General features: G+C 38.2%; 10 protein-coding genes and 3 long non-coding RNA genes across 22 annotated transcripts in view; 7 read left to right on the forward strand and 6 right to left on the reverse strand.

Annotated features, from left to right (window-relative positions):
• LOC121799816 (type IV inositol polyphosphate 5-phosphatase 9-like) overlaps positions 1 to 623 on the forward strand; it is a 3279-nt gene extending 2656 nt beyond the window's left edge. Inside the window, exons 7-8 of the mRNA XM_042199303.1 lie at positions 38 to 180; positions 257 to 623. Of these exons, the coding sequence (XP_042055237.1) occupies positions 38 to 180; positions 257 to 524 (411 nt within the window). The 3' untranslated portion in view covers positions 525 to 623. The remainder of the gene's footprint in view (positions 1 to 37; positions 181 to 256) is intronic.
• A 9340-nt stretch (positions 624 to 9963) lies between these two features.
• On the forward strand, positions 9964 to 22070 carry LOC121798381 (ADP-ribosylation factor GTPase-activating protein AGD4-like). Its single transcript, XM_042197351.1, has 20 exons — positions 9964 to 10168; positions 10277 to 10353; positions 11555 to 11655; positions 12082 to 12152; positions 12255 to 12317; positions 13088 to 13132; positions 13785 to 13850; positions 14531 to 14578; positions 14674 to 14769; positions 14854 to 14895; positions 15251 to 15466; positions 16147 to 16278; positions 16750 to 16968; positions 17192 to 17275; positions 17379 to 17636; positions 18335 to 18456; positions 19082 to 19166; positions 19646 to 20100; positions 20932 to 21065; positions 21665 to 22070. Exons 1-19 carry the CDS (start codon positions 10121 to 10123, stop codon positions 21044 to 21046), a joined length of 2343 nt encoding a protein of 780 aa, XP_042053285.1. The 5' UTR covers positions 9964 to 10120; the 3' UTR covers positions 21047 to 21065; positions 21665 to 22070.
• A 5123-nt stretch (positions 22071 to 27193) lies between these two features.
• Positions 27194 to 35556, forward strand: LOC121801589. The gene is made up of 6 exons (XM_042201109.1): positions 27194 to 27840; positions 33550 to 33648; positions 34018 to 34195; positions 34580 to 34677; positions 34941 to 35002; positions 35105 to 35556. The coding sequence occupies exons 1-6, from the start codon at positions 27382 to 27384 to the stop codon at positions 35235 to 35237; spliced, it is 1029 nt and encodes a 342-aa protein (XP_042057043.1). The 5' UTR covers positions 27194 to 27381; the 3' UTR covers positions 35238 to 35556.
• Positions 35557 to 36484: 928 nt separating this feature from the next.
• Positions 36485 to 42562, forward strand: LOC121798382. 6 transcript variants are annotated; one of them, XM_042197353.1, is made up of 10 exons: positions 36487 to 36778; positions 37562 to 37796; positions 37986 to 38072; positions 38217 to 38386; positions 38899 to 39041; positions 39457 to 39631; positions 39719 to 40313; positions 41025 to 41137; positions 41842 to 42085; positions 42166 to 42562. In XM_042197353.1, exons 1-10 carry the CDS (start codon positions 36609 to 36611, stop codon positions 42388 to 42390), a joined length of 2157 nt encoding a protein of 718 aa, XP_042053287.1. In that variant the 5' UTR covers positions 36487 to 36608; the 3' UTR covers positions 42391 to 42562. The 6 variants fall into 6 exon arrangements, with proteins under 6 accessions (XP_042053290.1, XP_042053292.1, XP_042053287.1 ...); XM_042197352.1 differs by having other exon boundaries at positions 37986 to 38386; XM_042197357.1 differs by lacking the exon at positions 36487 to 36778 and having other exon boundaries at positions 37775 to 37907.
• A 7463-nt stretch (positions 42563 to 50025) lies between these two features.
• On the reverse strand, positions 50026 to 69647 carry LOC121798383. 3 transcript variants are annotated; one of them, XR_006050042.1, is made up of 8 exons: positions 67870 to 69647; positions 66817 to 66912; positions 62262 to 64945; positions 61209 to 61304; positions 56654 to 59336; positions 55601 to 55696; positions 51046 to 53729; positions 50026 to 50225 (listed from the first exon to the last, which is right to left on the reverse strand). It is a non-coding gene; the product is annotated as an uncharacterized LOC121798383 (long non-coding RNA). The 3 variants fall into 3 exon arrangements; XR_006050041.1 differs by having other exon boundaries at positions 50745 to 53729; XR_006050043.1 differs by lacking the exon at positions 61209 to 61304 and having other exon boundaries at positions 50745 to 53729.
• A 706-nt stretch (positions 69648 to 70353) lies between these two features.
• On the reverse strand, positions 70354 to 79434 carry LOC121798384. The gene is made up of 5 exons (XR_006050044.1): positions 78801 to 79434; positions 77748 to 77843; positions 73477 to 76160; positions 72425 to 72520; positions 70354 to 70553 (listed from the first exon to the last, which is right to left on the reverse strand). It is a non-coding gene; the product is annotated as an uncharacterized LOC121798384 (long non-coding RNA).
• Positions 79435 to 87331: 7897 nt separating this feature from the next.
• LOC121800155 lies at positions 87332 to 88543 on the forward strand. The gene is made up of 3 exons (XR_006050442.1): positions 87332 to 87392; positions 87488 to 87658; positions 88199 to 88543. It is a non-coding gene; the product is annotated as an uncharacterized LOC121800155 (long non-coding RNA).
• A 1341-nt stretch (positions 88544 to 89884) lies between these two features.
• Positions 89885 to 93521, forward strand: LOC121798386. Its single transcript, XM_042197363.1, has 2 exons — positions 89885 to 90020; positions 90463 to 93521. Exon 2 carries the CDS (start codon positions 90705 to 90707, stop codon positions 93504 to 93506), a length of 2802 nt encoding a protein of 933 aa, XP_042053297.1. The 5' UTR covers positions 89885 to 90020; positions 90463 to 90704; the 3' UTR covers positions 93507 to 93521.
• On the forward strand, positions 90018 to 103143 carry LOC121798385 (myosin-1-like). Of its 3 annotated transcripts, XM_042197360.1 has the most exons (24): positions 90018 to 90538; positions 94740 to 95025; positions 95953 to 96054; positions 96135 to 96278; positions 96367 to 96517; positions 96598 to 96625; positions 96850 to 97015; positions 97156 to 97219; positions 97347 to 97360; positions 97451 to 97535; positions 97810 to 97913; positions 98010 to 98148; positions 98598 to 98722; positions 98836 to 98988; positions 99070 to 99159; positions 99596 to 99673; positions 99977 to 100135; positions 100436 to 100642; positions 100892 to 101097; positions 101184 to 101319; positions 101445 to 101574; positions 101653 to 101799; positions 102115 to 102182; positions 102343 to 103143. In XM_042197360.1, exons 2-24 carry the CDS (start codon positions 94771 to 94773, stop codon positions 102997 to 102999), a joined length of 3408 nt encoding a protein of 1135 aa, XP_042053294.1. In that variant the 5' UTR covers positions 90018 to 90538; positions 94740 to 94770; the 3' UTR covers positions 103000 to 103143. The 3 variants fall into 3 exon arrangements, with proteins under 3 accessions (XP_042053294.1, XP_042053293.1, XP_042053295.1); XM_042197359.1 differs by lacking the exon at positions 90018 to 90538 and having other exon boundaries at positions 94674 to 95025; XM_042197361.1 differs by lacking the exon at positions 90018 to 90538 and having other exon boundaries at positions 94910 to 95025; positions 95953 to 96019.
• Positions 103144 to 103992: 849 nt separating this feature from the next.
• LOC121797736 (putative GEM-like protein 8) lies at positions 103993 to 105381 on the reverse strand. The gene is made up of 4 exons (XM_042196425.1): positions 104974 to 105381; positions 104800 to 104880; positions 104422 to 104696; positions 103993 to 104349 (listed from the first exon to the last, which is right to left on the reverse strand). The coding sequence occupies exons 1-4, from the start codon at positions 105215 to 105217 to the stop codon at positions 104155 to 104157; spliced, it is 795 nt and encodes a 264-aa protein (XP_042052359.1). The 5' UTR covers positions 105218 to 105381; the 3' UTR covers positions 103993 to 104154.
• Positions 105382 to 108601: 3220 nt separating this feature from the next.
• LOC121798597 (transcription factor SRM1-like) lies at positions 108602 to 111155 on the reverse strand. The gene is made up of 2 exons (XM_042197673.1): positions 110041 to 111155; positions 108602 to 109241 (listed from the first exon to the last, which is right to left on the reverse strand). Exons 1-2 carry the CDS (start codon positions 110409 to 110411, stop codon positions 108797 to 108799), a joined length of 816 nt encoding a protein of 271 aa, XP_042053607.1. The 5' UTR covers positions 110412 to 111155; the 3' UTR covers positions 108602 to 108796.
• Positions 111156 to 121486: 10331 nt separating this feature from the next.
• Positions 121487 to 127101, reverse strand: LOC121801182 (biotin carboxylase 2, chloroplastic-like). Its single transcript, XM_042200629.1, has 17 exons — positions 126880 to 127101; positions 126726 to 126804; positions 126101 to 126426; positions 125852 to 125993; positions 125443 to 125541; positions 125268 to 125324; positions 124760 to 124831; positions 124128 to 124217; positions 123566 to 123625; positions 123111 to 123296; positions 122917 to 123009; positions 122755 to 122836; positions 122554 to 122660; positions 122260 to 122335; positions 122007 to 122053; positions 121830 to 121892; positions 121487 to 121721 (listed from the first exon to the last, which is right to left on the reverse strand). Exons 2-17 carry the CDS (start codon positions 126774 to 126776, stop codon positions 121668 to 121670), a joined length of 1605 nt encoding a protein of 534 aa, XP_042056563.1. The 5' UTR covers positions 126777 to 126804; positions 126880 to 127101; the 3' UTR covers positions 121487 to 121667.
• A 10725-nt stretch (positions 127102 to 137826) lies between these two features.
• On the reverse strand, positions 137827 to 140901 carry LOC121801466 (zinc finger CCCH domain-containing protein 17-like). Its single transcript, XM_042200964.1, has 3 exons — positions 140517 to 140901; positions 139741 to 139851; positions 137827 to 139530 (listed from the first exon to the last, which is right to left on the reverse strand). Exons 1-3 carry the CDS (start codon positions 140649 to 140651, stop codon positions 138193 to 138195), a joined length of 1584 nt encoding a protein of 527 aa, XP_042056898.1. The 5' UTR covers positions 140652 to 140901; the 3' UTR covers positions 137827 to 138192.
• Between the last annotated feature and the right edge of the window lie 3278 nt (positions 140902 to 144179).

A 144179-nucleotide genomic window follows, 5' to 3' on the forward strand; every position in this document is an offset into this window, starting at 1 on the left:
ATATTGAAAAATTAAATTAAATTGATGAAAAAATCAGTTAAGGATGGAGCTGATGGAAGGGCAAGTATTGGAAGGTTGGCATGAGGGAAACATAAATTTTGGGCCAACATATAAATACTATCCTGGTTCGGATGAATATTACGGCACATTTGAGGGCGAAAAGAAACGTGCTCCTGCATGGTAACTTTTTTTTTCATTGATGAACAGAAATTTAAAGATCGGCACGTGTTTAATTATTGTTATATATTTGGAATAGGTGTGATAGAATAATATGGCAAGGTGAAGGAGTGAAGCAGCATTTGTATGAAAGAGTGGAATCAAAATTGTCAGATCACAGACCAGTTAGAGCAATTTTCAGCACACAAGTAAGAGTGAAGTTGAAGCTTAGAGCCCTCGGAAACTTCTTTTTGTCCGAGAGATTTGAACGCTTCACAAATTCCGACACCAATCTGCATAATTTTCAAGATGATTTTCCCAACTCATGTAGTAATCCCAGATTCAGCCTTCACCTTACTGATTTTTAATATTGAGCCACTACTTTGTTAATATTGAGTTTAAAGAAAATATTACATAAATTAGTTCATGTTTTTTCTTTTATAATTTTAACCAAGGGATTGCATATATATAGATATGTCACAACAAAACTTGCTACGTAATATCATGCATAGTAAGATATCTCAAACTAGGCATAATATAAATATTAAAGATAATCGAAAAATAATGACATGCTAATATGTTCGAGCAAGTGGAGCTTAAATCAATTAAATACTTAGCTATAGCATGTTTAATAACTAATAACGTTTTAGTCGTCGGCATTAGGAATAGAATATGAAATAAAAGATGCACTAAATCAAAAAGAAGCATGTAAATGGTCGAGTTGCAATACAAAATTAAGCTACTCTTACCGCATGAGACCATGCTGATGAGTAGCACAGTGTTTCTGTAATAATCAGGTTATTTCCAGCCACAAATTAATTTTCTCTCATTTATATATAAGTTGGAAAATTCTATTGTTCAATTAATTCCATCAAACTAGCATCCGATTCTTTTTTTTCATGCTATAATTGTATATTAGTACAAGTTGGGAAATCATTCTTAATATATACTAGTACTCCATTACTAAATCATCCAATCTACTCCATGGATTTTAGTTAAGTGGATGCGGCAAGATTGATCTTTTTCTCCTTCAAGCCAAAGTAATACACAAATATCAGTATCTATTCATTCATAAAATTTATGTATTTATGCATTATTCTTATTTCTCGTGGATATATGCAATTCTCATTGCGTTTTTCTCATTATGATATCTATATGCTCCCTGCATCCTATTAGGAGTCTCGATTTGTCGTTTTAATTTGCCCGTGACTATTCGGTCCAACTATAAATTTTAATTGGGGTTACATATTCAACTAACTCATTATATTGTACTCACATTTTTAGAAAAAATCTAAAAATTACTTAAGATCTACAGAAGGGAAATAGAATGAAAACTTAGAGAAAATAAAAAACATTATCTAAAACCAAAAAAGAAAAGCGGCCACAACAAAGAGAGTGAACTAATCTATTAGCGCTATATTACTTTTAGTAAAAACACAATTTAACTTTACGGATTTTACATTTTTTGGGCACTGTTGCGTATACCAATATCAATATATTTGTCATATTATAATAAGGTATAACATGCATGTACGCATATCAATATTAGATTTATACATATATACACATAAAAATTATATAAATCAATGTAAATTTATTTTTTCCAAGAGATGTGTTTTCCAAAAACAAATCTATTCAATATACCTTCGTCCACAAAAAATAGATAAAGTTATAAATTGCACGAGTTTTAATGCTAGATTGGTAAGTAAGAGAGAAAGAGGAAAAAAGTGATGAAAGTAGTGCTATGAATTATGGGGTCCACGTTTAGAATTATAATGTGTAGAGTTAGTATTTGTTTAAAACTTTTCATATTTAGAATTTTTTAAATTTTGGTGGACACCTCAAAATGTTAAAATTGGTCTATTTTTTATGGAATGAGGTAGTATGGTAAAAAGATTTTGAAGTATCCATGAAGAGTAACTGTAAGAGAGTAAAATATGCTATTAGAAATATTTAAATAATTTCAGGGAATGCCATAATTGATCTTATTATATATAATTGACAATCAATCATAAAATTTTCCAAAATCAATAAAAATAAAACTCTACATTATAATACTCTACATTATAATATTTAAAGTCATTAGATCGACAAATCTAATAACTATTAATTGGTCTCTGTAATTATTTGAAATATAGTTATTATCTGAATATATATGAATTCGTTATTTGACCAATCTTTGGGTTTTTAAACTAGGTGAAATTTTTTAGCATACAAACTTAGTACTGTAAATTACGCACTGCGTATTCTGTCTTATTTGATAATTTGTTTTCCTAGACTATATTACTCCACGAGTTAAGCTCCGTGTAATTAATTAATGTCAATTTGTAGATAATTAAACTACAAGGAGAATCTTTTAGCTAGTATATGATAGGGTTTAAGTTCCCTATTGAGAGGTTTGTAGAGCACGCGAAGATTGAACGGAGCGAAAGAGATAATTCCCTAGTTGAAGTTCTAGGGTTTTTGGAACAAGAATGAGAATAGAAGTTTATTTCATATTTCTCAATGAATAAAAGAATACATAGACCTCTAATTTATAGAATACTAATTAGACTCAATAAAGATAAAGATTGCATAAAAATATATAACTAAAATAGAAGATATGCTAAATAAAATAAAATCAAGAAAAATATGATGGAGATCTTGGGCGATGCTTGACGAGATTCACAAGATCAGGGGCCCCATCAACTCTCCCCCGGTTGAAATCCACCTTGTCCTCAAGGTGGGAAATCCGAATTGCAATAGTATGTCCACGGAAGTCACCAAGCCGTTGCCGAAGTCTCCATAAGCTCCAATCAGCATCTGCACTAAATGAGAACATTATATTATCGTGATGAAGTCTTCTCGGGTTCATCACAACATCAATATCATCCGACTCAAATATTTCTGGATCAAATACGTGAACTCCTATGTCTCCACCAAATTGAAGAATAGCACAACTCCATTCGCCATTAAGAAATTTAGGCCGCTCCAAACAATCTCCACTGCAGCAATATTTAAGCCCTTCATTATCTCACACCACCAGATCTTTTATTCCATTTTCAACCTTAAGTCCCTCAGCACCATCAAAGCACACATCAAGTTCATTAAACTCCAACACTTTCTTCTCAACAAATGGTGTATTTGCGACCAAATTTTCATAGTTCCCACAAAATATGTTACTCTCACAAGTAGAAACGTCAGTGGAAATAGATTCATCGAAATCCACTCGATCCGTCGAGACTTCTCTTGGCATAATGTGCTCAGTAAGAGCCTGAACTTGCGCAACTTGCTCTGCGTCATACCCGACACCCTAGATATCGTCGCCAGCGATGATTTCACTAGCCATATGCAATGCCTCACTACAAGTTTGGTCATGAGATCGCCATCTGCGTTGTGCTCCTTAACGACCATAATTGTCTGCTTGACTTCCCCAATTCGATGAAGTGGCTGGCTATCTAGATACTGGTTCTCAATAGGGTTCGCCGTTGTGCGTATGGGTTGTCGCTGGTCTTGGTTGGTCTCTCCAGTCCTCCTAAACGGCCCAAATGAGACAGTCACCGCATAGGGCTTATAGAATTCGGGGTCAAACCGATGTTTTACGGCCAATAAGAAATCATCCCAACTCTTAGCTTTGTTAGTTTCCACCCAATATTCCCTCCAATCTGATGCCGGATGATCGAATAAATATTGTGTAAGATAAAGACGATCATCTAGCGGTGTGTAGTGGTGGTTATAGTACCTTTGGATCTTACCGATCCAATCCAGGGCATGCTCTCCGTCAAAACGTGGTGGTTCGAGGCGGAGGCGTGGTAGGGCTTCGGGCTTGACACCCCCAGCGGTGCGGTTGTGACCGATGGCGGAAGAGACCAGCCCCGCTGAGGTCCCGTGACTGGCTTCTGGTCCGGCGGCCGAGTATTCCACGGCTGATGTGGAGGTGAGCGCTCAGCAAGGATTTCCAGAGCCTCCTCGGTATGCTGTCTGAACTTGGCTAGAAATTTTCCATGTGCAGCGACTAGACGGCGTAAGTCCATGAGAATCTCGAGAGCGTGTTGTTGTGATTCCATAGTTCGTCGAGAATCTGGCGAAAGTGGACTGGGGAAACAATTCGGAGAGAGATTGAGATAATAGTGTGATTTGAGATTGGTATGAGCGTGATTTTGTGATGTGTAGAAAAATGGAAGATTGAAGAGAACGTGACTTGAGTTTTTGAGAGAATTTGAGAGAGATTTGACGTGAGTTTGAGGGATTTTGAGAGATCAATTTGGAGGAAGAGTAATCAATGAAAGCGCCGGTTGATAGGGTTTAAGTTCCAGGTAGGGTTTAAGTTCCAGGTTTGTAGAGCACGCGAAGATTGAACGGAGCGAAAGAGATAATTCCCTAGTTGAAGTTCTAGGGTTTTTGAAACAAGAATGAGAATAAAAGTTTATTTCATATTTCTCAATGAATAAAAGAGTACATAGACCTCTAATTTATAGAATACTAACTAGACTCAATAAAGATAAAAATTGCATAAAAATATCTAACTAAAATAGAAGATATGTTAAATAAAATAAATAAAATATCAGGTCCCGTATACGTGTTACAGTTATGCCTATATAATATACTCCGTATAACTCAATAATTCATTGAATTTTGCATCTCTTGGAATAAACTAACTTGAGTTCACACTTCACACTTCACAGATGTTTTAACAATCTTGGAACTTCACGAGACTTATTTAATTATTAATGAGCACTGAGCAGTGTTAGAGTTTGATTCTATACTCATGCAGTATAATACATTTATTGAATTAATACTTATACAGTGAAAGATAAAACAAATTTTTAGTTCTACCTTGCCCCCAATATTGTTTATACAATAAAAAGTTTAGTGGGTCCGGAAAATATTACTGTAGAATGTATTTTGCGACATCCTTGTAAATTATTTTAGGAACATGTCCACGCGGAATTCCCATCGGCGTGTGGGAATTCCGTGGCGGACGTCCGCCATTGCGCGTCCCAGGCACGGATACGGAATTCTGCGAAGGAATTCGCAGTTTGGCGGAGTTCCGCGGAATTCCGTGCGGACGTCTGCCATTGCATTGACGCTAGCGGAATTCCGCGCGGAATTCCCGTTTAATGCATTAAATTTTTTTTTGGTTCCTATATATACATCTCGTTGAAATTCATTTCATTCGCACGACTTGTATTAACAAGTTTCTCTCTCTCTAAAAATACATTTCTTGTGAATCAACAATGGAGCACCACGACAGCGATTCACCCGCCTCGAGCGAGTCACCGGCGCCCCATTTTCCCATCGGCGGGAGTACGCCGATGTCCGCTGCGATGCCTCAAATGCCGGGGATGATGCCCCAGTCTCAAATGCCACCGAGAATGATGCCCGGGTACTACAGCATGTACCCGTCGTGGTACGGGATGATGCCCTAGATGCTCGGGATGATGCCTCAGATGCCGGGGATGATGCCCCAGATTCAGGGGTCGCCTGTCGTTGCGGGGGGAAGTAGGCAGGGGGTCCCCCAATCGCCGGTCGACAACGTCTATCGGCCCTTTATGAATTTACTGGCGACGGACAACCCGCCGAGTTCTCCTCTCGAGACTCAGTTCGTTGGCGTCGACACGTTCTCGTTCGAGGAGTTGGGGCTTTCTCCGGTCCGGGATACTCCCGCCAGCGCACCACCGGCGACGGGGAGGGCAGGGAGGACCGGGCGAGGACCGGGCAAGGGACGGGGCGTCCCGGTGTACGGAGGTGAGCTGGGGGGGATCCAGCGGGAGCAAGAGGACCGTCTGGAGCATGGACGAGTGCGTCGCGCTGGCGAAGGCGTGAATCAGTGTAGTAGAGGATCTATACGTCGGGGCGAACCAGCACATCGACCGGATGTGGTGGCGCATTAGCCACAGCTACCTCCAGTTAAAACCGCACGGGGGGAAGGCGCACAACTCGGAGCAATGCCGGAAACAGTGGGAGCGGTTGAAGAGGCAGCTTAGCCGATTTACCGGCATTTACACAAACAACCTCCGCTCGGCAACCAACAACATGTCTGCCGAAGATGTGAAGCTGTTGGTTCATCAGCAGTTCCCCGACGCTGAGAAGGGCTTCGGGGAATTCAAGTATTGGCTAGTGTTTCTTGTGGTGCAGTCTTCGCCCAAGTTCACTGCGGGTGTTGAATCCGGCTGGCCGAAGCGGACAAAGATCAGCGCCTTCGGAGAGTACAGTAGCAGTGCTGGTTCCGCGGAACTTTCCCCTCACGAGTCAGAGTTCTCCACACCCACATCGGAGGCGCGCCTCCGTCGCCCGGTTGGGCAAAAATCCACAGCGCGGATGTCGAGGGTAAGCACCAGCGGATCCGGCGAGGCCCAATCGGCAGCACCCCCCCAAAACGATCCCGAGAACCCCTCATTCGCCCGCATCGGCGCACATGAAACCTTGTTACGTGCGATGGTTGAATGGCGCCAAGCGACCGGCCCCCATTACAAGCGGAAGCTTAAGCCCCTCCTCGATAGTATGCACCGCGATTTGGGGCTCGACGGGATGTCGGATGATGACGGCAAGGGGGGTGGCGGCGACGACGGCGGCGACGGCGAGGGGGGGCGGCGCGGGGAAGGCGAGAGGACTGGCGACGAGGAATCCAAGGAGTGAGAAGCCGGTTTTTATTTTTATGTACTTTTTTTTAGTAATTATGTACTTTTTTTAATGAAGTATGTTTTTTTTAAATAAAGTGGTTACATTTTCTCCGTATTCGCGTCAAAGTTTTAATTTCGTAAATTGTTTACTTCCGAAAATTGTCTAATTTGTGAATTTGTGATTTTTTTTAAATTGTGGGAATTCCTTCGGGAATTCCGCCACTGTGCAGTGAGAATTCCTTATGACGTGGCATGATGTGTTTTTGGGAATTCCGCGGGGAATTCCGCAACACCGTGGATGTTCGTGGATGCTCTTAATAATTATCTCAACTAATTAATAAATGCATAATTTGCAGAGGGAAAACGAAACGTCATAGATATGGGCTCATATTTGTACATTTCCTTGGGTTTGTGGTCCATTTCTGTAATGGGCAAATTTTGTCTTCAATTTGTGGAGTTGGTGGATGTCAAATTGGGCCCGGAAACGGATAAAGTTTTTCAATAATCTCATATTTTAAATTATTCATAATTAATTTTTCATGATGATTTTTTGATAATTTGACTTGTAAATAAAGTTCTGCATGTTAATGTTTTTGTTATAGGTTGACTAATGTCGAGTGTAATATGGTAGGAACATAATACAACGATCTTTAATTAATAAATGGTGGGGGATGACTTTGCATTATTTGGGTGTCATGAAGCCCAACTATAATAATCCCATAAATTGGGAAATTATATTATATTTATTAATAAATACTTCGTATGTACTTCCTTCGTACCATAAATATATGGGCATTGGGTGTGGCATGAGAATTAAGACAAAATTGGTAAAGTAAGAGAAATGTATGAGAATGGTATGGTAAAGTAAGAGAGATGAGGAGAATAACATAGTTAATGGATAGTGAGACCTATATTATTTAAATGATACTCCATCCGTCCATGAAAAATAGGACACATTGTGAATGACATGGGTTTTAATGTGAAATTGGTAAAGTATAGTGTTAGTGAAATGCGAGGTCCATATTATTAGTAAGAGAGAAGAGAAAAAAAGTAAGAGAGAAGTTGTTGAAAACTCTCTTTTTTAAATATGCTATATTTTTCGTGGACAACCAAAAATGACAAATGTGCTATATTTTTCGTGGACGGATTGAATATAACTTTTCAAAAATAGAATGCACATCTTTTTATAGGACGGACGAAAATGAAGAGTGCATATATTTTTTTAGGAAGGTAGTATGATTCTTGTTTCTATATTATTGTAGAAGTTATTGCCTCTCAAAAAGTCGAAATCAAGTATATAAAATTATTACGTCGGAAATGATAACTATGTATAAATAAATGAAATTCATGAATAAGATAGTAACAAATAGATTTGTGAATTTCACTCATGATTCGAACGTATATATTGTATTAATCCAGCAAATAAATGCATGAACTCATAGTACTAATATTTATCTAACAAATAAAGCTTTCACCGCAATCCTTCATGATCAAAATATTGAAAATGATTTTCATTTGTGGTCAATATGTATCATTCTAAATGGGTTGCTAAAATTTAAGCAAAATAATTAAAGATAATATTGTAAAATATTTATTGACATCTACTATATGCAATAGGAGTTACATCTCTGAGTGGTTACATACTTGCATATAAACGATAAAATCACCGTGTATAACCATTTCTTTTAATTCTCCGTGGAAGAATATAAAACAGTTTTGGATAAAATTGATATGTAATATACATATTAAATGAAAAATATCTATCAGAGCATCCACAATGGCGCCTAGCGCACCGCCTAGCCGAGCGCCGACGCTAGGCGGTCGCTAGGCGAACCATTGGAGGAGCCGAAAACCGCCGAGCGGTTTTCCAAAAATCAATTTCGCCTAGCGCTAGGCGGTCAAAATCCGCTGGGCTATGCGCTGGGCGATCCGCTCCGCTCCATTGCAGCGCCCGGATCGTCCAGCGCATAGCCCAGCGGATTTTTTATTTTTTATTTTTAATTTTCGAAACACTATATATACGCGATTTGCACGAAGGCGAGGGAGCCGGCGAGTGATTTTTTTTAAGTAATGTACTTTTTGCGATTTTGAATGTCATTTTTTTTATTAATGTACTTTTTTAAAAATTTTGTACTTTTTTTAATTTATTGTACTTTAAAAAAAAATTAAAATAGTATTATTAATGTTTCCCGTATATGTCTCGTAAATTAAATTCCGTATATTGTGTTATTAGTGATGTGACTATTGATATGGCTGGGCTATTTATGATATGGCTAGACTATTTCTGATGTGGCAGGATGATTTTTAGTATTGATGATGTGGCAGGAGGAGTTTGTGGCTATGCTATGGCTGGGCTATTGCTGGGCTATAACCACTGTGGATGCTCTCATGAATTCATGACTATTAGACTATAACTACAATTTAATTATTTATAATTAAAAATTGGTGAATTATAATTAAAGTGAATGTACTATGAATATCCGAGAAGGATTGTTATAAATTAACAATGCATCATTTTGAAAATTAGGTAGTGTTAACTTAGTATCTATTTCCATTTTATACCTAATAAAAGAATAAGTTATCCCTTCTTCAATAAAAAAAATTAATACTTCTAGATGGTGTTCGATTTCCTAAATAAAATAGTACAGAGATACCTAGGATTTAGTTGTGAGATTATTTTAGTTTGAGGGTGTTCGCTATGACTAATTATCCCATAATTATCCATCTAGAGTTGAGCTGTGAGATTCAATCTTATAAACCAAACACATTACATATTTAATCCCGATATATAATATTGCAAACCGAACACTCCCATAATGAATCTAAACTTGCATCTCATGAATATAGCTTTTGAAAATATAACTTTTAAAATTATTTAAAAATAATAATAAAATTAGATTTATTTGAAATTATGATGACAAAAAAATTAATCGCCATAGTTGAACTATATTATTTGTTACTAATATTCAACATCTTTTAACTTACAAATTGCCAAATCAAAGTACCTATCATTTCACTAATATTAACTAATCAAATTTTATAGTTTTTCCAGCCATTTATTCTTTAATAAAACTAACAAACGGTTCGAGAAATATGGGAGCTAAATCTTCTTAAAATTTCAATTTCGAAAATCTATTGTGGATTTTCTAATATAATTCAACATTTATCTGACTAAATTTTGAATTTGGCACCAAATTGGTGAGAGTGCATTTGCCGACAGGCTGTCGTCACCAAGGAAGGAAACCTTTTTGTTACAACGACGTCGTTCGTCCCAGGTCGACATCTTTCTTTCTCTCGCTTCATAGTTCTCTTTCCCCGCCAGATCTCAATTTCCTTTTCTCCGAACTCGTCGACGAAGAAACATGGCCGCATATATCAGGCTCGACGATTCCCCCATGTTCCAGAAACAGGCAAAATACTTGCATACCTATTTTTTAACCTGCTTATTATGCTCCTATATTTCGTGTGTTAGAACTTCCAGATTTTTCAATTCGTTTAATTCGGAGACGGATGTTTAGGTGCGATCTCTGGAGCAGACGTCGGATGAGTTAAGGGATCGATGCCAGAAGTTGTACAAAAGCTGTAAGAAGTACACGTGAGAGAATTTCCCCTATCTTAAATTTAAGTTGTGCTACTAACAAATGGTGCTTAATCTATAATTTCGTTATTATTAATTGTGCTCTACATTCATGAATACATATACCGTGTGTGTTAATTTATGGAACTCGTGATAGACTTGGTTGTGGGGCGGTAAGCTCATAGGTATGTAGATTGGTAGTTAGACTTTAAAAATAACTCGATCCATTTAGAAATAGGTTTATAGAATTCTAGAGTAACGATTTGATATACTCCCTCCGTCCCACAAAGATTGTCCCGTTTTTCCATTTCCGTCCGTCCCACAAAATTTGTCTCATTTCACTATTTACCATTTTTGGTAGTGGACTCCATATTCCATTAACTCATTCTTACTCATATTTTATTATAAAATTATATATAAAAGTAGGACCTACAATCCACATTTCACTAACTTTTTCAACTCACTTTCTATTATATTTTTTAAAACTCGTACCCGGTCAAAATGAGACAATCTTTGTGGGGCGGAGGGAGTATTTAATAAAGATTTGGAACACTGTAGTTCCTCCTTGATTTGCTGTTACAGTTTCCAGACTATTAGGTTTTGGTATGATGGAATGGAATGAAGGGGAATGAAATGAAGGTGGGAATGGAATGAAGATAGGAATGAAATGACAATTTCTTTGAATATCATTTGCATTTTTATTCCACCGTACTAAGCAAATGAACAGAATGGAAGTAGGAGCCACATTCCATTCCATTTCAGTCCACCATACCAAGAAGGGCCTTAGTTCCCAATACTGGCCCCGTATTGTATTGTGCGCTTTAAAATTGATTGATATTGCTAGGCCTATTGTTTAGTAGTGTTTTGCATTTTGTATAGCTCCATGGATTTGAGAAAGTTGTTCCCCTCACTTTTTTCTCACTCGGTCCTGCTCTTCTTGGAACATAGTGCTATATATGATTCCAAGTTGCCAATGATGGATTCAGAAAGCCAATGGTAATGGTAAAAGTTGGCCATTCTTACTTTCGAATAGTAGCCATCCACCCAAATTTTTCCTTATCTATCTATCTATCTTCATGGGATGCAACCTAGTTCATGTGTCAGCATATTTGGCTGTTCATGTGGCCGAAAGTTAACATACATATTAGATGCTGGAGAAAGGCTGTGACCAGATATTAGATGCTTCATTAATTTTTTCTGAATTGGGGATATGATGTAGGGATATGCTAGGGGAAGCATTCAACGGGGACATGAGCTTTGCTGCATCGTTAGAAGCCTTTGGTGGTGGGCTTGATGATCTTCTTGGAGTATCCATTGGAGGTATGCAAAGTGGATTTGAAGACGAAATATTATGCGACCCCCACAAACGCTAAATTCATGCAGTCAATTTTAACCTAATGGAGTATATTATTTTATGTCTAGTGGAGAAGTTTATTCTATGTATACGCAGCATCTAGTTTTTGTTGCCATGCATTTTTTTATTAGACTCTGTACGCTTTCTGTAGAAGACAGAAGATCCATCTTTTATGATTAAATAAATAGAAAAGGATCTTTTATCTGGTAGCATGTCTTCTTTTTCAAACGTCCCTAACATTCTTTTGTTATATTGTTAGAGTTATATTGATAGATTTAGTACAGTGGTAATGCCATTCCACAGATTTTCTCTTGTATCGTGAGACTTGAGAGAGTGACAGTCTCCAGAGTTTTGCATAATTTTCTTGTTGCCTTTTCTTGCCTTTCTGACAGGTCCAGTTTTATCAAAATTTATCAATACTCTACGTGAGCTTGCTACATACAAGGAATTTCTCCGTTCTCAAGTGAGTGTGTTTTGTTTTCTTAAATGTGAATTATTTGTATGAAACCAAAAGTGTAAATCCCATTCTTTTATTTTGAAAGATGATGAATATCTTGTACTGTAGGTTGAGCATGTTCTTGTGGACCGCCTGTCTCAATTCTTGTCATTAGATTTGCAAGATGCAAAGGTAGGCCCCCATCCACCGATGATTATTATTGTATCTCTCCCCAAATTTTATCTATAAGTTACGTTTCTATCAAAGACTTAGGAATACTCTCTGTAGTTGTTTGCTTCACGTAGAATATTATCCTTTGGTTATAATAAGTGCCTTAATTTGACAAAAGTTCATAGTATTACATTTGTCAAAAAATACACTGATTATACTTTCATTTGTCAAAAATTTAACTGTTTATCACTTTCACTAGCCTCTATGATGGAACTGAAATCTGTGTTAGGTAAAAAAGACCTGTATCAAATTAATCCTCATTGCCTTATTGATATGACATTTCTAGAGGAAATAGCCTGTCATCTGATATTGATAAGTAATTAAGTGGAGCCTCCGTGAGTCAAGTGACCTTTTGCCTCTGCTTTCTTTCAGCATTCAGCTCCTATTTACTAGTAGAATGATATGGTTTTATCTTCTAGATCAAATTTGGAGAAAGATACAATGCTATATCTAGTCTGTTACTCCCTCCGTCCCACAAAGTTTGTCCCATTTTACCATTTTCGCCAGTCCCACAAAGTTTGTCCCACTTGGAATCTACCAAAAATAGACATTAAATACACCCCTCAATCTCCTCAACGTGGGACCCTTATTCCACTACACACCTCCATTTAATACAAAGTCAAACAATTTCTTAAAACCCGCGTCGGGTCAAACTGGGACAAACTTTGTGGGACGGAGGGAGTAATTGTTATTTACCTAGTTCGATGATATTTACAAATTTCCTCCTGCAGGAGTCTCGTCGCCGGTTTGACAAGGCCATATATACGTATGACCAGGTATTTAAAAGTCATTGCTAGAATTCCAATGACACAAAGACTTGATGCTTAACTTTGTTCTTTTCTTTTAAAAACTTTAATAGTCAAATTGCCAATACGCCTTCCCTCCCCCCACAGGACCACTTCTGAAGCTTCTGTTGTAATTTGACTCTCTAAAGCTCTGAAAGTTTATTCAGTTCAGGCTTCTTATGCTTGTATGTTACATAGATAAAACGACTCCTAGTTGTTCTAGTATAAAAAAATGACCAACTTTTACTGGAACAGTTAAATATATCTGCATTGCTAGTTTTTGCTTCAGTTATTACACCTCTCCATCACTATGTACCTGGTGAAGACACTACCCAACTAGCCGTAAGTCCATATTGATCGGTAGGACCACACAATAAGTTACAAGAAATCCTTGCCTCTCTCAATTGTTCATGACCTGCAAAATTTGGAATCCTATTTCAAGCCTTAGAGACATATATTTCGAGTTTGCACATCACATTCTCTATATCAGGTCAAAGTCCCATACCTTGCTGATTTAGATTTGCTTCTATAATACCAATGTGATATCCAAGTTATGTACTTTGGATTTGGTATTTTGATACTTTCTTTTAGACATTAATTTATGTTACTATTCTTTAAGTTTTCTTTCTTTGGTTTTTGTCAGGCACGGGAAAAGTTTTCTTCTTTGAAGAAAACAGCAAGGGATGAAGTTGTTGCTGAATTAGAAGAAGTACGTTTTTAAATTTCTTCATACTCATATTACGCTTATCATCTTTTAGTAAATGTTTATTGCTTGAACTTACATGGACATTATCATTTTTTCATCTGTCACTATTCCTGCTGACACACCTTTGTGAATAAGAGTGAAACACTCTCCTATTTCTTATAAAAATGCTTCCTACATAAACGTGCCTTTTTACAGTTAATTTTAAATGACTGTTGGGGTAGTGAGCTATTTGAATATCTTTTCACCTTGATGTGGTCAGTGGTATGTGTGGCTCACCTCTTTTTTATGTGTCTCATGGTACTTCTTCTTGCAATACTGGACTGGGAAATTGATAGAAAAAAATAGGAGTACTTAGCTAGTGATGGATGAAGTATGTAACTGGTTATGCATGTTAATATGTACTCCCCATCAGGGTTCTAAGAGCAAGACCTGTCTTGGTCTAACCGATTAAATGGACTGTGATTTAAACTTTGAGATCTCTGGTTTCTTTCACATTACCATGCAATTTTGGTGGCATTTCATGGTTTCTTTTACTTTCTCATGTTAATTGAGTGAGGTAGCAATATGTGCAATCATATTATCATACATAGACTTGCTTGAATTAGCAAATTATACCTTAATCTTATTACACGTGTAACTTTGCACTTTAAATGATGGAATCTTGTCTGCTAATTATGTGACAGGACCTACAAAACTCAAAGTCAGCATTTGAAAGGAGTCGCTTTAATTTGGTATACTGATCAAATGATCCTCTCACTCTTTGATACGAATTTTCCTTCATAATCTAGCACTTGAGCTATCTTGCCTATGATTTTAAGAATTTCAGGTACATGCTCTCACGAATGTTGAAGCTAAAAAGAAATTTGAGTTCTTAGAATCTTTTAGTGCAATTATGGATGCACACTTACGGTTCTACAAATTGGTATGTTGTCAGTTTACTAATATATATTATTCCTCATGCACGGTGTTGGTATATTCTGACCAAAATGTCAATATATGTTTATAGGGGTTCAACCTACTGAACCAAATGGAGCCATTTATTCACCAGGTACGGTAATCATCCTGACTCGTGCAAGTCTTATTTTGAAGGCAAATGTTGGTTTTAAAGCTGTAAGATGATAATGGCAATTTTTTTCCTCCCAGCTCTCTCTAGGAATAATTTACTAAAGGCTGTAAGATGATAATATGCAATCTTTCCTGAATTACTCATTCGGATACAACAGTAATTATTTTAGTATCTAATTTCTTTAGTGAAGTTTTAGGTGTTATCATTTAGATTATTCCTTCTTTCTGCAGGAACACTCTCTCATCTTATTTTATGCACAAACACACACAAAAACATTATGCATGTTTGTATCGGTTTATCTCATCGTGATTAAGAGCTATTCACTCTACAAGTTCAGGTGTTGACATATGCACAACAATCAAAGGAGCAGGCGAAAATTGAACAAGATAAACTTTCTAAAAGGATCCAGGAGTTTATGACACAATCAGAGCTGAACCAGTTGCAGGCATCAAATAATTTGGCTACCTCTTCAAATGCTGTTATGGTGAATGGATACTGCATGGATGCTTATAAGAGCAAGGATGCAATTATACTGGCCACTTCTAAAGGTGAGGTGAGTTGTGTTGCTAACAGTTTGTTATCGGAAATTGAGTGCTTTCCTAGTTAAGAATAAATGCATGAGTGATCAACGTCCAGCCCTGCCATTCACAGTAATAATTAAGGTAGTATGCCTTCAGACGATGTCGTGGAGAGGCTATGCCTGGTTAGCTGTTACAACACAGGCCACAGATTTGCTAGTTTCAGCATCTTCATCAGTAGTTACCCCGCACTAGGGGAAGAAAACTTGCGAGATTTAAAAAAATATATATGAAAGAAAGACAAAAGACACCCTTTGAATTGATGAATTTAAATGACAAGGAAAAGAAAAGAACGTGGATATTCACATTTATTCAGAACAAGAACTTACTCCTCATTAGTGTTGGGTCTTAAATTTGACTATGCTTGTCAAGTTTATGGATGATATTAATGCCGTAGAGCTTCACCTATGAAAGAGGTGCAGTTGTGACTCATATCTCAGTTGAGCCAGAGAAGATGGTGGCAGCATTTCCTGATTCTTATGAAATTGTAGGGAATGATCGAAATTATGTCATAATCCAAGTACAAGCTGTCGCACGATTTCAATTTTACACCCAATGGATCTGAACACATTATGTTAATTTCCCAGCATTGTTACTTGTGCAAAATTGATGCTTCATGCTTTATGAAACATCATGCACCATTTCCTTTGTTCAGGTCCAGACGATCAAGCAGGGGTATCTTTTAAAAAGATCGTCAAGCCTTAGAGCAGATTGGAAGAGGAGATTCTTTGTACTTGACAGTCAGGGGACTTTATATTATTACAGAAACAAAGGTGTCAGACCAGGGGTATGCTATAGAACTGTGATATTCAAATCAATGAGTTGCATTTCTTATTTTCAAATTTGTGCGTCCCTTATTTCTACTTTTTTGTCTGTCAACTGCTATTTGTTCCTATGATATGCTCTCTATGTGCACTTTGATGTGAATGTTTGAGGACTGCTATTTATGTATATCTGCATTCAGCATGCCAGCATGAAGTGTGTAGTTATCCTACTGAGTTTTCAGATTTCAATCACTACTACTTAGTTTGTGAACATGAAATCCCTTTTAGAATTAGGTCTGTGCTTGTTACTTTCTTGTGTGTCTGTCAGTTAATTTTTAATATTTCTGTCCATTGAATACCTCTCTACAAAATTTGACAAGAAATTGTATATCTTATTTTCTCCAAAGTGAAGACAAAATAGTCTCGATCTGGCGAGTAGTATGCTTCAGCACCTCCTCGTTGAAGTAGTCTTGCTAATTTCATATACTTCCCAGGTTTCCCCTTCGCTGCATCCGTCCCACCCACCTGAGAATAATCATCGTGTATTTGCTAGATTCCGATCAAGGCACCATCGAGAATCATCTATTGGTGAAGAAAGCTTAGGCTGTAGCACAGTGGATTTGCGTACTTCAACAATTAAGATTGATGCTGAGGATACTGATTTACGACTATGCTTTCGAATAATTTCACCAATCAAAACTTATACATTACAGGTAATAGGTTGAGGATGCTCAAGTACATTGATGTTCGAAATTTAAATTTTTGTACCACTGCCATCATTAATTTCTGTTTTCTGTTATGTTGCGTCTTTCCGGAATTTATGTTAAATAGGACAAATTTAGCTTGTGAATTGTCACACATATGTACTGGAGAATTAGAGGTATTATTGGTAGTGCATCACTCATTAGTTGTTTCATCTTTTGTTTGCCGAGATAGGCTGAAACTGAAGCTGATAGGCTTGACTGGATGAACAAAATCAGAGGAGTCATTGCATCCCTCTTGAATTCTCACCTGCACCAGGTGAAGTCTATACTTATGAGACTTGTAAATCAATTGTCTGAAATGTCTAATGGAAAGTTCAGTTCTTTTAGCGAAAGCATTTATTTATTTATTTCGTTTACAGTTGGATATGGGGAATATTGGTGATGATACCTCTGGTGCGTCTTTTAATCAACAATTTGATAATGCTGGAAGCACTTCAGATGACACAAGAGTCAACCGAGCTGATTCTGTCTCCAGGATCCTGAGAGTAGTTCCTGGGAATGACCAATGTGCTGAATGCAGTGCTTCAGGACCAGATTGGGCATCTCTGAATCTTGGCGTATTAATATGCATCGAGTGCTCAGGGATCCATCGTAATCTTGGAGTTCATATATCTAAGGTATATACTTAATCCCCTTTAGATATAATTTTCAGCTTAATGTTATCTAATATCTATTGATGTACTTCTTTGTGTAATTTGTTTTAGTTATTACTTATTTGATCTTCTCTTTGTTCTAAATTAGTTTAACATCTGTGGCAAATACATAATCTGTGCTATTCCATGTAAAATGAAACATATGTTATTTAAAGATTTCAAACAATCTTGGTAAAAGTTATTTATACTGACTTCTGGGGGGATTGGGCTTACCGTGTATGTTAACATACTTTCTTGTTTTTCTCTAAGTTTGGAGGCTTTGTCAGAAAAATGGCAAAGTGATGGGAGATATATTTGGCTTGAAAGGAGTACAATTTAATTTTGAGGATCAGATGAATTTTTAGAATAGGTGCATGATAGGGTTAAGTTTTGGAGTTGCTTGGTGGCTGTTAATCGTAAGGAGTTTTAAGCTTTTACTGCATCATAGGTAGCTGGCGACTGGAGTTGTATGTTGTACCTTAGAATGTTCTCAACATTTAAGGCCTTTTTGGACAATTGTTTCACTTTCATAAAAACCCTTATCCAAACACAGGAAAAAAAGAAGATAGTATGACATTTGTATTTTGGTTGAAAATCAGATGTTCTTGAACTTTGTTGTCTCAATTGCAAGTTTCCATATCCTCATTAGCCAAAGTTAAATAATTTTTGCCTGCCATTTACAGATTAGGTCAGTCACCTTGGATGTCAAAGTTTGGGAACCAACTGTCTTGGAATTATTCCAGATACTGGGTAATACATACTGCAATTCTGTCTGGGAGGAGTTGCTTCCTCTGCACAGAAACTTGTAAGTTTCTTTAAACTTTACTGCAACCAAAGTGCATACGTAAAGGGGGTTACAAGGGCCCCTACCTGAAACTTGACTACTATCTTCCGATTTATTACTGAATATGGAGTTTCCTAAATTATTAATTGAAATTATAGGTAGAAACATAATTTAGAATGCAAATAGGTTACCCAGTGTACAAGAAAATGGCATACCTGAAATATCTACCTATAACCTAGGAAATGAAAACTTAATTCTGCAACACTCCCAGAAGAACTAAACTATATACACAAGTACGCATACAGGATAAAACATTAGTTCATGAAGCTAAATTTTTTGAGGATACAAGATGCGCAACTAGCATTAGATAATAGCAGTAACAGTAACAATGATGATATGAACTGTGAAGAAGAGAGGAGTCTGGGATCATGTTATTTAGATTCAAGGAGAACCTGCTAAAATAGGTAATCTACAAGGTTATACTGGTTCAACCTGGTAAAATATACAAGGAGACTTGGGACTGACAGTATGTCCCACACACAAATTATACTTCTAGTTTTATTTTTATGAAGAAACTACTAATCACTTTCCAAATTGTTTTGATTAGAAAAAAATCCAAATTGATTTATGAAATCACTAAATGCAGAAATATGGAGAGTGAATGCCCAGCTGTTACCAAACCAGGACCAGAGGATACATCTCATCAAAAGGAGTTATACATTCAAGCAAAGGTATATTTCTTCAGAAATCCTGCTTATGTTATCTTTTACAGTATACTACTCGGTACTCAGCAGTGTATATTTTGATAACTAACTATTAGACATATCTCCAGTATTCTAATGGAAACAAATTACATGTACTTGCCTAACTTTATGGTGATTGAGGAAGGAATAGTCTTTTGTTTTGTGTACGCACCTAGGAAAGTAATGCATATCAGGCAGATTCAATAGTTCATAATTGGCATGATTAGGGGGCTGAGTCCTTTCTTTGATACAGATTTTCTTGTCCTTGCGTTTTTTTTTAATTGTTGGAGGAGGGCAGTACAACGAGGATTTAGCCGATATCTCTCCGCTTGATTGTCCCAGTAGGGACTTGATATGGAAAGACTGTAATTTGGTTTTACATCCCTGTGATATTCTCGTTCTTCCTCTCTTTCACGTTGCTTTCTACTTGTTTTTAGAAGACTGAGTCTGTAGTTACTATAATGCAGTATGTCGGCAAAGTGCTTGTAAATAAAGAAGCTGGCACACCCAGAAATCTATCAGCTTCCACCATCTGGGAGGCAGTTAGAAGCAACAATCTGCGTGAAGTATATCGACTCACTATATCATCAGATCTTAATATAGTCAACTCAACCTATGAAGACATGGTTGCCTGCGGTTTGCACAATGATGACATGGGTTCAAATGAATGCTCCCATGATACTAAAATAAAACAGTCCGATCCAGCGACATGTGAGAGGATAAATTCTTCCGGTGATCCCGGTAGCTGTCTGCAGGGTTGTTCTTTATTGCATTTGGCATGCCATGGTGGAAGTTTGGTTATGCTGGAGCTGTTGTTGCAGTTAGGTGCTGATGTGAATAAGCATGACTATCATGGCAGAACTCCTCTGCAACATTGCATCATGAAAGGAAACAATGTGATGGCAAAGTATTTACTAAGAAGGTAATCCTCTAACAAAAAAGTAGTACTCCATAATAGTAATTTTCAATCCTTATTAAAAGATGTTTGTTCATCTATACTCTATTGCCTGGTTTAACTAGCAAGAAGAGTATCATACATACCATCTTTCCTTAAAGATGAGTTCCTGGGTATTGGTTTTATTCGAAGCTCTCTACTGTTCATTTTTTCATGTTGTTAACCGTCAAATGCACTGTAAAGCAAGGTTCAAAACAGTAACATGCCATTCCCGTATTTCATACTCCCTCCGTCCCATAATAGGAGTCACTCTTGTTGTTGGCACGAGTTTTAAGAAAAGTAAGAATAGTGGGTTGGAAAAGTTAGTGGAGTATGGGACCCACTTTTTTATACTATCATAAAATGTGAGTGAAGTGACATAGTGGAATGTGGGACCTACTTACTCCCTCCGTCCCAAGTAAGTTGATACAAAACTTTTGGGCACGGAGATTAAGAAATTGTGTTGGAAAGTAGGAGAGGAGGAATAAAATAGGAGAGATAAAGAGAGAGTAAAGTAGGTAATATAATAAAGTAAGATTGATTGGATGTTTTGTTTTTTTTGTCATAAAAGGAAATGACTCAACTTAGTTGGGACATTCCAAAAAGGAATACGACTTTACTTAGTTGGGACGGAGAGAGTACTATTTATGGTAAAAAGTGAAATGTGACTCATTGTGGGACGGAGGGAGTAATATATAATAATATCATCTTTTAAAAATGTCAAACATCACATGTCATATATCGTGTATATGTATCTGTCAATGTATTGATTCGTTATCAGATGGTAGTCTCACTTTGTTTACTCCACATATTATCCAGAGGTGCACGGGCATCTATAGAGGATGCTGGAGGCTGCACTGCTTTAGAAAGGGCCATGGAGATGGGAGCAATAACTGATGAGGAGCTCTTCATCTTGCTTGCGGAGAGTGAGTGACTCGGAGGGTGTGGACAAGGTGAGTTTATATCCACTTCATCACTGTTAACATGATCATATCATCATTCTTTCCATGATGCTTGTGTCTTTCATATCAAGTTCAGTCGTGACTCTTTTGCTAGTGAACCTATTTCCTATCTCAATTCCTGCAAAACGAATAGAAAAAGGCTTCTAAGAGACTCACTATTCTAATGGTCCAGATTTTGATGGTCAGTTTTAAATAGTTTGAAAATAGTTTTAGACATCTTCGCACTTAGGGGCATTTACAATTCAGGATATGCCTCGATAGACAACAATAGTACTACTATAGGCTAATTTGTTGTTTAGTAGTAAGATGGATTGAAAAATTCTGCCATATCCTGAAGCCATTGATTACTTTTACTATACGAGATACCTTACTTTTACTGAATTGTGGAAATCCTTGTTAAGATAAAAAATACTCAAAATCGTGTATATTGTAAATCTCAAATAGTACTAAATGGTCCCTTAATCATTTACCAACTCCTGAAGTTAGTCTTTACTTATATATTGGTGCTTTGCATTTGCCTTGCGTAACACGTTACACGATAATTTCCATAAGCTATTAGTGGTAGGCTTATACCCTCATTTTCCTCGCAGTTCTCTACGCGCATTTGGATGAATGTGACAAACCTGCCCAGAAATTTGAGATTGGCAATGATAATCGGAATGCATAGTTTGAGGTGAGACTTTTGAGGACAATGATTCCTCTTGCAAGAACACAAGTATATAGTGGAAATCGGAACCAAGATATACATATCTCAGACTTTAAAGTAGCCATTTTGAGCTGTGTTTTTTTTGTCTTTAGTTACAATGGCATGTATGAGCAGTTTCTTTATGGCCGTTTCACTTTTATGTGAGTGTTGTTGTCTGTTGATTTTTATTATCACTTTTGAATTTGAACAGATGATTTATTGGTGTATATTATTTGGGGACACTATGCAAGTGGGCTTGACTGCTAAGTTGTAAGGGTTTGATTGCAAATGAGTTCATTACTTTTTACTCATTTTCACGAGTTGATTTTATATATTTCATTTATATGTTTATCATAATTTCTTTAGGACATGTTCAGTTTCTTTGGTGGGAGATGAGTATAAATAAAACATGGGATAATTTAGTGGTGTTGGGCCCACATAATTCAAACTCCGAGCAAGTGTTCAGTAACAAAGAAATAAGCTGTTTTTTTCAGTGTTGGACAATTTTATTTTAAGGAATTGTTTTTCTGTTAATTAGACCAAAATGCCCCAACAAATTTGGCATAATTGGAGTAGGGGTAGGGCTGGGGAAAAATATCAAAAAAATGATATATCGGTTGTATCGTATTGAAAAATATCGAAAAATTATCGAATTTTTGGTATATCATAATTTTCGATACGATACAATATCGTATCGTAATTTTCGATCAATAACGATATGAATTTCCTTATATCGTTTTATATTGAATATACGATATATATTGATATTTTTGATATATCGAATTATATCGAAAATCAATACATATTGAATTATCGATATATACCGTATATATCGAAACATATTGAAATTCAATACATATTGAAGTTTAAAATCATATATATAGAGATGTATTCATTTCCTTTTTGTATCTTTTGTTCTTGTTCTTTTTAATCTCAGCCCCACGATTTTGTCATTCGATGGTTAGATTGGTGCCACGTGTCATTTAATAATGCAGAATTTCAGTTGAATAATGCACACCGACTAATAATGCACCATTATTGTGTAATAATGCAGATTTTCAGTTGAATAATGCACACCGACTAATAATGCAACATTATAGTGTAATAATGCAGATCATCTGGACCGTTGATGAATGAGATCTAACGGCCCATATTAAGAAGAATAAAGGATCTAAGGGATGAATAGGAGAATAATAACTCTCCTCCGTTATTATTTGAAATGCGATTCGGAGGGTTTGAGTGTGAGAGAAATTGAATGCAGCGTTTAATTCACGTTTTCTTCTTACCCACCCAATTTTATAACGAAATGACAATTTTGCCCTTAATATATCCGAAATATGATAGTTTTATTTGATAAAATGATAGTTTTGTTAGAATAAATCTAGATCACATATTTTAAAAATGTGTGGTGGAGATTTAGTTATAGGGTTATCACACAAATTGGTGTTATCATTATAATGCACCCCTATATATATATAGGGGTGTGTTAAGGTCCTTCGCAACTTTTCATGTTCTTTTTAATCACAGCCCTTGGATCATTGAATTGGATGGTTGTGATGATCTGCATTATTTGACGACAAATTTGCATTATTAGTCGGTGTGCATTATTCAACCGAAACTCTGCATTATTACACAATAACGGTGCATTATTAGTCGGTGTGCATTATTCAACTGAAAATCTGCATTATTAAATGACACGTGGCATCAATCTAACCGTCGGATGACAAAATCGTGGGGCTAAGATTAAAAAGAACAATAGAACAAAAGATACAAAAAGGAAATGCATACATCCCTATATATATATATATGTATATATATAGCACATACTTGTTTTGATCATCTCCTTATATATATATATATTCATTTAATTCAATAATATATTTAGAAAATATATATATTCATTTTATTGTGTTGAAGTTTTATTAATTTTTGTGTTATTTTTCAGTTTTGAAATTATATTTTTCGATATACAGGTATTTTAAACGGTATGATATTTCGATATATCGTATCGATCTTTGATATATCGTTCTGAACGATATATTGAATTTCAGTACGATATATCGAAATATCGATACGGTAATGGTATTGATATTATCCATATTGAAAGTTCGATATATCTAAACTTTCAATACGATAACGATATAGAATTTTTTCATATCGATATTTTCGATACGATACACGATACAACGTTTTCGATACGATATATTGTATCGACCCAGCCCTAGGTGGGGGTGGTTTGGGATTATGATAGTACCAGGGGAGAGGGGGAGAATAGTTGTTCAGAGAGAGAGAGATGAGGAGGAGGAGTAGTAGTAGGAGAGAGAGCTATTAAAGTCAAGTGCATAAATTTGAAAAGATAGATATACACTTTTTTTCAATAATTATTTATAAGAATGAGATAGCTATTTTATGCTTGCTTTGAGTATTTAACTCTTATATTTTATCTAGCTACCAAATGCCCATTTAAGGTTGACAACTCAACTATCTTACCTTATCTAGCCTTACCAAACACTCCCATAAGATAAATAATGGCTAAATGTAAGATGTGATGAGACGAGGTTAATGTTCAATATCCCTGCATGTTCAAAACTAGTTGACAACCGAGAGTAACAACTAATGGTGTTGCCTCTTAGAGGAGGAACTTGATGATGGCTTGCAACCCGCATCTCTACATCTTCCTCCTCAGGGAATTTCAGCTTCAATCTCAGGATCAACAACCTTTTGGGTAGCATTAGCCACTTCCTTAACAATATTGTTGTTGTTGTCTTCTTGGCAAGCATCATCTTGATACGATCATATCTCTTATGATCTTCCAATTATTTAGTTTTCCTTTATTCACCATATCTTTCCCATATTTGTTTAGATATTTGTTTTTTGTTCATTAAGTTAGGGTATTAGTATTCTAGTATTATAAATAGGAGAGATTATATCATTGTATCAAGCAATCAATGAATCAATGAAATATTTTCCCTAAAATTGACTTGTGCAATGAGCATATTATCGTTCCCTATTGCTGCTCATCGGAGAACGTCCGAGAACCGGCAAATCGTGAGCTTTCCTTCGAGCACGTCGAAGGTTTGGTCACAGCAACTCGCGCGAAGATCGCCATCCGGTCACGACGTCCGTAACAACTGGTGCTTTCATCCCGTGCTCATCCTCCGTCTTCGTTCATCCATATCCCCCAAACAAATCACCAATATAAAAAAAAAAGTCAACCGCATCACCACCATCTCTACCACACCCACGCTTCAGTCCGTCGACATGTCATACGACTACGCCGGCTGCCGCCGTCGTCAATACAACTTCCCTCAGGACACACAGCCATTCTGTCCCTACTAGCCGGTCCAACCTCGCCGTGTAACCTGTTGGGACCCTCCGGGCAGCCGGGTGAAAGTACTCCGTCCGCCGTCGTGGCCTGATCCAGAATCACCCTACGTCTCACTCCACTTGGATCCCCCCGATCCGTCGCGTCGCTTGTCGGCGATGGCCCGCCGCGGGGATAGTCAACCGGGGCTGTCCCTGCGCGATAATCCGGAAGGCAGCAATCCGTCGCGCGCCTTCCCGGGATCGAGCGAGATTTTCTCCGCCGGGCTAGAGAAGATCATGGCCCGATTTGACAAATTAGAGTGCAGGCTGGAATCACGATATGAAGAAATCGATCGCCGTGTGAAAAATTTGCATGCGTCAAAAGCAGCGTATGGACGACAACCCTATGCAGATTTCGATTCGGGAGCGCCTGGGCGTCGTCCAACTGGCTGGGATCCGTCCTTCCAAACATCCAGTCACCGTGTTAGAGAAACTCGTGCTCCTCCGCTGCCGGAACCACCGCTATACCGGAAGTCGCCCTACACCGACTTGGAGTCTTCATACGAGCAGCCGAGGCAAAACACAACCTCGACTTTAAGGCACCCACCCTATTCGTCGGACGTGCTCCCACGAAATCCCCATGCCGAGTATCACCAATGGCGGCACGAATACAAACCCTCGCGGTCTATACCACCGCCGCTGCCACCAGGTAACCGCCGCTCGGCAGCCCCACTGCCTGTTGCGGATGCAACGCCGCCGCCGAGGCAATCAGATCACCCGCCACAACAGTCAAGTCCGGCATTATCCTTAGAGCTGCCGCCCTACGTCTCACCAGGGGCTTACCGACCCTTGCAACCACTGCCCGTGACATCTCCCTTATTGGCCGTTAATCCACATCCACAAGTTGTTGTCCCGAGCTCGTTGAAAAAGGAGGAGAAAGAATTGTTAGACAATTTGCCCTCTCCACCAGCCGTGATCTCTCTGTCGTGCAACCCCATTTTTAGTAGAAAGAAAGAGTCTTTGTTGGAAGATGGTATTGCAAGAGAAAGGGCAACCGTAGAGGAAGAGAAGCGAAGGTTGTTTGAGGATGAACTTCCATTAAAAACGGAAGAATTGGTTACGAAAGGAGGGGCTCACACCAGTTTGCAAGACCTTGCTTGTGTTTATGTGGATGTGAATGTCAGTGATATTACAAGCATGAATCCTCGATTACTATCGCTCGACGCCGATGCAAGGTTGATTCCTCTGCGAAATAACACGCCGTGTTTGAGCATTCGTGACTATGTGGCAGAACTTTCCATTTTAGCGTTGAATTTGGACGACCACATTAGTCTACCTTTGTTGATTTTTTATGGAGGTGAAAAAGGGAGACGTTCAGCTGTTCGGTGTGTGTTTGATCCAGGAGGCGACGCCTCGCCAAAGCTTTTGCTTTCAACTCTCGTCGTTGCTTTGTGGTTTCCACCTTGAGGACAAGGTGGATTTCAACCGTGGGGGAGTTGATACGATCATATCTCTTATGATCTTCCAATTATTTAGTTTTCATTTATTCACGATATCTTTCCCATATTTGTTTAGATATTTGTTTCTTGTTCATTAAGTTAGGGTATTAGTATTCTAGTATTATAAATAGGAGAGATTATATCATTGTATCAAGCAATCAATGAATCAATGAAATATTTTCCCTAAAATTGACTTGTGCAACGAGCATATTATCGTTCCCTATTGCTGCTCATCGGAGAACGTCCGAGAACCGGCAAATCGTGAGCTTTCCTTCGGGCACGTCGAAGGTTTGGTCACAGCAACTCGCGCGAAGATCGCCATCCGGTCATGTTACGGAGGACGTCCGTAACACATCTTTACTCTTAATTTTGATTGGTTTAAATATTCTAAACATTAAATGCATTTTTCGCATCACGCATAAATTCAAAATAACTTTACCTTTTTATTAAATTATCAAAAATAATTATATTGACTGGAGAGATTAATATTACTCATAAAAGAAAGAAAATTAAGTAAAAATAAAAATATTTCTATTTTTCATGATTGTGAAGGGAATAGCATACAGTCTATGTCTATCAAACGTTAACATGAAAATCAGAAAATGAAATTAACATCGAAATGAAGTCGAAATTACATTAATGAATAGCTATAGCTGTACTGATTCTAGAAGGTATAACCCTCGCCTCACCCCATACACTAGACGGCAGCCTGCGCCGATTCAAGTCCGCCCGCCTCGTCGGCATTCTACTCTTCAATCCGCCGCTTCTCACCGTTGAAATCCGACATCATCCAATATCATCTCTATCTCCACTCAACATGACCACTTGCAATGGCAGCTTTTGCTGCACCTCTTCCCGCACTTCAATCGACTCCTCCATTTCCCCATTCCCCAAACCCTTATCCTTGATTTCCAATCGCACACCCTTCGCCCTCCAATTCGGTCCTACACTTCCGTTATTGACGCTATCCTCTGCTCCTTCTCGCCCGGTATTAGTAAGAGCGGTGGCCAGTAGCGGCAAGAGCAACAACATCGATACGAAGAAGGAAGCTGAGGAGGAAGTGGAGGAGGACCTTCCGTGGATACAGGAGAAGGCTCTGGATTTGGTCGAGTTCACTGGCTCTGTCACTCAGACCATTCCAGGGCCGCGCGTTGGGCAGAGCTCGCTCCCGTGGATGCTGGCCATCCCGATGGCTTATCTCGGCGTCACTTTCATCATTGCCGTCGTGAAGACCGTCAGGAAGTTCAATTCCCCTCGACAGAAACGCCGCAAATTGGTTGGTTTGCATTCCCCTCTCTTGCGCGGTTTCAATTTTATGTTGTTTTTCTTTATTTCAATGCGTACCTTGTGTTTATCAGAGTGCAATTGTTGCGTGATAACTGTACTGGCGTTTGCTAGAACGGTAACCAATGATGGTTATGTGTAGATTGTTTAACTGTAGCATGTTCTCTCTCTGTTTTTAATGGTAGAATACCCAAAATTTAAAATCCTTGTGTTGGTGCAATGACAAATGATGAGTACAGTATGCAATGCGTGAGTTTTTGGTAGATTAGTAGTATTATATTCCGAATCGTTCAATATCTCCGCCCCATATTGGTAACTGGAATAAGCCTCTCTCACTTAATCACATTCGGAGATTGGTTCAACTGGATTGGACCTCCATGTATTTGACAACCCAACTGCCATAGGCTTATAGCCTAGTACAACTTATTTTGGCTCGAGATATGCTCAGTAGTTGTTGTTACCACACACAGCCGAATAGTAAATGCTGATCCTGTCCTCTGACCAGAAGGGAATTTTTGAACCGGTTCTACCTTTCTCTTTAAGAGGAATGAAAAGAAGAAGTGGAAGGGCTACAATATCTAGTATGAAGCAGAAACAGTCAGAAAATATACAAGGCTTATGGATGTGGTGCTTCAGTTCTGTACAATAGAGAACTGATGGTCCAGCCAAGATGCAAATCACCTTCTGCCTGTGATATGCTGACTTTTCTCCTTTATTTTTGTTGGGATTTACGCACACAAGGATTTCACACACTCAAGAAGATCACACACACACTCACTGTTGTATGAGATCACACAATGCAGAAACACACACACTCACACTTTGAGTATTGAAGATGATAATCTTGGAGAGAAACTGGAAAACTCTTTATTGATTGAACTCTACTCTAAACTACATACACGGTGAGCTATTTAAAGCTCTACAATCAAGTAGCAACTGCTACTAACTAACTACAAGAAGAATCAAGAAAGCAAGAAGAATAACCGCTACATCTCAGCTAACTAACTGCTGCTCCAACGGCTAGTTCGGCTAGGTTGCTTCTTCCTTCTCGGTTCAAGACCGAACTCCTTCCTCGGCTCAAGACCGAACTCCTTCCTCGGCTCAAGACCGAACTCCTTCTCGGCTTACAACCGAACTCTTCCTTCTCGGCTCACAACCGAACTCTTCCTTCTCGGCTAGTTCCAGCTCAAAGCCGAGCTTCCTTCTTCTGCCTTCTTCTTCTCGGCTAGTTCCAGGCTAGTTCCAGCTCAGTAAGCCGAGCTTACCGAACTCCTTTCTAGCCGAGCTTCTTCCAACTGAAATGAACACTCCATTATTACAATTCTCCACCTGAGGGCTCATCTCAGTTCTTGCACAAACATTGATCAATTTCTTGCAATGATCAAACTTGTCTCTACCTAGAGACTTTGTTAGCATGTCAGCCGGATTGTGCAAGGTGTTAATCTTAATTACCTTCACTCTCCCCTTTTCAATCTCATCTCTAATGAAATGCAACTTTATGTCTATGTGCTTGCTCCTTTCATGAAAACCCGGATGTTTAGCCAAGCACATAGCTGAGCTGCTGTCACAATGAATCACCATTGTCTTTTGGTCAAAACCAAAGTCAGAAATCACTCCCTGAATCCAAAAACTCTCCTGTACAGCTGCAGTGAGAGCTATATACTCTGATTCTGTTGTTGAGAGAGCAACAACACTTTGCAGACCTGATTTCCAGCTGATTACAGTTCCAAACATGGTGAAAAGATAACCTGTTTGGGACTTTCTGTTGTTCAGGTTTGCAGCATAGTCTGCATCACAATAGCCCTGCACAACCTCCTCAGATTCACCTTCCCAGCCATTGAAGACAATCCCCCAGTCCTTAGTTGACTTCATGTACCTCAATATCCACTTAAGAGCATTCCAATGCTCCTTCCCCGGGTCAGCCATGTATCTGCTAGTCACTGAGATAGCATGTGCCAAATCTGGTCTTTGCTTAAGTCCATAAAGACTTTTCTGTAACAGGCACACCTTGCCTTCTTCTCCAATCTTCACATAGCCCTCTGGCTGTTCCATGAAGATAGTTTCCTCTAGATCTCCATTTAGGAAGGCTGTCTTCACATCAAGCTGTTGTAGCTTCCAGTCAAGCTGATTCACCACAGCCAATAGGATCCTAATTGAAGTGTGCTTCACAACAGGTGCAAACACTTCATTGAAATCGATTCCCTCCTGCTGTGTAAAGCCTCTAGCCACCAGCCTTGCCTTGAACCTGACTCTATCCTTATCAGTGGTCTCAATCTTTCTTTTAAACAACCACTTACAGCTTACCAGCCTCCTTTCCTTACCATCTGTACTCAGCTTGGATTTGTCCACCAAAATCCATGTTTTGTTCTTGAGTAAAGACTCTATTTCCTCATTCATGGCTTCAATCCATCTTTCTCTATCTTTACTCTGCATAGCTTCTTTATATGTGAGTGGATCTGCGCCATCAATACTTTCAGCTGCACACAGAGCATAATACACAACATCAGAGAACCTTGTTGGTGGCCTTGTTTCTCTTCTAACTCTGTCCCTTGCAAGCTGATAGTCTCTGATAGAGTCTGATATAGACTCACCAGCCTGGTTGCCCTGAGTTGGAGCCTCTTCTTTATCTGAATCAGACTCACTCCCTGAGTCAATAACTCCACCTGCTCCTAGGCCAACCCCCACAGGCTCCACCTTGAAGAAATCACCCTCATCTTCATTGGAGTCCAGCTTATCTTTCAGGAATGGCATCTGATCCTCCAAGAACACCACATCCCTACTCACCAAGACCTTCTGCTTACCGGGCTCAATGCACCAGAGCCTATACCCCTTAACACCCCTCTGATACCCCAACATAATACATTTCAGAGCCCTAGCTTCAAGCTTGCTTTGCCTATCATGAGCATAGGCCACACACCCAAACACCTTGTACTTTGAGTAGTCACTATGAGCTCCATACCACATGTAATCAGGGGTTTCAGATTTTAGGGCAGTAGATGGGCATTTATTGATGAGATAGGCTGCTGTATACACAGCCTCACCCCAGAACCTGCTGCTCAAACCAGAACCAAGAAGCAGGCACCTCACCCTCTCTAGGATTGTCCTATTCATCCTCTCCACAACATCATTTTGCTGAGGATTACCAGGAACAGTCCGGTGCCTCTTCATACCCTTCTCTTTACAAAACAGATCAAACTCAGCAGACAAGAACTCTATGCCATTGTCTGTTCTTAAGCATTTAACACTTCTACCCTTCTCTAGCTCAACCTCCTTACACCATATCTTGAATTTTGTGAGTGTTTCAGATTTTTCTTTAAGAATATATACCCACAACTTCCTTGTATAGTCATCAATGATAGCTAGATAATACTTTCCTCCACCAATTGAACACACCGGTGAAGGCCCCCAAAGATCACTATGTATGTAGTCTAAAGGGGCTGTAGAAGAGTGAATACCTGTAGGATAGGGTGCCTTCTTAGCCTTTCCAAGTATACACTGCTCACAGGGGTTCATCTTGTTGAAATCTCCAGAGATCAGACCCTTCTTGATGAGTTCTTTCAAGCTTCCTTCAGCTGGGTGGCCCAATCTCTTGTGCCATAGCATTATGGAATCATCTGACACTGCATTGCTTTCTCCATCAACAGCCTTAGCCTTCAGATAATAGAGAATATGCTCTCTGTCAGCCTCCATCATCACTGCATCTCCAGATTTAACAAACAATTTTCCTTGACTCATCAATATGGTGAACCCTTTCTGCTCCAGCATTCCCAATGAGATGAGATTCCTCTTCACTTCTGGAATATACCTCACCCCAGTTAGGATCTTTATAGAGCCATCTTGTAGGCTTAGCTTTACCTTCCCTATTCCTCTGATCTGACAAATATGATTGTTTCCAAGAACAACCGTACCCGATGCTTCTTGAAGATCATGAAACCAGCTTCTATTGGGGCACATATGGAAGCTGCACCCCGAGTCCATTATCCATCTGTGACTGACCCCACTGTCACTAATATTCATAAGTTGAGCCGGGGGATCAGCACTCTCCACACAATCAGATTGGTTGTGTCCCTCAGAGGCCATCTTTCTCTTCCATGCATGACAATCTTTCTTCAAATGTCCAGGTTTCTTGCACCAATAGCAAGCTCTGGTTTCCTTCTGAGCATCAGAACTTGAGGGTTTAGAGCCCTCAAACTTCTTCTTGAAGTTCTGCTTCTTGAACTTCTTCACATTCAAGGCCTCTGCAGCTTGAACATTGGAGCTTGCAGAGCCTCTGTTGGCTGTCTTCTGGAGTTCTTTGGCCATCAAGGCTGAATAGACTTCTGCATAGGTGATAGGTTTATCTCTTCCATAGATAATTGCATCACTTAGCTGGTCATACGAGCTAGGCAAGGCATTCAATGTGAGAATGGCCTTATCCTCATCTGAAATCTTGACATCAACAGATCCCAGGTCATCAATGATCTTGTTGAACTCCTCTAGCTGCTCAATGATGGACCTATCTCCAGAAAAACTATAGGCATACAGCCTCTTCTTGAGATACAGCCGGTTAGCCAAGGATTTGGCCAAGTAAACTTCATCTAACTTGTCCAAGATCTCCACCGCAGTCTTGGCTTCTTGAACTTCCCTCAAGACCTTATCTCCAAGGCACAGAATCACTGCAGAATGTGCCTTGAGCTGCATCTCCTCCATCTTTGCCTGAGCTTTATCATCAAGCACTGGAGCCTTTCCTTTCTCCTCTGGTTTTGCAAGAACTGCGGCCAAGCCTTGTTGAATCAAAACCGCCTTCATCTTCATCTTCCACAGGCTATAATCATTCTTGCCTGTGAATTTTTCTGCATCAAGCCTTGCTGCCATCTCTGAAACCGTTTGATCCTCTGCAAATCAGCTTCAATATCCCTTTCCCACAGACGGCGCCACTTGTTGGGATTTACGCACACAAGGATTTCACACACTCAAGAAGATCACACACACACTCACTGTTGTATGAGATCACACAATGCAGAAACACACACACTCACACTTTGAGTATTGAAGATGATAATCTTGGAGAGAAACTGGAAAACTCTTTATTGATTGAACTCTACTCTAAACTACATACACGGTGAGCTATTTAAAGCTCTACAATCAAGTAGCAACTGCTACTAACTAACTACAAGAAGAATCAAGAAAGCAAGAAGAATAACCGCTACATCTCAGCTAACTAACTGCTGCTCCAACGGCTAGTTCGGCTAGGTTGCTTCTTCCTTCTCGGTTCAAGACCGAACTCCTTCCTCAGCTCAAGACCGAACTCCTTCCTCGGCTCAAGACCGAACTCCTTCTCGGCTTACAACCGAACTCTTCCTTCTCGGCTCACAACCGAACTCTTCCTTCTCGGCTAGTTCCAGCTCAAAGCCGAGCTTCCTTCTTCTGCCTTCTTCTTCTCGGCTAGTTCCAGGCTAGTTCCAGCTCGGTAAGCCGAGCTTACCGAACTCCTTTCTAGCCGAGCTTCTTCCAACTGAAATGAGCACTCCATTATTACAATTTTGTATCTGCATGTAGCTGTGTAACTAATTTAACATATAGTCATAAGCAAAGTGATTTATTACATTCACTTAGCCATTCTTGTCAGTAATATGCTTTGTTTAGAAGTAGTGATGCTCTATGAAAATATATATTGTGTACTGTACATGTTTGTTTGCTTGACAAGATTAGAAATTTTCAGGTCAACAAAAATGCTATGCTATGCATATCTCTGGATGAGCTGTTTGCTAAGGGAATGGGTGAAGTAAACGAGTCAGCTTTGAAGGAACTGATGCAAAAGGTGAGTCACACATAGCAAGCATAATCCATGAATAAGTTATTTCCATAAAACTGTTTAAATCTTTTTTAGAAGAGTGGGAAGTCGAAACTTAATTCAGTTTACACCTCCACCCATGCTCATTGAAGTTTCTGTAATCTGAGAAACACCCTATTGGAATCCATGAGACATTTTCCCTGTCCCCTTAAAAGTAAAAAAATATTCCACCAGCAGTTGGTATCAATTAATACTAGTACAATTTTCCCTGGGAGTGCCAGCTAAAATATAGTAGTACTTACATACCCCAGTCATTTGTTTCCCATCAAGTGTGTTGATAGAGAACCATGTGTGCCATGCAAACTGCTTCATCTATTTTTTGTGTTGTATTTGCAGACAGGTTTTGACATGAAAGAGATTTTGCGTAAATACATCCGTTATGTGTTGAACGAGAAACCATTTAATCCAGACCTGATAGCAAATCTGATCCACCTCAGGAAAGAAACACAGTTGGAGGATTCTGAAGTGGCTGGCATTCTAAATGAGATTTCAGGAAGGATCGTGAACGATAAAGGTAACCATATGTGAACTTTTTGCTAATTATCATCTGAACCTCTCTTGTTTCTAGACCAATGCAATAGTATATACAGCTTTAATTTTGCATATTACCTAAAAAATATCTGAACTTGTTCATAGCTGTCGATGAGACTTACACAAATATCGTCTAGCACTGTGTGTGTGAGTGATAGCTGAATTGCTGGTCAAGTTTGACATGCTGGAGGTTGTAGAGCAGAATGATCATTTTAGGGTAGAACTGTTCTTCTCTTCTTTTCCTAGTAACTAGTACCCTAGTTCCTTAAGCCCTTGAAGAAGCCAATCTACCAAGATTTAGATTTATAACAGCTGATTGATCCTCACCAAGTTCGTTAACTGATCTAGAATTTGCATGCATCTTCAGGTCCGGTGGTCATGGATATATCAGGATATTCTGAAAAAGGATTCAAAAGGAAACTAGCAGTGCAAGCTCTGTTTGGAAAGATCTATTATCTGTCCGAGGTAAACTTCTACTTCGATCGCAGCAGCATTTCATTTGCCTATGAGAATATGTTAGAAATGATTGTTGCCTTTCATTCATTTGATCTTCGATATATAAACCCATAGTCATCCTTCATCTTCGTCTTGATATCACTTTAACATTTTGCCAACACTACACATATGTGGTGGGTACAAGTACAATAGTCAGATCAGATGTAGTAATAAGTTGATTGAAGTTAATGTCATTGCATTGGCTGATGATCTCTTCCTGTGTCCTTGATTAGCTTCCCGAGTTCTGTTCCAGAGACAGCTCCTTAAACGTAAAAACAGCATTTGGTGTGACAGAGTAAGTAGCATTTCCAAAAATTTAAACAAGCACGAATTGTGATTTACCATCAGGGACAGTGCCATTAAAGAGCTGTACCTCTTTCTCTAAACCTTTTTTCAGTGGGGATGCCGAAAAGCTTAGGCTGCACACTGTCTCAGAAGTTGGGGGTTTGGATTCACTAGAGAAGATGGTCGGTGAATCTGAAGAGGATGAGGAAACAAAATCAAGTGATGATTCAGCCAAGGCATCTTGATGCTGCATCTATTGCACCATTTTTTGCTCTGCGCAGACCGAGTTAGCATAACAAGAGAATATATACACTTCTTTGAAGACATTTTTCCTCAAATCCGGCTGATTGTTGTAGACTTGTAGCGAGTTTTTTCGGGATGCAGCAGTGTCTTTGTAAATTTAAAGCTATATGCTTCTGATTCTCCAATCATTAAATAAGAGATGCGTAAGATATTTTTAGTTTATAATTAAACTGGACAAATCGTTAACGCGCAAATTGTAAGAAACTAAATGCACGACGTTCTATGGATTTTCTATGTGATACGTGTGCATTGAGATCCTTATTCATAAAATACTTCATCCACTCCCACTTTTAAATGCCACATTTATCTTTTTTGAAATGTTTCACTCTATTTGAAATATTTTTTTAAATCAAATATGTACTAGGACTTGAATTTTTTAATTATAACATTACATAAACTGGAACATGAAATGTTTGTAAAATAATTATTTATAAAGTCTCATGTCACATGAAATATTTTTGCGGCAGTAGGAGTACATACGTACCACTTCTTTCACTTTTCTTATTATAGTAGTATCTGATTGATAGTTGTATCAGGGGTTGGTCGGTTAACAAGGTTATACCTCGTGATCAAATTGGTGGAGTAGTATATTTCTATTGAGGAAATCAAATATCACCTTAGTGTATTAAAAAAGTATGAGAAGATATTACTTAAGGTGATCTATATTGTGAATGTGTTTAATTTATTAGAACATCTCTAAAAAAATGAATAAATTAAGAAATACCTTTTCATAAAAGTACTAGTATATATTTTTCTTAAATAGTAGCAATGAATTCCAAATGATGAAGGTGAACTGATAAATATATAAAAAAATTACTACTAATTAGTACTCCTTAGTATCATATTTTTCTTTTGTACAGCCTTTTCAAAATTTTAAAAAATACAACTCCCTCCATCCCACGAGAATATACACTCTTTCCTTTTTAGTCAATCCCACAAGAATATGCACTTTTCAATTTTAAAAACTCTTTTTACTCGAATGAGGTGGACCAATTCTCTACTAACAATATTTTTATTATTTTTTCTTTCTACCTCTCTCTTACTTTCTCAATTTTGGATTAAAATTCATGCGGAACCTAAAGTGCAGGTTATTTGGGGACGAAGGGAGTATATAATATCTCCCCAAGAAGTGTTTTGTTTTAGAAATAAAGATTTTATTTTTTAGAATTCTATATAAAAATGATGGTAAACTAGGAATGTGAATGACGAAGAAAAGAATCTGTGTGATTGAGTCGGCAAAATAAACTGAAAATCAGCAACCAAATCCTCAAAAACTTGGGGGTTTTCTATTTCCGCGGACGATTTCGAGATCAATGGACAAGGAGAATGCAGAACCGGCGGCAAAGAACGACAGTCTCTGGAATTTGAAATCAATTTTCTCAAAGAAGACCAGCGCCGCCGCTGCCGAGAACCCGCCCAACGACAATCCGCCGCTTCCTTTTCTCGCAGCTCACACCAACTCCGTTGTTTCTCGTTGCTCCAAGTAATTGATTTCGACTTTGTTTCTCACCCTTCTGTGGCATTCTATGTTGAATACACCTGGAATGGTAGATTTTGTTGTTCCCTGATATGCTTGTGCGTTGTACGGTGGTGTCATTTCTCTCGGGCAAAGCATTGCTTGCAATTACTTTAACATGATCATACAATCGTCGCGGTAATTTGGGCTAGTCTCGCTAATTTGATTCTCAATGCAATGCAATTTCTTGCCCTTATAGTATAAAACAGTGATACCCTAAGATGAAGCTATGTAACACAAATTCAAGTGACTCCAACTTCGAGTTGTTTTGAAAATATACAACTATTTTTGTATGATTGTTCTCTGCTCTTATTTCTTTCTCACAAGAAATGGAATAGTGATGAACATGATCTTTTGTAGTGTGTTAGATATATTCTATAGTTGATAGGGTTTAAAAAACACGTGAATACTTGTATTGGCACACATGTTGTGTGTTGGCACTATGTTTCTTTGTATCAACACATTAATGTATGACAAGGGATAGCATTATATTATGTTATCTTTAAAGGGGTTGTACATTATTTGTTTTATGTTTGCCTGTAAGTTTTACTTCACTTGCGAATTCCCTTCATCAATTCGAAGATGATTCCATGGTGCTGGTTGAATCATTGCCATTAAGTACAGCTAATATAGTAATACTGCATAATTTTGTTTCTACTGTTCCTTAGATAACACTTCATTGATTCCATGTGCTGTGCACGAGTGCTGTATATATGAAGAATGATTTCTAACTCTATGAATTCCTTGCAGGATTCTTGGCATATCAGCCAAAGAGTTACAGGCCCTATTCGATGTTGAGCTACCTGATAATCTTAGGCAACCTCCATCCTATGCTAGGAACTTCCTTGAATTCTGCTCGTATAAAGCACTACATTTGGCCACCACAAAACCCAATTATTTAACTGACAAGGAATTTTGCCACCTGACATTTGATATGATGGTCGCATGGGATGATCCTGGTGTTGATAGTAACCTCATAGATAAAGTACGATTGGAACTAATATTTTCTTTGCCAAAAGTATAATGTCTATCAGATGATTGTTTGAATTGTTTTGTACTAATGGAGTACTCCACTATTTACACTTTTCACAAGAGGGTGGGTGTGTGAAGTGAATTCCTGTTTTATTGTCAGTTCGCTATCACTTTTGGTCTCATGAGTAATATGTAATTGCAGGAAACAGCATCTTGCAGCAATCAGGACGTGGAGGGTGAAGATGGTTGGTCATTATTTTATTTCAATTCAACCAAAATGGCTTTTCAGGTGGTTATCACTCAAATGAGTTCAGTGTTAGTATTGACTATTAAGAAACTCATGCTACATATGTTCTGGAAATTTTTTATTTATGAATTTGTTATATCATATTACCAGCACCATTTATGTCAATTATGTTATTGCAAACATAAGGTTGATGACAAGAAAACTGTTGGGCCAGAGGCTTTTGCTCGGATAGCTCCTGCCTGTCCAATTATTGCAGATGTAACCACGGTTCACAATCTTTTTGATGTTCTGACCAGTTCTTCAGGTTCCCGACTTCATTTTCTGAAATACGACAAATACCTTCGGAGTCTTGATAAGTATGCATCACTTCCTTTATCTAACTTCCTCCATGTTCTTTGTATTTGCTTTGCCTGATCTTTTTAAAGAACTTGATTCGTAGCAGAACTGAAGTAGTTGGGTTAATTTGTTGAAGTTTAAAGAATCAAAGATGGATATAATCCCTGTAATGAATCTCATCTCAGTATTTTCTATCAAAATTTAACGACTGAAAGATAACAAAACTACCTTTAGTGATGCGTAGATGCTAGAATCTCTCAACTTGCCCTCATTTGATTGAGTACTTTACAGCAAAAACAAATGTGCTTAAAACTATTTGCATCGTATGCACCCTGATAACTTGTTGTTTCACATTTCTTTTAAAGCAAAGCATTGATAATTTCCCCAAGTTGCATATTTTTTAATTTAATTTTTTTTATAAATATTTACAGTGTGGTGCATGTATCTTTTCATCTGGGCTTTAGCTGAAAATGGGATGGATTGCTGATTATGTCTGTTCTGGAACTCTTAGTGACTCCTACTTGTGGTGCAGGGTTGCAAAGTCAGCACAAAATGCATTGGGACCACAGGCCATTGCCGCTCTTTCACTTGCTGATGATGAAATTATTATAGATGTTGATGGCACAGTTCCTACACAGCCAGTTTTACAGCATATTGGCATGTCTGCATGGCCAGGTAAGCTGTAACGTCTCCTTTTGGACCTGATTAAGTTGGTCAAAACCATTATAGGCCGTTTGCAACTGCCTAAGATTCTATGTAATATGATAATATCTGAATGAATCACCCAGGAAAAAAGAGTATCACCTCAGACAGAACAGTTATATTCTCAATTATTTCTTTAACGACTGTGCATTGTATGGTATTGTTTTATTTGTACTTACTTGATAATGAATATCTGAATGTATCTACTTAGAAAAATAAGTAATTGTTAGATGATTTCACAATTTTTAACTTTAAAGGTTTGCACTATGATTTATGTTGCGTATAATTATTTGATTTAGTCTAGTTTTGATATTTCAAATGTTCACTATCTAACATTGAACCATTGTCTTATATTATATTGGCTGCCCATCTTGTTTGACCATTTTAGGGCGGTTGACATTAACAAACCATGCTCTTTACTTTGAGCCTGGCGTTGGTTTATATGACAAAGCTGTAAAATACGATCTAGCTACTGACATGAAACAAGTTGTAAAGCCTGAATTAACTGGACCACTGGGTGCTCGTCTCTTTGATAAAGCTGTTATGTACAAGTCAACAACCACGTATGGTCTCTAACTCATTTACAAAATATACATGTATTCTTAAATAATATAATTATATTGTGAGTCTTGACTCTAGTTTTGGTATAGAGCAGAGCCTGTGTATCTGGAATTTCCTGAATTCAAAGGTTGCTCGAGGAGAGACTATTGGCTAGATATATGTCTGGAGATTCTACGTGCCCACAGGTTCAATAGGAAATATAGTTTAAAGGGAAATCAGCAATCAGAAGTGCTTGCTCGGGCGATTCTTGGAATTTTTCAGTTTCATGCAGTTAGAGAGGCCTTCCGCATCGCATTGTCCAACTACAAAGCATTGTTGTGTTTTAACTTGGCTGAAAGTCTTCCAGGGGGAGATATGATAATAGAAACTCTAGCGAGTCAAATTGCCCTCATAACTCCTAGTGCTGGCCAACAAGAGGTTTCTGTTTCTCCAAATGCAAATAGACAGCCCATATTCCCTGTTGCATTTCTGACGCTTATTAGACTAAGAATTGTTTCACCGAAAGAGGGAGAAGTAAATGTAGAAGCAACATATCCTGCTGGGAATCTTCATGTTGGTGTAGCAAATCCTCTAGAAGCTGTCGTGAAGCAGTTGGAACAGAACACTGGAAAGGCTGAAGCTGCTCAAGCCACTGTGGATCAAGTGAAAGTTGAAGGGATCGATACAAATGTAGCAGTGATGAAGGTTCCCTTATTACATTAATTTTCCAGTTACATTCTTTTTTCCTTCTTTTTTCTCGATGCAGGTCTAACCGTTTAAGCATATAAGTGAACCTTTTTCTCCACTTTGCTGGCAAATATATAATGTGTATGATGCTGTAAGCTATTAATTTTATATTTTAGTCAATGATGCTTCTCCAACGGTTTTCTAGGTGATTAAAATTTGGTAATCTCTTTTTTGCCTTATCAGGAAGGTATTGATTAACAAGTCTTAATTAATTGTCAGAGTTTTACGTCACATGAATGGTTATTTTGAAAGCTATATTCCATTTTAGATGGACTAGTGTTCCTAAAAAGTTTTTTGTGGCAGAGAAGTTATACTGGAGTATTAAATTTCAGCTGCTTAAACATGTAAAAGATGGAAAGTAAGTACAAGGGAAAACTAAAGAGAAGATTCTGCCAAATGCCACAGACAGTAAATGCTGCCTAAATTCCACCCCGTTTCTTACAGTTAATGTGTTCATCTGATGACAAAACTCATGAAAGAAAATTTAACAGTGATTATTCTTCATATCATAAGAATATGAGATCATATTTCCTCTTGGAGAATGCCTCCAATAGTTGATAGAAGTAGATAATATGACTTTGTTTGGTCGGTTATGTGTATACCGTTCTTGGGTTATATGTATCTTGTTCCTTGCTTTTTCCCTGATAAATGATAGCAGTTTGTCTGCAGGAGTTGCTCTTCCCAGTTATTGAGATATATAGCCGGATTGAACGTCTGGCTTCCTGGAACGATCCCTACAAGTCATTGATGTTTGTGGTAATATTTAGCTATTTGATAGTTAGGTAAGAAACACTATCATATCTTTCTCTTACACTGCTGCACTACTATTACTCTATAGACTGCACAAGATCATGCCACTTCGAGTCACAGGCTGTCAAAAACGTTTGAATTGCAAAAACTCAACTGATCAATTACCATCATGTCCCTGTGTGCATGTCTTGTTTGAACCATTTTATTCAGTATGCTCTCAGGCAAAGTTCTTGTAGTTAATAATTACAGCTTACGCACAATCTTGCTTGTTTCTTTTAAAATTATTTTTGTTCCTAAACGCTGGATTTAAGAAGATGCCCGCTTTTGCTTGAGTCATACTTTCCAGGAAGAAATGAGAAAATGATCTCCAAAATTCTAGAATTGGATTCTTTGTTGATCTAAGTTGTTTATATGAGATGGGCATGCTGTTCCCAAAAATTCTTTTAGTCCTCAGCCCACTAAGAGAAATTCTTTGGTTCTCCTGCTTGGGTTATAAGCTATAGGAATCCTCTAATGATCAGCTGAATTTTATTTTCTCCTCTGATCTCTAAACATATGATATAGCTGAGGCAAAGGTTTCAGACATGTATTCATAGACTTGTTAGTGATTATTAGGCAATTTGAGTAGTTATAAAGAGAGTTGTTTGCTTAAAATTGTGTAGCATCTAAAAAATGGGGTTGTACCATATACGTTGCAAGTTGTAACTGTATGTAAAAGGCTCATTACAACTTTCAGGGGTTGGAGCAAGTACTTAGTACCATCCATTTTGGTATTTATAGCACTCGTGATGCTGTGGCGCAAATATTTTTGGAGAAGAAGACAACTGGAGGCATGCAAAATTGTAGCTCCTCCTAGTAAGAATGCAGTGGAGCAGCTGCTACTATTACAAGAAGCAATATCGCAAATTGAGTCATTAATCCAAAGTGGCAATGTCGCTCTTCTAAAAATAAGAGCACTTCTTTTTGCTGTTGCACCACAGGTATGTTCTTTTGGGCAATGCCGCTCTTGTAAAACTAGATGTTGTTGCTGTAACAAAGAGATTTGTGTTTTGAATGGCAGGCGACGGATAAGCTGAGTGTGGTGTTGTTTGCAATGGCTTTGGGACTTGTATTTGTGCCAGTGAGATATGTGATCTTGATGGGTTTTCTGGAGTATTTCACGAGATATATGCCGCTGAGAAGGGAAGATACTGAAAGAGGGATGAGAAGGTTGAAGGAATGGTGGATCAGGATACCAGCAGCTCCTGTTCAGATTGTCAAGCCAGATGACAAAAAGAGGAAATGATCACCAACGTTTTGCTACTTTCTTTATGTAAATATTTTCCCCCAATGTATTAGGTTTTGTCTTGGAAAAATACTAGTGCACCTTTTGGGCCTAGTTATAATTTCACCATTATCCTGGTGAAATGTTGTGTTGTAGTACTATTATAATTATAAAAATTTAAAAGTCATGCTAAGAATGCCCTACTTTCTGTAGTATTATCGTCAATTACCCTATTAATTATATAGACTCTTGCCTCTTGGATATTAAACATAAAAGAACTATCGGTTCCTAAAATTACAAAATTTGATAATTTCCATGAATTTAAAATTTGGTTGTATAAATTTGAATATGATTTAGAATGTCTGTAAAATGTAATGTATGAGAGATTTTAAAACCAAGTAAAACACAAAATAATGTCATTTACACTTCATTAAAAGCGCTTCTTATGTTGATTGTTTTGTTTAATTATATTACGTGTCACGTCAAATTTTATTTAAGGAAAAATTGAACTTATGGGAAATTCATTGATCAAATTTCAATTAAAAATTCAATTGTGATTTTAATTTCATCAGCCCAAAGTAAAAAAAAAAATTATGGAGGCGCACTCCAGATTCCAGAATACTCGCCTACTACATTTTTATAATTAAATTTTATTACTATTTCAATTGTTATTGATAAATTTTAAATATGATACACAAGATTTAATTGAAGATTGATAATACTATTATTAAAGCATGCGCTTAGAGGTCTCCAAACCGAACCGAACCAGCCCGGAACCGTCACCGGCGGTTCGAACCGGGACCGGAACCGTCAGCGGCGGTTCGAACCGGGACCGGAACCGCCCGAACCGCCGGGCCGGTTCAGGTTTGCAGATTTTGAAGAACCGTAACCGGCGGTTCCGAACCGTCGGTCTCGCCGGAACCGTCGGTTCCGAACAGCCGGTTCGGCGGTTCCCGACACCTCCCGACACCTTTTCAGGCCTACTTCCTAGCCTTTTCAGAAACCGCTCCCGCAGCCGCCGGTTTGGTCAGAAACCGTTGACGGAAACCGCCGGTTTCGGCCGAAAAACCGCCGGTTCCGGCGGCAAACCGGCGGTTCCAACGGTATTTTTAAAATTTTGAATTTTGAAATCGACGAAAAACCGCCGGTTTCCACCCAAAACCGGCGGTTCGGCCGTTTTTTTCAAAAAAAAAAAAATTTAATCACAATTTTCCCCTATAAATACCCCCATCCTCTTCATTTCTACTCACCTCATTCTTGTGTTAATAAGAATTTCTCTTTCAATCTCAATTTCTCTATTCTCCATCCTCATTCTCTCAAGTTGTTTACGTTATTTGCGCTCATACTTTACTCTCACGTTGTTCACGTTATCATCTTCACACAATCACACTACTCTCTATTCTCCACTTTCAATTTCCATAAATATTTATATCATGTCTTCATCTCGTCGTGGTGGTGATCGGGGCAAGGGAATTGCCCAAGATCAAAGTGATACTCGTCGTCGACGTGCCCCTTCTAGAGCACAAGTTGCGGAGGAGGTGGGAAGGCTAGCCGCTCTTCGAGCTCAAGTAAGTTATAATATGTTTTAATTTTTTGTTAATTCATTTTTATTAAATTCATAATTTCATTTTTCAACATCTATGTGTCTATGTGTTTTATTTTTGTGTTAGTATTTTTACTTAGTTGTATAATTTTTCTAGGAGGAAGAAGATCGAAATGCGGCCTTGTTACTTGCCCTCGCCGACGACGACCAACAAGGGGGGCATTCACATTCGGCTTCGCGTTTCGAGTACGATGTGAATCTATAGTCGGACGAAGGCGATGATGGATCGCATCAATTCCCCCCTTCTAGCACCGGCCAAGTTGGCGACAATGATGAGGAGGAGGCCGATCCTCCTCCTTCCGCAGGACGACAAAAGAAAAAGATGCCTCCCAAGTTGAAATCCGAGATTTTCACCAAACATTTCAAGAAGGCCCCGGTGTTAATTTCAAATCCTAATGATCTGACCACTACCGTGGAGACAAGTGAGTTCAGAGCATATTGCAACTATTGCGATAAAGTCTATCCATTTGTTATCGGTGGGGGATATGGTACTCTCCATCGCCATTTGAAGTCAAAACACCCCGTGGAATATGGGCATACTAAGTCCCAAAGCCAAATAAACTTCCCCGCCGGCTCATCGTCTCAAACAGGTACGCCGCTATTTAAATATGATCCGAAAATGTTACCGATGCTATGGTAAGATGGGCGGCAATGAAACATTTGCCGTTCAATTTTTTTAATGACAAAAATATGAAGTTACTATGCAAACCGCTTTTAATGTTGCTACAAAGAGAATTCCCCCCTATACTGCTCAAAGATCTAACAACCGTCAGTTTTTTGACAAAAAACGAGAGGTTGGAAAATTCCTCTCCACCTTGGGGCACAAAGTTAATATTTTCTCCGATGTGTGGACGGATTCTTTCCAACGAAATTCTTACATGGGAATTTCATGTCATTTTATAGACAATAGTTGGTCTTTAAATAAACGTTTAATTGGTTTTAGACAATTTCCTTCCCCACACACCGCACAAGCAATTGCATCTTTAATTATTCAAGTTTTGAATGAGTATGAGTTATGCAACAAGATATTTTCGGTTGGTTTTGATAACGCAACCGCTAACACCGCAAGTATAGCCGATTTAATTGCGGCTTGCTCCCCGGTGATAAGTGGTAAGTATTTTCACCAACGATGTATTTGTCATATTTTAAACTTATGTGTACAAGATGTTTTGTCTTTATGGCAAAGACATATTCAACCTATTACTACAGTTGTATCCTTGATCCACTGGAAGCCTCAAATTGGCAAGGCGTGGAAGAAGTATTGCCACTCGAAGAAAATAAGGTACACAACTTTTACTTTAGACGTGTCTACTAGATGAAACTCCACATATGATATGTTGCAATCTACATTGGAGCATATAGAATATTTAGTTGATTTTTATAGAACTTACCCTGTTGATGATTTATATCTAACATCTTCTTGTTGGGATCAAAGCATGAGCTTGTTTAAGTTATTCATAGGTTTTCGAAATGCCACTATTGAGTTATCGGGTGTGTATTATTGCACATCCGTTCGTGTTTTAGAACATTGCATGATCATACCACTTGGTTTAAAAACTGCAATGAAAAATTCCACAAACAATCTTGAGTTAATGTGTGTTTTATATTATATGGTTGAAAATGGCTCAAGTATTTCAACGAGATCCCCACGGTTTTTTTGCTTGCCAAAGTTTTGGATCCAAAGTGAAAACTAGTTAGTACTTTCAAAATTTTAGAATTTTATTACAACAATTTGGATTCTATTGATCTTGAACCACTCCGAGCTTTGCAAACTGATGAGGACGACGACAACTACATAAACCTAGCCCAAACATTCCAAATAAACATCCCCCACCTCCCAAGCCTCCAAAGAACTTTTGAGTTCGACTTGCGGGCTCTCTTTCATGATTACGAAACCAAGTACAACCGTACCCACCAAGTGAGACCTAGACCCCCGTCAAACACATAACTTTGGCTTCTTCCAAGTTGATGACCCCGACGCCCAATCCCAATTGGCGGACCTATACGGCTTTAGCAGCGGAGGAAGGACGGCAAATTCGACAAGTGAGTTAGACTTATATTTTGACTCACACTTTTCATTCAATGAGGAAGAAGGAGGTCCATTTCCCCAACAAATCGACGTCCTAGATTGGTGGGGATCACACGAGAAAGATTTTCTCATCCTTGCATCAATGGCCAAGGAGATCTTTTCGGTTCCGGCTTCCACTGTCGCCGTCGAGTCCGCCTTTAGTGTCGGAGGCAACGTCTTGGACGACAGAAGAAGTAGACTCACCGGGAAAAACATGGAAGCCACCATGTTACTTGATGATTGGTGCTCCGCCGAAATTAGAGACCAAGAACCGGATTGGAACATCAAGTAGTACAACCCGACCAAGACTACTTCCCCGACGAAGAAGAGTAGGCGCGCCGCCAATTCCTACGATCAAGCCAAATAGGTAAGCAAGGTAAGAGAGCTACGTGGACTTTGATTCCAAAATGCAATTGAGCATTGAGGATACGTAGGCATCTCAACTTAAATTTTAAATTTAAGTTGAGCTCAAGTCCTTTTCCTTTATTTTTTCCCCTTTGTTTCGAATATGTAATTTGTAAATTGTAATCAAGACTTTAAGTCTTTTGTAATTTATAATTTTTAAGTTGTAATTTGTAAATTTTAAGTTGTAATTTGTAGTTTTAAAGTTGGAATTTGTAAATTTTTAGTTGTAATTTGTAATTTTAAAGTTGTAATTTGCAATTTTAAAGTTATAATTTGTATCAATAAAATTGCATTGCATTTGTACATCGCTTTATTCTAATTTTATTTATACAAATATATTTACATTTTTTACTAGAATTACAAATTCACAATGTATTAAAAAAAAATTTTGAACCGCCGAACCGGCCCGGAATAGGACATGCAATGGCGGTTCCGCCGGTTCAAGTGAACCGGCGGTTCCGGTTCCTGAACCGTGAACCGCCGATCCTTGGCCGGGCCGGTTCAGGTTCACCTATTTTTTTGAACCGGAACCGGCGGTTCCGAACCGTGGTGACGTCTACATGCGCTAAGTTTTTCTTGTCTGGCACGTGCATGCAGCATATATATATATATAGGGGTGCGTTATAATGATAACCTCAATTTCCGTAATAACCCTATAACTAAATCTGGACCACACATTTTTTAAATCACGCGGTCTAGATTAAAACTTAGATTTGTCACGCCCGCATTTCCTAAGGATAGAAAACACGGTTGATCGTGACTAGGGGAGGATTAAAGAAACGGGGAAGAAAGGGGAAAACAACACAAATCGACCATAGCTCAAAACAAATGAGAATAGCTCGAATAAAATCAGAGTATCTCAACAATCAACAACTCAAAAGAAACAATATTTAGCGGAAGCTTTTGAGAGAATGAATATGCCACGTGTGAAGACATGACACATTCTAAACACTTAATTTCTTCAACGGTCTTGCTCAAAACCCACCGCACCCGTCAAGCTCAACCTGCAATTTTTAAAAAGAAAAGCAGGGCTGAGTACTTGATGCACTCAGTGGACTCATGCCGAAAACATTTTATAAAAAGTATTTATCATGCCACCATTGAGTGACCTTGGGGTTTTAACTTTAGAAATTTCCCAAGACACTAAAATCATTTCCATCGTAAAACTCGTGACTGCAGTCATTTTCCCATAGATGTCTACCATATCTGATCCATTGATGACAAGGAACGTGGCCACATTCCAAGTCACTAGACCGGCCGACCCAAAAGACGGCTCACGATCTCCATAGGTGTACACTAGCCTGAATAGGGACTCACTCCCTAGACAGACCCGAATTCGATTATCCATTGATGGCAAAAGCCACATCAGATAGGTTTCCATAGAATAAAACAAAACACGGCATGACAAATATTCATATCATTTTCACATAAAAATATACTTAGGGCATAGCCCTTATTTAAAAAGAAAGCCCACCTCGTTCGTTTAAAGCTTTAACTTGTGTGTCATTCTGTCCTCGAAAAGCGTGTGTGAAGTCACCCATAGATTTAAAGTACTCCGGCCCAATCTTCCATTACTCTAACTCCTTATCAATAAAGTAGGCCCAAATATTTTAAGTAATGCATTAGGCCCAAAGAATTAAATCAATAAGGCCCAATATTCCATTTTATTAATATGGCCCAAAAAATTAGATAAAACAAGGACTAAAGCTTTTTCACTTTTTCTCAACTTACGCGGACAGTGAACTCAATTTGAAGTCCCTTTCTTCTTCTCGATCTCTCCCTCCGTCTCTCATCTCTCTCAAAAATCTTCTCTCCGGCAAAACTCGGCACCGCCGCTGCCACCATTCTTCGCCGACGCGAGCTGCTGCATCAAGCACCGCCGTTCGGATCTGAATTGCGGCGAGTCTCCGTCAATGCCTTCCTCGCGCTGCTGCTGTCCCTCCTTCGTGACATTGCTGCTGTCTGCTGCTCGTGTAGTGGCATCCGCCGTTGTTCCTCCGTCGCTCCGGAGTGGAGCAACACTGCCGTTGTGGTCCAGATCGGTCATCATCGCTGTCGGAGTGGAGGAGCTCTGCCGTCGCGGTCCAGATCGGTTGTCGTCAGCTGCTGCCCGTCGGTCAGCCTGTTCACCGCAGACGTCGCTCGATTCTCCCACCGCCGCTGCTGTTCGGTTCGTGGGTTGCGCAGTCCGCTCGCCGCTGCTGCTCTCAGTCCGCCGCAAAAATAGAGAATCTGAATTGAACCCCATCAACCTCCTCTTTCTCGGCTTGGTCACGGTGACTCAGCACCGGGCCTGCTCGTCAATAGCCACTCACCGCCGCCTCTGTATCTGCTGTCCGCTGCTACGCCGTCGTGAAACTCCAGCACCGCCGTCACCGTCGCTCAGCTCGGCTTTCGTCATCGTCTTCGCCCTACTACCTCAGCGGCAATCGGCGCCGCCCACTTCTCTCCTTTCTAACTCTCTAGGTTTCTTCTCTCTCTTTTTTTTACTGGGTGACGTGTGGGGTGAATATATATACATGGTTGAAATTGTTTTTTTTTATTGCTTCCTATTTCTAAGGAAACAGATTTGAACAAAAGATTTGGGAAGAAGCATATCGGGTATGGTCTTATGTTGGGCTTTTCCAAAATTGGGCTCAAAAGGAAGAAATAAAAATGTATTTTGGACTCATAACAATTGGGTTCTAAAAGTGAAATACTTCTTTCGACAAATAAATAAAGGCGAAAAATTTTCAGATGCGTAACGATGTCCTTTCGAGAATAAACAAAAAAGTCGGGTGTTACAATCTACTCATCTTAACAAAAATTTCGTCCCGAAATTTGCTTACGTCCTTCGAATATAGAATTTCTCCATCATCTTGTCTTCCAAGCAGCTTCCTCATGTCGTTTAATTAACATTGTAGTTGCTAGTTGTATTTTAATAATATTCTTGGCATGCTGTAAGCGCGTTTCTCGTAAAACATTTTAATCCTCGTGCTTCTTTGTCTGCTATAAAGGTCGTCTCCATCGTGTCGCCACTTTTAGCAATATTATGCGAGATAATGTTATATTAATTTGCATCGCGAGTATGATCTCTTGTCATTGTATAGCTACATCACTTAGCATCAGCTCTTCTTGTCTCGCACATTTTCGTGTTTGAAGCTTCATTTCGTCTTCTCTATCCTCATCTTCTTGAAATCTTCCTCGTATTCTTTTGTTCTTGTCGTTCAGGGAAAACGTAGGAAATAGTAAAATAGTTCACATATCAAACTTGCTCCAACGTTTCACGCCATTCCAAGAATAAAAAAAGTTTCATGGTTCACCGGCCTCCATTCGCACTCTCGATCTCCTTGCCTCGTATTTTTGACAAATCGGGGATTCGTCCCACATTTTCAGATTCTCGTTCATTTTTGTCAGTTGGGAAAGTGATAGATTATTTCAACTTAAAACTACGATTCGCGCATACACAATCTAGTCTACAACATAAGCACTCTATGTTCGCAACATACTTCATCATCTCACATCTCAACATCTGTAACACCCCTTACCCGGTAGGTAACCCACCGAATAAGTGATGTCACGTTTCAGTATCGAAAACCCGTGCTGAAATTTTTCCTTTTTCTTTTTAGCTTAAAAGCATAATTAAAATCTATTACATTTAAAAACTTAACATTTATCCAGCGGAAGGTTAAAGATTAAACTATTACATAACATGCCACGACTACTAAACCAAGTTGACCACCAGTGACTCGCCAAAGATGCAAAGCTGCGCAACACCACTGACATAATGTCGACTCTAACCTGCAGGGGGAAAAGAGGGGGAGTGAGCTCGAAAGCCCAGTAGCAATATCCAAACTACAGAATCCAACCCTCTCAGCTAAGACAATAGTAACTATAATAACTACATTATTTCCTTTTTAATCTTTTGCTTGTTTTCATTTCAATTTCACAGATTTCCAAAATTACTTACAATCACATTATATCAAACTTATTTGTATTATCGTCATACAACTTTTCCATATATTCTTACTCATGTCTCTTCAGAGATTTCATTCTTAATGCCATTTCCTTATTATCTTGACTTAATATTACAATATATATATTCCAAATTCTCAGAATTTTCACACCAAAGCATACCTGTTCAGATACCCATATATATTCATCATATCATCCTCGTCATATTTCTCTTATGGTCTCTTGATAACATATTCATATATTTATTTCTATACTACAACATTTTCATTGTATCTTATAGCTTTGGTTTCTCCAGATTTCGCATATCATCATATATAATTTCGTATCACATTTTTCTCATTTTACCATTTATTTTCGTATACTATTCTTCCGTGTTAATTACCCCGAGCGGGGACCGTTCAACATAAAATATCATCAATTCAGCTCCCCCCCTGTTCAATATTCATCCAAAATCACATCCATGTAATCAAACTTCTAATTCAAATATCAAACAACGACAAATGAAGGCCTATGATCGCGTAAACGTCAATATATCGAAATTTAATCGGTTAGTTTTCCTACCCCCGAGTGAATGAAATTTCAGCCCTTCAACATCAACATATACTCAAGTTCAAGGTATAAAAATAGAATAGGAAGAAAGGGCTACCTCGATTTGCTGGCGGATACAAGATTACCCGATCGATTTACCGATTAAATGACAAATATTTGGAAATTAAAAAGCTTAAGCTTTTGGTCTTCCATGGAGAGGGGGAGGACGTGCTTGTGGCTGAAATGAGGGGGGGTTTGGAGTTGATGATAGACAAAAGAATTCTCTAGAGAATTCTAATCATTATTTAATTATTTAGTTAGTTTTTAAATAAATTAATTATCTTGTAACATTTTATTGCCCTATCATATGATATCACATTTAGGAACTCTTTATATCATCATTTAGCATTTAAATTCTAGTTCAAGGCAAAATTATTCCTGTCTATATCTTCAAAAGTTTCGCCGATCGTTTTCGTTAAAAACTGAAATTATCGGCGATAGAAATTTTTTTAATTACCTTCAAATGGCCCAAAACAATTCCTCACATTATCAACAATTATTCTAGGCCATAATTTGTAATTTATAAAATTATTACCCCTTAGCTTCGATTTATGATTTTACACGGACAAAAGAAATTTCCGAAAATTGACTAATCGGCATTTCGTATCAAATTTATACCTTACGGTTTAACTTAACTATTATTCCTCACCACATATCCAAACCTTTTATTGGTGCCTATAATTCGGGATGTTACAACTCATCCCCCCTAAAAGGAATTTCGTCCTCGAAATTCCCTCGGGTTTACATCATTCCTATAAGCGTCGCATATACGTATGCCATTCCACGACATCCTATATCCTCATCTACATAGCGTATCCTCACTTCCATAACCAAACACAGAATGACATACAAAATCACATAATCACATCTTAACACATAGCAACATTTTGCGATCACATAATAATATTATCATTATCTCTAATATATTTCAAGCACATTTGTCACATTATCATTTCTTTACATAGTAATTTCCATGTTATTTGCATCTTTTCTTTGTCCACATGAGGCGCACATATCATATTCATCACGCATATGTATATTTCACATACTCATCATATATTGTATAGTCCCAATTGCATAGTCCCTATTCGGGCACTTATAGCCGACGAAGGGTGCATTTCACTTTCCACATATCATCATTTCATTACGTTTTCCTTTATTATCATTCACAACACTTCTTATCTTTTCCCTTTTTCCTTTCTTAAGTCATCATGTAACATCATTCTCTTCATGTATTATCACTTATCAGTTTATTTACCACAACTTCGTATTAATTTATCTGATCAATTTCTAGCAAAAATTGGGCAGCGTTTTCTCTATAACCAGTGCTTCCCCAAAACCAACAAGATACAATGTTAATCACAGATTATCAAATCAAACCACCAAATCACAACATAATTCAAATATCAAGTCAGTATTCATCAACAACCATATTTATTTTCAAAACTCATTCTTATCCATAACTAACACATTTACAGATCACAGACAACACTTTCAACCAGAATACCATTTTATATCATATAGCTCAATTTCAAACTCATATTTTTAGACATATCTTATCATATACTATACAGCTCGCTTAGAGCATACATTCCCATTTTCCATTTCATTTCTGAATCATCATTCGGTTCTAACATTTATATAGCTCGTATTCGAGCGCACACATAATTCTCACGGAGTTCACATTTCCAATCATATAATTTATTGTCTTGCACGATTATTCAGTTCATATTTCCATCACATCACGTCATATCTCATATTGCCCGATTCGAAGTACACATGTAATCCATATAGGGGCACACATGTTCAGATCATATCATTTATTTCTTATTCGTCGCATTTTCTCATTCGCACATTTATGGTTTTATTCATATAATGCCTTATAGTTTCATATGTTTTCATATCAATATTTATCATTTTGCCAAACACATTTCCTTTCACATATTTCTATACTTTTGTTTATCATTATAGGATATTACTTTATGACTCTTAATCCATCTTATATCAGACAATCCACATACCTTTGTGAATTTTCGTGTTACACTTTTATATCATGATGGTCACTTAGTCTATAACTTACTTTCTTTCCATATCATTCCTTTAACTCATTTTCTTCTCTTTTACTTATACTCTTTCATAATCTGCATATATTTATTAGTATCTTTCATTAGGACATACTTTTCATCAACATTTTCAGACCCATCCTCCCTGAATTTTTTTTTTAAAATCTTTTACACATACCGACGCTACCGAGATTAGAGCTATATGGGGTGGCCAGTCCCATATAACATCTTTCTCGGTCACACGGGAAACTATGTCCCGTACCTTGTTAACTTCTTTCCACTTTAGACATAAGCAGCTGCATCGAGTCACTGGTACTAACAGACAATTAAACCTATGTGGCATGTTTCTACACACTTTACTGAATCACTTCTTTCCAGAACCGCCTAAACCTAGGCTCTGATACCAAAACTTGTAACACCCCTTACCCGGTAGGTAACCCACCGAATAAGTGATGTCACGTTTCAGTATCGAAAACCCGTGCTGAAATTTTTCCTTTTTCTTTTTAGCTTAAAAGCATAATTAAAATCTATTACATTTAAAAACTTAACATTTATCCAGCGGAAGGTTAAAGATTAAACTATTACATAACATGCCACGACTACTAAACCAAGTTGACCACCAGTGACTCGCCAAAGATGCAAAGCTGCGCAACACCACTGACATAATGTCGACTCTAACCTGCAGGGGGGAAAGAGGGGGAGTGAGCTCGAAAGCCCAGTAGCAATATCCAAACTATAGAATCCAACCCTCTCAGCTAAGACAATAGTAACTATAATAACTACATTATTTCCTTTTTAATCTTTTGCTTGTTTTCATTTCAATTTCACAGATTTCCAAAATTACTTACAATCACATTATATCAAACTTATTTGTATTATCGTCATACAACTTTTCCATATATTCTTACTCATGTCTCTTCAGAGATTTCATTCTTAATGCCATTTCCTTATTATCTTGACTTAATATTACAATATATATATTCCAAATTCTCAGAATTTTCACACCAAAGCATACCTGTTCAGATACCCATATATATTCATCATATCATCCTCGTCATATTTCTCTTATGGTCTCTTGATAACATATTCATATATTTATTTCTATACTACAACATTTTCATTGTATCTTATAGCTTTGGTTTCTCCAGATTTCGCATATCATCATATATAATTTCGTATCACATTTTTCTCATTTTACCATTTATTTTCGTATACTATTCTTCCGTGTTAATTACCCCGAGCGGGGACCGTTCAACATAAAATATCATTTCCTCCGTGAGGACTGATCAACAATCATATCATATATCATATTTCACAAATCACATATCACATATCACATATTACAGATCCTTTATTCACAAGTCATCAGATATTAATTTTTTCTTATCTTATCATATATTACAGATCATTTATTCAGAAATCATCAGATATTATTTTATCTTATATTATCATATATCACATATTACAGATTACAGATCATTTATTCAGAAATCATCAGATATTATTTTATCTTATATTATCATATATCACAGATTACAGCTTACAGATCATTTATTCAGAAATCATCAGATATTATTTTATCTTATATTATCATATATCACAGATTACAGATTACAGATCATTTATTCAGAAATCATCAGATATTATTTTATCTTATATTATCATATATCACAGATTACAGCTTACATATCATTTATTCAGAAATCATCAGATATTATTTTATCTTATATTATCATATATCACAGATTACAGATTACAGATCCTTTATTCAGAAATCATCAGATATTATTTTATCTTATAGCCCCAATATCTACTTGGTTTCAGGCAGGGTACACGGACCAGATCAGAAACAGAATCAGATGCAGACGCGGATTTTGTCCTCGAGAGGACTCCGCACAGACCACCCATAGGGTGCAGACAGATAATCAGACCACCCATGAGGGTGCAGACATATAATCAGACCACCCATGAGGGTGCGGACAGATAATTAGACCACCCATTAGGGTGCAGATCAGACAGATCAGATAGGGGCCCATCAGATAACAGACGATCCTCGCTTCGGTTATCCAGAAGACGAGTGATCACAGATAATGCAGCGCTGCTGTCCTATGGCATGCCAATTGTACCCAACACATTTGACCAAGCAAACGGGACGTTTTATTTCATATTCTTCTTTCAAATCTCTTTTTCACATTTATTCCATTTCCAAATATCACTTCAGATAATCATTCTTATCGAATTCACAGACACTCTTTTTCATATATATTCAGATATTTTTTTTCATAATCTATTCAGACATATTTCACATTATTCAGATCTTCATAATTTATTACATTTCATTGCATATCGTATCCATTGTCTTTTATTCATATTCGTACCATTTTTTTTCCACAGATCATTCACATTTAAATTAATAAGAATCATAATAATCCACATATTAAATTATAAGCATATTTAAGCACATTATTTAATAACATCTCACATATAATCACATTATAGCACACATCATCTCAACCTAAAGAATCGAAAACCATAGAGAGGATACGCTACCTCGCAGGCTTATGAACATAAGCCTATTTCACCTTGATACTTCTCTACCCTCTAAATCCACTCCTTTGTGATCAAAACGCACTATATGCTCCTTCGCTTTATGCATAATATAAATAGCGTACCAATTAATAACTCATATTTACCCATGATCATGTTTTCATCATTAAATCATCTAAATAAATTAATTTGCTATATTAACTTAAATCATCTAACTATACAACTGCACTGGACTGATTCGTCATAAAAATTCTATATTCATTCGGAAGGATTTAGAGGCTTGACCTAATATTTTTAAATGCCCAAAGAAGTATAGTTTATAATCCAACAAGATTCATTCAAAAATTTCTAATGGTTTGAGAGATATTCTCCTTTTACCAGAGACTAACAAAATCGAACAGTTTCTGGCAACATTTTCTACACAATTTTTATAAATAGTATTTGTACTCTTTAATTAGTCACAAAATTCAGAGAACAACGAGACACCTTATAGTTAATTTAGAAATTATGAAATCAAGTTTTCATTGATCTTAAATGCCCTGAATAATTCGGATAGAACATACTAAAATATGGCAGTTTACCACAATTTTGACAGTTTCCGGCGGTATTGTCTTAACAATTTATACATGCAGTAACTGAACTCCTAAATTATCCATAAAATTCAGGGGACCTCAAGACTAAATATAGTTATTTTTAAAATTGTTAAACAAAAGTTTTAACCTTTCTTAAAATGCTTAATAATTCAAACTAGGAGGCGGCAGATTAGAGAGTTTGATTCTTCTCAAGCTTTTATCTCAAACCCAACCATTCCACATCAAATATCATCAATTCAGCTCCCCCCCTGTTCAATATTCATCCAAAATCACATCCATGTAATCAAACTTCTAATTCAAATATCAAACAACGACAAATGAAGGCCTATGATCGCGTAAACGTCAATATATCGAAATTTAATCGGTTAGTTTTCCTACCCCCGAGTGAATGAAATTTCAGCCCTTCAACATCAACATATACTCAAGTTCAAGGTATAAAAATAGAATAGGAAGAAAGGGCTACCTCGATTTGCTGGCGGATACAAGATTACCCGATCGATTTACCGATTAAATGACAAATATTTGGAAATTAAAAAGCTTAAGCTTTTGGTCTTCCATGGAGAGGGGGAGGACGTGCTTGTGGCTGAAATGAGGGGGGGTTTGGAGTTGATGATAGACAAAAGAATTCTCTAGAGAATTCTAATCATTATTTAATTATTTAGTTAGTTTTTAAATAAATTAATTATCTTGTAACATTTTATTGCCCTATCATATGATATCACATTTAGGAACTCTTTATATCATCATTTAGCATTTAAATTCTAGTTCAAGGCAAAATTATTCCTGTCTATATCTTCAAAAGTTTCGCCGATCGTTTTCGTTAAAAACTGAAATTATCGGCGATAGAAATTTTTTTAATTACCTTCAAATGGCCCAAAACAATTCCTCACATTATCAACAATTATTCTAGGCCATAATTTGTAATTTATAAAATTATTACCCCTTAGCTTCGATTTATGATTTTACACGGACAAAAGAAATTTCCGAAAATTGACTAATCGGCATTTCGTATCAAATTTATACCTTACGGTTTAACTTAACTACTATTCCTCACCACATATCCAAACCTTTTATTGGTGCCTATAATTCGGGATGTTACAACTCATCCCCCCTAAAAGGAATTTCGTCCTCGAAATTCCCTCGGGTTTACATCATTCCTATAAGCGTCGCATATACGTATGCCATTCCACGACATCCTATATCCTCATCTACATAGCGTATCCTCACTTCCATAACCAAACACAGAATGACATACAAAATCACATAATCACATCTTAACACATAGCAACATTTTGCGATCACATAATAATATTATCATTATCTCTAATATATTTCAAGCACATTTGTCACATTATCATTTCTTTACATAGTAATTTCCATGTTATTTGCATCTTTTCTTTGTCCACATGAGGCGCACATATCATATTCATCACGCATATGTATATTTCACATACTCATCATATATTGTATAGTCCCAATTGCATAGTCCCTATTCGGGCACTTATAGCCGACGAAGGGTGCATTTCACTTTCCACATATCATCATTTCATTACGTTTTCCTTTATTATCATTCACAACACTTCTTATCTTTTCCCTTTTTCCTTTCTTAAGTCATCATGTAACATCATTCTCTTCATGTATTATCACTTATCAGTTTATTTACCACAACTTCGTATTAATTTATCTGATCAATTTCTAGCAAAAATTGGGCAGCGTTTTCTCTATAACCAGTGCTTCCCCAAAACCAACAAGATACAATGTTAATCACAGATTATCAAATCAAACCACCAAATCACAACATAATTCAAATATCAAGTCAGTATTCATCAACAACCATATTTATTTTCAAAACTCATTCTTATCCATAACTAACACATTTACAGATCACAGACAACACTTTCAACCAGAATACCATTTTATATCATATAGCTCAATTTCAAACTCATATTTTTAGACATATCTTATCATATACTATACAGCTCGCTTAGAGCATACATTCCCATTTTCCATTTCATTTCTGAATCATCATTCGGTTCTAACATTTATATAGCTCGTATTCGAGCGCACACATAATTCTCACGGAGTTCACATTTCCAATCATATAATTTATTGTCTTGCACGATTATTCAGTTCATATTTCCATCACATCACGTCATATCTCATATTGCCCGATTCGAAGTACACATGTAATCCATATAGGGGCACACATGTTCAGATCATATCATTTATTTCTTATTCGTCGCATTTTCTCATTCGCACATTTATGGTTTTATTCATATAATGCCTTATAGTTTCATATGTTTTCATATCAATATTTATCATTTTGCCAAACACATTTCCTTTCACATATTTCTATACTTTTGTTTATCATTATAGGATATTACTTTATGACTCTTAATCCATCTTATATCAGACAATCCACATACCTTTGTGAATTTTCGTGTTACACTTTTATATCATGATGGTCACTTAGTCTATAACTTACTTTCTTTCCATATCATTCCTTTAACTCATTTTCTTCTCTTTTACTTATACTCTTTCATAATCTGCATATATTTATTAGTATCTTTCATTAGGACATACTTTTCATCAACATTTTCAGACCCATCCTCCCTGAATTTTTTTTTTAAATCTTTTACACATACCGACGCTACCGAGATTAGAGCTATATGGGGTGGCCAGTCCCATATAACATCTTTCTCGGTCACACGGGAAACTATGTCCCGTACCTTGTTAACTTCTTTCCACTTTAGACATAAGCAGCTGCATCGAGTCACTGGTACTAACAGACAATTAAACCTATGTGGCATGTTTCTACACACTTTACTGAATCACTTCTTTCCAGAACCGCCTAAACCTAGGCTCTGATACCAAAACTTGTAACACCCCTTACCCGGTAGGTAACCCACCGAATAAGTGATGTCACGTTTCAGTATCGAAAACCCGTGCTGAAATTTTTCCTTTTTCTTTTTAGCTTAAAAGCATAATTAAAATCTATTACATTTAAAAACTTAACATTTATCCAGCGGAAGGTTAAAGATTAAACTATTACATAACATGCCACGACTACTAAACCAAGTTGACCACCAGTGACTCGCCAAAGATGCAAAGCTGCGCAACACCACTGACATAATGTCGACTCTAACCTGCAGGGGGGAAAGAGGGGGAGTGAGCTCGAAAGCCCAGTAGCAATATCCAAACTATAGAATCCAACCCTCTCAGCTAAGACAATAGTAACTATAATAACTACATTATTTCCTTTTTAATCTTTTGCTTGTTTTCATTTCAATTTCACAGATTTCCAAAATTACTTACAATCACATTATATCAAACTTATTTGTATTATCGTCATACAACTTTTCCATATATTCTTACTCATGTCTCTTCAGAGATTTCATTCTTAATGCCATTTCCTTATTATCTTGACTTAATATTACAATATATATATTCCAAATTCTCAGAATTTTCACACCAAAGCATACCTGTTCAGATACCCATATATATTCATCATATCATCCTCGTCATATTTCTCTTATGGTCTCTTGATAACATATTCATATATTTATTTCTATACTACAACATTTTCATTGTATCTTATAGCTTTGGTTTCTCCAGATTTCGCATATCATCATATATAATTTCGTATCACATTTTTCTCATTTTACCATTTATTTTCGTATACTATTCTTCCGTGTTAATTACCCCGAGCGGGGACCGTTCAACATAAAATATCATTTCCTCCGTGAGGACTGATCAACAATCATATCATATATCATATTTCACAAATCACATATCACATATCACATATTACAGATCCTTTATTCACAAGTCATCAGATATTAATTTTTTCTTATCTTATCATATATTACAGATCATTTATTCAGAAATCATCAGATATTATTTTATCTTATATTATCATATATCACATATTACAGATTACAGATCATTTATTCAGAAATCATCAGATATTATTTTATCTTATATTATCATATATCACAGATTACAGCTTACAGATCATTTATTCAGAAATCATCAGATATTATTTTATCTTATATTATCATATATCACAGATTACAGATTACAGATCATTTATTCAGAAATCATCAGATATTATTTTATCTTATATTATCATATATCACAGATTACAGCTTACATATCATTTATTCAGAAATCATCAGATATTATTTTATCTTATATTATCATATATCACAGATTACAGATTACAGATCCTTTATTCAGAAATCATCAGATATTATTTTATCTTATAGCCCCAATATCTACTTGGTTTCAGGCAGGGTACACGGACCAGATCAGAAACAGAATCAGATGCAGACGCGGATTTTGTCCTCGAGAGGACTCCGCACAGACCACCCATAGGGTGCAGACAGATAATCAGACCACCCATGAGGGTGCAGACATATAATCAGACCACCCATGAGGGTGCGGACAGATAATTAGACCACCCATTAGGGTGCAGATCAGACAGATCAGATAGGGGCCCATCAGATAACAGGACGATCCTCGCTTCGGTTATCCAGAAGACGAGTGATCACAGATAATGCAGCGCTGCTGTCCTATGGCATGCCAATTGTACCCAACACATTTGACCAAGCAAACGGGACGTTTTATTTCATATTCTTCTTTCAAATCTCTTTTTCACATTTATTCCATTTCCAAATATCACTTCAGATAATCATTCTTATCGAATTCACAGACACTCTTTTTCATATATATTCAGATATTTTTTTTCATAATCTATTCAGACATATTTCACATTATTCAGATCTTCATAATTTATTACATTTCATTGCATATCGTATCCATTGTCTTTTATTCATATTCGTACCATTTTTTTTCCACAGATCATTCACATTTAAATTAATAAGAATCATAATAATCCACATATTAAATTATAAGCATATTTAAGCACATTATTTAATAACATCTCACATATAATCACATTATAGCACACATCATCTCAACCTAAAGAATCGAAAACCATAGAGAGGATACGCTACCTCGCAGGCTTATGAACATAAGCCTATTTCACCTTGATACTTCTCTACCCTCTAAATCCACTCCTTTGTGATCAAAACGCACTATATGCTCCTTCGCTTTATGCATAATATAAATAGCGTACCAATTAATAACTCATATTTACCCATGATCATGTTTTCATCATTAAATCATCTAAATAAATTAATTTGCTATATTAACTTAAATCATCTAACTATACAACTGCACTGGACTGATTCGTCATAAAAATTCTATATTCATTCGGAAGGATTTAGAGGCTTGACCTAATATTTTTAAATGCCCAAAGAAGTATAGTTTATAATCCAACAAGATTCATTCAAAAATTTCTAATGGTTTGAGAGATATTCTCCTTTTACCAGAGACTAACAAAATCGAACAGTTTCTGGCAACATTTTCTACACAATTTTTATAAATAGTATTTGTACTCTTTAATTAGTCACAAAATTCAGAGAACAACGAGACACCTTATAGTTAATTTAGAAATTATGAAATCAAGTTTTCATTGATCTTAAATGCCCTGAATAATTCGGATAGAACATACTAAAATATGGCAGTTTACCACAATTTTGACAGTTTCCGGCGGTATTGTCTTAACAATTTATACATGCAGTAACTGAACTCCTAAATTATCCATAAAATTCAGGGGACCTCAAGACTAAATATAGTTATTTTTAAAATTGTTAAACAAAAGTTTTAACCTTTCTTAAAATGCTTAATAATTCAAACTAGGAGGCGGCAGATTAGAGAGTTTGATTCTTCTCAAGCTTTTATCTCAAACCCAACCATTCCACATCAAATATCATCAATTCAGCTCCCCCCCTGTTCAATATTCATCCAAAATCACATCCATGTAATCAAACTTCTAATTCAAATATCAAACAACGACAAATGAAGGCCTATGATCGCGTAAACGTCAATATATCGAAATTTAATCGGTTAGTTTTCCTACCCCCGAGTGAATGAAATTTCAGCCCTTCAACATCAACATATACTCAAGTTCAAGGTATAAAAATAGAATAGGAAGAAAGGGCTACCTCGATTTGCTGGCGGATACAAGATTACCCCGATCGATTTACCGATTAAATGACAAATATTTGGAAATTAAAAAGCTTAAGCTTTTGGTCTTCCATGGAGAGGGGGAGGACGTGCTTGTGGCTGAAATGAGGGGGGGTTTGGAGTTGATGATAGACAAAAGAATTCTCTAGAGAATTCTAATCATTATTTAATTATTTAGTTAGTTTTTAAATAAATTAATTATCTTGTAACATTTTATTGCCCTATCATATGATATCACATTTAGGAACTCTTTATATCATCATTTAGCATTTAAATTCTAGTTCAAGGCAAAATTATTCCTGTCTATATCTTCAAAAGTTTCGCCGATCGTTTTCGTTAAAAACTGAAATTATCGGCGATAGAAATTTTTTTAATTACCTTCAAATGGCCCAAAACAATTCCTCACATTATCAACAATTATTCTAGGCCATAATTTGTAATTTATAAAATTATTACCCCTTAGCTTCGATTTATGATTTTACACGGACAAAAGAAATTTCCGAAAATTGACTAATCGGCATTTCGTATCAAATTTATACCTTACGGTTTAACTTAACTACTATTCCTCACCACATATCCAAACCTTTTATTGGTGCCTATAATTCGGGATGTTACAACTCATCCCCCCTAAAAGGAATTTCGTCCTCGAAATTCCCTCGGGTTTACATCATTCCTATAAGCGTCGCATATACGTATGCCATTCCACGACATCCTATATCCTCATCTACATAGCGTATCCTCACTTCCATAACCAAACACAGAATGACATACAAAATCACATAATCACATCTTAACACATAGCAACATTTTGCGATCACATAATAATATTATCATTATCTCTAATATATTTCAAGCACATTTGTCACATTATCATTTCTTTACATAGTAATTTCCATGTTATTTGCATCTTTTCTTTGTCCACATGAGGCGCACATATCATATTCATCACGCATATGTATATTTCACATACTCATCATATATTGTATAGTCCCAATTGCATAGTCCCTATTCGGGCACTTATAGCCGACGAAGGGTGCATTTCACTTTCCACATATCATCATTTCATTACGTTTTCCTTTATTATCATTCACAACACTTCTTATCTTTTCCCTTTTTCCTTTCTTAAGTCATCATGTAACATCATTCTCTTCATGTATTATCACTTATCAGTTTATTTACCACAACTTCGTATTAATTTATCTGATCAATTTCTAGCAAAAATTGGGCAGCGTTTTCTCTATAACCAGTGCTTCCCCAAAACCAACAAGATACAATGTTAATCACAGATTATCAAATCAAACCACCAAATCACAACATAATTCAAATATCAAGTCAGTATTCATCAACAACCATATTTATTTTCAAAACTCATTCTTATCCATAACTAACACATTTACAGATCACAGACAACACTTTCAACCAGAATACCATTTTATATCATATAGCTCAATTTCAAACTCATATTTTTAGACATATCTTATCATATACTATACAGCTCGCTTAGAGCATACATTCCCATTTTCCATTTCATTTCTGAATCATCATTCGGTTCTAACATTTATATAGCTCGTATTCGAGCGCACACATAATTCTCACGGAGTTCACATTTCCAATCATATAATTTATTGTCTTGCACGATTATTCAGTTCATATTTCCATCACATCACGTCATATCTCATATTGCCCGATTCGAAGTACACATGTAATCCATATAGGGGCACACATGTTCAGATCATATCATTTATTTCTTATTCGTCGCATTTTCTCATTCGCACATTTATGGTTTTATTCATATAATGCCTTATAGTTTCATATGTTTTCATATCAATATTTATCATTTTGCCAAACACATTTCCTTTCACATATTTCTATACTTTTGTTTATCATTATAGGATATTACTTTATGACTCTTAATCCATCTTATATCAGACAATCCACATACCTTTGTGAATTTTCGTGTTACACTTTTATATCATGATGGTCACTTAGTCTATAACTTACTTTCTTTCCATATCATTCCTTTAACTCATTTTCTTCTCTTTTACTTATACTCTTTCATAATCTGCATATATTTATTAGTATCTTTCATTAGGACATACTTTTCATCAACATTTTCAGACCCATCCTCCCTGAATTTTTTTTTTAAATCTTTTACACATACCGACGCTACCGAGATTAGAGCTATATGGGGTGGCCAGTCCCATATAACATCTTTCTCGGTCACACGGGAAACTATGTCCCGTACCTTGTTAACTTCTTTCCACTTTAGACATAAGCAGCTGCATCGAGTCACTGGTACTAACAGACAATTAAACCTATGTGGCATGTTTCTACACACTTTACTGAATCACTTCTTTCCAGAACCGCCTAAACCTAGGCTCTGATACCAAAACTTGTAACACCCCTTACCCGGTAGGTAACCCACCGAATAAGTGATGTCACGTTTCAGTATCGAAAACCCGTGCTGAAATTTTTCCTTTTTCTTTTTAGCTTAAAAGCATAATTAAAATCTATTACATTTAAAAACTTAACATTTATCCAGCGGAAGGTTAAAGATTAAACTATTACATAACATGCCACGACTACTAAACCAAGTTGACCACCAGTGACTCGCCAAAGATGCAAAGCTGCGCAACACCACTGACATAATGTCGACTCTAACCTGCAGGGGGGAAAGAGGGGGAGTGAGCTCGAAAGCCCAGTAGCAATATCCAAACTATAGAATCCAACCCTCTCAGCTAAGACAATAGTAACTATAATAACTACATTATTTCCTTTTTAATCTTTTGCTTGTTTTCATTTCAATTTCACAGATTTCCAAAATTACTTACAATCACATTATATCAAACTTATTTGTATTATCGTCATACAACTTTTCCATATATTCTTACTCATGTCTCTTCAGAGATTTCATTCTTAATGCCATTTCCTTATTATCTTGACTTAATATTACAATATATATATTCCAAATTCTCAGAATTTTCACACCAAAGCATACCTGTTCAGATACCCATATATATTCATCATATCATCCTCGTCATATTTCTCTTATGGTCTCTTGATAACATATTCATATATTTATTTCTATACTACAACATTTTCATTGTATCTTATAGCTTTGGTTTCTCCAGATTTCGCATATCATCATATATAATTTCGTATCACATTTTTCTCATTTTACCATTTATTTTCGTATACTATTCTTCCGTGTTAATTACCCCGAGCGGGGACCGTTCAACATAAAATATCATTTCCTCCGTGAGGACTGATCAACAATCATATCATATATCATATTTCACAAATCACATATCACATATCACATATTACAGATCCTTTATTCACAAGTCATCAGATATTAATTTTTTCTTATCTTATCATATATTACAGATCATTTATTCAGAAATCATCAGATATTATTTTATCTTATATTATCATATATCACATATTACAGATTACAGATCATTTATTCAGAAATCATCAGATATTATTTTATCTTATATTATCATATATCACAGATTACAGCTTACAGATCATTTATTCAGAAATCATCAGATATTATTTTATCTTATATTATCATATATCACAGATTACAGATTACAGATCATTTATTCAGAAATCATCAGATATTATTTTATCTTATATTATCATATATCACAGATTACAGCTTACATATCATTTATTCAGAAATCATCAGATATTATTTTATCTTATATTATCATATATCACAGATTACAGATTACAGATCCTTTATTCAGAAATCATCAGATATTATTTTATCTTATAGCCCCAATATCTACTTGGTTTCAGGCAGGGTACACGGACCAGATCAGAAACAGAATCAGATGCAGACGCGGATTTTGTCCTCGAGAGGACTCCGCACAGACCACCCATAGGGTGCAGACAGATAATCAGACCACCCATGAGGGTGCAGACATATAATCAGACCACCCATGAGGGTGCGGACAGATAATTAGACCACCCATTAGGGTGCAGATCAGACAGATCAGATAGGGGCCCATCAGATAACAGACGATCCTCGCTTCGGTTATCCAGAAGACGAGTGATCACAGATAATGCAGCGCTGCTGTCCTATGGCATGCCAATTGTACCCAACACATTTGACCAAGCAAACGGGACGTTTTATTTCATATTCTTCTTTCAAATCTCTTTTTCACATTTATTCCATTTCCAAATATCACTTCAGATAATCATTCTTATCGAATTCACAGACACTCTTTTTCATATATATTCAGATATTTTTTTTCATAATCTATTCAGACATATTTCACATTATTCAGATCTTCATAATTTATTACATTTCATTGCATATCGTATCCATTGTCTTTTATTCATATTCGTACCATTTTTTTTCCACAGATCATTCACATTTAAATTAATAAGAATCATAATAATCCACATATTAAATTATAAGCATATTTAAGCACATTATTTAATATCATCTCACATATAATCACATTATAGCACACATCATCTCAACCTAAAGAATCGAAAACCATAGAGAGGATACGCTACCTCGCAGGCTTATGAACATAAGCCTATTTCACCTTGATACTTCTCTACCCTCTAAATCCACTCCTTTGTGATCAAAACGCACTATATGCTCCTTCGCTTTATGCATAATATAAATAGCGTACCAATTAATAACTCATATTTACCCATGATCATGTTTTCATCATTAAATCATCTAAATAAATTAATTTGCTATATTAACTTAAATCATCTAACTATACAACTGCACTGGACTGATTCGTCATAAAAATTCTATATTCATTCGGAAGGATTTAGAGGCTTGACCTAATATTTTTAAATGCCCAAAGAAGTATAGTTTATAATCCAACAAGATTCATTCAAAAATTTCTAATGGTTTGAGAGATATTCTCCTTTTACCAGAGACTAACAAAATCGAACAGTTTCTGGCAACATTTTCTACACAATTTTTATAAATAGTATTTGTACTCTTTAATTAGTCACAAAATTCAGAGAACAACGAGACACCTTATAGTTAATTTAGAAATTATGAAATCAAGTTTTCATTGATCTTAAATGCCCTGAATAATTCGGATAGAACATACTAAAATATGGCAGTTTACCACAATTTTGACAGTTTCCGGCGGTATTGTCTTAACAATTTATACATGCAGTAACTGAACTCCTAAATTATCCATAAAATTCAGGGGACCTCAAGACTAAATATAGTTATTTTTAAAATTGTTAAACAAAAGTTTTAACCTTTCTTAAAATGCTTAATAATTCAAACTAGGAGGCGGCAGATTAGAGAGTTTGATTCTTCTCAAGCTTTTATCTCAAACCCAACCATTCCACATCAAATATCATCAATTCAGCTCCCCCCCTGTTCAATATTCATCCAAAATCACATCCATGTAATCAAACTTCTAATTCAAATATCAAACAACGACAAATGAAGGCCTATGATCGCGTAAACGTCAATATATCGAAATTTAATCGGTTAGTTTTCCTACCCCCGAGTGAATGAAATTTCAGCCCTTCAACATCAACATATACTCAAGTTCAAGGTATAAAAATAGAATAGGAAGAAAGGGCTACCTCGATTTGCTGGCGGATACAAGATTACCCGATCGATTTACCGATTAAATGACAAATATTTGGAAATTAAAAAGCTTAAGCTTTTGGTCTTCCATGGAGAGGGGGAGGACGTGCTTGTGGCTGAAATGAGGGGGGGCTTGGAGTTGATGATAGACAAAAGAATTCTCTAGAGAATTCTAATCATTATTTAATTATTTAGTTAGTTTTTAAATAAATTAATTATCTTGTAACATTTTATTGCCCTATCATATGATATCACATTTAGGAACTCTTTATATCATCATTTAGCATTTAAATTCTAGTTCAAGGCAAAATTATTCCTGTCTATATCTTCAAAAGTTTCGCCGATCGTTTTCGTTAAAAACTGAAATTATCGGCGATAGAAATTTTTTTAATTACCTTCAAATGGCCCAAAACAATTCCTCACATTATCAACAATTATTCTAGGCCATAATTTGTAATTTATAAAATTATTACCCCTTAGCTTCGATTTATGATTTTACACGGACAAAAGAAATTTCCGAAAATTGACTAATCGGCATTTCGTATCAAATTTATACCTTACGGTTTAACTTAACTACTATTCCTCACCACATATCCAAACCTTTTATTGGTGCCTATAATTCGGGATGTTACAACTCATCCCCCCTAAAAGGAATTTCGTCCTCGAAATTCCCTCGGGTTTACATCATTCCTATAAGCGTCGCATATACGTATGCCATTCCACGACATCCTATATCCTCATCTACATAGCGTATCCTCACTTCCATAACCAAACACAGAATGACATACAAAATCACATAATCACATCTTAACACATAGCAACATTTTGCGATCACATAATAATATTATCATTATCTCTAATATATTTCAAGCACATTTGTCACATTATCATTTCTTTACATAGTAATTTCCATGTTATTTGCATCTTTTCTTTGTCCACATGAGGCGCACATATCATATTCATCACGCATATGTATATTTCACATACTCATCATATATTGTATAGTCCCAATTGCATAGTCCCTATTCGGGCACTTATAGCCGACGAAGGGTGCATTTCACTTTCCACATATCATCATTTCATTACGTTTTCCTTTATTATCATTCACAACACTTCTTATCTTTTCCCTTTTTCCTTTCTTAAGTCATCATGTAACATCATTCTCTTCATGTATTATCACTTATCAGTTTATTTACCACAACTTCGTATTAATTTATCTGATCAATTTCTAGCAAAAATTGGGCAGCGTTTTCTCTATAACCAGTGCTTCCCCAAAACCAACAAGATACAATGTTAATCACAGATTATCAAATCAAACCACCAAATCACAACATAATTCAAATATCAAGTCAGTATTCATCAACAACCATATTTATTTTCAAAACTCATTCTTATCCATAACTAACACATTTACAGATCACAGACAACACTTTCAACCAGAATACCATTTTATATCATATAGCTCAATTTCAAACTCATATTTTTAGACATATCTTATCATATACTATACAGCTCGCTTAGAGCATACATTCCCATTTTCCATTTCATTTCTGAATCATCATTCGGTTCTAACATTTATATAGCTCGTATTCGAGCGCACACATAATTCTCACGGAGTTCACATTTCCAATCATATAATTTATTGTCTTGCACGATTATTCAGTTCATATTTCCATCACATCACGTCATATCTCATATTGCCCGATTCGAAGTACACATGTAATCCATATAGGGGCACACATGTTCAGATCATATCATTTATTTCTTATTCGTCGCATTTTTCTCATTCGCACATTTATGGTTTTATTCATATAATGCCTTATAGTTTCATATGTTTTCATATCAATATTTATCATTTTGCCAAACACATTTCCTTTCACATATTTCTATACTTTTGTTTATCATTATAGGATATTACTTTATGACTCTTAATCCATCTTATATCAGACAATCCACATACCTTTGTGAATTTTCGTGTTACACTTTTATATCATGATGGTCACTTAGTCTATAACTTACTTTCTTTCCATATCATTCCTTTAACTCATTTTCTTCTCTTTTACTTATACTCTTTCATAATCTGCATATATTTATTAGTATCTTTCATTAGGACATACTTTTCATCAACATTTTCAGACCCATCCTCCCTGAATTTTTTTTTTAAATCTTTTACACATACCGACGCTACCGAGATTAGAGCTATATGGGGTGGCCAGTCCCATATAACATCTTTCTCGGTCACACGGGAAACTATGTCCCGTACCTTGTTAACTTCTTTCCACTTTAGACATAAGCAGCTGCATCGAGTCACTGGTACTAACAGACAATTAAACCTATGTGGCATGTTTCTACACACTTTACTGAATCACTTCTTTCCAGAACCGCCTAAACCTAGGCTCTGATACCAAAACTTGTAACACCCCTTACCCGGTAGGTAACCCACCGAATAAGTGATGTCACGTTTCAGTATCGAAAACCCGTGCTGAAATTTTTCCTTTTTCTTTTTAGCTTAAAAGCATAATTAAAATCTATTACATTTAAAAACTTAACATTTATCCAGCGGAAGGTTAAAGATTAAACTATTACATAACATGCCACGACTACTAAACCAAGTTGACCACCAGTGACTCGCCAAAGATGCAAAGCTGCGCAACACCACTGACATAATGTCGACTCTAACCTGCAGGGGGGAAAGAGGGGGAGTGAGCTCGAAAGCCCAGTAGCAATATCCAAACTATAGAATCCAACCCTCTCAGCTAAGACAATAGTAACTATAATAACTACATTATTTCCTTTTTAATCTTTTGCTTGTTTTCATTTCAATTTCACAGATTTCCAAAATTACTTACAATCACATTATATCAAACTTATTTGTATTATCGTCATACAACTTTTCCATATATTCTTACTCATGTCTCTTCAGAGATTTCATTCTTAATGCCATTTCCTTATTATCTTGACTTAATATTACAATATATATATTCCAAATTCTCAGAATTTTCACACCAAAGCATACCTGTTCAGATACCCATATATATTCATCATATCATCCTCGTCATATTTCTCTTATGGTCTCTTGATAACATATTCATATATTTATTTCTATACTACAACATTTTCATTGTATCTTATAGCTTTGGTTTCTCCAGATTTCGCATATCATCATATATAATTTCGTATCACATTTTTCTCATTTTACCATTTATTTTCGTATACTATTCTTCCGTGTTAATTACCCCGAGCGGGGACCGTTCAACATAAAATATCATTTCCTCCGTGAGGACTGATCAACAATCATATCATATATCATATTTCACAAATCACATATCACATATCACATATTACAGATCCTTTATTCACAAGTCATCAGATATTAATTTTTTCTTATCTTATCATATATTACAGATCATTTATTCAGAAATCATCAGATATTATTTTATCTTATATTATCATATATCACATATTACAGATTACAGATCATTTATTCAGAAATCATCAGATATTATTTTATCTTATATTATCATATATCACAGATTACAGCTTACAGATCATTTATTCAGAAATCATCAGATATTATTTTATCTTATATTATCATATATCACAGATTACAGATTACAGATCATTTATTCAGAAATCATCAGATATTATTTTATCTTATATTATCATATATCACAGATTACAGCTTACATATCATTTATTCAGAAATCATCAGATATTATTTTATCTTATATTATCATATATCACAGATTACAGATTACAGATCCTTTATTCAGAAATCATCAGATATTATTTTATCTTATAGCCCCAATATCTACTTGGTTTCAGGCAGGGTACACGGACCAGATCAGAAACAGAATCAGATGCAGACGCGGATTTTGTCCTCGAGAGGACTCCGCACAGACCACCCATAGGGTGCAGACAGATAATCAGACCACCCATGAGGGTGCAGACATATAATCAGACCACCCATGAGGGTGCGGACAGATAATTAGACCACCCATTAGGGTGCAGATCAGACAGATCAGATAGGGGCCCATCAGATAACAGACGATCCTCGCTTCGGTTATCCAGAAGACGAGTGATCACAGATAATGCAGCGCTGCTGTCCTATGGCATGCCAATTGTACCCAACACATTTGACCAAGCAAACGGGACGTTTTATTTCATATTCTTCTTTCAAATCTCTTTTTCACATTTATTCCATTTCCAAATATCACTTCAGATAATCATTCTTATCGAATTCACAGACACTCTTTTTCATATATATTCAGATATTTTTTTTCATAATCTATTCAGACATATTTCACATTATTCAGATCTTCATAATTTATTACATTTCATTGCATATCGTATCCATTGTCTTTTATTCATATTCGTACCATTTTTTTTCCACAGATCATTCACATTTAAATTAATAAGAATCATAATAATCCACATATTAAATTATAAGCATATTTAAGCACATTATTTAATAACATCTCACATATAATCACATTATAGCACACATCATCTCAACCTAAAGAATCGAAAACCATAGAGAGGATACGCTACCTCGCAGGCTTATGAACATAAGCCTATTTCACCTTGATACTTCTCTACCCTCTAAATCCACTCCTTTGTGATCAAAACGCACTATATGCTCCTTCGCTTTATGCATAATATAAATAGCGTACCAATTAATAACTCATATTTACCCATGATCATGTTTTCATCATTAAATCATCTAAATAAATTAATTTGCTATATTAACTTAAATCATCTAACTATACAACTGCACTGGACTGATTCGTCATAAAAATTCTATATTCATTCGGAAGGATTTAGAGGCTTGACCTAATATTTTTAAATGCCCAAAGAAGTATAGTTTATAATCCAACAAGATTCATTCAAAAATTTCTAATGGTTTGAGAGATATTCTCCTTTTACCAGAGACTAACAAAATCGAACAGTTTCTGGCAACATTTCTACACAATTTTTATAAATAGTATTTGTACTCTTTAATTAGTCACAAAATTCAGAGAACAACGAGACACCTTATAGTTAATTTAGAAATTATGAAATCAAGTTTTCATTGATCTTAAATGCCCTGAATAATTCGGATAGAACATACTAAAATATGGCAGTTTACCACAATTTTGACAGTTTCCGGCGGTATTGTCTTAACAATTTATACATGCAGTAACTGAACTCCTAAATTATCCATAAAATTCAGGGGACCTCAAGACTAAATATAGTTATTTTTAAAATTGTTAAACAAAAGTTTTAACCTTTCTTAAAATGCTTAATAATTCAAACTAGGAGGCGGCAGATTAGAGAGTTTGATTCTTCTCAAGCTTTTATCTCAAACCCAACCATTCCACATCAAATATCATCAATTCAGCTCCCCCCCTGTTCAATATTCATCCAAAATCACATCCATGTAATCAAACTTCTAATTCAAATATCAAACAACGACAAATGAAGGCCTATGATCGCGTAAACGTCAATATATCGAAATTTAATCGGTTAGTTTTCCTACCCCCGAGTGAATGAAATTTCAGCCCTTCAACATCAACATATACTCAAGTTCAAGGTATAAAAATAGAATAGGAAGAAAGGGCTACCTCGATTTGCTGGCGGATACAAGATTACCCGATCGATTTACCGATTAAATGACAAATATTTGGAAATTAAAAAGCTTAAGCTTTTGGTCTTCCATGGAGAGGGGGAGGACGTGCTTGTGGCTGAAATGAGGGGGGGTTTGGAGTTGATGATAGACAAAAGAATTCTCTAGAGAATTCTAATCATTATTTAATTATTTAGTTAGTTTTTAAATAAATTAATTATCTTGTAACATTTTATTGCCCTATCATATGATATCACATTTAGGAACTCTTTATATCATCATTTAGCATTTAAATTCTAGTTCAAGGCAAAATTATTCCTGTCTATATCTTCAAAAGTTTCGCCGATCGTTTTCGTTAAAAACTGAAATTATCGGCGATAGAAATTTTTTTAATTACCTTCAAATGGCCCAAAACAATTCCTCACATTATCAACAATTATTCTAGGCCATAATTTGTAATTTATAAAATTATTACCCCTTAGCTTCGATTTATGATTTTACACGGACAAAAGAAATTTCCGAAAATTGACTAATCGGCATTTCGTATCAAATTTATACCTTACGGTTTAACTTAACTACTATTCCTCACCACATATCCAAACCTTTTATTGGTGCCTATAATTCGGGATGTTACAACTCATCCCCCCTAAAAGGAATTTCGTCCTCGAAATTCCCTCGGGTTTACATCATTCCTATAAGCGTCGCATATACGTATGCCATTCCACGACATCCTATATCCTCATCTACATAGCGTATCCTCACTTCCATAACCAAACACAGAATGACATACAAAATCACATAATCACATCTTAACACATAGCAACATTTTGCGATCACATAATAATATTATCATTATCTCTAATATATTTCAAGCACATTTGTCACATTATCATTTCTTTACATAGTAATTTCCATGTTATTTGCATCTTTTCTTTGTCCACATGAGGCGCACATATCATATTCATCACGCATATGTATATTTCACATACTCATCATATATTGTATAGTCCCAATTGCATAGTCCCTATTCGGGCACTTATAGCCGACGAAGGGTGCATTTCACTTTCCACATATCATCATTTCATTACGTTTTCCTTTATTATCATTCACAACACTTCTTATCTTTTCCCTTTTTCCTTTCTTAAGTCATCATGTAACATCATTCTCTTCATGTATTATCACTTATCAGTTTATTTACCACAACTTCGTATTAATTTATCTGATCAATTTCTAGCAAAAATTGGGCAGCGTTTTCTCTATAACCAGTGCTTCCCCAAAACCAACAAGATACAATGTTAATCACAGATTATCAAATCAAACCACCAAATCACAACATAATTCAAATATCAAGTCAGTATTCATCAACAACCATATTTATTTTCAAAACTCATTCTTATCCATAACTAACACATTTACAGATCACAGACAACACTTTCAACCAGAATACCATTTTATATCATATAGCTCAATTTCAAACTCATATTTTTAGACATATCTTATCATATACTATACAGCTCGCTTAGAGCATACATTCCCATTTTCCATTTCATTTCTGAATCATCATTCGGTTCTAACATTTATATAGCTCGTATTCGAGCGCACACATAATTCTCACGGAGTTCACATTTCCAATCATATAATTTATTGTCTTGCACGATTATTCAGTTCATATTTCCATCACATCACGTCATATCTCATATTGCCCGATTCGAAGTACACATGTAATCCATATAGGGGCACACATGTTCAGATCATATCATTTATTTCTTATTCGTCGCATTTTCTCATTCGCACATTTATGGTTTTATTCATATAATGCCTTATAGTTTCATATGTTTTCATATCAATATTTATCATTTTGCCAAACACATTTCCTTTCACATATTTCTATACTTTTGTTTATCATTATAGGATATTACTTTATGACTCTTAATCCATCTTATATCAGACAATCCACATACCTTTGTGAATTTTCGTGTTACACTTTTATATCATGATGGTCACTTAGTCTATAACTTACTTTCTTTCCATATCATTCCTTTAACTCATTTTCTTCTCTTTTACTTATACTCTTTCATAATCTGCATATATTTATTAGTATCTTTCATTAGGACATACTTTTCATCAACATTTTCAGACCCATCCTCCCTGAATTTTTTTTTTTAAATCTTTTACACATACCGACGCTACCGAGATTAGAGCTATATGGGGTGGCCAGTCCCATATAACATCTTTCTCGGTCACACGGGAAACTATGTCCCGTACCTTGTTAACTTCTTTCCACTTTAGACATAAGCAGCTGCATCGAGTCACTGGTACTAACAGACAATTAAACCTATGTGGCATGTTTCTACACACTTTACTGAATCACTTCTTTCCAGAACCGCCTAAACCTAGGCTCTGATACCAAAACTTGTAACACCCCTTACCCGGTAGGTAACCCACCGAATAAGTGATGTCACGTTTCAGTATCGAAAACCCGTGCTGAAATTTTTCCTTTTTCTTTTTAGCTTAAAAGCATAATTAAAATCTATTACATTTAAAAACTTAACATTTATCCAGCGGAAGGTTAAAGATTAAACTATTACATAACATGCCACGACTACTAAACCAAGTTGACCACCAGTGACTCGCCAAAGATGCAAAGCTGCGCAACACCACTGACATAATGTCGACTCTAACCTGCAGGGGGGAAAGAGGGGGAGTGAGCTCGAAAGCCCAGTAGCAATATCCAAACTATAGAATCCAACCCTCTCAGCTAAGACAATAGTAACTATAATAACTACATTATTTCCTTTTTAATCTTTTGCTTGTTTTCATTTCAATTTCACAGATTTCCAAAATTACTTACAATCACATTATATCAAACTTATTTGTATTATCGTCATACAACTTTTCCATATATTCTTACTCATGTCTCTTCAGAGATTTCATTCTTAATGCCATTTCCTTATTATCTTGACTTAATATTACAATATATATATTCCAAATTCTCAGAATTTTCACACCAAAGCATACCTGTTCAGATACCCATATATATTCATCATATCATCCTCGTCATATTTCTCTTATGGTCTCTTGATAACATATTCATATATTTATTTCTATACTACAACATTTTCATTGTATCTTATAGCTTTGGTTTCTCCAGATTTCGCATATCATCATATATAATTTCGTATCACATTTTTCTCATTTTACCATTTATTTTCGTATACTATTCTTCCGTGTTAATTACCCCGAGCGGGGACCGTTCAACATAAAATATCATTTCCTCCGTGAGGACTGATCAACAATCATATCATATATCATATTTCACAAATCACATATCACATATCACATATTACAGATCCTTTATTCACAAGTCATCAGATATTAATTTTTTCTTATCTTATCATATATTACAGATCATTTATTCAGAAATCATCAGATATTATTTTATCTTATATTATCATATATCACAGATTACAGATTACAGATCCTTTATTCAGAAATCATCAGATATTATTTTATCTTATAGCCCCAATATCTACTTGGTTTCAGGCAGGGTACACGGACCAGATCAGAAACAGAATCAGATGCAGACGCGGATTTTGTCCTCGAGAGGACTCCGCACAGACCACCCATAGGGTGCAGACAGATAATCAGACCACCCATGAGGGTGCAGACATATAATCAGACCACCCATGAGGGTGCGGACAGATAATTAGACCACCCATTAGGGTGCAGATCAGACAGATCAGATAGGGGCCCATCAGATAACAGACGATCCTCGCTTCGGTTATCCAGAAGACGAGTGATCACAGATAATGCAGCGCTGCTGTCCTATGGCATGCCAATTGTACCCAACACATTTGACCAAGCAAACGGGACGTTTTATTTCATATTCTTCTTTCAAATCTCTTTTTCACATTTATTCCATTTCCAAATATCACTTCAGATAATCATTCTTATCGAATTCACAGACACTCTTTTTCATATATATTCAGATATTTTTTTTCATAATCTATTCAGACATATTTCACATTATTCAGATCTTCATAATTTATTACATTTCATTGCATATCGTATCCATTGTCTTTTATTCATATTCGTACCATTTTTTTTCCACAGATCATTCACATTTAAATTAATAAGAATCATAATAATCCACATATTAAATTATAAGCATATTTAAGCACATTATTTAATAACATCTCACATATAATCACATTATAGCACACATCATCTCAACCTAAAGAATCGAAAACCATAGAGAGGATACGCTACCTCGCAGGCTTATGAACATAAGCCTATTTCACCTTGATACTTCTCTACCCTCTAAATCCACTCCTTTGTGATCAAAACGCACTATATGCTCCTTCGCTTTATGCATAATATAAATAGCGTACCAATTAATAACTCATATTTACCCATGATCATGTTTTCATCATTAAATCATCTAAATAAATTAATTTGCTATATTAACTTAAATAATCTAACTATACAACTGCACTGGACTGATTCGTCATAAAAATTCTATATTCATTCGGAAGGATTTAGAGGCTTGACCTAATATTTTTAAATGCCCAAAGAAGTATAGTTTATAATCCAACAAGATTCATTCAAAAATTTCTAATGGTTTGAGAGATATTCTCCTTTTACCAGAGACTAACAAAATCGAACAGTTTCTGGCAACATTTTCTACACAATTTTTATAAATAGTATTTGTACTCTTTAATTAGTCACAAAATTCAGAGAACAACGAGACACCTTATAGTTAATTTAGAAATTATGAAATCAAGTTTTCATTGATCTTAAATGCCCTGAATAATTCGGATAGAACATACTAAAATATGGCAGTTTACCACAATTTTGACAGTTTCCGGCGGTATTGTCTTAACAATTTATACATGCAGTAACTGAACTCCTAAATTATCCATACAATTCAGGGGACCTCAAGACTAAATATAGTTATTTTTAAAATTGTTAAACAAAAGTTTTAACCTTTCTTAAAATGCTTAATAATTCAAACTAGGAGGCGGCAGATTAGAGAGTTTGATTCTTCTCAAGCTTTTATCTCAAACCCAACCATTCCACATCAAATATCATCAATTCAGCTCCCCCCCTGTTCAATATTCATCCAAAATCACATCCATGTAATCAAACTTCTAATTCAAATATCAAACAACGACAAATGAAGGCCTATGATCGCGTAAACGTCAATATATCGAAATTTAATCGGTTAGTTTTCCTACCCCCGAGTGAATGAAATTTCAGCCCTTCAACATCAACATATACTCAAGTTCAAGGTATAAAAATAGAATAGGAAGAAAGGGCTACCTCGATTTGCTGGCGGATACAAGATTACCCCGATCGATTTACCGATTAAATGACAAATATTTGGAAATTAAAAAGCTTAAGCTTTTGGTCTTCCATGGAGAGGGGGAGGACGTGCTTGTGGCTGAAATGAGGGGGGGTTTGGAGTTGATGATAGACAAAAGAATTCTCTAGAGAATTCTAATCATTATTTAATTATTTAGTTAGTTTTTAAATAAATTAATTATCTTGTAACATTTTATTGCCCTATCATATGATATCACATTTAGGAACTCTTTATATCATCATTTAGCATTTAAATTCTAGTTCAAGGCAAAATTATTCCTGTCTATATCTTCAAAAGTTTCGCCGATCGTTTTCGTTAAAAACTGAAATTATCGGCGATAGAAATTTTTTTAATTACCTTCAAATGGCCCAAAACAATTCCTCACATTATCAACAATTATTCTAGGCCATAATTTGTAATTTATAAAATTATTACCCCTTAGCTTCGATTTATGATTTTACACGGACAAAAGAAATTTCCGAAAATTGACTAATCGGCATTTCGTATCAAATTTATACCTTACGGTTTAACTTAACTACTATTCCTCACCACATATCCAAACCTTTTATTGGTGCCTATAATTCGGGATGTTACAACATCTACCACAATTAACGTCATTTATACCACAAGATAAACACACAACATTTTCACATCCCATAGCTAAACACTTTCGCACTTCACATTTGCATTCATAAAATTTTGACACAAAAGCTTTCTTCAAACTCTTTCACACTTTCCTAAAATTTCCACATCTCACTTTTAAAGTAAAAGTTTTGACTCAAAACTAAAATATACTTTCGCATCAACTTCCATCCATCGTATAAAACACTCCATAGAATAACGCATCATACTTTGCACCTCATAACATTAATATCATCATACTTCCATAGCTCAATTTTCCAAACGAAAAAGTTAAAACTATTTTTCTCGAAACTCAAAAATTTTCGAATAATTCATAAACACAGTATTTCCATTGATCAATTTTTTTTCATAAAAGATAAGTCACCCCATTGCATATCATACATCTTTCTATCACCATAGATTTTCATCTTCTCGCAAAACACACACACACACACATATATATTCCATAGCTCCTCTATCCCATTGTAAAACTTACTTTGTTTTCATAACCATAGCTCTTCTCATCTCATTTCCAGAAAACTTTCGTATAAAAATTTTCATAAAATAAATTACCTCTTTCTTGATTGAGCGTGGCGAAGCGGGATGTTGAGCCTTCAATGCATAATTATTATTATCATTATTATTATTATCACTATTATTTTAGTCTAGCGAAACAAGTCTAGACTAAGACTGAAAAAGACTCTCAGGTCCAGAGCGGAAAGAAAAATTGCTCTGATACCACTTTGTCACGCCCGCATTTCCTAAGGATAGAAAACACGGTTGATCGCGACTAGGGGAGGATTAAAGAAACGGGGAAGAAAGGGGAAAACAACACAAATCGACCATAGCTCAAAACAAATGAGAATAGCTCGAATAAAATCAGAGTATCTCAACAATCAACAACTCAAAAGAAACAATATTTAGCGGAAGCTTTTGAGAGAATGAATATGCCACGTGTGAAGACATGACACATTCTAAACACTTAATTTCTTCAACGGTCTTGCTCAGGCCATCCACAACGTTGTTCCTATACCGTTCCTTAAACCACTATTTGAGGGCCCCACTGTACTTTTTTACTCCATTCCTTAACTAAGGAACGGAACCTGCAACCCTCCGTTCCTTAACCGTTCCTTAACCGTTCCTTAAATTACTATTCATTCAATTTCATTTTTTTATTTCCAACCCAATTCAATTTAAATAAACACACTTTAAAAAACAAACACACTTTATTAAAAAACACACAACATTAAAAAAATTACAACTTAAACGTAAAAAAATAAAAAGCACACAATTAAAATCCTAAAATTGCGGCGGCTTCCTCCCGGTTACTATGGATGTACGTACGGGAGCGTCGTTGGGGCGGCGCGGCTTCTTCCGCCTCCCGTCGTCGATCTTCTTCAAGTGATTGTTCCAATATTTGACGCATTTGTTCATAAGGATCCATTAGTTTGATTAAATTTGGGAGAAGGAAAATATAGTTGATTTGAGATGAAAATTGGGGTGGAAATAGAGAGGAATAGATGTGTGTTTGTGATTGAAATGAGTATGAAATAGGAGTATTTATAGAGTAAATAAATAAAATAAAAATTAAAAAAAAAAATAAAAAACGGATATAAAAAAACGGTCTCATTACCGTTGCAAAAAAAAAAATTATTAAATTCGAATTTTTTAAAAAAAAATGAATTATTGCGTCACCGGACGAAGCCCACTCGCGGGGCAGCGAGTGGGCTTCACGCGTCGAATGGGAGGCCGCCACGTCGCCTCGGCGCGTGGCGGAACGTTCCGTGCCGCGTTCCTCCGGAACGGAACGCGGCACGGCAAAGGAATGGCGACGGCACGGAACGGCGACGGAACGCACCCCGCAACGCGTGCCGCCGCGGAACCGTTCCGCCGGAACGGCATAGGAACCGCAACGGCACAGCGTTGCGGGTGCCCTCAAAACCCACCGCACCCGTCACGCTCAACCTGCAATTTTTAAAAAGAAAAGCAGGGCTGAGTACTTGATGCACTTAGTGGACTCATGCCGAAAACATTTTATAAAAAGTATTTATCATGCCACCATTGAGTGACCTTGGGGTTTTAACTTTAGAAATTTCCCAAGACACTAAAATCATTTCCATCGTAAAACTCGTGACTGCAGTCATTTTCCCATAGATGTCTACCATATCTGATCCATTGATGACAAGGAACGTGGCCACATTCCAAGTCACTAGACCGGCCGACCCAAAAGACGGCTCACGATCTCCATAGGTGTACACTAGCCTGAATAGGGACTCACTCCCTAGACAGACCCGAATTCGATTATCCATTGATGGCAAAAGCCACATCAGATAGGTTTCCATAGAATAAAACAAAACACGGCATGACAAATATTCATATCATTTTCACATAAAAATATACTTAGGGCATAGCCCTTATTTAAAAAGAAAGCCCACCTCGTTCGTTTAAAGCTTTAACTTGTGTGTCATTCTGTCCTCGAAAAGCGTGTGTGAAGTCACCCATAGATTTAAAGTACTCCGGCCCAATCTTCCATTACTCTAACTCCTTATCAATAAAGTAGGCCCAAATATTTTAAGTAATGCATTAGGCCCAAAGAATTAAATCAATAAGGCCCAATATTCCATTTTATTAATATGGCCCAAAAAATTAGATAAAACAAGGACTAAAGCTTTTCACTTTTTCTCAACTTACGCGGACAGTGAACTCAATTTGAAGTCCCCTTCTTCTTCTCGATCTCTCCCTCCGTCTCTCATCTCTCTCAAAAATCTTCTCTCCGGAAAAACTCGGCACCGCCGCTGCCACCATTCTTCGCCGACGCGAGCTGCTGCATCAAGCACCGCCGTTCGGATCTGAATTGCGGCGAGTCTCCGTCAATGCCTTCCTCGCGCTGCTGCTGTCCCTCCTTCGTGACATTGCTGCTGTCTGCTGCTCGTGTAGTGGCATCCGCCGTTGTTCCTCCGTCGCTCCGGAGTGGAGCAACACTGCCGTTGTGGTCCAGATCGGTCATCATCGTTGTCGGAGTGGAGGAGCTCTGCCGTCGCGGTCCAGATCGGTTGTCGTCGGCTGCTGCCCGTCGGTCAGCCTGTTCACCGCCGACGTCGCTCGATTCTCCCACCGCCGCTGCTGTTCGGTTCGTGGGTTGCGCAGTCCGCTCGCCGCTGCTGCTCTCAGTCCGCCGCAAAAATAGAGAATCTGAATTGAACCCCATCAACCTCCTCTTTCTCGGCTTGGTCACGGTGACTCAGCACCGGGCCTGCTCGTCAATAGCCACTCACCGCCGCCTCTGTATCTGCTGTCCGCTGCTACGCCGTCGTGAAACTCCAGCACCGCCGTCACCGTCGCTCAGCTCGGCTTTCGTCATCGTCTTCGCCCTACTACCTCAGCGGCAATCGGCGCCGCCCACTTCTCTCCTTTCTAACTCTCTAGGTTTCTTCTCTCTCTTTTTTTTACTGGGTGACGTGTGGGGTGGATATATATACATGGTTGAAATTGTTTTTTTTTATTGCTTCCTATTTCTAAGGAAACAGATTTGAACAAAAGATTTGGGAAGAAGCATATCGGGTATGGTCTTATGTTGGGCTTTTCCAAAATTGGGCTCAAAATGAAGAAATAAAAATGTATTTTGGACTCATAACAATTGGGTTCTAAAAGTGAAATACTTCTTTCGACAAATAAATAAAGGCGAAAAATTTTCAGATGCGTAACGATGTCCTTTCGAGAATAAACAAAAAAGTCAGGTGTTACAACTTCATAAAAAAAGCGCGGGGGTAAATATGTCATTTCGCTCATGATAAAATTTACGTATCCAAATTTCGCTCATTTAATTTCTGAATTTCGCTCATTTTATCATTTTATCAATCAGTCAAAAGTATCATTTTATCAACCCAGAGTATCATTCTATCCGGGAAAACTATCATTCTATGCAATAAACCTAACATATATCATTTTATCATTTTATGAGTCAGTCAAAAGTTCATTTTATCAACTCAGAGTATCATTCTATCCGGAAAAACTATCATTTTATCAGTTTTAAGTCATTTTGTCACGTTAAAGTATCATTTTATCAGCATATATGCAATTTCTTCAGCTAAACTATCATTTTTATAAGGTTACTGTCATTTTATCCGCTTAGATTATCATTTTATAAGGTAAAAGTATCATTTTATTAAACAAAAATGTCATTTTATACACAAAAAATACCTATCATTCTATCGGCTGAAAGTATCATTCTACCCGGTAAAACTATCATTCTATCGGCTGAAAGTATCATTCTATCCGGCAAAACTATCATTTTATCATTTTACGTGATATTTGGCGAAATTCAGAGTATCATTTTATCAGTCAAGAGTATCATTTTATCAACTCAGAGTATCATTCTATCCGGCAAAACTATCATTCTATGCAATAAACCTATCATTTTATCATTTTACGTGATATTTGGCAAAATTCAGAGTATCATTTTATCAGTCAAGAGTATCATTTTATCAACTCAGAGTATCATTCTATCCGGCAAAACTATCATTCTATGCAATAAACCTATCATTTTATCATTTTACGTGATATTTGGCGAAATTTAGAGTATCATTTTATCAGTCAAGAGTATCATTTTATCAACTCAGAGTATCATTCTATCCGGCAAAACTATCATTCTATGCAATAAACCTATCATTTTATCATTTTATCATTTTACGTGATATTTGGCGAAATTCAGAGTATCATTTTATCAGTCAAGAGTATCATTTTATCAACTCAGAGTATCATTCTATCCGGCAAAACTATCATTCTATGCAATAAACCTATCATTTTATCAGTCAGTCAAAAGTATCATTTTATCAACTCAGAGTATCATTCTATCCGGCAAAACTATCATTCTATGCAATAAACTTATCATTTTATCATTTTATCAGTCAGTCAAAAGTATCATTTTATCAACTCAGAGTATCATTCTATTCGGCAAAACTATCATTCTATGCAATAAACCTATCATTTTATCATTTTACGTGATATTTGGCGAAATTCAGAGTATCATTTTATCAACTCAGAGTATCATTCTATCCGGCAAAACTATCATTCTATGCAATAAACCTAACATATATCATTTTACGTGATATTTGGCGAAACTCAGAAATTAAATGAGCGAAATGACATATTTACCCCTTCGCCTTTTTTTATGTAAGTAGAGTATCATTCTATCCGGCAAAACTATCATTTTATGCAATAAACCTAAAATATATCATTTTATCATTTCACGTGATATTTGGCGAAATTCAGAAATTAAATGAGGGGAATGACATATTTACCCCTCCGCCTTTTTTATGAAGTAAATCTAAGTTTTAATCTAGACCGCGTGATTTTAAAAATGTGTGGTCCAGATTTAATTATAGGGTTATTACGATATTTAAGGGGTTATCATATGATCACGACTATATATATATATATATATATATATATATATATATAGGGATGTATTCATTTCCTTTTCCTATATTTCCTCCTTTTTCATTCTTAATATCAGCCATTAGATTAGAGAAATGGACGGTCCAGATCAACATTGGGTAATTAATCCCGTGTTGCATTATTTGTCCTATTTTGTGCATTATGAGGGTACAATAGTAATCTAATAATGGCTGGAAACCGCTACGAATAATGCACCACATGGTCACGAGTAATGCATATAATTGTCTATATAATGCACAATATGTGAACTGCAATGCATACGAACAAGATGTGCTGTGTTATGATGTTTGACACACGTTTCTTGTTTCCCCTAAGGGTTTAATAAGCTTAGGGGCTAGGGTATAGTACGTAGACATGTATGTAATCTTCACATGGTAACGAGTAATGCATATAATTGACTATATAATGCACAATTTGTGAACTGCAATGCATACGAACAAGATGTGCTGTGTTATTATGTTTGACACACGTTTCTTGTTTCCCCTAAGGGTTTAATAAGCTTAGGGGCTAGGGTATAGTACGTACGCATTAATAACAAATTATAAAACGATACGAATAATTCACCAAATTGTCACGAGTAATGGATGTTATTAACTATATAATGCACAATATGTGAACTGCAATGCATACGAATAAGATGTACCATGTTATGATGTTTGACACACGTTTCTTGTTTCCCCTAAGGGTTTAATAAGCTTAGGGGCTAGGGTATAGTACGTAGACATTACTAAATGCACGTATGTAATCTTCAATCCGTTGATTAACCCATATACACAATACCTCTAATAATGCATAATATACTGAGATAATGACAATTAACAGCTACATAATGCACTACCTAAACCAAATAATGCACATACGTATATTCCAATAACAACAATTTGTTAGTAATGTCTACGTACTATACCCTAGCCCCTAAGCTTATTAAACCCTTAGGGAAACAAGAAACGTGTGTCAAACATCATAACATGGTACATCTTATTCATATGCATTGCAGTTCACATATTGTGCATTATATAGTTAATAACATCCATTACTCGTGACAATTTGGTGAATTATTCGTATCGTTTTATAATTTGTTATTAATGCGTACGTACTATACCCTAGCCCCTAAGCTTATTAAACCCTTAGGGGAAACAAGAAACGTGTGTCAAACATCATAACACAGCACATCTTGTTCGTATGCATTGCAGTTCACAAATTGTGCATTATATAGTCAATTATATCCATTACTCGTTACCATGTGAAGATTACATACGTGTCTACGTACTATACCCTAGCCACTAAGCTTATTAAACCCTTAGGGGAAACAAGAAACGTGTGTCCAAACATCATAACATGGTACATCTTATTCGTATGCATTGCAGTTCACATATTGTGCATTATATAGTCAATTATATGCATTACTCGTGACCATGTGGCAGTTACTTTTCCGTCAAATGTCAATAATAACCCTGTAATGCATACAACCACCTTCTATAATGCAACACAGAACCAGTTTTATAGAATCAATCTGATCCGTTGATGCCTTAGATCTAACGCGTAATATTAAGAAGGAAAAAGGATCTAAGATGTGAAAAGGAGAATAACGCTCCCCTATATATAATAGGGTGGGTTGTGATCAATTGAGATTTTTTAGCCTAATTGAGAATTGATATGCATTATTAGCCACTCATTTTTATTAAATGAGTGGTCCAGAATTTACCACATGGAAAATATTTTTACATTAATTAATTGTGAAAGGGCAGAATGGTAATTTCATCATACATTTTATTTAATAAATTTTTTTTTATTTTTTTTAAAAAATTAAATTTTTTTTTCGATTTTTTATTTTTTTATTATTTTTTATTTTTTTTTGTCAACTACATATACAATTCATGTCAACTACACACATATAATGTCAACTACATATACAATTCATGTCAACTGCACATATATAATGTCAACTACATATACAATTCATGTCAATTGCACATATATAATGTCAACTACATATATGATTCATATCACCTATACACATATAATATTAACTATAAGTTGTTGACATTTGATGTGCAGACTATTGACATTTGATGTGCAGGGCTATTGACATTTGATGTGCAGGATACACATCGTAGTTGACATCGCGTGAAAATTAAAAAAATTAAAAAAAAAATTAAAAATTTTTTAAAAAAATAAAATAATAATTTTTTTTTTAGTTGTTGACATTTTAATACGAGTTGTTGACATTTGATATTCTGGCTATTGAAATGAAATGACGATAATACCCTTAGTTGATATAATCTACTTGTAGTTGACATTTCAAAATGAGTGGCTAATAATGCATCTCAATTCTCAATTAGATTAAAAAATCTCAATTGATCACAACCCTATATATATATATAAAGTATTTATAATTCCGCACCGTTCCGCAAAAATGAAGGAAAAAATTGAAGCTGAAGATTCCCCAAATCGCGAGTCTGAGAAGATAGGTGAACATCTAATTTGTGACTTCTCTCGGCTTGTGAATTTGTGATATAAATTTTTGGGGGTTTAGGGTTGAATTTGTGAATTTTGTTGGGTGTAGTATCGGATGATGAAGAGATTGATTACAGCACGAAGTCCGAATTTTACGACCCAAAATTGGATGAGAAGAACGAATCATGGGCTGAAAAACAAAGAGGAGGCCGAACCTCCGACGCTGTGCTGTGCTGAGCTGCCCTGCTTGTTTCACTACCCTCTCTTTGGATTGCCAGAGGTATTCTTCTCTACTCATTCCAATTTCCGATTACATTGGGGAAACTCAAACCCTTTGTTGATTCTGTAGTAATTAATCTCCATATTTTCTTTAACTCCCCAAATATACGAATGTATACGTCCCCATTAGTTATGTTCCCATTTTGTTGCTGCCTTAGTTGTAAATTGATTCAATGTAGGTGAATTGGCTCAATTTCTCTTGAGCTTTGTGGACATTGTTGAAGAGTTAGTCGGAGAAAGATCACTTATCTCCACTTGATGTAGAGATAAAACGCAACTAATGGATATTGTATTTGAAAAATAAATATATTACTCCATTTGCTTTATATGACTTTAGTGTTGTGTATTTTCAAATGCAATACTCCATTAGCTTATGTAATTCGCCATTTGGTTCGTCTCCCAAAAATCCGATCTGTGGCATATGCATCTACTAACCGTCGGACTTATGAATTTCTGCATCAACACTGGACTCATGTATGCATAATCAGGTTATATCTACTCTTGGATTATTAACTTAAAACTTTACATTCTGTTAATGCAGGCACGACAAGTATGTAACCCAATACCAAGCTGTTTTTGTTGTCAACTGTAGAATAAAGGAGGAATTGCCAAAACCAGGAAGCAGACGACGAAAGAGGAACACAAGAAATTCTCAAGCTGTAACAGATCAAACCGGTGCAGCTGAGACAATTAAACGCGTCTGCTGTGCAGTTTGCTCAACAGATGTGGGTGTTATTGACGAGGATGAGATCTATCATTTCTTGAATGTTAGAGCATCCACAACCGTGCTCTTGCCAGCGGCACGGTTGTGGGCCCTGGCGGTACTATTCATGCCTGCTCTCTGGCAAGAGCACAACACCCACAACTGTGCTCTTCCGCAAGGACAAGCACAATTAATTTAAAATTCAATTAAACAATAACATTTCCATAATACTAAAATTCATTAAAAAACCACAATAAATATTACAAATTACAAATAAAATAAAAAAGACATAATTAAAATCCTAAAAATTAAAAATTATATAATTAAAATACTAAAAATTAAAAATTACATAATTAAACTCCTAAAAATTAAAAATTACATAATTAAAATCCTAAAAATTGAGATTGAGAGAGTTGTTTAGTATAGTGTCATTTTTTTGTGTTTGAAATGAGAGTATTTATAGATGAAAGTATGAATTTTGGGGTAAAAATAATGAAAAAAATAAATTAAAAGTGTGGAAAAAATGGATATATTTTATTAGAAAGTGAGACAATATTTTTTTTATTAATTTTGAATTTTTCAGATTTTTTCGATTTTTTTAAAAAAATAAATAAAAAAATGATAAATCAACGGGCCAATCGGAAGCTGCCACGTCGACGCGCTGTGCTCTTGCCGCTGACACGGACGTGCTCTATGCATAGAGCAGCGCCCTGCCAGCGGCAAGAGCGCAATGGTGGCGGAGCGCGTCCTTGCCAGCGGCAAGGACGGACGGTGAGCTGCTGCTCACCGTTGGGAATGCTCTTATTCCCAGCGAAGCTTGACTTTTGCCTTTTGAATTTCTACTATGGTTCTCTTGCACTACTAGATGAAACAGAGCGGTTCTAAAGTATACACACAATTATTTACTTCCGTATTTGAATGAACAGAAGAAAATTATATGGAATTTTACTAACTGATTAGTTACACACATTGATAGCATAAAACATGAATACAATTGGAAACTGCCATCCCAAAATAGCAAAATTCATTTTAACTCTCTGTGCTTCTATCAAACCATCTACTATATGTTTACTAAAGCAGAACCAAATGTAAATATGGCAAGTACCAAGTTGTTACAATCTAAAACACAATCACGGTGAGGGGGCGAAATGCTTCAACTTTGCTTGTAATATAGCCCCTGCTTCATCTGCTATACTTCTCTTTTTTGCAGCCACCTGCATTTAGTTTCAGTTATGACCAAGATACCAATTGCATACAGTGTTTTGATTTTGGTTTCACTAGCATTAGTATCATTGTATATCATTTTAGTAGTGCTCCATGTAATGTACAATCTTAATGAACGAAATTGGCACACTGGACTGGAGTAATTATGCAAAAGGTCAGAGAAGAGGAGAATTAGTAGCATGAGCACATGAGACAATGCCCATGTTCTTCAAATTTCAAAGTGGCACAGTTCCCATCAGTTTGACACTTGATAATATATCACAGAACAAAAGTCATAATGTCATCTCCTTCACATTAGGGCTTGAATGCTGTCACTAGGTGCTTCAGTTTTGTGGGTCTCCGAGATTCAATGTTATCTGATTTTTTATGAAAATTTTTTACCGACTAATCTTTAGGTTTCAGGTCGAGAGAATGTCCCTAAGGTGATATTCCATGTGTAAGCCTAGCTTTTTTACCGACTAATCTTTAGATTTATCTCAAGAAATATACAAGCCTCGTGAGCAACTTGGAGTGATGTCTTTTTCCTATTTGAAAAGTTTTCCTAGTTAACTTGTAATTGTATTTTGTCATCAATTTTTGGAAATCAAAATCCTCAAAACAAATCATCTTTTTGCATGTCTTTTCTTTGTTTTAGAATTAAATAATCAATTCCTTCCCTGTGGATCGACACTCGAAGTATTACAATCGACACTGTATTCTTGCAGTATTGCTGTAATATTAGAGTTAATTAATTAAACTTGATTGATCTCGCATATAATATCTAAGCTCTAAAATTACACATCAAGTTTTGGCGCCGTTGCCGGGGAAGGCAATAGATTGTTTAACTTCTAGTTTGTGTTTTGTTTTATTTTTATTTGATCTTTCTCTTATTTTTGTAGGTACTCATTTCGTGTTCTTGGAGGTGATAGCCATCTACCGCATCTGGACTTGAAGACGAAGGAGTATATTTTCTAGGTGACATCTTTTAACTCTTAGTTAGATAGTTTAGTTTTCACTTAAGCACACACATTTTATAGTACTTACTCCGAAGTTGTCGAGAGGTCTCGCTTTCGGTAATAGGAAATATATTGTGCTTGTGTTTGGTGTATTTTCTGTTGTGTAGGTATAAAAAAAAAAGTGAATGCACACGCGATCACAGGGTACACCACTGTTTGGACTACTCTGTTATCAAAGAAGAAGTAAGGTCAGAGGTTCAGAGTTTGAGATATTCCCGGACTATTCGAGTCCATTCAGAAGTAACCGACTCTTTGGTGAAGAAAGGGATCAGGATTCAGACGGTGAATCAATGGCAGATCACAATGAGATTCCACCACCCGTGGTGAGGTTTGGCGACACTCTGAGATCGGGAATTGAGCACCCGGGGGAGTTCGCTTATGCAAACGACGACGTCAACATTCCACCTCACTACATTAGTTTGGTGAATGGAGGAAATCTTTTCCACGGACGGGATGAGGAAGATCTGGTGAGCCACCTCAATGCCTTTTATGAGCTGACAAACTCGCATAGACCTCCAAATATGGAGCATCATCGGATTAAGAGGGCCCTATTTCCATTCTCGTTGAGGGAGAACGCAAGAGCGTGGTATGACTCACTCCCGGGCTACAACATAGCAACGTTCCAAGAGTTGAAGACGTTGTTCCTCTTGGAATACAATTCTCCTATGAAGATTGAGAAGTTGAGAGAGGAGATCACCTCTTTCCGACAGAAGTATGACGAGTCCTTCGCGGAATCATGGAAGAGATTCACGGAATTGATAAGGAAATGCCTAAGTCACGGACTAGCTCCGGGGCATGACCTTTTGAAATTCTACAAGGGACTCAACAGTGAAGGCACGGGATTGGTGACTGCAGGTTCGAATGGGAACCTAGATGATCTAACTCACGATGAGGTGAGGGCTTTGTTTCAAAGGCTGGCCAACAATCAACGGAATTGGCACAATCCAAGGCGAGGGGCTGATAGAGCAGGAGATACATTTGGTGCTACAAAGGATGCGGAAAGAGTGACCGCAATTGAGGCTCAACTGGCGGACATTAGCACTCAAATGTCGTCGATGACAAAGGCAGTTAAATCTCTTCAACTGACTCCTCAACCCCAAGCTGTGACGGTGATGAGATGTGGGTTGTGCCAAGGCGGGCATCATACTGATCAGTGCCCAAGTCTTCAAGGACCACCTGTGGAAGATGTGAACTATATTGGCAACAATCGCCAAGGGTTCAATCAAGGCAACCAATACAACAATCAGCAAAATTGGAGGCCTCAACAAACGGGATGGAATCAGGCTGGTCCTAGCAACAACTCGGGAAATCAATGGAGGAACAACACTCAACCGCCGGGTTATGAGAAGAAGCCAACCGTCGAGGATCAGTTGGGGCAGATTCTCTCTTTCATGACTAAGAGTCAAAAGGAGAACGAAAATTTCAAGGAAAGGACGGTGGAAAAGTTTGGGCAGATGGATGCGACAATGAGGAATCTTGAGACGCAGATAGGGCAGCTTGCCACGGCATCACACACGAGGATTCCTAATACCATCCCGAGCAATACCGTACCTAATCCGAGAGGCAATGAACAGTGTAAGGCAGTGGTCTTGAGAAGTGGTCGTGAGTTGGATTCGACACCATCAATGGACGGCCAATGTACTTCCGGCATCTCACACGCAGGGGCGGATGAGATGTTAGGCTTGCATTCCTCGCACGCAGGGGCGGACGAGGCATGTAAGGGAAGTCCCGCGTCGGTGCAGGGTGCCCAACATGGTCAAGAACAGGCTGCATCCGACAGCAAGGAAAATGGTGTAGAATCCGAGTTAAGCGAGAAGTTTTTGGCAGAAAAGAAGGGAAAGCAGAAAGTAGAGATGGGATCAAAGGGACAGCTGATGACAAGTCCGGCATTAGACCCAAAAAGCAAGTTCAACTTCCCTGATCACATTCCTCCTCCACCATATCCACCGAAGAGGAAGAAGAGAGCTCCAAAGGAGAAAAGCTTCGAGTGGATGATGAACGTGATTCGAAAAGTGAATGTGGATGTATCGTTGGTGGACCTCTTCACTAATTTCCCCAAGTTCTCCAAGTTCTTCAAGGACATGATGGCAAACAAGGAGAAACTTCAAGACGAGGGAATAGTGGCATTGAGCATGAATTGCTCACAACTGATTTCGGGAATGATGACCATGAAGAAGAGGGATCCGGGAAGTTGTGTGATTCCTTGTGAGATAGGCAACACAATTTTCACCAAATGTCTATTGGATCAAGGATCGGGGATCTCACTGATGGCGTTGAAAACAGCACGTGCCATTGGACTGGAGAACAAAATGGAGCCCATCGACATTGCTCTACAACTGGCTGATCATTCCATTGTGAAGCCCACTGGAATAGTAGAGGATGTCTTGGTCAAGGTAGACAAGTTCGTCATCCCCGTTGATTTCATTGTATTGGATATGCCCGAGGACAAAGAGGTGCCAATTCTGTTTGGCAGACCGTTTCTTGCCACAAGGGACGTGTTGCTAGGAGCAAAGGACAACTCAGTCACGTTTAGAATTAATGGTGAGCAAGTGACCATTAATGTGGAGAAAGCGATGAAGCATCCTAGTGATGCAAAAGCGTGCTTTAGAGTTGATGTCCTCGACAAGTGTATCTTTGACAAGATGCGTTGCTCGGCAAGTATAGAAGGAAGCGTTTATGATAAGGGGAGCTTGGAAAGAGACTTTGGTTCGACAATTAAAGTTGATTTTGATTTTGATGAAAGTGAGGATGCTCAAATTGATCAACCAAGTCTCGAGAATGAATGTGTGGTGGATACTTTCGTGGCGGATGTGCAGCCTTCAATTGAAGTACCACCAAAGCTGGAATTGAAGCCACTCCCGACAAATCTGAAATATGCATTCCTTGGTGAGGATGAATCTTTACCGGTTGTGATATCGCGATGTTGAATGATGAAGAGGAATTGAAGTTGATAGAGCTACTGAGGAATTACAGTTAATAATATAATTAATTACTATCAATAAATGAGGAAAGACGAGTCAGAGCTGCGTTTGGCCCATTTTGAATCTCCGCCGTTGGATTAAAGAGACGTCAGTTTGGATTGGTTGTCACTGTTACAGCGAGGCGGCAAACCAAATGCGAAATTGCCTTCTATTCAAGATTTGAATAATTAAACATAACAGTATTTCTATAATCCCAAATCTACAACTCCAAATCACTCATGGATTAATAAAAAAGCTAATTACACAAAATTGAGGAAATCAAAATGCAAATACAATCTCACAAATTTGAAAAATCAATTGATTACACTGCAGAGAAACCCTACCTTCCAAAACCATAGATAGCCATGGCAATAGATATTCATATACTTGCCTTTCAAAGCTTCCAAAAACAAAGCACCAAAACAGAGAAAAGAGGAATAATCAAAGCAAAAAGCTACGGAGTACTACTTCTGTCTTACTCTTCTGCCATCTCATCTTCCTCCATATCTTGAAAAACTTGCTTACCATTTTTAAGAAATCATTCCTATTTTTATATTGTCCCTGCTCCCATCCCACCTCCCGCCATATCTCTCTCCGTCTTTGCTTTCTGCAGCGCCTGTGCTCCCGTTCTTCTCTCCATCTTTACTGCATGCAATTTTGATTTTCAAATTGCCCCATTTTCCAATTGTTTTCACTTTGCTCACTCCAAATTTGCTGTCTTTTTTCACGACAACTGAGCGATCGGGGGTTAAGATCTGTTTAGAGCTTTGGTTTTCTGTTTGTAGGATCCCATTTATTTGAGGGATTTGTATTGACTGTTTTTGCATCTTTTTTGCCCCATTTCGTGGAGTGGTTTTTAAGGTATATATGTTTTTGGATTGAGGATTATCCACAATTGGGCAAGTGGGGTTCAAGACTTGTAGATTTTGACAGACTTGTTACTTAAGGGTCACTAATAGTGTTGTTGTTCGGTAATTGTATGGTCCCCTCCATTAAGTTCGGCAGCTAAGTCCGTGGGGCCTGTGGATTTAAAGTAGAATTCACTTTTGAAGAACAAAAAGGGAGGTAAAAGCTCCCCTTTTGATCCAATTATAGGGGTCTTGATTGAATTGGAGGACCCTCTCAAGTATTGAGTATAATGTCTGCAGTTAATGATAAGCATTCCTATCAGTCGATCAAGTCGTTGCCTGTTGATTTTAGGTATGCTGGTGATCAAGGTGTAGATAGGACAATGCTGCTTGATACTATATCGGAAAATGCTGAAAATTTGAGAGATAGCTCAGATGGGGCAGCTAATGGTAGGGGTCATGTTGGATCAGATATTGATGAATCACCCTATGGTAGTTTGAATGTGCCTGCCAAAGATGGGGCTTCTTTGGCTGATGATGGTGATGATAATAAGGATACAAGTACTTATGTGCGGCCGATTAAGCAATCATATACTGATTCAAAGTGGAGTGACACCACCCCATACGCATCGAAAAAGGTACTTTGGAATTACTTTTCTGTTTGTCATTTGAAGCTATATTATGTTTTTGCTTTTGTTTATTTTCTCATATACTCTGTCATCAGATTATATCCCAAGTCTTAACTGAGTCGTGCTTCTTGTTGCATCTGCTTTTGTGGGCGGAGCATGTCCTAATTTTGCTTATGCAATTAAGGGGGAACATGGAAATACAAAGGAAATTCAAGAATAAGGCTCTGCTTAGTCAGAGATAGTAACAAAGGCATTTACGTATTCTAAAGAGAGGGTTTGATAGAATGACTAGCTGAAAGTCAAAACATTTTTGGATTTTTGCAATCTGCTGTATAGGGTTGAGTGAAGCATTTCTAGAGCATGATTTGATTTTCAGTTTAAGATTGACAAATAGCTTAATGTTTTAGATATCACATGTGTAAAATGAAATGATAGTATGTTTCTGTGGTATGACTGAGACTGATGTAGAGGATATATCTTTTTACCGTTCCAATATCACGTCAGACCCTATTTAATTGACAGAAAAAAAAATGAACAGCAAAGCATGCCTTGCCATCCAAGCAAGACTGAGAGGAAAAATCCCAAGAAGCTGTTTATGTCAAGAGGACATTCCCATTTACATTCCTTGAGGCACTTATTCTGTCTGTTTCTATGTGTAACACTGATTTCACATATGTGCCTTGGAAACTGTCATTTCACATATGTGCCTTGGAAACTGTCTCAATTATTCATCTGGTTCTTTCCTTCATAGAACTTGTTTGCTATTGTCACGAACCATCACTTTATCTGCTTAATGATGCGTTCTTAAATTACCAAAATGGTGGCATAGAACCTGCTGCTGTTCCTATAACTTTATGTAGGAAAGAGCTTTATATGAACATCATACTTGTCATTTTGATGAGGTGATCATCTTTGAATTGTGAGTTTATATTACAGAAAATTCAGTCGTGGGTTCAGCTTCCTGATGGTAACTGGGAGCTGGGGACAGTTCTTCAGACTACTGGTAATGATTCAGTGATAACATTGCCTGAGGGAAAAGTGAGCAAAATTTTGGTTTCCATTATTGTGTTTTCTTGAACTGTTACTTGTGGCTTTCATTAACAATTTTCCTTGTCTAGGTACTGAAAGTGAGTTCAGAAACTCTGATACCAGCAAATCGTGATATTCTTGATGGTGTAGATGATCTCATGCAATTAAGTTACCTGAATGAACCGTCAGTATTGTACAATCTCCAGTATAGATATGATCGTGATTTGATTTATGTAAGTTAATATGTTAGTGATGAAATTTTAATGAGATTTCCTGGTTTTCTAGCTCAAGTTTCTGTTCTCACCTTTTGGTTTATTTCAGACTAAAGCTGGCCCAGTGCTGGTGGCAGTTAATCCCTTCAAAAAAGTCTTGTTATATGGAAATGATTATATTGAAGCTTACAAGCACAAATCTTTGGACAACCCTCATGTATATGCCATCACTGATACCGCTATACGTGAAATGATCCGAGGTAAATAAATCCTGAAAAGCTAAGCAAAAGTTTGATGAAATTAATTTAACTCAACAATTTGTTTTTTCCTCTCTCTGCAGATGAAGTCAACCAATCTATCATAATAAGGTCAGTATTTTTTTGGTAGTCCAAGTTGCACATGCAATTTTGTTGCCCTTGGTTATTTAGCAGCCAACTTTATTTCACAGAATCTTGGTTCCTTACACATATTTTTTTTCAATAACTGGTGTATTTAAATATCCATGTAGGCTGTCTCTCACTTAATGTCTTTTTCTAATACATGTAATGATAATATTTGACAAGTTTGGTTCTGTCCATCTCTTTTTATCTAGTGGGGAAAGTGGAGCCGGAAAAACCGAGACTGCAAAGATAGCCATGCAATATTTGGCTGCTCTGGGAGGTGGTAGTGGCATCGAGTATGAGATACTAAAGACGAATCCAATTCTGGAAGCTTTTGGTAATGCCAAGACATTAAGGAATAACAACTCAAGTCGATTTGTAAGTTGCTTATTGTGCCATCTCCTATTTCTTGGTTGCTTAGCATGAAATATCCGAAGTTCAACTTACTATTGGGGTGTGCATACCCGATATTTTACTGCTTGTAAGTTCAAGTAATTAAGACTATGACCTATGTGCAGGGAAAGCTGATCGAAATCCACTTCAGTGAAACTGGAAAAATATCGGGTGCCAAAATTCAAACCTGTAAGATTACTTCTACCACACATATTCTTCTAATAAAATTATGCACACTGTTGCAGAATTATGGTGACTCTTCTAAATTTGCTTCTTTTTTGCTGCTCCATCAAATGCGGTTCCTTGTTCCATACAGTTTTGCTAGAAAAGGTAATTACAGATCTACTTAGCTTTTCTATTAGATATTTCACTCTGGTATACAGTACACAGAAAAATAAGGTAGATTGTTTTTGTGAACAGTCAAGAGTTGTTCAATGTTCGGAGGGAGAAAGGTCATATCATATATTTTATCAACTTTGTGCTGGGGCTTCATCTAGCCTAAAAGGTAAAGCTTTACCATTATCCTTGTTTCTAGTGTTGAATGACCGTCAACAATCTTGCAATGTTTTTTTTATCAACTTCCTATTTTCCATTTGGTGTAAATTTGCTTATTGGCTATCAGATCAACTGCTGTGCTATATTTTCTTGCATTTTGTTGTATTCAATCTCTCTTGCCCCCTCCTATATCTGCTTGCTTTTGGTTGTACGTCACTGTTTCTCCTTTCTTCTGTCATGGCTATATGTTTTTCATTCAGCTGTACTTTCTTGTTCTTTTGCAGACAAATTGAACTTAAAGAATGCTGATGAGTTCAAGTATTTGAGGCAAAGTAATTGCTTTAAGATCTCCGGGGTTGATGATGCCGAACAATTTCGTATAGTACTGGTATCCTATTGGACTTTCTCTCATCATGCTTCATCCATTTTCTTGCACTGTTGAACTAAAACTAACTCAGCTATATATTATCTGTTGTAAATTCAGGACGCTCTGGACATTATTCATGTAAGGAAGGAAGATCAGGATAGCGTATTTGCAATGCTGGCTGCAGTACTATGGCTTGGAAATGTCTCATTTACTTCAGTTGATAGTGAAAATCATGTTGAACCAGTGATTGATGAAGGTGTGAATACATCAGGGTGGATATCCTAAAATGAATATGCCTGAATCTATTTTTGATATAAACAATTTTTATCATGTTAAGTGTGGCAATGTCGATGTGCTATGCTTTCCTTTTGTAAAGAAAGGAAACCTCTATTCGTTTATATCTACCATATCTAAAAAGTTGCAATATAGCCTATTTCATTTTATCTCTGGGTGTTGCAATAATGTTCGTAGGTTAAAGAAAACGTATACTTGATCAAGGAATAGTTCGCAACCTGTTTCACTGTGGTGCAGCTAATTTGAAATTCTTGATTATGCTTGTGGTTCGAATAATGTTTGCACATTAACACATGTGACTTGCTTTTATTCTCTAAAATCACGCCCTTATGTACAAAACAGTCTTGTAAATTTGTAACTCTTGCAAGATGCATGAATTTTGTTGATAATACATGTGCATCCCATTTTCAGGTCTAACCACTGTTGCCACATTGATTGGGTGCAAAGTGGAGGAACTGAAGCTGGCATTATCAACTCGAAAAATGAGAGTAGGGAGAAGAAATGATACAATCATTCAGAGACTCACTCTAGGACAGGTTGGACAGTTTGTGTGAAACTACTTAATCTTGAAATGCCAAGGGATTGTGGAATTTCAACCTGTACACATGCCAAAGGCCCTGACTTTTTAATTCTTACATTGATATCACAGGCCATGGATACAAGAGATGCATTGGCAAAATCGATCTATTCATATTTGTTTGACTGGCTAGTGGAACAGATAAATAAATCACTAGCAGTTGGCAAGAGGCGTACAGGAAGATCTATCAGTATCCTTGATATTTATGGATTTGAATCATTTGAGGTGAGTGTTTTATATATGCTTCAACTTGTCTCTTATTCTTAGCTTATATTCTTCTGATGATTGTTTTATTTTATTTATCAGCGAAATAGTTTTGAGCAGTTCTGCATTAACTATGCCAATGAGAGATTACAACAACACTTCAATCGCCACTTGTTTAAACTGGAGCAAGAGGTAACCATGTCATGTCTCTTCTTAAATGTAGTTTCACACTTTCTTCATAAATATTGCTATTTATCTCTGAAAAGTGAACACCACTTTTCGTATTTCAGAACGGTGAATTAAATATCTTTAAAACACATTAATTCAATGTTCTTAAAAATGAATTAATGTGTCTTAGAGACTAAATAATCCATATACATATATATATGCGAATAACCTGATCCTCATGTTCTGCCCTTTGGTCTTGTTGCAACACACACTTTTAGTCTACGAAAGCAATTTATGTATACTAGAAGATTTGTGAGTCATTTATCTTCTCCAAAGTTTGATCCAAGCATCTATGCGCTCTGATATTATCGCGTGGCATGCTTAATGTGTTATGAAGGCCCAAGTATTATTTACATATTTGAATGGGGTCTGGTTTTGAATCTTTTAAACCGTTATCCAGGAATACATTCAAGATGGCATTGACTGGGCAAAAGTTGATTTTGAAGACAATCAGGATTGCCTTAATCTGTTTGAGAAGGTCTGACACTCAACCTCGTCAACATTTGTGCAACTAATGCTCTTATAAGTTATAATATATTTGGCCAAGTATGATTTTAAAACTTTAGCACTCTGTTCCACTCTCGTTCAGTGTCATTAGTTAGATTACTTGTATCTTTTTTATAATTAGGTAGATGTTTCTCTAATGTTATCATGGTTAGAAGTTCTTTGAGGTGGGAATTTTATATCTTACATAAATAACATCAAGATCTTTATGCTCCGGATTATTCTGTTTTTTTTTTCTTTTTCTGCTAGACTGTTGAAAGGTTTTTCTATGGTGCAGAAACCATTAGGGTTACAGTCGCTGCTTGATGAGGAATCAACCTTTCCAAATGGTACAGATTTGAGCTTTGCAAATAAGCTCAAGCAACATCTAAGTTCAAATCCTTGTTTTCAAGGAGAAAGGGAGAAAGTTTTTCGAGTTTGCCATTATGCTGGAGAGGTATTCACTTCTATCGTATTGGTATCATGTTTGTTTTGGGTGCGACATATCGCCGCTTCAAATCATGTCATCCCTAGGATAATTTTCAAATATTACTATTGAATTTTATCTTACTGTAAATTTATTCATTATGAAAGTAAAATGGAAGTGGACTGCTGGCATTGCCACTTCGATTACTGGCTCTATGATCTCATGATCACTTTCTCATACTACTGGAAGACACTTCTAGAAGTTAATTTTATTCATTTCAATACTCCTTTTTTCCTCCTGGAGAATCAATAACTTCATTTCTGATGGCAGGTTACATATGACACCACTGGTTTTCTTGAGAAGAACAGGGATTTACTCCATTTGGATTCAACCGAACTTCTTTCTTCTTGCACGTGCCCCCTTCCTCAGGCTTTTGCATCCAGCATGCGCAATCAATCTGAGAAGCCTGTAGTAGGGGCACTACATAAATCTGGTGGAGCGGATTCACAAAAATTAAGTGTTACGACAAAATTCAAGGTAAAGCAAGTCTTACTAACCATGCTGACTTGTGTATTTTACAGCTGTAGAGTTAGGAGGTGTTTTGGTGCTTAGTCTAATATTATAATTTAATTCAAATGCATAAACAGACTTGGTGAAGAGGGTGAATTGGAATATCCAATTTTAGGATTTTTTTGTTCTTTTTGATCAAGTGCTCTTCTTTTGTTGTCACTCTTTTCCCATACTCATTGATCATAATGGTTTCTTTGCTAATGTTGTTTTTTTCAGAGCCAACTGTTCCATTTAATGCAACGTCTTGAAAGCACGACTCCACACTTCATACGCTGTATAAAGCCCAACAACTTCCAATCTCCTGGTGGCTATAATCAAGGACTCATACTGCAACAGTTGCGGTGTTGTGGAGTCTTAGAAGTTGTCAGGATATCAAGATCTGGTTTTCCCACCAGAATGTCACATCAAAAGTTTGCCAGAAGGTAAAAGAGAGATTATAAATAACTATTGTGCAACTCCTTATCTTCTATCTTTGATGTTTATCCATCCAATCTCCTCCCTTCATCAGGTATGGTTTTCTTCTATTAGAGCATGTAGCGTCTCAGGATCCGCTCAGTGTTTCAGTAGCTATTCTTCATCAGTTCAACATTCTCCTCGAGATGTACCAAGTTGGATACACGAAATTGTTTTTCCGAACCGGGCAGGTCAGAATATTTAGGGAACTTCATTGTTTAAGTCCTGACGCATGACCTTAGCTGCACACCTCTTTGCTTGAGCAGTTAGTCATTCTGTTTGTTTGGCTAATATTTGGTCTTATTTCAACGTATAGATTGGGGTACTTGAAGATACCAGAAATCGCACTCTCCATGGGATATTGCATGTCCAGAGTTGCTTTAGAGGCCATCAGGCTCGTTGCCAGCTGAGGGAGTTTAGGAGAAGGATTGCCACGTTACAGTCATGTATGTCCTCGTGGATATGTATTATCTTTTCTTTAGCCTTACAAAACCGTATTTTATGGGGAACCTCTGTTGATGCAGTTATCCGCGGTGAAAGAGTTAGAAAGGAGTATGCAGGCATACTACGTAAGCATAGAGCAGCTATATCTATTCAAAAGCATACCAGAGCTAGGATTTCTAGGAAAAAGTTCAACAGAGTTAGGGAGGCAACTACCTCAATGCAATCAGGTAACCATCATCTGTGTAATTCCACACAACGATAATAATAGATAGCTCGTTAAATTTGATCAACTAGTTTTCGCAAATTCTGAACTTTAGCTAGTTTAACTGGCCTATGCATTTTTAATGCTTAATCTTTGAAATCTACATGCAAAGTCTTCTAAATTCTCGACATCTGCTTTCTTGAAAGTGATAGTGTGATTAAACTCGACATTGCTTTGATTTTATGTTTGTGATTCCGTTCCTTGTGGAGACCTTATAGAGCTAAAAGTGTTACTAACAAACTCATATTTAAATTCCCATTTTTCGCCCTATTTTTTCTAGTTATTCGCGGTTGGTTGGTCAGAAGATGCTCAGGAGACATAGGATTGGTGCAATTAGGAGGAAGAAAGGTACTCAGATTTGCGTTTTGTTACATTTTATTTTGACTTTTTTGTATACATTGACTCAAGATTAGGTTATGAATGTGAAGAAATGGTGTTAGGACCTTTTGTACTATTAATGTAGAAATGGGACACGTTGATGTGATGACTTTAATTTGTTGTGGATCAGTATAATGAGCCAGAAGAAGTGCTGGTAAAATCATCGTTCCTTGCCGAACTGCAACGCCGTGTTCTCCGGGCTGAGGCCGCCCTGCGAGAGAAAGAAGAGGAGAACGACATCCTTCACCAACGGCTTCAGCAGTACGATAATCGCTGGTCTGAATATGAGCTAAAAATGAAGTCTATGGAGGAGGTGTGGCAGAAGCAGATGAGATCGCTGCGGTCAAGCCTTTCCATTGCAAAGAAGAGCCTCACCTTCGATGATTCCAAGAGAAGTTCTGACGCCTCAGTAAATGAAACGGAAGAAAGAGAGTCTAGCCAGGACACGGGCAACAATCCGAGGATCCATGAAAACGGGGGAAGATCAACGAGCTCTGGGCTAAGTGTCATTGGCCGGCTGGCTGAAGAGTTCGAGCAGAGGAGTCAGGTATTTGGTGACGATGCCAAGTTCTTGGTGGAGGTGAAGTCGGGTCAGAGCGAGGCGAGCTTGGACCCGGATCATGAGCTCTGGAGGCTGAAGCAGATGTTCGAAGCGTGGAAGAAGGACTACGGGTCGAGATTGAGGGAGACGAAGGTGATACTGAACAAGCTCGGGGGCGAGGAGGGTTCGGCTGAGAAGGCGAGAAGGAAATGGTGGGGGAGGAGAAACAGCATGAAGATGACCTGAAGTTTTTACGAGGAGGTTGCGAGCTGTATAGTTATGAAAAAGATTGAATTTTTTTTAGTAATAGTCTTTGTAAAGCTTGAGCACAAGGTTAGAATGCTCTGTCTCACGTTTAATTGAGTTAAAATGATAAGATTTGATTTTTAATGTTGTCTACTTGTCTCAATGCAGAACCTCGAAAATTAATAAAAATAACAAAATTACCAATAATAGAGGTGTAGTAGTATAATTCTTCATCCGTCTATAAAAAATTAAAAATAGACATTCTCTCCATTTTGGTCTCTCATAAAAATAGTACTTCAATTAATATTTTTTTCTCTAACGAGATGATCATCAATTTTCACTAACAATACTTCAATTGCTTATTCTTTCTAAAATATCTATTTTTATGGGACGAATGAAATAAGATATACTAGGTAGAAAAGAAATTATTGGCTCAACAACAATTTATGCCTATAAGAATATTCATTCATTCCATTAAGCCAAGGAATGACCATCCCATTCTATTATCCTTTCTTCTTATTTTACATTTTAACAAAATTATACTCTCTCCTTCCCGCGGCAGTGGAGGCGTTTCTTTTCGACACGCGATTTAAGAAAAATTGTGTTAAGTGAGTTAACTAATGGAATAGTAGCCCTTAAAGTTAATCGTAGAATTCTGAGATTTTTAGAGAACAGGAAAAATGTTGAGAGTTTGCAGTTTAGGAGATTTCATATGCCACCTTCTGCAGAATCTCATTTACAATGTTCATGCAAAATGTATTTTTGCATTATTTGGTAGTGCTTGTTTTGAGCAGATTTGCACATTTCATGGGACGCTTGTGTTCTATGCTGTACGTTTAGATTCTTCTCCTTGGAAAGACACTGGCTTGGTCAGGGTGCAGTGAGTATGTAACACTTGTTGTAATCTCCATAGTTTTGCTATTGTTGTTTTACTCATTGCTTTTGATTTTACTCCAGAAGATGATTATGCATTTGGAGAAACATTGGGCAGAGTTTTAATCTTTCACAAGAAGTGAATTTGATCACTACTACTAGATTATATCTTTTCACAAATTGTACAGGATATAGAGAGTATAGCTCTGATTAGCATCTACACATCCTAAGAGGAGGGATAGAAACAAGAAACAACAAATACTAGGTTAAAAAGCAAAAACATCATTGTGTCTCAACTCTCATCTTTGCTTGGAGGATTACTTGTTGGAGATACTTTAATGTTCTTTGATGGTTGAGAAATCCCATGAACCAGAAATCAAAATTGTCCCCTGTCACCAGATGCACATACTTCTCTGCTGGTTTCTTCGTGTTCTCACTTTCGTGCGCTCTCTTTAGCTTCCTCAGGGGGATCATCACCTGCATGTATACTTCGTTTTATTTTTGGCTGAAATATAAATGTATTTGAGTTCGAAGCGATGATCTTCTTACCTTGTAATGTGCTCTTAGCAGCTTCCCGTTTGAGGATGAGATTCTGATGGATCTCTCACTGCAGAAGGCGACTCTCTCAGTTGAAACAAAGAGGAGTCCTGCTATTGGCCCGGCTGTCGTTGATAGATAGCATTGAGAAGCCCTCAACAGCTTCTCCTCATCCGTTACGTTGAATTTCTGCTTGAATACTTTCTCGACTCCTCCCACCTGCAGGATCCTCGCGCCTAAACTCAATTTTCCTTTAACCGTTTCACTCAATTTCGGCCCTAGTCTCACTGCAGGGATCATCAACATTTGTACATCAGGTAGACATTTAAAAATGGATATGTGATCATAGATTCTGCTACATCTACTCATTAAACTTCACTGAGTGTATACCATGCTCTCTGATTCCTTGAGCAATGACATCCATGGCTTTGCTGAGCTTGATCATCTTAGCAATCACTGAATTTCCTCTATCTGCAATATCATCAAAGTTGTAAAGTTCACATTCAGATTAACAGTTGTAATTTTGTTCTTCGATATCAGAGTGATCAAGAACGAATCGCTCACCAGTTCGTATCTTGGAATAATGATTGGCTGGAGAAGGCAGCAGTTGGTACTGTGCAGCAGGATCAGGTAAAAGTTCTTTCAAACTGTCCTTATACGCGAATGCGTACTTTGATGAGCTGATCGGAGCCCCAAAAGCATGTTCCTTTAGCATGCTCGTCTTCCCAAACCTCGCTCTCTTATGTTTCACTTCCATTGCTCGCAAATGCTTTAGAATGTTCGTCTCTCCCTTGCCCGATACGAGCATGTCTTCGACACAATATATAAGGGAAGAAGAGCAGTTGTTTAATCTCAACTTGTTAGCTCCATGAGTCAGCTTTGTGTCATCAAATGTGCAAGGTGGGAAGATATGGCCCTTTTTTCATTTTTTTGACAAAGTTGGTTCCTCTGATTGCTTTCTTTGCTTCTTTAAAGTGATTAGATAATATTGAAAAATATTTTCTTTTGGGTTCTTCCTTTCAATATAAAGAAAGGAGCTGATGTATTCATGGGCCAAACCAAAGCTCTGAATTTGACACATATGTGATGTGTAGAGGCCTAAAGAAAAAGGTGCATAGCAAGTTAGGAGTGAGCTGTTTTACAATTTAGAAGAGAGACCAAACATGTTGCATGTTTTTGGAAATGTGTGTGTAAGCAACACCTTTTGAGCTGGCTTAGCCCCTTTCTGATGCAACCATCCCACCATCTTCAAATTTTAATGCACCCACCAAAATTAGGGTTGTCCAAGTTGCTACCAAAATCAATCTTGCAAAAGAATTTTGATAAGATTTTTAGTGCTTTGTTTTTTGGTTCAAGATCCATGTTCAAGAATTATGTAAAGTGTGATAGACTTGGTAATAAATAACCGAATTTTGATCCAAAATGGGTTAAGTATGAGAGTGGTAAAGCAAAAAATTGATTGGACTATTATTAATGATGAATGAGTTCTATCTTATTAGAGAGATAAACTTATCATTATCATGAATAGAAGGTGATTAATTTTTTATGGACGAATTAAAATAGAAATACTTGGTTGTGGACAGAAAGAATACTAAATTTATTTTTATGAGTATAAACTATACTGAAATAGGAGTAACCAAAATTGATATAGTGACTATTAGTAATATATAGAGAAATTGATACAGTGACTATTATTAATATATTGAGAATTGACTTGCGAAGTAGTATTTAAATATAATGAGGAATCTCTGGACCTGATTACCATTAGAATCGATATTTTAATACGATAAAAAAATAATTGTATTTATTATCGTAATTACTTTCGGCTGCAGAGCAATGTGATGATGTTAAATGATGATGAGCATGTGATATGTTAGACGACTCATAGACATGGAATTAGGTATATAAATGTTTTTTATACTTACATCAAAGAGTGACAAAATTAGTTGGACCTGAAAAAGTTAGTTAGTTGGGGTAAGCAAATAAGGAAACTAATAAAATAAAAATAAGATAATAATTTAGATTGTTGCTTAACATGTAAGTCACACATTGAGAAACACCATGCATGATAAAAGGAAAATAGTGGCAATTTTGTTTTTACTTAAAAAAAAATAGTAGCCATTACGTCAGCAGTTTTTAAAGTGCATCTTTTATAATCTAGAAAAGGCTTAAATGTTTATGCCATTTTAAATAATTCATTGAACAACAAATCTTGGCATGTGCATAACTTAAGTTGTTAATTAGAGTATTTTTTAATCTTGGCATGTTTATATTTGTATTTTTCGGAAACAATGACAATGATTTCTTATTAACATGTTTTTTCCACACCATGAATTAAATAATGGACTATGCGATCGCATGATATATAAGCTCGGGCTAGACAATGGTAGCGATATATTTATTGAGCTTAAATTATTTATTTGGGCTTGGGCTTGGGCTTGGGCTTTTAATTAGTTGCATTAACATTCTAGAAGGTGAATATTGATTGCTCAAAATACCATGAATAGTATCACGACTTTAGTAGTAATTTTTTTTAGCAATGTTCAGATAGATGCTTTAACACGACTTCAGGCCATCCGCAATGGGCGGACGATGGCACGCCCGATGGCGCGCATCGTCCGCGCCATCGATCGTCCGCGCCCATTGCGGATACGGACGATAGGTCGCGGACGATCGTCGCGGCCGATACTAAGGGCGCGGAGGATGGCGCGCCCGATGCCTATCGTCCGCCCCATTGTGGCGTACACGGACGATGGCTGCGGACGATAGGCATCGGGCGCGCCATCGTCCTCCCCATTGTGGCGTACACGGACGATAGGTCGCGGACGATGGCACGCGGTTTGGTTGTTTTATAAATAGAGTTCATTCGTTTTACATTTCATTTCACAATTTCACTTTCGAAACTTACATTTACATAATTACTACGAAATGGCTTCAAGTCCAAATAGTCCTATGTTTAGTGGAGATGCGCGTTGGCCGGGTACAGAACCCGGCCAATATCGTTCGTTCGACACCAACGCCCAATACGATCCCGATTTCAGTACGGACTCGTATGGGTTGTCGGAAGTTGGGAATTGCACCGGGCATTGATAGATGAACTGCGTCGGAAGTTGGGAATTGCACCGACTTAGTTTTTTTTTTTGTAAGTTGAACGGTGTAACTTCTTTTTTTATTAATGTGTCCCCGTTTGTTATTTCGACCTTTTTATTTACTCGTTATTAATTGTTAGTTGAAAACATTTAAATCAATTAAACAAATAAATAAAATGATGATGTGGCGCGCCATAGGGCGCGCCTTAGGGCGCGCCTTAGGGCGCCCCACTGCAGGTGGGGAGGTAGGAGGATAAAACTGCTGACGTGGCGCGCCTTAGGGCGCCCCATTGCTAATGCCCTCAGTATTCTCACTCACTCTCTTTGTGTTTGTGTTTGTGTTTATCCTAAAAAGAATAATTTTGGAAAATGTGTATAGCACGTAACAAAGATGTTTATCTTCGTCATAGTGTGATTGAGATTTTAAAGAGTAAGCTTAAGGAGTAAAATAGCAACTAAATAAAAATAGATGTCATGGATTGTGACTGTTTTTATTTTTATAGAGGTCAATTCAAACGATGTAGATTCTCTACATAAGATAGAGATGGAAATGAATGGTGTAGATTCATAATAAATGGTGGGCGCTGTTGTAGATTTTTTATATGATGTACATTACAATAAATTAAATTAATGGTGGCGATTCAATGACGTAGACGACCAGACCCGACCAGACCAGACCCCTTCAGTTCCTACAACTCCAATTATTATTTTGATTCTCCATAATAAAATGAAAATCGAATAATAATAATAATAATAATAATAATAATAATAATAATAATAATAATACTTTGGAGTAGGTGCAAAAGTATTAGACTTGTATTTCATTATTTTTTGGTTATTCATATCTCGTCTCGAACATTTAATAAATGAATATCGTGACATTGGATGTCATATGACCAATTTATAGGCATTTTACATACCTAAATTATCTTTTAAAAATCCCTAGAAATATAATTCCAAGAATTTAATAAATTTTTATCTGTTTATTAACTAGAAATGGTACCTGAGAAACAAGGAGGAGAGGAAGAGAGTTGAATAATTCCACCATTAAAAATGAAGTCTCTTTGTTTATGATATCTGCTACAGCCTACAGCTAATCTCAATGCTTAAAATTTTTAATTCTCAATATAACCATATTATTATCCTAATCTCCACCGCCATCATCTCACCTATACAGTTCTTTTTTCCCACATTAAAAAGCAAAAATAATATCACAATGGTGCTCAAAATGGAAAATTTATTACTCCTCAAGTGGAAATAAATCACTAATCAGTCCATATAACGGATGATGAGAATGATCATCTGTGAACCGAGGCGTGGTACGCCATCGGGACAGGTGTCCCCACGCCATAGGCCATGTGTGGTGGCGGAGGCAGGCTCACTGGCGTCCCAACTGCTGAGACGACGCCTATTGGTTGCCCCATGGTTGGCGCGCCGTACATGGTCACTCCAAGAGCTGCTGCTGCTGCTGCACCACCCACCACCTGCTTGCCGGGTTTAACAGGTGGGCCTCCGTTGGTCTGGCCGGTGATTGGAGCTTGGGGCACGGACACGTCCCCATTGGCAACGCTGGTGATGTCGTGGATGCTGGAACGCCTCCTGTCCTTGTTCATGGAGTTGAGGCGGATGAAGTACTTCTGCGCGTGGCTGGCCACCTGCGTGGGGGTCCTCGTCACCACAAAGTTGCGAGAAATGCTCCTCCAGTCACCCTTTCCGTATTTGTCCAAACCAAGGAGGAACAATCTGTTGGGTTGGGAGAGTTCATGAAAATGACACCATCAGTCAACTATCACATCCATGTTTCCATGTATGAAATTGATTCATTCCCTTTCCTCACTATTTGCCTAAATGTAGCAGGTGTCGAGTTTTCAGAACGCGTAACACAGGAGATCAACCGAGAGAAATGAGCACTACTCCACAACTAAGTACAAATCAACAGCACAAATTTCCTGACTGCTTAAGATGGCGATTGAATGAAAAAAGGAGTATTTCAAATACTAGCAACTATTGCAGTTGGGAATGTTCAATCTCCTCACAGAGCAAAGATATATACAACTACAAGGAAAATAATCATAAAAAATAGAGACTGGGCTGGACAAGCTGTCACACAATACAAGTTTTCATGAATCAAACAACACACTATCTCAATAACAAGTGTAGAATTTTGCATCATGTAAGTAGGGATATCAGTAGATTTGGAACACTGCTTTTGACTTAGCCAAGAAGAATGAAAGGCTGAACTGTTGATATAGAGAAAGAAATCAATGAAACTGAACACAAAGCAGCAAATTAGGCATTAGGGCTGCTAATAACAACTTCTTATATCAAAATACAAATAGAGATTCAGTTAGTTATAGCAATATCAGAAACAAAAAATCATCACTGGCTCAGATTTGAGATTAAATCAATGAAATTTGCTATAATCTGCATATACAAAATCTGTAGGGCCTGGTTTCTTTCATCCTCTACACAGTTTCAGTTATAAACAAATTATGTGATAGTGGCATTAAATTGGTCCAAACTGAGGACAAGGGATGTATACCTATGTTCATCCTCTGTCCAAGCAATCCCCTTCCGGCGTTCCTGATCGGAGCGGGATGACTTGGCATCGCAGTTCAAATGGCCAAAACTGCCGCCTTTTTTAGCAGACACATCATCACCAGCAAGGCTGGATGAGCCATCTGAGGAAGGATTGTAACTAGGAACCTCAACAAAACCGGATTCTATGCGGCTAACATCTTCCACTAGGAGCTCATAGTGCTGCTTAATCTCCTCCACTGATTTCCCAGAAACATCAGCTGCAATTTTCTCCCATCTGTCTGAAGAATTCTCAGGATAAGCAGCTATTGCCTTCTCAAACTGCATATCCTGCTCCCTACTCCACACAGAGCTACTTGATTCAACAGCAGGCATCTATCTAGGATTGTTAGAATTTCAATTCTTGTTCTTGAAAAATATTGTTTTTCTCACACCCCTCAGCAGAACTATTCCCACTCCCACCAACAACTCAACAAGGCAATCAAGAAATAAATAAGCTAAATCTTGGAATTGGGATCTAACCAATCTATTGTAATCAAGAACAGAGGAGGGGGAAAGTGGTGGTGGAGTGAATGATGAATGAGTGAAATTTGCTTGGCAAATTCAAGAACTGGTGTGTGTGTGTGTGTGAAATGGAGAGCCCCTATTGATGAGAAAAAGGCAATATTGGTTAGGAGAGCATGAGAAATATCTGAAAATCATAAAAACGAAAGCATTTACTTACTAGTAAAAAAAGGAATTGCAATTATGGAACAAAAAAAGATGGAGACTTTTTAATTGGTGAGTGTATATTGAGTACTGAGAGAGAGTAATTAGAGGTGTGTGTAAAGTGTGAAAGAGACCACCTTGGTACCAAACAAGAAACCCCAGAAGTGTAGAATGGATAAAAACAGCACTCAAATTGCCATCACTCACCCCTACAAATTTCAAATGGCCAAGCACCCCATATTTTGATAGCTCCTCTTTTCACTGCACAGGCCCACTGCCAAATATCAATTCTACTACACTAAACTTTTACAGTTCAACTTCAACCTATCTCTCTCTCTCTAAGGAAAGCCCTCTTTTTTTGGGAGAGTAACATACATAAAGACCAAAACTTTCTACACATTAAGAATACCCCAGATTTAGAGTTCAAGAATGAACAAGTCAGAAAAACCCTTTCAGCATTTTGCAATAACAAAGAGAGAGAAAAGATGATCATTTCCTACCAACACCCATTTCAACACAAGACAAAGACAGGAAGAAGCGTACAAATCTGTCAAAAATGTAGCCATACTTGAAAGAATCACAACCTTTTCAACTGATATTCACTTTATAAGTGAATTAATGAAATGTAACCATCTTTTGACAGTTTACCAAAAGCTCGCACACAACAGAATACTACTAAGAATTAATGAATAAGTAAGGGCTTTTATCTCATAGCTAGACATGACTGTGTAAAGCTCAAACTGGATTTCGTTGGTTTTTCAACATAAAATAATAAAACATACAGATGGTATTGGCAGTCAATTATTTTCGAGATTCTCTGTTAAGAAGAAGGCCAATGAAATTCTTTGTTCATACAAGGGTGAAATTCTTTATTGCATTTTATTTAGACTATTTTATTTTGTTTGTTTGATTAATAGTAGTAATTATTCTAGCAGGAGATTGGGAATAATGTTTGTGACATAGAGAAAAACGCATCCAGATAAATTTAAAAGCAATAAATGAACCGCTTGATTTATTGTGAAAAATAATGTAACCATTTCATGGTATGACATAAAGTTGTTTGGTGGAGACGTCATCATTAACAAGTAAAACGTTAAAGAACCAAACCATTTAATCAAACAATAGTGTAATAAATCGAATTATATTTTATTTAGTTACTATCGTAGTACATTTTTGTAAGTATCATGTAATTTTATTAGTAATTCATGATTGTCCAGATTAGTGTACCTGCAGCATATTTTCTAGTACTATTTTCACATCACAAAAATTTATAGACTGAAAAAGTTACTTTAGGAGGCAGAAATATAATTATCCACGCAATAATAATCAAGCCTTCATTAAATGCACGAGTGATATTTGCAGAGATGCGAAAATGGAAATAATAGAAAAGGTTGGGGTTACATGAAATTTCGGGATGGCATTTTGATTGGATATCCAGAAAAAATCAAACCGCCCCAAAACGGAAACATTTACACATTCTCATTCTTCCGTCAACAAAAAAGGTTTGATAATTTTTATATTTCATTTCCTTTATTTATTTGATTAATATTTAATATATAAAAGGGATATTTATCTTTAACACCATGAACTTTGCTTAAAATTTAGTATTTCTCATGAACTTTGAAATTGATTTATAATAATACAAACTTTGCATTTTGTTTGATACGTTTTATGATATTTTAAATCACTTTTTAAGTACATAACATGTAGGATAAAAAGTCATGTTGAAAACCACGTTGATTTAATTGTGTCAAGTATGATAAAAATAAGTCTCGTAAATTTGTCAAATATAGTAATAGACATGCCGTGGGAAATACCAAACAAAGTGCAAAGTTTGTGATATTATATATCAATTTCAAAGTTAATGGGAAATACAAAATTTTAGTTAAATTTATGATTTGAGAGGAATTTCCCTATATAAAAATTGAACTAATGTTTCATTGAATTCATATTTTTAAAAATTTATGTTGAAAATATAATTAAGAGAGTAGTACTATTTATACTAGAGGAGAGGAGAGGAGAGGAGAGGGGGGTTGTGTCGTGTGGGTGCAAAAACGTGTGGGGGAGTGGAGCACTGCAGAGGGTGTGTTCATTTTGATTGAGAAAATACAGAAAAGGAAGTGGGGCCCACCAAGTGGGAAGTAGCGAATCAAAACACGCTCTCCCTCTCCATCATCAAATAAATGAATAATCTGAATTTCAGTTTCATTACCTTGCATGACTTAAATCATCTATATAGAAATAAAACATTAGAATTTGTGAAGTCCATGGAATTATGAGATAATGCTAAATATGGATTGGTAATTATTTGGCATAGCAAAGTTTGGAAGGTAAATACAATAATCTATTCTCTTTCAATCTTTCTTTTTCGTTTCTTTTCTGAGTTGGATTATGATGGGGTGCGTACTAAACAAGCCCAACAGCAATGACGGCCCATCAGCCCGAAGCCCAAGGAAGAGTATGAGTTCGGCATTACCAAAGAGTTCGGAGGAGTTCGGCATTACCAAAGAGTTCGGCCTCAGCCTACAGCTCGGTAAAAGCCAACCAATCAAGCTCTGCTCTCAGGTCGGCATCAAACTCTACTCTCAGATCGGCAACCAAAGCAGTTCGGTCTCAGTATTCGACCGAACAAGGAGTTAGTGGACCCATGCAGGATTTCCACAACTTCCAACACACCCACTACCACGTGGCGTCAACTCAGGCCACGATCTTAGGCCATGACCTACACGACATCCACGACTTAGGGTGATGCAAGCCACGATCTTAGTTCAATATATAAATAGAACTAAGATCAGATAGAAAGGGGGTTAGAATCTCTCTAGAGAAATAATCATATAGCAAGTCTGTGTTGTAAGCTGTAATTCGCAGATCAAGCAATACAAACCTGCCCCCATTTCTCCCCGTGGACGTAGATTTACCTCAGTAAATCGAACCACGTAAAATTCTCTGTGTCGTAATTTATTTTTACGAGCATTTATCATCATCAAAAATTCGCGGAATCATCACTGGCGCCGTCTGTGGGAAACAGAGAACCAAATTTGTGATAAAGCGAATTTTTGACCATTTTTTTCAACCCAAAAAATGCATACCAGATCGCAGAGTACCCGTATTCCTGCCCGTGAGAACCAGGAGGAAGCCAATCCATCCCATAGGTCTGGAAAACAGCCTAGGGATAAATCCACCACCAGTTCTCATGGCGGAGGAACAAGCCGCTCCAAAAGCCGTCACACCGAGTCTTCCCAGCAGCCCGATTTGAACGAGGCTGTCAAGCTGTTTTTGGCTGAAAAGCAGGAGGAATTCTTAACCTTCCTGCAGAGAAGCCAAAAGCAGCCAGAGGCGAAAACGGCGGATTCTCCCTCTCCCTCCATACGAGACAGTCACTACCGCAGTAGTGTCATGTCTTCCAGAAGAAAGAATCCTCGGTACCGGAATCACAGGAGAACTCCATCTCCTCCATACCGAAGAAATGTCGGGTTCGCCATGTACGGAGCATTGAGGACTCCGTTCTCGGACGATATTACCCGAACTTCCCTACCACCGAACTACCGAACTCCGTCGATAACCTATGACGGACTCGTGGATCCTCATGATTTCTTGGGACGCTATCAATATAACATGGCGAACCAGGGCCTCAACGAGGTCCACATGTGCAAGCTGTTTCCCGAGCTGCTTATCGGGAACGCAAGAAGGTGGTTCGATAGCCTCCCCCAAGGCAGCATTAGATCTTACCGAGATCTAATGGATGCTTTCCACAGGAGGTTCTTTCAGAAAGCGGAAGCCCGGATTACTTCGGCTCAGCTGCTTTCTATACGTCAAGGTCGCGACGAAAAGATCAGCGACTTCCTGACGAGATTCCATAAGGAATGCCTACAAGTAGATAATCTCAATGATCTACTTGTCATTTCGGCATTCCAAAATGGAATCCTGCCCGGAGGTCTCTACAGAAAGCTCGTGGAATGCAGTCCGCAAACAGCTCAAGAGATGTGGGACATTGCGGACCAGTTCTCCCGAGCCGATGAGGCAGACCGTCGAAAACGGTCTTTAGACAGCTCATCTAGAGGAGACGAAAAGAAGCCCGATCATAGCGATCAGAGGCATCCTCGCCGAACACCTTCCCCCCTAAAGGAGGGATAGCGGTCATCCGAGGTGATCGAAAAAGGGCAAGTGTGTTCGTAGATTGCGCTTAAAAGTGCCGAGCAATCAGTTCGGCACCATCAAGCATAGCAATCACAGCAGCCGGAATCAGAGGCAGGCGAAATGACCGAAGTCACACCGGAGCCGAACTCGATGGTGTACGGCACTGAAGCCGTGATTCCGGTTTAGATCGGCATACCCAGTCCCCGAGCTCAATTTCTCCTCAGAAATGAATGATGACGGACTGAGAGCCGAACTAGATCTTGCCGAAGAAATAAGAGAATTGGCCTGCATAAAAGCAGCCAAGTACAAGGAGCAAGTAGCCCGGTATTACAACCAAAGGGTGAAGAAGCTGCAATTTCAAGTGGGAGATCTCGTCTTGAGAAACAACGAAGTAAGCCGAGCAGAAAAGCTGGGCGAACTCGAACCCACATGGGAAAGTCCATATCGGGTGTCAGAAGTCCTCGGCAAAGGGTCTTACAAATTGACTCACGTGTCAAGAGCACAAGTACCCCGAACATGGTACGTTTCCAACCTCAAAAAGTTCCATTTGTAAGAGACAGTTCAGTCTTATGTGTTTTCTTTGTTTTTTTTTTTTTACTTGTTCTTCTCTACGTGCGTTGTGTCTGTCTATGTGAGTGTCGTCTCTTACAAATATAACTGAGGTATCTCGTTCTTCAAAGGCTGATCCCCTTTTTAGAACATATAAGCCCACGATTGTGCGTCAAAGCTTCTAAAGAAGATACAAGACCACAATTCAGCTTAAACAAGCAGTTCGTCCGAAACGAGCTGCAACAAGCCAACGATTGTGCGTCAAAGCTTCTAAAGAGGATACAAGACCACAATTCAGCTTAAACAAGCAGTTCGTCCGAAACGAGCTGCAACAAGCCAACGATTGTGCGTCAAAGCTTCTAAAGAGGATACAAGACCACAATTCAGCTTAAACAAGCAGTTCGTCCGAAACGAGCTGCAACAAGCCAACGATTGTGCGTCAAAGCTTCTAAAGAGGATACAAGACCACAATTCAGCTTAAACAAGCAGTTCGTCCGAAACGAGCTGCAACAAGCCCACGATTGTGTGTCAAAGCTTCTAAAGAGGATACAAGACCACAATTCTGCTTAAGAATCAAGCACTTCGTCTGAAACGAACTGCAACAAAAGTCCGATTCTCGCGATAAAACTTGCCTGAATTAGGACAAGGGAAAGTCCAATCCACGCGATAAACCTCGCCGAATTAGGACGACCAAGTTCGGTCAAAGAAGTTTACCTCATAAGACCGAGGACGACCATGTCTAGTCAAAGAGGTTTACTGCATAAGACCACTTCGGTTAACTAGGAAAGTCCGATCCACGCGATAAAACTCGCCGAATTAGGACAAGGGAAAGTTCGATCCCGGCAACAAATCGCTAAATTAGAACACAAACCGAGTCCGGTCAAAAGATGTTTATTTCATCAGACCAAAGACGAGTCCGGTCAAAGATGTTTATTTCATCAGACCAAAGACGAGTCCGGTCAAAGATGTTTATTTCATCAGACTAAAGACGAGTCCGGTCAAAAGATGTTTATTTCATCAGACCAAAGACGAGTCCGGTCAAAGATGTTTATTTCATCAGACCAAAGACGAGTCCGGTCAAAGATGTTTATTTCATCAGACCAAAGACGATTCCGGTCAAAGATGTTTATTTCATCAGACCAAAGACGAGTCCGGTCAAAGATGTTTATTTCATCAGACCAAAGACGAGTCCGGTCAAAGATGTTTATTTCATCAGACCAAAGACGAGTCCGGGCAAAGATGTTTATTTCATCAGACCAAGGACCAAGTCCGGTCAAAGAAGTTTACTTCATAAGATCAAGGACCAAGTCCGGTCAAAGAAGTTTACTTCATAAGACCGAGGACAAGTACGATGAAATTTTTTCGCTAAGCTGTAAATACAGTGTTAGAAGCGAAAACAAAATTTCATTTTCAAATCTTGTTCGGCATACAACTCCGCTACCCTACAAAATGGCGTTACGCTATTACAAAGGACTATTCTACTGTCCAGGGTTGCTGAAGTTAAGCCACCTATCTGCAAAATCCTCTGGAAGCCGAGTTCGGTTGTTCCGAGCAGATGAAGAATAAGCAGGTCGACGAGATGCTATCCTCGACCCAACGCCTCTTCCCCGAGCCCGAGAAGTCCTAACACCTCGGCGATGAAGAGTCTCTGCAATAAGCATCTGCTGATCTTGCTCGCTCATAGTCACAACTCCTCGGCGAATTTCAGTCCGTCCCTGTCTTGACGATTCCGGTTGCTCCTGAGCCCGTTCTCGTCTCGACGTTTCCGGCTGTTCCGGAGTTCGTTGTTGACTGGGAGTAGGATTTTGAACAAGGGAACCAGAGGTTTGATCTGGAGTGCGAGCATCTGTTGGCACGATATGCCGAAGGAATCTTTCTATGGAGGGGCGCCGAGAAAGAACAATGTTGTACCGAGAAGCCCAACGCCGCAGTGATTTCACAACTTGTTGGCAAGCCGAGCTCTCCAGCGCATTGTTCCTCCGGAGTACATGATATTCCTCCCACAGTTCGTCAACTCGTTCCTGAACTTCTGAGATGGTCATTCCCCCGCGCCTGCTGATGAAATCCTCATACGCAGTCCTCTCAGCCACGGCGGTATTCAGCTCGGCCTCCAGATCTTTCTTTTCGGACTCTAAGTCCCTATTATCGGCCTCCAGCTTCATTGAACGAGCCAAGAGTTCGTCATTCTTCGTCTGATCGGCTATAGCTCTTCTCTCAGCTTCGTCCAAAGCCGAAGAGTACAGCCGTTTCCAGTGAAGTATCTCCATCTCCTTGGGTACAAAGCAGCTATATTAGTTCGGCAGCTGTACCGAGCAGATAGTAAAATACAACAGGAATAAAGGCGAGTACGAAAAGCTATACGAAGACAAGTGTAGAGAATTTTTCATTCACAAGGAAAATTTTTTACACTAGGGCTTCAAGGCCATTTTACAAGGAAGAAACTAGACTAAGAGAAGGGAGACGAAATCATACTCCGCCAGCTTCGTCTCCGGCTCCTCGGTCTGGTACAGCTTCTTTCTCCTGGGCTACCTCAGCCTCGGCCTCGCCTCCTGCCGGCCTCGCCTCCGCCTCCTGATCGGCCTCCTTCTCCGGATGCCCGGCCCGCTCGACTTCGGCCTCCAGCTCCAGCGACTCGGCCTCACCCTCTCCGTTGTAAGTCGAAGCGGGTGAAACGGGTCCCACAGAGGCAAAGATAGCCTCCAGGTTCTCGTCCCGATCAGCTCGACAACTCCGGACTCGGTCTGCAGAAAGCAGGACCGAGGATGAAGCGAGCTCCTCAAGGAGCGGCAGATTCTGAAGCCGAGCTGCTATCTCTCGGCTGTACAGAGGCAGCACGACGTCGGCCCCCTGCTCGCCCTTATCGGCAATTAGCCTTACCAGACTACCGACAAAGGCCGAGAACTGGCTGCTCAAAAAGAGTTTCTCCGTGTAAACACGGAGACCCTCTCCTTGGGCAACCACGGCGGCAGCATCACTCCGTTTCGTCTGCTCCCGCTGGATGACGAGCTGGTTTTTGGCAAACTGAGCTTCATCCTGGGCCGAAATCCTAGCAGCTCTGGCTTTCTCAAAGTTTGCCTCAGCCTGCTCGGCCCGGTGACAAGCAGCCGCCAACTTCCTCTGCATCTCAGCATAGTCGTTGGACGCTTTGGAGAGCTCGACGGCGACGAGCTTGGAGAGCATATCGTTCCTCTGAAAATGGATAAGGAAAAAAGTCAACAGAGGGCACCAAAAATACAGGACAGAAGCCAAGCCAAAGAATCAAGAAGACAATTCACCTCGGCGAAGTCCGTGGGCCATAAAAATGGCTCACAGATATGCTCCGAGGGAGGCGCCAAGACCACGTCTTTCTCTGGCGCTCTCGGGGGCTTCTGGGTCTTCCCCTTCCTACTTGCCGAAGTCGACTCCGGCTTCTTTGGACCCGAAGAAGTCTTTTGCCTCTTCGGATTCTTCTCGGCATCAGGCGCCGAGCTGGTAGCCTTCTCTCTCTCCGGCTCCTTGGACTCCGAAGATTTTCGGGTAGCCTTGTTCAGCATGTACACTGCCAAAAAGCAAGAAAGCAAGGTTAGTTTTCTTCGTTAAAGCAGTAGAGCATAAAGATAAAGAGAAATCCTCACCCTCGGCCTCTTCGTCCGAAGACGAGATGTCGAACACGACGTCGCCCTTGACGAGCTCAGACTCCGTGTATTGTTTCCTAACTATGGGAATCTTGTTGAGCTCGCCATCGAGCTCGTCCAACGGTTCAGGCCGAGGATGACGGATAACGGACTTCGGCCCTCTCCAGGGAAAACTAGGAGCCGCAGTCCTATTATAAAAAAAGAAGCGATTTTGCCATTTCGGCCATTTGGTTTTACAAAAGGCCCTAAAAGGCTGTAAAGGGACCAAGTAAAACCAAGATCCCTTCCTTTTAAACTGGAAAAAATTAAGGATTGCCCTCAGAGACAGATCCTTATCTAGCCTACGCAGTTCGGCAGCAAAAGCCGATAAGTGCCTCCAAGAGTTCGGAGTCACCTGACCTAAAGGGAGTTGAAAAAAATCTAGCAACTCTACAAAGGCAAGGGGAAGGGGGAAACGAAGCCCGCATTCTAAGCTGGCTTCGTAGACGGTGGCGTAACCTTCCGGCGGCGAGTCCGCCCTATAAAGGTCGTCAGGAATCGCAACCTTCCCCCCAGGAAAAGAGTATTTTTCGTGAAGGGATATCACAGTATCCTTACTCAAGATACTGTGAAAATACTCTACGGTCTTCTCCCCGGATTCTTTCCGGCTAGAAGACCCCTTACCCCCTTCACCACCGCTACCAGACTCAGACGAAGAAGAAGCAGACATGGTCCTTACTCTTTGCAAAATCTGAGGAAATTTTTGAAAGCGGAAGAAAATCTTTCACGCAAAAGATAGAGAGTGCAGAAGAAGCCAATAGCAAAGGTGTTCGAATGATGAAGAAAGGCGATATTTATCAGATTTGGAAAAGATTTCAAATCATCGCACCGTTTCATATCCCACCTTTTTAGGATTCTACGGCCGGATTTTACTGTCGCATTTAATGCCGCATTTAATGCAGTCACGCGCAGGGCACGTCCCCTGACTTCAGCCTCCCCCGTACCATTCTCAGAATGCCGAAGTGACTCACTTCGCCGAAGTGATTCACTTCGCTTTTCGGGGGGGGGTAGTGATGGGGTGCGTACTAAACAAGCCCAACAGCAATGACGGCCCATCAGCCCGAAGCCCAAGGAAGAGTATGAGTTCGGCATTACCAAAGAGTTCGGAGGAGTTCGGCATTACCAAAGAGTTCGGCCTCAGCCTACAGCTCGGTAAAAGCCAACCAATCAAGCTCTGCTCTCAGGTCGGCATCAAGCTCTACTCTCAGATCGGCAACCAAAGCAGTTCGGTCTCAGTATTCGACCGAACAAGGAGTTAGTGGACCCATGCAGGATTTCCACAACTTCCAACACACCCACTACCACGTGGCGTCAACTCAGGCCACGATCTTAGGCCATGACCTACACGACATCCACGACTTAGGGTGATGCAAGCCACGATCTTAGTTCAATATATAAATAGAACTAAGATCAGATAGAAAGGGGGTTAGAATCTCTCTAGAGAAATAATCATATAGCAAGTCTGTGTTGTAAGCTGTAATTCGCAGATCAAGCAATACAAACCTGCCCCCATTTCTCCCCGTGGACGTAGATTTACCTCAGTAAATCGAACCACGTAAAATTCTCTGTGTCGTAATTTATTTTTACGAGCATTTATCATCATCAAAAATTCGCGGAATCATCAGATTATAAAATCAGTTTTCGTGTTATTCGACATTTTATTTTTTTTCTGCTATCGTCAATTATATAATCAAAACGACATATTTTGTGTGTTTTAGCTTCACTTTTAATCCGACTCTTTTCCTTATTATGTTCATCCATTTCTCAATTTCTTTATTTTGCTTAGAAAGTTTGAGATTTCAAAACAATTGCCTCATTGTAGAATTAAGAATTCTTTTAAAAAGAAATTTATATTCTATACTTTTTCATACTAACTTTTAGAAAAATTCATCATTTAACTTTTTAGAGCGCTGGAGTTTTTTATGGGCGGTCTATAGTAAGCCAAGAAATATTCAAAATTTATTAATTAGAGGGGTAGCTTTTATCACAAAACTGAGCCCACTTCAACCAAAATCAGCTATTCTTGATTTGTCGCCCGCACGGGCTTAACTCAGTTGGTTCCTGGGTGGTAGATTGTCCCTAAGCAGACAGGATCGAATGCTGGCAGCCGCAGTGTGGGAGTTTCACCACTGTGGTGGCTCCTTGTGTGCTGGTTACCAGTGTAAGTTCCTCCCACCTAATGGGCAGCTGAGGTACCGTGTTTGAACCCCTCCATAGCGATGTCGGGCCGGGTTATGGGGGCGCCTGGGGTGAGCGAATCACCTTTTGTCCCTAAGCTATTCTTGATTTGTACATCAACTGTTTAACGTGGTGCCATGTGTTGTACAAATTTATCACAATAAATGTGACCGTGCAACACTCTTTTCTTTACCCCATTTTAAATATAATCTCGACAACAGCATCGAAACAATAAATATTTTGTATTGCAGCCATCTTGTTCAAAGGGGCGGCAGTTATGCTTCTACCAAAAAGCAAACTAATTATTGGTATGTGAAGCTCATTTGACAATGTAATGAAAAGAAAAATAGAAACAAAAATCCATTCATACATTTGAGAACATGAGCATGGGTCCACACAGCATAGTTTAGGCCGCATTGATCAACTCGTTCCGGCTCGTACCAGGTTCATCCGCCAGCGGCTGCAATCACAAACAACAAACCAAAATAAGCCATTAAAACGCTTCACACTTTCTGGATTAGGCCCTTCTGGTTTTTGTATCCTACGAAGGAGAAGTTGGTAGCTTTACCGCAGCGAGCTCTTCTTCGTGTTTTGGGATAAAAGCAGTGTCCACCTTGCCAGTTTTGAAGTCCTGGAGCATGTAGAGATGAATGCATATATATATAAATATATATATATATATATATATAAGTTTGTTTAGACTATTAAAGAAAGCAAGCCCAAGAAAATTGCAACGGATGAATACCTCGACTTCTAGGATGAGCTTATGGTAATCGATCGTTGTTGGAACACCTGGCCACAGAGAATCATTTAGGAACTTAACGATCTCAGCATGGAAATATCAACGTATTAATGAACAGTAAATTGAGCGCAAGACTCCGGACTCCGGAGGTATGTAGAAAGCCACCAGAGATGCACAAGCACGGCGAATATTTTCAAATATAAAAACAGGACCAGGTTTAGGTTGTTGCATAAGTGAATAAAGTTGTCCCTTTTACCTGTAATAATGGTGTCATTAAGAGCCCTTTTCATGCGCTCAATTGCCCTTTCCCTCGTTGGACCCCAGACAATAAGCTGAAGTATAAGATTCATCGTACATATTAGGGTACATGGAAGACAACACTAATGAACTGATAAAGGAAACAAGGATGGAGTACATAAGATTGCATCGAACAATATATTATAACGATGCAGGTCCCCAATCATGCTAAATGGTAAGAAGCATTTCAGCTAGATGTCTGACAAATGCTTCAAAAAAAATTACAAGCGTCCGGAACACATAATCAGCCAACCTTTCCAAGAAGAGAATCATAGCTCGGTGGAACCACATAATCTGGGTAAACATGGCTGTCCATTCGCACAAACGGACCTCCAGCCGGTAAATAAGTAGTTATTCTCCCTGGTCATGTAACATGATCGAATAATTTCATTCGTTGGTGGATTTGATTTCATGATGAATTTCAAAATGACACAAAAACACATTTGAGTGATACCTGGTCCCGGTCTGAAATTTTTGAAAGCGTCTTCTGCATTAATACGGCATTCTATTGAGTGTCCTCGGAGCACAATGTCATCCTATATACAAAATGTTCATATCATTGAAGATTTCACTTTGATTTCCGGGTATCATACATCGTAAAGATCCTTCAAATTACCTGTGTGTAACGGAGCTTCTCACCCCGTGCTACACTAATCTGTTCTTCAATTAGGTCGACAGAGGATATCATTTCAGTAACAGGGTGCTCAACCTAACATCAGACCAAGGAGAAAGATCAATGGAGAATGCCAAGGATGACATGAGATGGGTAGTTTATTTAGTAGTAGATAATCCAGGCCTTGATCTTTTCACCTGGATCCTAGTGTTCATCTCCATGAAGTAAAATGAGCCTCTTTCATCCAAGAGGAATTCAACTGTACCGACGCCTATGTAGCCTATGGATGCAGCTGCTGCAACTGCCGCATCACCCATGGCTTTCCGAAGTTCCGGTGTCAATGCAGGTGAAGGTGCTTCTTCTAGCAATTTCTGGTTTCTCCTCTACAATGGAAAAATAATAACTAAAGTTAATATGTCATGATTCCACAATTGACTGGGCCCAGACTGATCTAAGTACTGATCTAAAGTATGGTGTTTGATCAAAGCTCAAACGAATACTGTTTGATGTTATGATATGTCCACCACAGAGAGAAAACTTTAAGTTTCATTAAACAGCTAAATTTGCGAGATTGACACGATTAGAAAGTCACGTGCTTTCACACCATGAAGCCTAGCAGAAAATGTCTGGCATGGAATAAAGGCTATATTACCTGAATGCTACAATCACGCTCCCCAAAGTGTACGACATTACCGTATTTGTCAGCCAAAACCTGCAGGGCATAATCAACCATATGGTGTCACAGATAGCTCGTTAAGACAAAAATGTCAACACAAAGATACAATAGCAGGAAAACGAAATACTCCCTATGTCCGCCATTAATTGTCACAAGTTAACCCCACTTGGGTACTAAGATATGTATTGGAAAGTGAGTAGAAAAGGTTAGTGAAATGTGGGTCCTATTCTTATATATTAGTTTTATAATATAATGTGAGTGGAATGTGGGATCCATTACCGAAAGTAGTAAAAAGTGAGTGTGATAAGTATTGGCGGAAGGACCGAAAAGGAAACTAGTGACAATTTATGGGGACGGAGGGAGTATAAGCATTCTCATACATTTAAAATACTTTCAACGAGAAGTTTCACTACGCAATACCTTCATAAACATAGAACAATTAGGTCTATATATGCTCTATCATATAATCCATATTTTGAGTTTGGTTATTTCAGTTAAAACGACATCAAGTTAAATTCAAAGTTTAATACAAATGTACCTGGAACTCAATATGCCTTGGATTTTGGATATATTTCTCAAGGTATACACCATCATTACCAAATGCAGCTGCAGCCTCGCTTTTAGCTTGCTGTCAAAATGAGCAGATACTTGATCACAATGAAATAGTCAAATGCATGGAAGACTTTGCAAGAAAATTATTGTTAGGTCTCAAAGGACACCACATTCTGGAAATAATACACAAGCAAACAAACACACTGAAGATTCTCTAACCAAAACCATACTCCTGCACCAGGTAGAACCTCGACAAAGTATAGTTTTGAACAAACAGAAATCAAGGTGACGTCTATTTGTAAACTTGTTCGATTACCATGCGACTCCAAAGAAAAATAGAAACCACATAGATAGTGTGCTTCGGACAGCAACAAACAGTCAATCACAAAATATAGAGCAGAATATCAGTCACAAATAGTCAGTAGTTGGCTTGCACAACTATGAGTATGCAGGGCATCCGAAAATAGATCTTTTGTGGAAGAGGGGTTGTTTCCACAAATAAAAAATAGGTTTATGTTGTGCATCTCACTATTTCATTTTTTCAGGTTGATATATTTTGAAACGCGGAGAAAAAAGGGTCAACAGTATATTAACCCAGCAATGTAAGAAATGGAGTACCTGCATCAACTTCACAAACTCATCACGCTCTTTTGCAAGGCGCATTCCACGTCCTCCACCACCTGCTGTTGCCTTCACGAGAATAAAAGCCTTAAATTAGCATATATTTTTTTCCATGGAGTTCCCATGCAGAAGCCCATATATATGTTAGGGCTAACATTTTATGCAAGTGAAATATTTTAGAACTTTATTATATAAAAGCAGATTAGCTAAGTATATTCCTACATGGTCAAAATAACATAAACCAGAAACAATATAAAAAGAATTAAGAAGATGGTATATAATTTCCAACTGAGTATATGAGTCGGTTAAGAAGTTCCAACTTCCAACTGATTTTCTTGCTCTTATTCTGTTTAGTGAGAATTCTTTGTAAAATTTTGTTCCTAATGGGCAATGTAACGTCCCTTTGACTAGCATAAACATCTATGCTACCTATTAAATCATGCCTCCAGTTAAAGGAGCAAGTAATTACATTTGTACTTTTGGTTTGTTGAGAGGTTAAACATACCTTTATCATGACAGGGTAACCGATCTCATCAGCAAGTTTAATTGCTTCTTCAGTACTCTGAAAACAAAAAGTAATTCATAAAGAGAAAATTAAAAGTGAAGAACTGAATGATGAGTCAATATTGGATTCCTTATGATAAGTTTTATAACGTAACATTCTTTACAAAAAGCAGTACCTGTAACAAACCATCACTTCCAGGGACAGTCGGAACTCCAGCATTCTTCATTGTTTCTCTAGCTGTTGATTTGTCACCCATCACCCGAATGCTGTCAGGCTGCAGTTCAGGTTTCAACACCAATAGTTTTAATTCATCCAGGATTTTAAGAGACTATAAATAGAATGCCATAACTTGGAAAAAACACATCTCAATTGGAAGAAGGTTAACCATATAAGGCTACAATACACTAATTTTCTCCGATATAGAGGTTTACTTGATATGGACAAAAACCTAATGGCCACGGAAGGAAAATGTTTATCATATGAAAATTTATAAAGTATTCCAAAAATCTAAACAAGGGACACTCTAAAATGTTTATAGATGGTATGATGTTGACTCTATAAAAACACTCTAAATTGAAACTTACATTTGGCCCAATAAAGTTGATCCCATGCTCTCGGCACATGTCAACAAAAACAGCATTCTCAGAAAGGAACCCATATCCAGGATGAAGCATGGTACAATCACGGCTGATTGCAGCAGATAAGACATTCGGAATTACCAAGTACCTGGAAGAAAAAGAAACTTAGTTTATTCACTACAATCAACAATATTATGTAAGTCCTTCTACAATTGTGATAAGAGTGATATGATTTGATGATGTTTAAGTCCTTACGATTGACTGCTTGGTGCTTCTCCAATGCATACAGACTCATCAGCAAGTTTCACATGAAGAGCATCTTTATCGATTGTTGAGTAAACCGCTACACAAGGGATTCCCATTTCATGGGCTGTCCGAATGACACGAACAGCAATCTCTCCTCTGTTAGCCACCAGAATTTTATCATCACGGCATGTGGCAGCAAGCGCGCCACCACGCTTTCCAAATTTAGTACCAGCTCGAGAAGCCTGGACCCTCTGACGAAGGAAATTAAACCTATTCCCTGTCATGAAGCTACACTGGGAGCTCCTGATTCCAGGCGTAGCCTCCATGAATAAACTCTTCATTGCAAAATACACCAGAAGTTTAGAAACAAGGCCAAACTATGAATTAGTACATGGTTGAACTTGGATCACACAGACATCACAGCCCATGACATCCTAAACATGTTCTAGACAGATCAAACATCTTAAAAAGTTCAACTACTTTATCAAAGAGCTAAATCGAATTGCATCGCACGGATGAAAGCACAGATACATTACTCAGCATGCAATAAATGGTGTAGAAGAAAACGAAAAATCAAAACTTCATACGCAAGAAGAGATGTGCCAAGAAAGATATGCTAAATTAGATTACTTACGGGGTGCGAGCAAACTGAATTGCTGCAAAATGTCATGGCCGCGGAGTCCATTTTCAGATCAAGCGAATCAGTTAATTTGCTGAAAGGAACAAACAGAGAAACAAAATCAGACCCATTAATTGGAAAGCATAAATCTTTTCAGTAGAACTGGTACCTCAGAAGTGAGCGTGAAAAATCCAATCTTGATAGAGGCACTCTCCGTAGAAGACAGATATGGGAGGAACGAGAGTGTGGGAAGGAGGAGATTTGAAGAAAACGGCGTAGGGTTCGATGCAATCGAGGTTTTAGTAGTTGGGGGTTTTAGCAGATTGAGTCGACAACTCCGCCTCAAGAGCTGGATTTCTTGTAGCCTTGGCTCTATTCCTTCATGCTTGCAAAGATTGGAAATAAATTAAATAAAAGAAAAGAAAAGAAAAGAAAAGAAAAAAGTTCCATTAACAATTTATGTTGTACGGCGAGTAAGTACTTAATTAGCAAAAGCAATGTTGCAAATAGCGGGCTATCAATTTTAGCGGAGTCCTCCCGAAAAAGCTATAGCGGCTATAGTGCAGCTATAGCGGCAGCTATTGCTAATAGCGTTTTACAAAAAAAAAAAAGCAAAATTTTAGCCAAAACATGAGTAATTTCACACATTAGTTCACATACATTAGTTCAGAGCCATTAACTAATAAACTATGATAGCAGCCAATGCAAAATAAAAATTAAAAATAGTATAACAAGCCAACAATGCTCTGCTAGTTCACTCGTGTTGCCTTCAGTTCGTCTTCAGTTCTCTTCTCTCGTCCTCTTACTACAAATCATCATCACTCGAAGAATTAGAAGCAGATGGGGATGGTACAATGGTGTCGTTATCATCTTCATCTTCAGAGGAGGAAGTAGCAGATGCCTCTTCATCATCAAGAACAGGAAATAATTTCTTTTTCTTCCTATTGTCTGGGCCTCTCTTCCTTTTGCGTTGATCTGGCATTCCTTGTGATGAGGATCCAGGTACAACATCTGTAAGATCGATTACTTGCTCTTGTTCTCCTTCTTCATTTGGTATAATGCCTGTGATCCATTCATTGCCATCATCGTCTTCGTCTTCTACCACAATTGGGTCTCTAGTATTGTTCTCTCTCTTTTGCCTCAGTTATACCACCATGGCAAAGTTTACCACAAAAGTTACACTTCAGAGAATTCTTTTTTGTCACATCTGGCATTGTGCAATACTTCCATGCTGGGTCGGTTGAATCATTTGCTTGTGCAACTCTTTGAGCTGTTGACCCGGAGCTTGAAAAGCCTACAGTTGACACTACTTGAATTAGCTATTTAATTTACTTCAACTCTTCTACAGAATTCCAATTACTAGAGGCAGATAGAGATGCGAATGAAACTTGCCTTGGCTTTGGGACATTTGGGTGCCTGGCGCACTCTGAGATTGATGTTCGTCAGCCATTTGCTACCGCTGCCGTGATCGTCGGCCGTTCGTCGAGGCACTGCAGTGTTCGCCGCCGTCGTCCTAGTGCAGGATCTAGCGTCGATGGCACGGGCCAAGCCGTTCGTAGCCAACCGGTCGCTGCCGCAGTCGCCGTCGTCGTAATCGTTGCCGCCGCCGCCGCCGTATACGATCAGTCAAAGAGATACGGGAGTAGGGAACCAAAAGAAATAGGGTTACATGCACGTAGTGGGCTACTTTTGGGCCAATTTTTTAATCCGGCTTGACGTTTGGCCTGTTGCAACAAAAAAAAGCATAGCGCAGCTATCGACACCGCTACGCTATCGTACATTAGCGGTGCTATAGCTCGCTTTAGCGATTTTAGCGCCCGTATATCCAATACAGAGGATATCTTCGCAGTGGCTTGCTTCAGCAGCTATAGCGGCGCTATATCGGCGCTATAGCCCGCTATTTGCAACATTGAGCAAAAGTAATTGTCGTTAAACATATAAACGTTGGTGTAACGATAAATATAAGTAATTGGAGTAACAATTTGTAGGTGAGGAGTACTACTTTAATATATGTGACAATAAATGGTACTCCTACTTCTAATATCCAAAATAATCCATATCCATACTATACTATCCAATATAATCCATATCCTACTTCAATAGAAATATATAAGCTTCATAACCTCCGAAAGCAGTCTCCTTGGCATCCACGTGGATATAAAAAGGATTAAAGATATATTTATTCAAATATTCTGTTGTAGTCTTGTAGATAACAAAAAGTTTGGATTTTAGGGGAGACTAGTTTACAATAACCAAGTATTTCAAAAATATTTGATGGTGGGCCGGGCCGGCCCATTTAACAACTAGTACATTTATACCGTTAAACTTTTTTTTTAACTTCCGTTATTAATGTTAGAGAAAAACTAAACCAGAAGCACACAGATCATTCAATTCCAATCTAAAAAGTGGGAGTAAATATTAAGACATCCCCAACCTTTATTCTTATTTTTCCTCCCTAGTCTTAGATTTAATTTTGTGCTTGGCATTTCACAGAAAAGATCAATGGAAACAGTGTTACTACCATGAAATAAAAACATTTGTAGTAGTAATATTTTCACATAAAGCATGGAGATTTAACTACAACCTAACCGGCTAACATTAGTCCATTAATTAGCAACTTCATTACAACTGAACCCCTCAAAATAGGAAGAACACAACATCAATCTTGAATCTCCCTGACCAAAAAAGAAAAAAGAAATGTACAAGACCATAACAGAAATTCAAACACTATCTATGTGCAAAAAAACCCAAAATTGCCATCATCAAAGTTGAGAGCATAGCTCAAAGGATCATAGCAGAAGCTGAAATCAGTCCTCTGCTTCTTCCTCATCTTCCTCATCTCTGCTCTCACTCTCCACACCAATCTCTTCAACATCCTTTTCCCATAAACAATTGCACCATATGACTCACACTGCACAGCCTCACCTCCTTCTCCCATTCTTGGCCAAAAAGAGTTTTTTTCTAATATTACTGTGTTGGAAGAAGTATATTTATACAGATGGATAGATAGGGGAGTGCATTGTATATGAGGGATGAGTGGTGAGTGGGGGGTTGCAGACTGTGACAGTGACTTTTATTTGTACAGTTAGCAGTGTGTAGATTGAAGGATGGAGTGAGAGAGACATATGATGTTTCTCTTTGTGCTCTCTGTCCTTTCTGTTTCTTCTTCAGCTTTGCCATTCTCAGAGCATCTCCAATTCCCATGCTAATGAGCCACCAATAGTCTAGCCACAAACTTCTTCGGCCACATCATTATCACTAAAAACTCCTTCTGCCATATCATCAGGATAAGTAATTGGACAAGCAATAGGCTAGCCACAATAAACAAAATTATAAAAAACAAATAATTAACAATCACACAAAATACGGAATTAAATTTACGACACAAATACGGAAAAATTCAATAATCATATTTACAATTAAAAAAAGTACATTAATTAAAAAAAATTACATTAATAGTCTTCATATAGCCGCTGATGTGCAGCTACGTGATCTCGATCAATCACTGCTCGTCGGTGGACAACGGGTGGAGGTCGAGGTACCGCCGGCTGCAAGGCCCTTTGTATCAACCGGTTTATCTCGCGGGACGTATATGCCTCCAACTCTTCGTTCATTTGCCGTTCGTACTCCTCAGCATCACCACCACTACCACCCGCGTTACTCATTTCACGTTGTTATTCTTGTACAGAAATTAAGATGGAGAGAAAACTCGTTAAAACAAGTTGTGCGAATGAAAATGACGTGCAAATCGCGTATATATAGTGTTTCGAAAATTTAAAAAAAAAATTGAGCTGGCTGATCGCTCGCTGATCGGGAGCCTGCAATGGCGGCCAGCCGACCGGTGAGCGGATTGGCCAGCGCCCGCCGGTGAGCGGATTGGCCAGCGCCCGAAAATCGGCGTCGGGTCGCCGATTTTTCGCCGAAATGGCGCTCGCCGGTTCCAATGGTTCGGCGAGCGGACCGGCCAGCGCCGGGAATCGGCTAGCCTGTCCGCTCACTGCCATTGGAGATGCTCTCACATTTCTTGTTTTTTTTTATTACTATCAAATTTTTTTCTTCATTTCTCATACTATATGCATATGAGCTGTTAAACTTCTTCTTAATTAAATTGTATACTATATGCATATGAGCTGTTAAACTTCTTCTTGATTAAATTGTTGGAGTACTTATCTAAATATGACCCTTTTTAGCTCCTAAGAGCATCTCCAATAACCGGCGTCACCACCGCGACGCCGATTTTTCGCCGACGCCGGTCTGACGCCGAACCATTGGGCGTCGGCGAAATCGGCGTCGGCTAAATAGGCGTCACAATCGGCGTGCCCACGCCGACGGCGTCCGATTTTATTTTATTTTATTTTTAATTTTTCGACTTTTTTTTAATGGAGAATGGAAGTGGAAATGTGGAGAAGAAGGAGTTGACCGAGAGGGAGAAGAAGGAGTTGACCGAGAATGGAAGGATTTTTTTAAAGGAGTTGGGGCTGATTTTTGTTTTAAAGCAATTGGGCCAATCTTAATTATTTGTTTTGGGCCCAGAAGGGTTGGGCTGATACCCTTTTGAATTAATTAAGAGTATTGATTATAATTATTTCAATTCCGTTGATTTAAAAACGAAATGAAAAATTCAATTTTCCCGTATTTGTCTCGTAAATTAAATTCCGTATGTTGCTACGATTGTAAATTAAATTATATAATTGTTATTAGTGATGTGGATAGGTAGTGTGAAGGCTATGTGAGGGCTATTTGATGTCCAGTTGATGTGGCAAGCTGATGTGGCAGGAGAATTGTAGTGCTGATGATGTGGCAGTGTGAAGGCTATTTGAGGGCTATTTGACGTCCTAAGCTATTGGAGATGCTCTAAAGGATTGGGTCAAAATTTGGATTGCAGTAGAGCATTTAAAGATCCTAATTGTATGAAAAGTTGCAAGAATAGAGAAAATTGATCGTAGAATGAGGAATCATTTTATCAAATAAAACTGAAATTGAACAATTATTTGTGACTTAATTTTATTTCAAACAACTCATCTATTTTTAAAAATGCAGCCTTCGACTGTTTAATTAATTTATACTTTTATTTCTGAGTAAATGTCCTTACTCTTTAAATAAAAATTGTTCTTACTCCTCAATCCTCAAGCATTCAAATTTTACAAGTGAGCAATTTTACCCTTTTGTCTCTAGAAGTTTCATGTAAATAGAAAGTTCGATTCATAAAATTCTGAGACAAAATACATACTTATTTGAAGATAGAATGCATGTTCAAATAAAATTGCTTATCTCATCAAAATCCAATGTGTGGACCAAAGATTGTGTAATAATGAATGCGGTGGGTGGTAAATTCTAATTTGGCCAAATTATTTAGATATAGTAGTATCTAAAATTTACTACTCCCTCCGTCCCTGAAAATTTGTCCCAACTTTCCTTTTTCGTCCGTCCCCCAAAATTTGTCCCATTTCACTTTTACCATTTTTGGTAGTGGACCCCACATTCCACTAACTCATTCCTACTCACATTTTATTATAAAACTAATATATAAAAGTCAAGCCCACATTCCACTAACTTTTTCAATCCACTTTCCATTACATTCCTTAAAACCCGTGCCCGGTCAAACCGGGACGAATTTTGGGGGACGGAGGTAGTATTTCTCATGTGTCAAAAATGGCAAACCAGCTTTTGGAGTAGAAATTAAATCATTTATATGTAAAGCAAGTTGTCTATTAAGAGCATCCGCAATGGCGGACTTTTACGCGGAATTCCCACGGACGTCCCGGAATTCCGCCATTAGGCGTGCCTGCCACGGATACGGAATTGTGCTGAGGACGTCGCAGGTCCGCTGCGTTAAGCAGAATTCCGCATAGACGTCCGCCATTGCGTCGACTCATGCGGAATTCCGTGCGGAATTCCGCTTTATTTCGTTTTTTCGTTTATTCCGCAAAAAACAAGCCTACGTTGGACTCCAGAACGATATTATTGAAGAAGTGTGGCAGCGTAGGGGGTCGTCGTTGATGTAGTTTTTAATTATTGAAATGTATTTTTTTTATTTGGTGAAATGTACTTTTCTTATTTTAATGGAATTTTTTCCTTATTTTCGTCGAAATTTTAATTACGTAAATTGTTTACTTCCGGAAATTGTTTAATTTGTGAATTTGTGATTTTTTTAATGTGAGAATTCCGTCGGGAATTCCACAGGGGAATTCCGCCACTGTGCAGTGGGAAGTCCGTATGACGTGGCAGTGCAGTGGGAAGTCCGTATAACGTGGCAGGAGGTGTTTTTGGGAATTCCTCGGGGAATTCCGCCGGGACATCCGCATCACTGCGGATGCCCTAAATAGATGATAGGTGTAGACATGTTGGAAGTTGAAATTATATGATAAAGTTTCTTACATTGAGATTTTGTTGCATTGTAGAGACATGTGATTAGATTTGGTACATGTCTCGTGGATTATATAGGTATGTACAGTGTAAAATAATAGTACTAGTAAAATATTTTTAGTTTTGTGTAGTACTCCACACTACTATAAAATGCATTTAGGCTACTGTATACAGATCTGTGTTAACATTACCATAGGTGCAATAAAAATATCTTAATAAATCTCATGATTAAAATCTGAAAATCCACTATATATATCTAGAAAACTTTTGTCACATCATCCCAATAATTTTGTTAGATAAAGCTCAGAATGGCAGGATCAAAATATATTTTATTCCTTATGATGATGGAATCACTTCAGAGTCCAGATAAAAGCCTGGTTTGTGTGGGTGGGGTTTTTTGGACCATTCTTCATAGTGTGTAGATAAAACTCAGGAGTATATTTTTATAGATATAAAGGCTTATTAAATTTGTCATAAACATAAGAATCTTTTTTCTTATGTAGGGAATAAGGTCAATATCTTTCTACCAGATTTCATTTTCAAATCCAAAAGGAGAAAATTTTTTGAGTAGGATTGCAAGAGGGGGGACCTCTTTTTTCCAAAATTTATTCTGATTTTTGGGTCCCTGTTTTTTTGCCTCTACTTTTTTCTTTTGCCAGCTTTTCTTCTTTGCTCTCTCATATCATGGGACAAAGGAAGGGACATTTTTCTTGATGATAATATACGTAGGGATCAAATAAAAAATATAACTACTCCTACAAATTAAAAAATTTACACTAAACTTTTAAGTCTTAAATGTGGAATGATCGAGTGATTTTGTCTGGGCAATTCTAGAGTGGGCACTCTGCACTCCTCTAGTTGGCATAAGAAGATCCAACGGTTGAGCACTACACATTATTCACTTGTTTTTCACATTTTCTCATAATTTCCAATTAAATGAATTTATAAATTTTTTTAAAAAAAAGCAAAAATCGTACAGTTAAAGAAACTACGAATTCCACTTGAATTTTAGATGTATTTCCCGCCACAAATAAAAAAAAACTTAAATAAGACAATGATTGTGCATTGGCTTTAGGCATTCAGTGATTGACGCTCATGTGTTCCTCACGCATAAGACCATCCGCAATGGGCGGACGATGGCTCGCCCGATGGCGCGCATCGTCCGCGCCATTCATCGTCCGCCCCCACTGTGGGTGTGTGGCATAGGCCGCGGACGATAGTCGCGGCCTATGCTTCGGGCGCGACTTAAACCGCGGACGATGGCCATCGTCCGCGCCATCGTCCGCCTCATTGCGGACGCAGCGGACGATGGCCATCGTCCGCGACATCGTCCGCCCCATTGTGAAGGCACGCGGATGATGGCACGCGGTTTCGTTTTTTATATAAATCTCGTTTCTCATTCAGTTGTGCATACGAACATATCGACTATCTCTCAACATATTCTCTCTCAACATCCAACGAAAATGAATCCCGGCGAAGACACCAATAGTTCTAGTTCGTCTGATTCCGGTCGTTCGATTGACGAAGCATTAGATGCAGCCGTTGAAGAGGCCATGGCGGCATGCTATTCGCAAATGCAGCGCGAGAAGGGGGCGGATGCAGCGGCGGCTGAGCAAGTCCATCGTCCTATTCGACCTAGGACGTATGTCCGACGCAACCACGAAGAAGCTCACAGGCGTCTGGTTGAAGACTATTTTGCCGATCAACCACGTTAGGGCCCGACTGTTTTCCGCCGCCGGTTTCGAATGTCGAGGTACCTTTTTCTCAGCATTGTTCGTACATTGTCTTCACGTGAAGAATACTTCACGTTTAGGGAGGACGCCATCGGGAAACCCGGCCTTACACCATTGCAAAAGTGCACGACTACTATTCGTCAGTTGGCATACGGCACCACGGCGGACCTTTTTGACGAGTACCTCCACTGTGGGGAGACTACAGGCCGCGAGTGTCTGAAGTACTTTTGTCGGGGGATAGTAGAGGCCTATGGCGACACATATTTGAACAAGCCGACTGCCACTGATTGCCAGGGTTTGATGCAGATGCACGAGACGGTGCACGGGTTTCCTAGGATGCTCGGGAGCATCGACTGTATGCACTGGCAGTGGAAGAACTGTCCGAGGGCGTGGAGAGGCCAATTCACAAGTGGATACAAGGGCAGCCACCCGACGATGATACTCGAAGCCGTCGCTGACTATCGGCTTTGGATCTGACATGCTTACTTCGGCGTAGCCGGGTCGAACAACGACATCAACGTCCTCAAATCGTCCACTCTCTTCACCGACCAATGTAACGGCAACGGCCTGGCCATAGAGTTTACTGCCAACAGACGCCAATACCATATGGGGTACTACTTGGCCGACGGCATCTACCCACTGTGGCCAGTTTTCCTAAAGACAGTCAGCTGCCCAATTGGTGAGAAGAGGGTTTTATTTGCGCAAAAGCAAGAGGCGGCGCGGAAGGATGTAGAGCGGGCATTTGGGGGGTGCTCCAATCACGGTGGGCAATTGTGAAAGGGCCGACTCGTTTCTGGTACAAGGAAGTCATCGCCGATGTCATATATGCGTGCATAATCATGCACAATATGATAGTCGAGAGTGAAGGCGGAAGCATCACCGATTGGAATGACGACGACCATGCATCTAGCTCTACCGGCACATCGACCGAGACACCCGATAGAGGGTTACCGTTAGGTTTCGATGAGGTTTTATCTAGGCAGGCCTCAATGCGCAACCAACAGGAGCATGCGCAGCTCATGAGCGACATGATTGAAGAAGTGTGGGCTCGTAACCGCCGTCGCTGAGTTTGCGTTTTTTATTATTTCGCATTGTAATGTATTAATTTTTATTAAATGAATGAAGTTTTTAAAATTCGTATTTTAAATGTATTTTAGTTTTTTTTTAATTCGTATGTATTTTGTAAATATTACAAAATTGATGATGTGGCGCGCCATAGGGCGTGCCTTAGGGCGCCCACTGCAGGTGGAGAAGGAGGAGGATAAAAATGCTGACGTGGCGCGCCATAGGGCGCGCCTTAGGGCGCCCCACTGCTGATGGTCTAAGGCCACCCGCAACGCGTCACGCGGGTGGCCCGTATTCCGTCGCGAAGGAACGAGACGGCGGCGTGACGTGTTGCGGCCCCCCCGTCTCGTCCCCAGCCCGTTCTGTGTTCCGTCACGGCGTGACGAATGGCGAGACGTCTCGCCACGCGCCGAGGTAACGTGGCGCGCCCCTGCGCCATGCGTGACGCCCACTCGCCGGCCCGCGAGTGGGCATCGTCACGCTGATGCAATAATTCATTTTTTTAAAAAAAATCGAATTAAATAAAAATAAAAAATTAAAGTGGAACCACGGGAGCCGACATTCTGAGGTCGGCTTTGCGGGTCTACTTCGACGACACCGACAAACAATTCAAATATGTCGATGTTTGGGAGGTGGTCAAGGACGAGGAAAGGAGGGCCGGCGGTGTGCAGTCCAGCACTGGCTCGACCTCGAAGCGCACGAAGCACACGGCGAGTGGTCAATACTCGTTTGGTGATGGCGGTTCGGGCAGCGGGCCACAAGAGTTTACTTCGCAGGAGGTTGAAACCCCGACAGACGATGCCGGGGGAGGTCCTCCCGTGGGCGCCGTCGGCCGCAAGGGAGAAATGCGGCGAAGGCGGCTAGAGGGAGGAGGGGCCGAGCCGAATCAAGCCAGGCTAGCTCGGGCTCGGGGGGACCCCCCAACTCCCTTATGGCCATGTGCATGACCGCCACAATGGCAGACACTTCCCGCATGACGCCCACCCAATACCAAGCCTGGCTTAACGGAATTACGTTTATGGCAGCACAACTTGACATTCTGCTTCCTCACGGCTTCAGTGCACCTCCACCGCCTTCGGGGGATGATTCGCCGGTGGAGTAGTTTTTTTATTTTCTATAAAATTGTATTTTAAATTATGTCATTTTTATTTTTTTGGATTTTAATTATGTCTTTTTTTATTTTTTTTTTATTTTAAGTTGTATTTTTATTTTCTATTGTTATTTTATTTTATTTTTAATGAAATGTATTTTTTTAATTGAATTTGGTTGGAAATAAATATAAAAAATGAAATTGAATGAATAGTAATTTAAGGGACGGAGGGTTGCAGGTTCCGTCCCTTAGTTAAGGGATGAAGTAAAAAAGTACAGTGGGGCCCGCGAATAGTAATTTAAGGGACGGTTTAGTGACAGCGTTGTGGATGGCCTAAGGACCTACGTCGTTGCAAAAGTAAACACGTTGTTATGTGTAGAAATTGTAGACTTCCTCATTACAAGACCATTTATTTTCCTATCATAGCTGATTCATTCCTTTTTGGATGGATTTTCAACCCCTCAGTGTATCCAAGGTCGAACCAGTGGTTTAGTTTTGGAACCAAAATTGGCAGTTTGACATCAACGGTTCCAGTTACCCGATGCATAAACTAGAGCTTACAGGGTGACGGCAAGTTGATATTAGAATAGATTTGGCTCAATGTTTGCATTAACGATAAGTTATTTTCAAGGTTTAGCAAGTAAAGCTAAAAACTCTTGTTTAGGTACAGCTTCTTTTGAGGTCCCTTTTTTGTTTACTGTTGCATATTGTAGGTGAAGTTTTGCATCCTGGGTTTATGGAATTTTTTCTTGCCACCATCTCATTTTCTTAGTATCAACTTTTCAACTTATGCTTTCTTCATTCTTCTAGATTTGAGAAAGCAAACTAACAAAACGGAAAAATAAGGAAAATAAAATACAGGTGAGGAAGGCAGTGCAGTAGTATATTGAGTAATGGTGGTGTTAATGGGTAGCACAAAAAATCTACGTCAGGACAAGTTGCAAAGCAACCAAAAAAAAAAAAACTCCCACTGACCAAAGGGGACCAACCATCTCTCTCTACTTGTTACCCCAAAATTAGTCATGCCATCTTCAAGCCCCAAACAAATATCCAAAAAATATCAAAAAGACGAATTGAATCAATCATTCTCATGTTTCCTTTCCAGCTTCTACGCAAACTCATCGCCATTGCCACCAAGATATTCCTCTTCACCATTATCCCCCTCATACGTATCAAAATCCACCCCACCACCTAGTCCCTCTGTTCATACACTCAACTCTCAGCAATCCTACTTAGGAGTACCATTTTCACCCTCGGAAGAATTCCTGATGTTGACAGTTCTTTCGCCTTTCGTCCATTTCAGAATCTCCTCTAGAGGCTTTGGCCCTTCAAACGAAACAGTGCTCCCATTTCCTTCAAGGGCGTCATATTTTCTCTTACCAGGTTGCTGTTGATCCGTAGCGTAATGCGATTCTTTATGATTCTTAACCCTTCTAAAGTGCGGGCCTTTATGATTCTTCCATCCGTTGGCAGAAGAAAATCTACCATTGTCAGCTCGCCTAATAATTTCCCAATCAGCTGGATATGATGATCTTTGTGGAAGCCTTATTCTTCCTTGAAGGCGATTGCTAAGAGAACCCTCATGCCAGGGAGCAGGAGCATATCTTTCATGCCTCCGCCAATCTTCATGGCTATGATCATTAGCAAGATTGTCACGAACCTGCTCATGACAAATTACAGACCTCAAACCATGATGCTGCTTCTTCCTTGTCAAACAATCTCGTAGATCTAATTCACCCCTAGCATAAGGCATCGCATTGTGACCTGCTGACATCCTTTCAGATGAAGCTCTGTTCTGCTCCAAACCATATTGACCCCTGGGGTACCCTTGTGGCTCATAGCCATGTATATACCTGTACCTATCATTATCAGCTTCAGCAAATATATCTTCTTCAGTCAAATTATTGTTATCATTATTGTTCTGTGCCTCATATTCCTTTGACATCCCATATTGGTCTTCACTTAGAAAAAAATCAGAATCTCTCCCCTCGTCGTCAACAAGAACATCAAAACCAGGTGAGGGTTCCCTTGAGTCATCTCCTACATTCTTGTCATCGATCATCCCAGGGTCATCCATTTGATAAGGCTGTTTAACACGGACCACGTTTTCATTAGAAGCAAGATGGCTATTATAGTCAGGAAGCTCATTGATGCACGATGTTTCAATCATCCTCTTGTTTTTAGGAAGTTCATTACTATGGACGTCAGGTTTCACTTCGCCTGCTGCGAGTTGTTGATCTAGAGGACACTTGATAGGTTTGCTCTTATTTGTTGGTGGAGGAATCTTCTTTCCCAGCACTGAGATGTCAACCTTATTGAGATTTGAAGGTTCAGTCGCAACTGCTCTTACAGGCACCGCTGATGCTTTATATCTCATGGAATTCGGTGTGTGAGTAAAAGAACACCAGTCACCTTTCAGACATAACCCACTTTGGAAAAATTTACAGGGCACCCCTTGTATGCTATTTGTATCCATGACCAGCACTGGAGTCATAGCGGCTGTATGGGGTAGAGGTTGAGCAGACCCTGAGGGTGTTGGTAGTTGTGTTCCAAGTAAACCAAGTGGCTGATGAACAAAAGTTTAAAACTAATTTTAGAAAATAATCCATGTCAACCTAATAATCTATCATTTTTCTGTACTATCTAAGCATGCCATGAAGTGCTTAGACTCTCATCTGCACATATATTATACATCAAATTACTCTATTTAAAGGATCTAAATAAACTGAACTTCAGGCTGGTGGGTATTTACAATCAAGAGAGGTAAATGACTAACCGGATGTCGAAATCCGCAGCTAGGATTCAAGCAGTTACTATTTAACCAGAACCAACAGTCCCTTGGATTTAGCCTAGCGAAGTCACTATGTCGGTACTCACACTCATGTCCCTGAAAAAATAAAACTAATGATTTATAAAAATAATTAGCAAATAAAACAATGCTAACAAGCAATCCCTAAACTTCCGGTCCCAATAAACCATTTAAACAGCTAATGCAACAGATGGAACAAAACATGCAACAGTTGACAGATGATGAGCAATTTAAACAAAATCAGGATCCTAACCTTCTACTAATACATTGTACTAGCAGTCTAGCATATACTACCTTTCTATCGAGACTCGATGAGTCGACATGAACAGAGTGACAAATAGCAACTAACTTCCTACATGTCAAAAAGATACCATTAGACGCAAGAGAAAAAATATTACTACTAGTATTAAAAAATAAGGTAGGGTTTATCCATGACTAACAAAAATTTGCAAAATCATTAATAAACAAAACTCTAGATCTCCAAAGCTGTTTGAACCACCAGTAACAATTTAAATCTTCACACATACAAAGAAAATATCAAATTGACAAGTTTAATTCAATAAAGCCTTCAACAAAATTATCAAAAAAAATCATATTCATCACTGCATCTGCTGCTACGTCTGGAAACCGAAGAAAGGTATTAAGGCAGGAGAGAGAGAGAGGGAGAGAGATGAACAGGCGCATGTGGCATCATAAAGAAAACATGACAAAAAAGGCGAGAAAAAAGTGAATGGAAAAAAAACCTTTATGCATGTTAAAGGAGAAGCGAGAAAGGAAACACAATCGGTGCTCTTCTTGAGCGCTTCTTCTTCGGCAGAAGGAGGTTGAGGTGCGGCGTCTCCCGCCATTCTCCCACCATTAAGGTCACCAGTTTTCATTATTAACCAAAAAAGGGGGGAAGAGAGAAAGAGATCTAGGGTTTAAATGGTACTCTAATGCAGTTTCATTAGCTTCTTCCTGCAACAGATACAATTACACAACCACACTCTGACGAATGGAAGATGATGAATTGACGAGAGAGATCCCCTTTCTTCACTTCGCCATTTCCTTTTTTTGCGGATTCCCCTTATATTTCATACATTTGGGTTAGGATTTAGGGCTTATGATGAAGATTGGGTTTTCTGTCGTATTTCCCATCGAATTTAAATTTTGAGTTACTACTTCATAACTTGCCTCAAATATGCTTTAGAGCATTAGGCCATCCACAACGCTGTCTCTATACCGTCTCTTAAACCGTCTCTTAACTACTATTTGAGCCCTATTTGAGGGCCCCACTGTCCTTTTTTCCTCCATCTCTTAACTAAGAGACGGAACCTGCAACGCTCCGTCTCTTAACCGTCTCTATACCGTCTCTTAATTACTATTCATTCAATTTAATTTATAATTTTTTTAAAACCCAATTCAATTTAAACAAACACACTTTATTAAAATTAAAACAATATTACAACTTAACATTAAAAAAAACGAAGACATAATTAAAATTCTAAAAAAATAAAAATGACATAATTTAATCTTCTCCGCCAAAGTTTTCCCAAATGTGCTCAATTAGATCCTCTTGGAGTTGGGTGTGGGCGCTAGAGTCGCGTGTCCTTGCCCGAATAGCCAACCGTTCTTGTATAGATGGATGCGCTCCACTTCGCGGCGGACTACTTGCGGTTGAGCTTCCGGGGGATTCGGGGTCGAACCAATTTCCGGCATCGGGTCCTTCGTCTCGGACAATCATGTTGTGCAAGATTATGCACGTATACATGATGTCGACCATGCTCTCCATGAACCACGAACGAGCCGGGGCTTTGATGATGTTGAAGCGCGCTTGGAGAACCCCGAACGCCCTCTCCACATCCTTGCGCGCAGCCTCCTGCTTCTGCGCAAAAAGAGCCTGCTTTGGGTTCGCTGGCCTGCCGCACGTCTTCACGAAGGTCGGCCACTTCGGGTAGATGCCGTCGGCGAGATAGTACCCCATTTTATACCGCCGGTTGTTGGCGACGAAGTTGATGGCCGGCGCTTTACCATCCAAAACTTCGGTAAAGAGGTCGGACTGTTGGAGCACGTTTACGTCGTTGTTCGAGCCAGGGACCCCGAAGTACGCGTGCCAGATCCAAAGTCGGTAGTCGGCAACGGCCTCGAGTACAACGGTTGGGTGGGTGCCTTTGTGGCCGCTCGTGTAGGAACCCCTCCAAGCCACCGGGCAATTCTTCCATTGCCAGTGCATGCAATCGACACTGCCAAGCATCCCGGGGAATCCGTGCACTTGTTCGTGCAGGTTGAGGAGGAACTGACAATCCTCCGTGGTTGGCCTCCGGAGAAATTCGTCACTGAAGGCTGCCCGGACGCCTCTGCAGAAGTTGAGCAAGCACAAGCGCCCAGTGCTGTCTCCGATGTGCAGGTATTCGTCGAATATGTCGGCCGTTTGTCCAGTCGCAAGCTGCCGGATGGCTGCAGTACATTTCTGCAGCGTCGTGTGGCTGGGACGACCGACCGCGTCGAACCCTTCTCGGAAGAACTCCTCCCTGGCCGCCAAAGTATTCGCTATGTGGAGAAATAGCGGTTTCCGCATGCGGAAACGGCGACGGAAATAGGTATCTCCCCAAATCGGGTTATCGCAGAAGTAGTCGCGTACTAACCGTGCGGCGGCTTCCTCCCGGTTCCGATTGATGTACTTCCGGGAGCGTCGTGGGGGTGGTGCGGCTTCCTCCGCCTCTCGTCGTCGATCTTCTTCGAGTGATTGTTCCATTAATTGGCGCATTTGCTCAAAAGGATCCATTTGTTTGAGTTGATTGAAGATGGAAATTGGAGTGATAGAGAGGATTTGAGAGGAATAGATGTGTGTTTGTGTTTGAAATGAGTATGGAATAGAATTATTTATAGAGTAAAAAAATTAAAAATTTAAAAAATGAAATTAAATATTTAACGGTAATATTACCGTTTGAAAAAAAAAAAATTATTAAAAATCGATTTTTTTTTAAAAAAATAAATTATTGCGTCATCAGTGACGACGCCCACTCGCGGGCCAGCGAGTGGGCGTCACGCACGCATGGGGACGTGCCACGTGTCTCGGGCGCGTGGCGAGACAGCTCGTCTCGTGTCTCTCCGAGACGAGCTACGCGACGAGACGGTCGCGAGCTGGAGACGAGATGGCCGCTGCAATGCGTCTCGCGGGGGTCTCGTCTCTCCGAGACGAGACGCGAGCCCGGCGCGAGACGCGTTGTGGATGGTCTTAGCAATGGCGACCGTCCCGGCAGAATTCCGACGGTGTGCCAAAAGTCCGCGCTGGACACCAGAGTTTCGCGGATATCCGTCGCGATGTCCGTGCGGACGTCCGCCATTGCGTTGACTCATACGGACGTCCGCGCGGACGTCCCGATTATTGCATTAATTTCTTTTTTTAATAATTCTATAAATATGTATTGTTGAACTTCATTTCATTCACACCACTTGTATTAACGAGTATCTCTCTCTAAAATACTTTTCTTTCGAAGAACAATGGAGCACCACGATAGCGATTCCCCTGCCACGAGCGAGTCACATGCGCCTTATTTTCCCGTCGGCGGTAGTACGCCGATGTCCGCCGCGATGCCCCAAATGCCGGGGATGATGCCCCAATCCCAAACGGCGACGGGGATGATGCCCGGGTACTACAACATGTACCCGCAGTGGTATGGGATGATGCCCCAAATGTCCCAGATGCCCTGGGCGAGTCCCGGAATGGCCCAAATGCCGGGGATGATGCCCCAAATGCCGGGAATGATGCCCCAGATGCCCGAGATGATGATGTCGGGGATGATGCAGGGATCGCCTGGCGCTGCGGGGGGAGTAGACAGGGGATGATGCAATCGCCGGTGGACAACGTTTATCGACCCTATATGGATTTACTGGTGCCAGACAACCCGCTGAGTACTCCTCTCAAGACTCAGTTCACTGGCATCGAGACGTTCTCGCTTGAGGAGTTGGGGCTATCTCCGATCCGGGATTCTCCCACCGACGTACCAATGGCGACAGGGAGGAGGGGGAGGGCAGGGAGAGGGAGGGGCGGGGGCCGCTGAGGTGGGGGAGGGGTCCAGAGGGAAGAAGAGGACCGTCTGGAGCATGGAGGAGTGCATCGCGCTGGCGAAGGCGGGGATTAGTGTGGTGGAGGATCCGTACGTCGTTGCTAACCAGCACATCGACAGGATGTGGTGGCGCATTAGCCAAAGCTACCTCCAGTTCAAACCGCTAAGGGGGAAGCCTTACAACGGAGAGCAACGTCGTAAACAGTGGGAGCGGCTGAGGAGGCAGCTCAGCCGATTTGCCGGCATTTACATAAACAACTTCCGCTCGGCAACCAGCGGCATGTGTGCCGAGGATGTGAGGCTCCTGTCTTACCATCAGTTCATCGACACTGCACAGGGGTTCGGAGAATTCAAATA

This window comes from Salvia splendens, chromosome 4 (genome assembly GCF_004379255.2).
Source record: "Salvia splendens isolate huo1 chromosome 4, SspV2, whole genome shotgun sequence".
NCBI lineage: Eukaryota > Viridiplantae > Streptophyta > Magnoliopsida > Lamiales > Lamiaceae > Salvia > Salvia splendens.

Coding starts and splice junctions, on each gene's coding strand:
- LOC121798382 (XM_042197352.1), top strand. CDS start 36,609: ATGGACAAGGAGAATGCAGAACCGGCGGCAAAGAACGACAGTCTCTGG. Junction 38,387..38,898: donor TACCTTCGGAGTCTTGATAA/GTATGCATCACT, acceptor CTTGTGGTGCAG/GGTTGCAAAGTCAGCACAAA. Junction 39,042..39,456: donor TGGCATGTCTGCATGGCCAG/GTAAGCTGTAAC, acceptor TGACCATTTTAG/GGCGGTTGACATTAACAAAC.
- LOC121797736 (XM_042196425.1), bottom strand. CDS start 105,217: ATGCTCGTATCGGGCAAGGGAGAGACGAACATTCTAAAGCATTTGCGA. Junction 104,881..104,973: donor TTATTCCAAGATACGAACTG/GTGAGCGATTCG, acceptor ATGATATTGCAG/ATAGAGGAAATTCAGTGATT. Junction 104,350..104,421: donor TGCTAAGAGCACATTACAAG/GTAAGAAGATCA, acceptor GTATACATGCAG/GTGATGATCCCCCTGAGGAA.
- LOC121798385 (XM_042197359.1), top strand. CDS start 94,678: ATGTCTGCAGTTAATGATAAGCATTCCTATCAGTCGATCAAGTCGTTG. Junction 97,536..97,809: donor GGCTTCATCTAGCCTAAAAG/GTAAAGCTTTAC, acceptor GTTCTTTTGCAG/ACAAATTGAACTTAAAGAAT. Junction 98,989..99,069: donor ATGGATTTGAATCATTTGAG/GTGAGTGTTTTA, acceptor TTTATTTATCAG/CGAAATAGTTTTGAGCAGTT.
- LOC121801589 (XM_042201109.1), top strand. CDS start 27,382: ATGACCACTTGCAATGGCAGCTTTTGCTGCACCTCTTCCCGCACTTCA. Junction 33,649..34,017: donor TGAAGGAACTGATGCAAAAG/GTGAGTCACACA, acceptor TTGTATTTGCAG/ACAGGTTTTGACATGAAAGA. Junction 34,196..34,579: donor AAGGATCGTGAACGATAAAG/GTAACCATATGT, acceptor ATGCATCTTCAG/GTCCGGTGGTCATGGATATA.
- LOC121801182 (XM_042200629.1), bottom strand. CDS start 126,776: ATGGACTCCGCGGCCATGACATTTTGCAGCAATTCAGTTTGCTCGCAC. Junction 125,542..125,851: donor TCAACTTTATTGGGCCAAAT/GTAAGTTTCAAT, acceptor CCTGAACTGCAG/CCTGACAGCATTCGGGTGAT. Junction 125,325..125,442: donor GAAGTGATGGTTTGTTACAG/GTACTGCTTTTT, acceptor TTTTGTTTTCAG/AGTACTGAAGAAGCAATTAA.
- LOC121798381 (XM_042197351.1), top strand. CDS start 10,121: ATGGCCGCATATATCAGGCTCGACGATTCCCCCATGTTCCAGAAACAG. Junction 17,637..18,334: donor TTGGAGTTCATATATCTAAG/GTATATACTTAA, acceptor TGCCATTTACAG/ATTAGGTCAGTCACCTTGGA. Junction 19,167..19,645: donor AGTTATACATTCAAGCAAAG/GTATATTTCTTC, acceptor ACTATAATGCAG/TATGTCGGCAAAGTGCTTGT.
- LOC121798597 (XM_042197673.1), bottom strand. CDS start 110,411: ATGCCTGCTGTTGAATCAAGTAGCTCTGTGTGGAGTAGGGAGCAGGAT. Junction 109,242..110,040: donor TGGACAGAGGATGAACATAG/GTATACATCCCT, acceptor CCAACCCAACAG/ATTGTTCCTCCTTGGTTTGG.
- LOC121801466 (XM_042200964.1), bottom strand. CDS start 140,651: ATGAAAACTGGTGACCTTAATGGTGGGAGAATGGCGGGAGACGCCGCA. Junction 139,852..140,516: donor CTCCTTTAACATGCATAAAG/GTTTTTTTTCCA, acceptor TTATTTTTTCAG/GGACATGAGTGTGAGTACCG. Junction 139,531..139,740: donor GCTGCGGATTTCGACATCCG/GTTAGTCATTTA, acceptor TTTGTTCATCAG/CCACTTGGTTTACTTGGAAC.
- LOC121798386 (XM_042197363.1), top strand. CDS start 90,705: ATGCACACGCGATCACAGGGTACACCACTGTTTGGACTACTCTGTTAT.